Source organism: Aulonocara sp. 'chitande type north' Nkhata Bay, linkage group LG7 (assembly GCF_057382095.1).
Source record: "Aulonocara sp. 'chitande type north' Nkhata Bay isolate Kocher_YH1m ecotype deep benthic linkage group LG7, A_spYH_male_GT1.1, whole genome shotgun sequence".
Lineage (NCBI taxonomy): Eukaryota > Metazoa > Chordata > Actinopteri > Cichliformes > Cichlidae > Aulonocara > Aulonocara sp. 'chitande type north' Nkhata Bay.
In genome coordinates, this window is record NC_141350.1 from 25,158,360 (window position 1) to 25,299,936 (window position 141,577).

Consider the following 141,577-nt stretch of genomic DNA (forward strand, 5'->3'; position numbering starts at 1 on the left):
TGTTTTCCCCCCAATGGCCTTGCACATAACTGCTTCTTGCCAGTGAAATCATCCTATCAAATCTTTTTTTCACGACATCACAGGCGTCCAATCTGCACACTTTCATCCGTACAATCTCTCTGTCCCACTGAGACCAAGAACATAACAGCGAGAAAACGTCTGACAAACTGTCCAACTGTCGGGAGCTTCTCAGAGCACACCGAGTGTTTGGTTTACATAGTGCATAGTGCTCTAAATGTTCTTGACAGATTTTTTTTGACAACACTGATCACAACAAAGAAGGGAAATACCTCCAACAGGCACAAACATTTGACCACACAGCATGCAATTAATTTGCAGAATGCATCGTCCTTGATATGCTGCTTAAAAGCGAATGAAAGCTCAGTGATGAAACAAGAGATACTGATAATAGAATCAGAATCTGTAAATTGTGTAAAATAATGCTCATTTTAATACTATAAGTCTATCTGTGCTAATAAAACCATATAATAGTAGTATTGCATGGTGACACTCACACTCATGTAGTGGTTATCTACCTCTACACTTTGCTTTTTCACAGCTAAAGATGACTCTCAGAAGCATCACATGGATACCTTTGGCATACTTTCTGACTAATGTACCACAGTTTCAGTAGATGCTCACTGTTATGCTAATAACAAAGTCAAACAACAACAAAAAAAGTATTTCCTCTGAATTTAGGAATCACTTGTCATTGTTCGTTTGATTACAGAAGAAACAAAGTATTGTGCCTTTCTACATGAGTTTCTTTCTTCGTGTCGTGCTAGTTTTCTTCAGCTAAACTCCAAAAGAACCCAAAGATTTTTGATTTCATAAGAAGAAAACACACAATCAATGGTGAATGTACTGCAGGTGTCAAATAATATGAGAATGTATGGACACTGACTGATGAAAAATTAAATTAAACACAAGTGTCATTTACAAGAAAAGATTAAAACGATTATTCATGCAGCTAATAAGAATGAACTATAGATTTATGTCCAATAAAACTGCAGGTGGGCAACAACACAATATGATGTGAGCCCTGTGAGTTGTGAATGGTGGGGGAAGGAGAGGCAATCCTCAGTGATCTATCACAACCTCTTTATGATGATAATGTGTTATCAGCATTCACTTCTCGTTAGCAGAAATCTTTTATCCTTCGTAGTAAACACATCCAAACAATATGAGGAGTGTGTTACTTGTGCTTGAACTCGTTGTGTTTTGATTGCTGATAATGATGTTGCAATGGAGGATTTTGTAGTTAAATGTAAAGCATGATTATAACCAAAATGCCTTTTTCCTTTGTGGTTGTATTTATCTGACAGTTCACACTGATGCAAAGAGAACATCTGAAAGCATAACAAACAAAACTAAGTGACTATTTTAGTATCTAGTGTGAAAGCGTTTTTTTTTTTTCTTCTTCTCCTTTCTCTCATTCAAAACATTCATTTCTAGCCAGTGTAGAAGTAGAGACAGGCTGTGAAATGTCAAGAACATTAAAGAGATCTAACGACCTTGAGATTTCCTACATCTATTCTCTCGTCAATGCTAAAGAGGCTTTAAAAACGGTGTCTTTGTAAAACTATTTCTTTGTGTTAGTGGGAAAGTACCACTGGCTACAAGCCAAAGACTTCATCTTGGTTCTGGCTGGAAAATTTACCCACAGTGACTCAAGTAGCTTCTCAGTAAAAATGGTGAAAGCAGCCACATCATTCTGGAAATGGACCTTATGTCCATGGTCTGTGATCACTAACAAAAACAGTTTGTTTCCTGCACTGAGAACGGTGTAAAGATGCAGTTTCCACATGCCCCCTGAAAGGCTCCTGGCACAGAAGAATAGGTGACTTGTGTAGCCGTCGGCTGTGGTAATCATGTGATATCTCTGTCGTTTGGCTAATCTCTTTACAGCCTCCTTTCTTTTTCTCCGGGATGAAGCCAGATATGGCAGCTCAGCCAGCTTTAGCCACACGCTAATTAATCTGCGCCACCAAAGCCTCTTAATGACACCCAAACACCACAAATGATCACTGTACTCATGCCAAGCCAAGGAAGTTTGATCCAAACTTTTGGTGTGGAATCAGAGAAGTACAGTAGGGAATTTGCAACACATTGAACCTGTGCAAAAAACATTAGGAGCTGAGGGTTCAGCTCTCTGTGTAGCTCTGTAACTGAGCCAGTCTAAGGAGCTTTAGGGATGTTGACCATTAAGGCCGGTTAGCTTGATTGGTGGAGGGTTGGGGGAGAAAAATAATGCACAGTCCAGTGTCACTGGCAGCCTTGCAGCTGGTGGCTCAGCTCATGCTTTTCTTTTGGTTATTTCAGTGGGAGTGGGTATAATCCACTCTGTCACACTGTCCTGCTTTGTCGGAGATAATATGAGGCCTCCATTCGTCTTTCTGCATCCCCCCCACCCTCCATTGTCTTTGCTTCAAGTTGAACTCACAATGAAGGGCGTCTCACTCTAGAGTTACTTCTATTAACTCTTTAACTCTGTCTCTTATCATTTCTCACTCTCTTCGTCAGTGTCCATTCCTTCCCCTTTACCGTAATCTCTCTCTCTTGGATGGGGCTCATCTGTGACAGAGCAAATAGGCTCACTGTATCTGTGAGAGTTGTGAGGGTGGAAGAGAGGAGGCTTATTTCATTGAAACCTCCATAGAATATCCATCCACAGGGGAGATAGGGCCTGCAGGGACTCTTTATGCCAGCAGAAAACATGGGTGAAGTGGCAGCAAGGGAGCAAGACAAAAAACAAACAAATGCCCGCAGAGAGACACAGAACAGGTGGCAGACTTTTCTAAATTTAAAGAAAGGGCAATGGCCAAAAAGACAGACGACCCAGAGAAAGTCTGAGTTAAACATATTAGTAAACTGCAGAAGTAGAGATGCTGAGCTGTTTAGAAGCTGTTCAGCATCAACCCGGTTGATAACTGAAGAGCTGCGAGAGAGAAACTCAAACTGTGGAAAAGATTAGCAGCTTGCTAACAGCACATACACACAATAGCAACAGAAAAGCTTACAGAAGCCTTTCGCACAACCCAGAGGTCACCAGTTCAGCCAAGCAGCACGTGTAGATTCTTCTCCTCCCCTGCAGCTCAACCTTGTTTTGAGTGTCTTCTTAAAAAAAACCAAAAAAAAAAAAACCCTTAAAGTAGTATGTGGACAAACAGTGATGACCCAAATACTGAACTGCAGAGAGAGAGAGAGGAATAATAACTCCTGCCCCAGCAGACAACGAGCAACCTCCAGCATGAGGGTGACACAGGTTCATCATTTAGTAACCACAGATCAATATGTTGTCCCATTAACACTCATCCCAACCTTCATCGGCTTGCCATTATACATAAACATATAGGCACAAATACAATCACCAGTGAACGCATTAGAGCATAACTGAAAACCTCACAGTTTGATGGCAATTTGAACAGAGTTGTGGCTCAGGAGGTAGAGTTGGACGTCTACCAGTCACCAGGTTGGGGGATCGATTTCCCAGTGCTCCTGATGCATCCATCAGGAGTGTGTGAATGTTAGAAACTGCTTACGTATAAAAAAAAATAGCACCTAAATGAATGTGAGTGGGTAAATAATTGTTTTTTTTATCTACAAGCCTTAAGTAGAAAAGCAGTGCACTTGGTGTAATAGCAAACAGTCCACAAAGACAAACCTTGAAGATGAAGTGCCACAAACAGGGGCATTACTCATCCGGTTAGCATTGCTAGCCTAGCTGGTTCCCAGGTGCAGACAAAGAATGTGATAACCCCGAAGGGTCATGATCATTCGTAATAACTGATACTAATGCAGTTCTGGATCACAATTACAGCTAATAATGTCACTTTGAAGCCTCTAACAAAGGCAATCTGCTGCAGTAACTTCAATTTAACCGAACAGTCGCATAGACAGTAAGAGTGTTATGTATGTGTTGTTTGGACTCACTCTCAAGGCCTCTATGACCAGGTCTCGGGCTTCCAGCTCTCCCTCCATGATACTCAGCAGGGTGAGCAGCTCCGGTTTGCTCAGGTTATCCATGTTGAACTCACATTTCTGCAAAAAACACCATAGATAACACATGACAGTCAGAGACAATAGGATCAATTAAGGCTGCTTAATTGGTGCAAAGATCTGACTTATTTTGGTCAGTACTGAGATCATGATTACTAATCATTTTCAGATTTAAATAGGTTGAAAGTTTCATTTTCAAACCCTTCCCTTCATTGTAGGGTCTTTTCCTAACAATATGAAGCACCTTCAGGTAACTGTTGTGCTGTGATGCCACTATATAAATGAAATTTAATTCTAGCTTTTCTTTTCCTAACAATCACCCTTTACACTAGAGCTTTCTTCCCTTTTACCGTGGCCTTTCTGAATAGGGCTCTGTGATATGATCAAATATATTGGATGACAATATGGGGCGACCGTGGCTCAGGGGGTTGGGAAGCGCATCTGTAACCGGAGGGTCGCCGGCAAGACACTTTACCCTAATGCCTACTGGTGTTGGCCAGAGGGGCCGATGGCGCGATATGGCAGCCTTGCTTCTGTCAGTCTGCCCCAGGGCAGCTGTGGCTACAGTGAATGAATAGTAGAATTGTAAAGCACTTTGGGTGCCTTGAAAAGCGCTATATAAATGCAATCCATTATTATAATATCTTGACACACTGTTCACTGCAATATTTTTTCATTGCTTTAGATGACAGTTTGCAATAGTCACCACGGCACCACAGAAGGTCCAGCCAAAACTAAAGGGGGAGCTCATTCCTAAATGAGAGGCTACTTCTGAAGCAAGGACATGGTTCGGTTATGAAAAGTCTGATAGGCAGCAAAAAACAGAACTGTGCAAATTATCCAGCAAACAGGTCCCATAGACACTGACACAACAAACATCTTCTACCAACTATGCAAGACTCATGAAAGAGTATGGACAGAGTTTAAGAAGGAGAACCAAAAAAAAAGAGAAAAAAAAGTCAGGTGCTCAAAATAAACCTCCGACTCAAACGTTAGAACAGGTTTTTTCCCTGCAGCATGCCATATAATAAAGACTCACGAAGACAACAGCAGCAACTACATCTTATATCTCTAAATATTTGATTCTGTGCATTGGTCAAAACACTTGACTCAAGGTACACAACGCCAAGCTGAAAACACTTCACACAAGCCGAGTTGTCTTGTTTATAGTATGAGTGTTGTTTTTTACTCTACTGAGAAATCCACACGCAGCCTTGTGCTAACCGTTTGTTACCAGGACCCAAGTGGACTCTAGCGCAGTTGCGAAAGCGGAAAGTATAATCCCCACGTAATGGTGACCTTCGTTTGCTCTATCTCCAATGGCAAACGCATAGACCCAAATATTTTTTCGCCATAGCATTTTCTACATGTTTGTCCTCCAACTGTGCAATTGAGTTCTTTGCAGACAGATATGTTAATATCTGTAACACACTTTATTGGATTTCTCCTTTTCGTCCCCACTAGGTGCAGGTTTCTTACTACTGCATCTTTGTTTTGGTTATTAACATTAATACCAAATTCACTGTCTCTGGTAGTGTGACATAATCTCATTACAAATTGTTGCACTGTTTCCTTTGGTTCCTTCAAAGTCTGTAGAAAACTTGGTGTACAATGGCAATTTTAGTTTGTGGCACAAAGTAAACATTCAATGTAGTAACGGGCTCATCATAAAGTGCAGATGCTCCAGTGTTGGACAAGGTTGAGAATAGATCCTGCTCATCTCTATCAGCGTAATGAAGGGGTGGATCTTTGCGCCTCTATTTACAGTGGCTTGCAAAAGTATTCGGCCCCCTTGAACTTTTCCACATTTTGTCACATTACAGCCACAAACATGAATCAATTGTATTGGAATTCCACGTGAAAGACCAATACAAAGTGGTGCACACGTGAGAAGTGGAACGAAAATCATACATGATTCCAAACATTTTTTACAAATAAATAGCTGAAAAGTGGGGTGTGCGTAATTATTCAGCCCCCTGAGTCAATACTTTGTAGAACCACCTTTTGCTGCAATTACGGCTGCCAGTCTCTTAGGGTATGTCTCTACCAGCTTTGCACATCTAGCGACTGAAATTCTTGCCCCTTCTTTGGAAAACAGCTCAAGCTCAGTCAGATTAGATGGACAGCGTTTGTGAACAGCAGTTTTCAGATCTTGCCACAGATTCTGTCAAAATCTTTCTGCACGCCACTTTGGATGCCACCGTATGCAATTCCAGCTATAAAATTAACGTGTTTACAACCTGGGACAAGAAAAGTTTAGACCTTGATGGATATTTTACCTTTAGCAGCCAATGGCAGCGCCTTCTTTAGCCTATGTAACTAATGTTCTACTTGCTCCCAGTCTCCAACTGGTCTCATTAACCCTCTCGAGGCAGGTGTTGCCAATTTGCAACAGTTAAAAACTAACAACCTGATTACCCCACATACATATTTTATGAGGTTTTTTTACTCAGACGTGCCACTGCAGGACTTGGTTGTGCATTAGCAACAAAAAGTTAATTTGAGCCTGAGAGGGTTAAGTGCAGTTCTAAAGTCAGGCTAGCCATCCTATCTCCAAGCCATTAAGGTCTGATTACATTTGGGTAGGTCATTAAGCACCTATTTGGTCAGTAGTAACTGCAGGGCCAATGGGTGGAGATGGATGTAATTGTGAGCAAGCAGAGCACTTCATGCTTCCCTCAAGCCTTTTCCGGTCAACTTCTAAAATTGCTATGTACTGCCTCTGCCCTCTTTTTGAATTAGTCCCCTTGTTCTCTGATCTTCTTGCTTTGCCTGATGTTGAATCATGTTATTTATGCTACAAAGATAAAAGAAATATTTAAGAAAATCAGAACTTTATTTTTGGAGTTTACAAAATACAGTTATGTTCCAGCCTTTTATTTAGAGATTGATAATGCTGCTGAAGAGATCATTGTGCCAACAAAGTCCTTTTTAATCCTGATACATTTTGCTAATAGTAATTTCTTCCTCTGGGATTAACAAAGTACACTGATTGTGATTTTACTTGTGCTTCGTCATGTGTGATGAACATCTGAAGTGAACTCCACAGAATATTGGGAGAATTAAGTCAGCACAGTGACCAAGATTGCCCTTCGTCACATGTAGCGCACAGCAGGAAATACTGATTAAGATGTGTTCTCAGTACAGTAAAAGAAAAACATTCATTTGGTTTTTGTGGGTTGCTTTGCTTGCACATGACTATAATCAGACTTCATATTAGGGAGCAACTGTGAGCTCTCACATGCAGCTCTGTTGACAGCAATGTTTGAGGCTTCAGTGCACAGGAAAACATTTTTAACATTGCATTGTTGCTTTTACTTTTACTTTACTCTCTGCTCACGTCCCCGAATAACCCAACAGATCTGACAGCATTTCAAAGCAAAGTGTCAAAATGTCTTGTTAAGAAACCTTTAAAGTCACTGTCTTCTTTTAAAGTCAAACCAATGTGAGAAAAATGAGCGGCATTTTTAGCCAGACAGCTAAATAAATACGATGATGTAACTTCCCAGGAAGAGGACAGACAGAAGAAATTCTAATTACCTTGTTGGCCTCTTTTAACCAACTGCTAAAAAGCACCACAACCAGTTGCAAAATATAGAAGCTTTTCACTAGACCATTTGTTCAGTGCAACTAACGAATGAGAATAGCAAGAGTGTTTCAGCTACATCAGACTGATTGCTGCCTGCTCTTTCTTGAGGTGTCAGTTGTCAGACGGCCATTTAAACCTGATTTAGTATCCTCCTTCAAAACCTCCGCCAACATTTCTTCATTTCATCAAAGTCTTGCACATGTCTACAGAGCACTCTCACAAGGAATATGACTGAACATCAGAATCAGAGATTTCTGTAACATACTACCTCTGTGTGTCTTCTAATGGCATTGTTATTAATAGAGAAAGTTCAAGCTCAAACAACTAACAAATGAGCTAATGTTGCCTTATAAAGGAACACTCTTGTCCTTGAAAGCTTTTAGATAGGCCCGTATTGGTGAGAAGAGGCTTTCTCTTCTCAGAACAAGAAGCTGAAAAGTAGTGTGTCAATCACATCACAGTTTAGTCAAAGCATGTTTTTATTCTGAAGACTGGAAATAAAAGCAGAAGAGATTCTATGGGATTGATTCGCATCCAGGCTTCCAATCGATCCTCAAGTTCCCCTTTCCCAGCAGTGTTTTCACCGCTCAAACAAATTGGATGAGTCAGGGGGCCTTGATGGATGTCCACCCTTAGCTGGTGTCCTCCTGTCACAAGACCTTGGGTTGTGGGTGGTGTGAGGTGAAAGCAGTAGAGTTAATGGGGGGGTTAGTCTGGCATCTGTGCACAGTGATCAGGTGAGGGAAGAAGCAAACTCTAATTTGTTCCATGAGCCGTGAGCCATGCACCAAGGGCATGAGCAGCCTTGCCAGCATTCATAGGCTTGTTCACTGTTAGCCCCAGTCCACTTAATAAGGCCTGTGTCATTTCACTTGGAGCCACAAGGGAAGGGAACTGCTCGTTCTGAACGCTCCTCAACTGTGCTCTGCTGGCAAAATCCTGCTTAGTCCTGCAAGTTTCTCACATACTCATGTCCTGCAAGCACAAAACTATATGATGTGACATGCAACATGGAAATGCCGCCAAACTGGGAGAATCACAATTACTAGTACACTTATTTACCTCTGGAGCATAACGAGACTTTTCTTATTATTTTTGACTGTGTAAGGCTCCAACCTGTGTAAGTCTACTTGACTGAAGTTTTTTTTATGACTGAATACCTCCAAAGGAAAACATGAGAAGAGGTATTTTTGTACTGTAATTTGAGTGAAATGCCCCGCTTAATAGGTTGTACAAATATAACGTTTAATCTTTTCTGATGACTTCTCCAACTTGTTTACATGGTCATTTGAACTCCCCCATATCAGAGCACAGCAAATTTGTTGTCAGGAAGAAGCTTCAGCAGCGACATTACAGCCACTCATGTTAATGGCACTCGTCCAACATGGCAGCATATCCCCCATAAACACCCCTGGCCACTCTTAGGCTGCTGCTACGTAACAATTCTGCCAGACAACAATGGTAAGATTTAAAGATGAGGGACAATCTTGTCACAGTTAAAGGAATATTTTGCATATTTCTTTAATTAACAGCATTATCAGATTGTAACAAAACAAGTAATCAGACACTGATGCTGAAACCATACACTGTATGCAAAAGATGGTTATAACCATTGTGACATCACCTACTGGTTTCAGACTCCACATTTTGAAGCCTCAGCTTTGGCAACATGTTAGTTCTTTGGTACCGGAAGTTACCATATCATTAGCTAATGCTAGAAGGTGGCTTAGCAAGTTGTATCTATAAACTGCACCACAGCAAGGCACTGACAAACACATCTTAAATGGTCAGTGACACACAGCAAGCCATATTGATTTTCAGATAATTCCATTAAAATGTTTCAAAAGGCATAAATATAGTGAAGAGGTCCAGTTTAGTGACTCCAATTAGTAGTGGTGATTCTAAACACGCACCAACTGGCTATACCTGTGCTATAAACACGTTTTTACTTTTGTAAATTTGGACCTTTTCATATGCAAGTCTATGGGGATTGATTCGCTTTTGGAGTCAACCTCAAGTGACCTTTTGAGGAACTGAACATTCACGCTAGCTTCATTTTTCTGAAAGGATAACACATTATAAACTACCAGAATCTACAGTATTCTGAACATGGCAGCTGCAAAGATCTCCAATTAACAACCACACCTGCAGTACAGCATCTCCTCAACAGTGTTTGCTGATTACGAGGTGAAAGATACAGTTCCAAAACAGCAGTTAGCATTAAAGTCAACAAAAGCTGTCAGTCAGAAGGAAGCTAACAGGATTGGTGTTTGTTATTTGGTAAAGGAAATGCTACCAACATCAAGTCATTACATCATTTAAAGAAAGGTCTAAGTTAGAGCATCTGGACAACATCCACAAGGAATTGCAAAGGTGTATATCTGGTAACACAAAACTATTCTACAATGACACTTGACCGTCCTCTGTAGGCAATGTCGTACTTTTCAGTGACAATCCTGTAGAGTTACAAGTTTCTTTTAAAAGCAAAATTTCCTAGCACAATTAAGTAGTTCACTCTGGGTTAATCCTGTTTGTTTATGTGCTCATGTTTTTTTATGAAACATTTAAAGAATTCAGTTTCTAGACATACTGTCTGATTCACTAACATCTATTAAATGGGTGGGAGGTGACAGGCAGAGTGCCTTTCACTGACCTCTAAAGCCTCTCTGAACCACCCTCACTTCAGAATCCTCACAAACGAGAAACTTCCCCCCGCTCAGGCCAACAACAGAGTCTGACAGGGGTAAGCAAAGAGCAAAGTGCTTTATTTAACCACTGCAGGCATGGTGTTGGTGTTGGTGGTGAGAAGGGGGGAGTGGGAGGCCATCAAGGCGGAAGCCCCCTGGAACCTGGAAAAGGGAGAGTGCACTGGTACTGAAGAGGTGAGGTGGCTGCCTGACTCCCATGTCTCCGCCGCACCTGTTCGCCTCAACGCTAAATGTAAAGCAGCTTCCAGGCAGTACTGAGCACGCTCAAGAGGGGGTGGGGGCTGGCTGACACAGTACTCCCAGCTATGCCAGCTGAGTCACTGAAATTAAGACCAATTTAGAAAGGTGTATGGTGAACGGGGCCAGCACCCCCTCCTCTTCCTTTTCACTGGCTCTGCCCTCCACTCACCCCCACAGCTCTTCTCCCACCATCTCCTCAACACCCACACTACCACCCACCCACCTCAGGGACTGTGGCTGCTGTTCTATTATTGCAACACCACACATTTCCACTAGCCTACCTCTTCAAACTCTCATCCAAAGAGGTATTTTTTTTTTCTTCTAAACTTGCTGTATGTGTAACAAAGTTGAAACAAGGACAAACTAAAAAGAGTGTCACTGCTCATCCTGCCTCAGGGTTCCAGTCAATAACAGCAGTCAGACAGGTTATATCATGGAACAAGCAAAAGGACGGGAAGGTTTCATGGCCTACTGCCGGATGGGGCAACAGACCGATCCATTTGCACATAGGGGGTGCTGAGCTGCTGTGACCTGAGAAAGGGCACAGAGAAATCACAACTAGGTGCTTGTACACATGTGAAACCCAAAACCAGCTGGTGATAACAAAGGACTGCTTGAAGAAAAAAAAGAAAAAGAAAAAAAGCTTAAGCCTTGAGTCCTCAGGTCTGACAGTCTGAATCTATGGAAGCCTGTGAGGTCTCTAAGGACTGCCAATTTAAATAAACCACTTTCACACCACACTTAGCTCCACATGCCAAGTGTTCATCGTTTGCGGAAAAATTTAGACAAAATCAAGATGGAATGAAAAAGATTTCACCTCTAGCGGCGGAGCTTTGGGGGAGCAAACGACAGCTTTAATAAATCTATACTCAGTTTTAAGTCTCCTGCAGCCAGGCGAACAGCTCGCTCCAAGTCTCTACGCATTAACTCATTTACTGCAATGTAATACTGTATATCAACCTGTACAGCCACCGACGCTTTCTCTTCCATCAAGCACACGATTACATTACAACTGAGGGATGCCTGCCTTTAAAGCAGCCGCTAGAGGAGAACAAAAGAATTCACTGCTGGGGGGAAAACCAACACTGTTCTGGCTTTTACGGAGGCTACTGAGAGTAATTATGGGTTATTCATCAGCCCAAGCAGAGACGAAGCCCTTGTTTTTCCCCAGACATTGTCGCGAGGCTCGCGCTGGCCACCGCTGTTGCTTCACGAGCCCGTGCGAAAATAGATGCGCGCGACATTTCGCCCTCTTTCCTGGGTGCCTGATAAAGGAACACGCCGACAAAAACACACGTGTGGCTTTCGCTTTTTCCCAAAGCTTCCTACCGTGTCAACGCTGCCCAGCACGGTGGTTGCCAGTGTTTGTACCGGGGGAGGCTGCTCTCCGCTGGCTCCCTCCGACGCCATCTTCGTACTGTAGCGGTCTGCTGGAGTGAGGGCGCATCCGGCACTCATTAACTATTGCACTGCTGAACGCAAATCTCAGCACGCGCGGCCATGGAAGAGGAAAGACAAACGAGATTTGACAATCTGAAGTGAGGGGGAAAGATGACAAGTGTCCGTCGTTAAAAGCCTACAACTGAATGCGTGCGGGGTGCTGCAGCTGGGAGGGGGTGGGCAATGTGGGCGTGGACCGAGCTACGCGTAAAATCCAGATGAGAAGACCCGGTGCGCTCCCAACTGGAAAGGAGGTGCTTTCTGACAGGCTGATTGACAACAGCATTTGTTGACCACTGTAGCTATAAAATCAACAAATGAGTGCTTTTCAAACTTTGATCAGAAGCCTTTTGTAACTATAATAAACATTAAGATGTTAAAAATGTCTTTATTTAAAAATTGCCTTATTTCCAAGACATGCATTACAATGATATCACCTGACAGTCATAAAGAGCTGGGTGTTCATGTAACACCACAAACTAATGCAGTGAGTCAACAATCATTAAAGTACAGTAGTTTTTTTTTATTAGATTCTTTAATACAAAAATAGAATGTTGTATTAATAAATATAGTTTCATTAGTATGTAAATACATCTTTCATCAGCTAATGCATTCTCATTAACTTATAATTAATCCATTAAAAATACATAGAAGCGGTGCTAGTTTGTGGAAGCCCCCATGTTACCCTACGATCTTGAATATAGCGCTTGAGATGGACACTGGCTAAATACTGGCCAGATACGAGGCACACAGAGGCCACCATAGATGGAATTATGTACTTGAATTGGGAGGGGTAAGAAAACATATTCCAGCTGACTGAAAAATGTAATCTACTGAATCTATCTAGCAGTAAGGTTTTACACTCGGTACATTTAACTTAGAGTGCAAGTCCAAGTTAAAGGTTTTTCCATATTTTTGCAAATAAATAAAGTTTGACTGAAATATATCCAAAATTTAAAGGTTTAAAGTCAAGGTCACTGAAATCACAAAACGTACATTAAAAATTCTTATAGTTAGTCTACTTATGGTGTGCAGTCTTTATAAATAATCAACTTCACTTTGACATCATAATTTTCACTTAATGAAAAGCCTTCTCAATCTCATAACGTCCAAACAGAATTTCAGGTTATTATATGCTGAAAGGCTACTGCTTAAGAGATTCACAGATCAGTGAAAGTCTCATTCTAATTTGTAATAACTCTACAGTGTTACACTATAGAAAAGCTTCATAAAGAAAAAACATGAATAAAACATAAACAGCTTTCAGTGAAATTATCATTATTAACAATTTGTATATGTATTTCAATAATGTAATTCATTCATTTCTTTACTTAAACCTAGCAATGATGTTGCCTTGATGCTTGCTCAATCATCCAGGTAAGGAAATCCCCAAAAAGTTGATTCTCTTCATCTGGTTGTAGCGTAACAGCAGTTTGAAACACAAAAATACAAATGTGGAAGCAGAGCAACTGAGGATCAAAGGTTTATCCTTTCTCAGCAATGTAAAGCCCCTATCATCCAACATCAGCATGGAGGAGAGGAAGACTCTCACATCACTTTGTAATGACAATAACATTAACATTAATGTCCTTCTGGCAGACAAGGGTGGGTGCACAGTTTAGCAAAACCAGAAAGACTATCATGAGAAAAATATTTCACTGCTCAGTGACAAAAATACTTATAAACCCCTGAAATGAGACCCATGTCCATCAGTTATTGGGACATTTAAAAGCTGATGTGTACCGTAAACCAGCGCATACAACTCAGTATCTAAGGTTTGACTCATCATCTACTAGAGCACAAACTGGATGTCATCAGGACACTACAACACAGAGCGAACACCATCCCCACAGTCTGAGCGGCCAAGAAGGCAGAAGAACGCCATATCAAGAAGGCCCTGAGTAAATCTGGTCATTCCAGGTGGACATTTGTCAAAGCTGGGAAGACACCTAAAGAAAGCTCCAGGCAATCATAGAGAGAAGAAGGACAACTGCTGCCTAAGTGAAAACCCTCAGCGATCAATTATGTGTCAGGAGTATCGAAACAGTTAGGACACATTTTTTCTAAACACTGAGTCTCTGTGGCTTTGAAACCCCAAAACCCACTCTGCCAAAAAAATGGTCCTCCCCAAGGATCAGGTCCCCTGACACAAAACAAAGTAATATAGTGTACGCTGTTAAGTGCCAGGAGGATTCCCTTGATTTATACATCGGGGAAACCAAACAACCTCTGTGACGTGGATGGCACAACACAGAGGAGTTAACCCTCTGTGTTGGCCAGTGGACACTCTTTCAATGATGAGGATGTATACATCCTGGACAGGGAGGAACGCTGGTTTGAGCGCGGCGTCAAGGAGGCCATTTATGTGAAAAAGGAAAGACCATCTCTGAATCAAGGAGGGGGCCTAAGGCCACAATGCTGTTATTGCAGCCATTCCCCAACTCTCTGTGAATGGTACTCATGGCAGTGACCATAGATTAATGGTTTTTGATCAGTGGTTGTTGATCAGTGGTCATGGCAATTTGCATATTAATGATCAAGAAACTGACCTCACAGTCCATTGTTCATCAGTGGTGCTAGTTTCAGTCAATGTGCAAAGGTAGTGTTTATAAGAGTGGGGAAACCTACAGTCAGCTGAGACTGAAGAAGTCACTTGGATGAGTGACGAAACATTTGTCCTGCTAAAAACGCTACGTTATACCAGTTGACAACTTTTACTGTCAGTGTAAATGGAGAACTAATGGAAAGAACTCTAGTACAACTACTTAAAAATTGTACTTTAGCACAGTGCACTCCTTCATTAAATTAGTACAGTGACTCTTCATCCGTCCTCTTCTGCCCTTTACAAACCATCAAAACCTCACATGCTCATTCGTTCCTGCGAATACTTGCATGACAAGTGGTTTGCAGCACTGAACAAGCTTTTAGTTGTTTTTTCTTAAGTAAACTGCACTTTTAATGACTTCTTGCTCAAGACTTAAAAAGCACCCATATTTAGCACACTACACACAAATAAGTGCCAATGTACATTTGACAAATGTTTCAATAGCTGAATGTAGCTGCAAACTTGAGCAAAAAAAACCTACAAAAATGAGCCTTAAACAGACAATCAGGCTTGTATTCAATAGCCACGAGAATACACACCAACAACAGCCAAAAAGCAAAGAATTTCAAATTATAAGCCCCACTGTTAATCTTACACAAGTTGATGCTCGGAGTTCAAATCTCTCAGTTCTGATTCTGTTTATCCCAGAAAAACAGAGGATAGAGGATGGGGCTCTCCCAGCTCCCAGATGTGGCGTTTAGGATTAACTGATGCTGATCCAGCCTGGACTTCTGGAATGATGTTATTAAATCTCCATTTAGGTCACATGTTGCATGATTGACGTTTCCTGGTTTCATTGAGGGCTTGACTGTGTGTTGATTAATGAGGTATATTTTGGTTTCACCAGAAGTGTGATAATGTGCTTAATTTGCAAGTAGTTTTAAGGAAAATCTGGGAATTGTTAAATGTTGAAAAATAATTCAATTCAGTTGCAAAACTATGGAAAGAGAGCCAAATTTCAATAACTACAGATGATTAAATAAAGCAGTGACATATAAACACACAGAGTGGAAGGAGATGAGAGAAGAAGAAATACTTACATCGAACCCTGTGGTAAGCTGTGACTAACTTTTGTGTGTGAAGGAGACTCCCCATTTACACAATGGATGGGATCATTTCTATCAGATAGATATGATTCAAACAACTGCAGTGCAGTTTCTTTATTACCAATGTTTTTTTCTAATCTCTGCCGCAAAATATTGTGGTGAGTGACATTGAGTGCTGCACATAACATGTCGGTCTAGCAGGATCTGTCCACTGTAGGGGACATAAGATCATTTGGAACTTTTACTGGTGCTGTTTCTGGGCTGTTGCACTCTAAACTGTTTCCTCTATTCCTTCGCAAAGGAATAGAGGAAACAATAAAGGAATTAAAGAAACAATAAAGGAATTAAAGAAACAATAAAGGAATTCGAGAATTCCTGAAATAAAATGAAAGTTAAGAATTGGTTTATAAGACAAATCGATCAATTATTGACTTTTTTTAAGTAGTGATTTGATTACTGCTACCTTAAAAGCCTTTGTGTAGGCTGTTAATAAACATAGATTCCTGATATTTAAAGTCGAAGCATAAAACTTCTTTAAGCAATCTTTTAGAAATGGGAGAAATGTCAACAGTTCACCTCAGAACTTTAAAAATCAGATTCATTCAACTATGATTTAATTTTTTTCTTTGATCTGACACGCCTACAATTTACACCACACGTTTCCCACTTTTCTGTTATCCTCAGGGAAATTTACACATAAAATTCTTCCTTTCCTGCTGAGATTTTTTTCCTCTTTTTCTTACTCTATCTTGATATGTCAAATGCCAAACTCGTGTTTCACTCTGATGTAGAGCAGCACACATGGAGCTCTCATGACTACTCTGGAGATGTTATTGAAAGTTAATTGTGACCATTTAAAGAAATGGTTACATTTAAACCATGGTTCCATGTGCTGTGGATTCAAAGTATGCTCTTCTCCATACCTTGGATTTAATATGTGGTTATTTGAATTACTGATGCTTTCCCATCAACTCAAAGCAGTCTGACAATTCTCCTTAGGCTATGATCACTGGCATTAGATATCAGGGGAGAATGGCTGAGTCCCAGTGAGTGTAGACAACTGACATAACTTGAAAAACATTAAAGGAATGTGAAGATTTTGCTTGTTTCCATAGATTACATATCTGTTGCAACATCACCTGTTACTTTGTGGACTCCGGATTGTGAAGCCTTGATTTTAGATTTATGGCTGGTGCCATGTTGGCTTTTTTGGAGCCAGAAGCAAGTGCATTTGGAAATGTGTAGGGTCCAATTTGCTAATCATATAAAAGAGAAGAGAAACAAAACCTAGTTGACCAGTGTATTATGCTGAAAAAACCAATGTATAACTACTTTTTTGGTCATTTTTAACATCGAGCAACAGTACCTTAATGTGAAGTACTGCATGTTATCTGTTAAGTTACATGTTAATAAAATAAAGATAATACATTTAACATTTAGTAACATTTAGTATTTCTGGCACTGACTATCTAAGCCAGCAAAATTTAAATGTCTGGTTTACTAGTTGCCAGCATAACAGTCTATAGATCCATTTTGAACACTGATTTCCATGATAGCATTATGGTTGCATTAATGTAGTGTAAGCTCAGAGCCAAAAGATCATGGGCATCCAGTACTGATTTTTAGCCTTGTCCCCGAAGACATTTTTCCACATTCTCAGAAACTTATAATGACATTATGTACTGCAGATGATGAGATATTCAAGGCCAAATTTATCCTTGAATTGTTCCACAAATATGCAGAAACTTTGTCTCCATAAGATTTTTCTTTTGTATTGAATAATGTTTCTGACCTGCTGCCAATTAACCAAATTAGTTACAAAATATCCCTCCAGCTGTAAGTACCATTTATTTATCGAAATTTTATCCTAACTTTTTTGAGACGTGTTGCCATCAAATTCAGCATGATATATTTTTCGTGAAAATATTAAAATGGCTTTGTTAATCATTTTATGTTTTCTATGTTCTATTGCGAATAAAATATATGTTTATACGATTTGGAAAACATTGCATTCTGTTTTTTATTTATATTTTACACAACGTCCTGACCTTTTTGGAATTGGGGTTGTAGAATTCGAAGAAATAGAAGACGTAGAAATAGCAGTGGAGGAATCTTATTATATTTTGGAGTATCAAGCAATTGGCAGCTCACTCAAAGAAAACCTGCAAAGAACATGGAGAAAAAAGCTCAGCAGAAGAGTTCAACCCCAAAACTTTTTGTTGTGAGGGAATAGCATTAACCATTGTACTACTTTGCCTCCACTGAAACAGAATGAAACTTTAATTACAGACTGTAAAACCTTGAAATGGGAGCATAAAATAATACTTATTTTATAACATCAGTTCCCGGTATCATAGTATGAATGTATACCTTTTTGTATCTCAGAAAGGTAACACAGTTATCTTTAGGTCCAGTAACTGGCTCTAGGCACCACAGTTGTGTGGACTGTACCTATAGGGACAGAAATTGACCCATATTCCTAAAAATAAGTAATATGTGTGTGTTTTTCTCCTGGTAATAATTAATTCCTACCTTTTTTATTTATCTATTTAGTTTAAATTTCACTCACATAGTTCCAAGTACTTTAAGTGCTGCTATTCAGGACCCTGCATGTGCAAGGTCATGTGCAGACTTTATCATCTACAAGCAGCTGAAGGCAGCTCAGTTAGTTTGCTCACTATATCTAACAGAACACTGACTCAGTGCCAGCTTGGTCTAATTATATTTTCTGTAATTGGCCTGACTGGAGCGTAGAAGGGAGGCCTGCACCATCACGGGGGAAGTCACTGATATGAGGTATGAAGTATATGGATAACATTGCCTCCAGTTCAGCCTCTGTAATGATGTTAGGACCTGAATAACATCAGTAGCATATGAAAACATGTGAATACTAATGCATGAAAGTCTCTTCAATGTGAGGAGCATGCAAGTCAACAAAGTACAAATTTTTACATGTGAGTAGAAAGAGGGTGGAGTAACATTTAGTTCTATTTTAGGGGCTATTTTTATTTCAAATAGTTGCCTTGGCTGCCTGATTATAATTCACATTTAATGTGAGTACAGTGTCATATTATAGGTTAACTGAGTACATTTTTTAGCCTCAGCCGTACATGATCATTTGTAAACGTATTGTGTATTTACTGGAAAACTACCTAGTAATGGGGAAGAGGCTGTGTTTCAATGCTTCTTCTGTGCTGGATGTGGCAGCAGCCTCATTACTTACGTGTCAATTTGACCCATAAACAAGGTCCAAGGGTTCTATTACAGGAAGGGAGATCATGGATGAGAAGACAGTGCAGCAGCCTTGAGCGTAAATGATGATCATCAGAATCCCTGCGGGAATACATGGCTCATATTAACTTGCTTATTGTTGGGGCACACAGTAAGTACAATGACTCCCTTTTTGTTGATGATAGAGTAATGGACTTACAGGCCAGGCCATCACCGGAGCCTGTGTGCTCTGAGGCATTGGTCGGCCAGCAGGGAGACAGGAAAGAAAACAAGAAGACGGGATACAACGAGCCCTGGATCCCATATCCTGGCCATCGCTTCAAACAGGAGGACATGGAAGGTTTAGATAGTGACTCTACAGTCTGCGAGAGGAAATGGAAGGAGGAGGAGGTGGGCATGAAGCTCTGGGATCTAGGCCACATCTCTGTCTGATTGTCCCTGAGGGGCTGCCAGTAGCTGAACCAGACCTCTGTTCAGTCACCATTCTGGCTGAACTGCTTTTCTTCTCTCTCTGAGCTCCAGTCTCTCCATTCACCTTGCATCTTCCCTTCATTTTCTCCCTCACACTGTCTCCCTCTGTTTAATCTCTAGCCCATGGCTCATGAGTGGATGGAGCAGGTGCTTGTACTAAATAGTGAAAGGCTCTATTCTCTGTGGGTTTTTTCCCCCAATTTTATTTTAAAGACTCACTCAGCAAAACTAGCCAGAGAGGAAAGGTATAAATGAATTTAAATCTGAAGGAGAAGAGTGTCCTTGTAAGGGTAATATCCTTAAAGGCCTCTTTCACTAAAAATGGATGAACTTGTGCTCTGATGTTTGTTCGTCATTGTCTACAATGAGCTATTTCGTACAATAAAACTGACGAGGACTGTAACTAAAAGGGTAAAATGATGATAAAACATGAGAGCGGGTGCAGGAGCATCAGTAGCTACAGAAGTTTAAAACAGTTGCAACACTGGTTATGAGGTACCTGAAGCTCTATGGCCAATAATGACAGATAAAGATGATAAGATGAAATTTAAACGTCTTTTTGGGCATTAGCTTTACCCATATAGAATATATATATACAAATCTTATAACGTTTGTATCTGTCTTGTGTGAAACTTGTACGAAAAGCATACAAGAGTGAAAACAGATATAAGATTGCTTGAAGAATCATATAAATGAAACTTGTATGTTCATGAGAAAATCATATAAGCCTTATATGATTCACTATATGAAGGAGGGCACATCAGATGCAAGTTTTTTCTATTTCTTTTCCATATGGGTAGAATGACCACAGTACGTGCACAGGGGTAAGAAGGCTGATAGGAGTGTGGATTTAGCATTGGTTCAATGATTTGTACCCTCCCCAAATACTATAGATAAACAGGAGAAGACTTTTCACGCTGTAACAGTTACACTAGAAATAGATGGATTTTCATTCAGCAAAGCAACTTTGGATGATTTTAATAAAATCATTCCAGCAAAGACAAACTGCAAAGAAGGTCTGTGATGAATGGCCGAGAATATCTTCACATATATGTAACAGATTGGTTTGAGTACTCTCCTTAATATGATGACCGCTGAAACCGAATCCAACTTAAAAAACACTACAATGATTATAAGACGATTTAAAATTTTGAAAAATGTAACATTATATTTGTATCACATCTGTGTACTCTGTGTTCAATGGAGACTTATGTCAGATTTATCTGATAAATAAGTTACCATGTCTTCATTAAAAGGTTTGAGTTTAACACTAGAAACATATGAATGTGTTTTGTGATAGCTTCTTTGGTGCTATCATGTAAATGTGTAAAACCACAAATATACTGGATCACATTTTGTCTTTAATAATTAACACCACAAGATCAGATTATGATAAATAAAACTTAAAAAAAGTAAAACCTCAAAATCTAAGAGTAAAAACAATAATTTGTGTAATTCGTTTTTTCTATTTGGTGAAATTCAGGCCGTTTCCTGCACCTAATGCACATTGGAAACATTGGAATTAATATTGCATATATTACGCTATATGAGGTTTTCAATCCTTATAAAGGTGCAGTTACTCTGAGGACCAAAAAATAGACCTAAGGAGTACCTTTGTGGAGATCTAGATGTACTGACACACTTTCCCTGAATCCCTCTGAGAATGCGCTGCAGCTACATACATATGTGAAAGACTCACATAACGATATTTGCATGCATAGCTTATAATATTCAAACACAGACATTTCGTCTTACTCACTTTATATCTTTTCAGTGTTCAATATTTGGGCTGAAATCTATGACTGATCTATATTTTTATTTTATCGTTACAGTTGTCGGCAGTAAAGAATTTAAATCCAAGTTTTCCAACTTGAGTGTGATAAAGAGTTATAGCTAATGTTAAGATGTCCTGTTATTAGACATCGTAAGTACTATGGTTAAATGTAAAAAAAATAAATAAAAGGGCAACACTGGTAAATGCGCAATTTTTGCAGTAGAGACATGTAAATAAATATCATGCAGAACTGCCAACAGGACCATCTTACTTAATATATTTTTCTTTGTATTTTTTGCATTGAGATCATGGCAGAAACATTTTTTGCCTTCGCAGCAAGTATATTTATTGTTTACATTGTTTACATATTCAGATGCAAAAAAGAGATTAAACTGAGACTCTAACAAATTCCTCAATGTGAGAATGTGTCGCCCTCTGCTGGAGTATAAATAGGTTTCAGTGTATTTTCAGCCATACATATCACACAAGCGCCTCTAAACTCTAATAAATTATGATATCATAATTAGAAAGTGTCGCCCCCTTTCTGATTCCACTCAAAGTATCAAGAAATTGTTTTTTCTTCTTCCTTTTAATTTTTAAAATTCTTTGTGCAACAGCTTACAATCATTCAGCCACACACCCTGCTCAGTGGCCTTTCCCACTGTTTGGGGAACAGGGTCATAAAAGAAAGCAGCATAGCTGCCTCAGAGAAGGAAGTTGACAGATTTTTATTTATTTATTTATTTTAGCTTTTAAGTCTTTGAGCTTTCTGTGAGGTGTTTTGAACTCCAGTTTCTCCCATAGTCCGAAGACATATACCTCAATTGGAAATACAAAACAGGTACCTTAGAAAAGCATAAAATGATCTTTAGAGTTGTTTCACTGAATTTGTGATTTCTAATTAAATGTGATAATCAATACACCCATCCATCCACCCATTAGCTTCCGCTTATCCTTTTCAGGGTCGTGGGGGGGCACTGGACCCTATCCCAGCTGGCATAGGGCGAGAGGCGGGGTACACCCTGGACAGGTCGCCAGTCTGTCGCAGGGCTAACACACAGAGACAGACAACCATTCGCACTCACATTCACTCCCGCATTCACACCTATGGGCAATTTGGATTAATCAATTAACCTATACCCACAAACTGCGTGTCAATACCTTACTGGAAAATTGACACAAATTTGGGTTCTAAGATGATGAAGATTTTAAGGGGAGTGACAAAAAAAGGAAATGCAATGTACAGGAGACAGACTATCAAAATAAGACAGGTAGAAACCTAACTCAGAAATACCTACGACAGTCACAAAGATTTGATAGCAAACATGCTAAGAAGGCCAGACTAATTAAAACCAGAACACGAGTGAACTCCAAACAGAATAATGAATCTAACAGAACTCAGAATGTGAGAGTCATTATTGAAACAATAACCAAAGTCGACTATAGTCATTGAGACTTGGACCTAGGTAGTGTATGCTTTGAGGACACACACACTGGGTTGAAGTTGAGGGTAACCCTGAACATGTTATGGGACATTATTCAGACCCTTGTTCTAAAGTAATTGGGGTTATTTTTGTGTCCACTAATATCCCAAAGATGCTTTTTGTCATTATTTTGGGTTTAAGGAGTCACCTTTTAGATAGATTTGATTTTAATTTCTTACTTGCTATACAATTAGGGTGCAATGTCATGATGCCAGCTTTGATTGACAGCTGCTGCTACTGAGAAACTTGTGCATCTCTGTTCATGAACTGCAGATAGAGTCATGCATAATTTTTCCACTGAAGGATTTTTCAGCACTGGCTTATTATACATATTTTTTAATTTATTTTTTATTGAGCGTTTGTTACAAATATTCAGATTAAAAAGCTATTTGAATTATTCTTAGTGACATATTGTTCACAAAGAAACATCAACAACTTCAAGGTAAAATATTATAATGGACAATCGGTTAGGATGTAAAGCTTTGTGTTTTTCTAAAAAACAAAAAAACAACAACAAATGAACAAACAAAACGCCACACTCGTCTTAAATCAGTATTTTCCAGGTTTTGAAATGTCTTTGAAATGCAGTTTTAGTGCTGTCCTTTGTCCCACACCGCTGTGCCACCTCGCTGTAAATCCTAAGCTGCCTTGTTAAGGCATAGAAAAAGCCAGTTTTATTTCAAAATTGTCCCAAATGTCTCCGTCACTGAAAATTATGGGTTTAACTTTAAAACTGAACATCAAATGTCATTTTAAACCAACGAAAGTCTTTAGAGAAGAACTAGAGTTAATCTCAGGCAAAAAACAAACGCTATCAGCTCACACTTACACCACATGTGCTGAATAAGTTAGGTCAGTGATTCTCTGCAGCTCCGTAAACAGTTCCTGTGAATGATATGAGGTATAAACACACCTGCAACAAGCGATAAGATTGCTTTACCTTGAACCAACGTGCTTGTTCCCAAAGGAAGCAGCAGATGGGTTTAGCTTTCTCTGAGGTTAGTGCCACCATTTAAAAAGTAAAATTGTCCATAAACCAGTTTACCTATGAATGGTCAAATTAACCAGTGGCTGCTTTTTGCATTTACCTGTTATCCCTGTAATATTCATTTATGTCCTGTTTGTCATTCAGATGAATTATTTGCTAACAGACCAGGCAGCTTAAATGCTGCTTAATGTTTCTTTAAGTCAAAGGGGGAAAAGGTGTTATTGTCAGATATAGATTTTACTATATTTGTCTGTGTCGGAAAACATTTCATTTCATTTTTCTGGGTTTTTTTTTTTGTACCTTTCATAGTTTTATTTTGATAGTTTTTAGTGCCATTATGTTATACTGATCAGGAAACATGTGAAGTTTCACAGGAGAGAAAACCTATATGCAGAAAATGGTCTAAAGAAAAAAAGCTGAACCTTTAATGGTTTATAAAAATAACAGAGATACAAATGGTCTAAAGTACTAGAAAAAAAAAAGAACCGGAATCCAGGCAAGATACAAAAGTCATGACAGAGCCAACAGTGACATGAAGTGCAACAAGTACAAGTACCTCGGGCTGTGGGTGGACAATAAACTGGACTGGTCATGCAACACAGAGCACCTGTATAAAAAAGCCCAAAGCCGACTGTACTTCCTCAGGAGGCTGAGGTCTTTTAACATCTGCAGGAAGCTCCTGAGGATGTTTTACCAGTCGGTGGTTGCTGGAGTACTTTTCTATGCTGTGGTGTGCTGGGGGAGCAGCACAGCAAAGAAGGACTCATCCAGGCTGGAGAAACTGATCAGGAGGGCTAGCTCTGTGGTCGGCATGAAGCTGGACACTCTGGTGACAGTGGCAGAGAAAAGGACACTAAAGAAACTGATGGACATTATGAACAATGCCAGGCATCCTCTGCACACGGCCATAAACAATCAGAAGAGTCTGTTCAGTGACAGGTTGCTTCTCCCCAAGACAAGAACTAACAGACTTAAAAACTCCTTTGTCCCACACGCCATCAGACTGTTTAACTCCTCTCTGGAGGGGAGAGGGAGGGGAAACAGGAGGACAAAGGAGGGGGCAACAACTAAGCTGTAGTGCCTCTTCACCTCACTGTGCAATACCTTGTGTGCAATACTTTTGTAAATAGTCAACAGTGCAATAGACTCAATACTTGAAATGTGCAAAATTCACTTGTATTTTTATTTTTTATTCCTATTTATTCTATTTATCCCCTTCATATATTTTATTTATATTTGTCTCTGTATTTATATGTGTGTGTGTGTGTGTGTGTGTGTGTGTGTGTGTGTGTGTGTGTGTGTGTGTATATATATATACTATTCTGTAACTCTGTAACTTCTGTCGGTGCTGTGCTTTTTTGGAAATCGAATTTCCCAGAGGAACCCACCCGAGGGATTAATAAAGTTCTATCTTATCTAATCTAATCTAATCTAAGTGACAGCTGAAAAGGGGAGAAGTGAGGCCATATCCACACAGACTGATCAGACCAGTAAAAACCAATGAAACAAGTGAAACAAATATGAACGGGCTAGACGGTCACAAAGGAAGGAAAGTAACTAGAGTCACAAAGAACGCAATGACAAAATAAAATGTCATGATTTAAACAATCACTCTTAAAGATAAAACACACACACAGAGGTGCTTTATTGGAGGTTTATTGAATTATTTTAAAATGTTTATTTTGTTGATCAAGTGACTGTTCAATGATGATGATGATATTTTTCAAAGAAGAGTTGGATTGTTTGCATCATGCTGCTCATCTGTCTGATAGAAAAACATTAAGATTTATTATGAGAAATTCACTCCATTTTCAACAATGCAGTGTGGGGAATAGTATACGATGAACTTAGGATAATAACCTGAGATTGTTCAGCATCCATACAGCCTGTTGAGCCTGAGGATGTCCATCTGACTCATCTCAGTGGCATATCCAAACTCCACATTGGAATTAGGGATAGCCACCAAAGTGGGCTGGTTGTTCTTGGAGAAGGCGTACCTGAAAACACAGGGTGTGTTTTTTTCCCAAGGGAAGTTACTGAAAGCTATTACGCCTACTGTACAATAAGTATTTGCCAAATTGACTATGAAATTTTACCAAGCCAGAATAAACCACAAAATATCAAATAGAGAGTACAAAAATATTTAAGAAATACACAATTTCGAAGAAAAAAACAAGAGAGAACAATACGAAAAATTCTGATTCACATTCACTCAGTTTTCATTGCACTTTAACACCTGTTTGAACATCTTTCATAATTTCCAACATGATGACGGCAGCCACAGCTGTAACACGGAGCTGCTGGTATTGATACCTACTTGTGGTAATGCATAACAGAGCCATAGTCATAGGGGGTTCCCTGGTTCAAAGTGTTGATTTTGTCAAAGTTGTGCTCCATTCCTAGAGACAGAAATACCATGAGCTCCATTATTCATTCTTTTTCTTGTTTCTGTGGCTTTAGTCCACTCTACATTTCTATGAGTGTTCAGATAGTTCGGCATTTTATGATGTATTGCATTTTGCTTTCTTATAACGCACTATGAAGGTTTGTGTGCTCGTCGATTCCAATACTGGTTTTTGCTCACGTGAAATAAGTGGGATTATAATGGGTTATAATGATGATCGACAGACATATTGGTATTATGAATTTGCTTCTTGTCCGTCGACATTGTTTGTGCAAAGCTAAGCAAAGCCTGAAGTACAGAATAGCTGTGACAGCTGTAGCTGTCTTTGGATTCAACCTTTGGTTAAACAAAAAGCCAATCTGCACATTTTTCAAAATGCCCAAGTAATCCTATATTTTGTGCCAGTAATTGTTTTCTTTCTGTATTCTATTTATATTGCTGTCATGGATAGTGAAAAGTGAAAACAGACAAACCCGGAGTGATGTTCTCCCACAAAACGCGGATGTGTTCGTCGCGGTCAGAACGTGTCTGCTCGTGATTGAAACCCAGAGCGTGGAGCACCTCGTGCTGGACAGTGTCGTAGTAAACACAGCCTGATTGCTGCAGGGACAGTTCCTGCGCATAGTAAAGACGGCCGATGTAGGAGTAGCACCTACAAAGGTACAAAATAAATCTTGTTACAAAAGCTGCAAAAATGTCTTCTTTTTTTTCAAATCTGTAACTGCACAAACTTTTTTGAAATATGTTTCATGTTAACACAACAGGGAATAGTTAACCAATCCTGCAAGTATTAAATATGTTGCTAAAACCTGTTCTATGTGAGATTTCTTTGCTTTGTTTTTTCTCCATCCAGTGCAACTACCATTTCTGGAGTTCTACCAACTCCAGAAATGTGGTGCTTCATTAATTCATACACAGAAAAGTGTGGTTGCACAGCCATTTTTAAACAATAGGAAACATTTTGTATGGATGGAAATGGAATTTTGGGGGACTGCAGTAAACTTTGCCATTATGAATATTTTCTTTTTTACTCGTTCTGATTGGTTGAGAAAGTGAAAAACTTTGGCCTGGATTAATCGAACAAAAGTCTCCGCTGCATGATTTAGTAGTTACATTTAGTGTTTATACACCTACAGTCTGAAATCCTTAACTAATCCTTAAACGAACAAAAAATAGTGACGTTAGTGAACATATTAAAATTAAATACAGGTTTTCTTGGACAGATTGGGCAAAGAAAGAACGTGCTTTGCTCATGTTTACCCATTAAGACTCTGGATATTCAAGTAGTCTCTCTCGTTTGTGCGTCTGATTAAACGGATACAAGAAAAAGAACCGAAGGACTGCAGAGCACGCTCGATGACTGCCACCTCACGAGAGGCTGGAAAAATGGAAAACACATTTTAATCCACCACTAGACCAACAGGATCCTGTGATATTTTGCAGGAAAAATGTCTGCAGTGCAACACACCATGTTCCTGGTGATAAGTGCAGAGAATAGCATTCATAGATGAGTTTTCTCCTTACTGTACACGCTGGAAAGGGTGTAGGGCACGTAGACATGTCCATCAGCGGACTTGGGCCACATGCAGCCAGAAGCGGTGCAGGGGTCAGCGTTTCTCTCCGCCTCCGAGCCGTATGCAATATCATCCACTATGTAGGGTTCATCAGGAGAACGGACTGCAGCAAACACATTGATCAGTTCAATTGTCTGATTCACTCTTACATCATTCTCCCTTTTTACTGAGATCTAAAATATTTGTGATAGTCCAAAGGATCCGAGTACCACAAAAGACACTGAGATTCTGAGAAAAGGCCAGGGAGGAGAAAAGAGGGTTAAACTTTTTTATGGCTTTAAAAATTCTCACCAATATCTCTGTTGGCTCTCTCAATTCGCTCTGAAGTTGACAGAACCTTAGCATCCTGCACAAAAAGGAATGAAGAAGTGCTGTTGGCATACTGATGATCTACCAGCAAGGATCATAGAAGTAAATAATTATTTGATAAACGTTTTTATACTTTATTTTTAAAAAGAATATTTTACAATTAAAGGATGGATTCACTGTCAGTAAATTTGTCAGATGCAAGCAATTATTCCTCCTTTTCATACTGGCCAAACGATGTGATCTTAATGAGCTCTTAATGGAAGTGACTGAAAACCACAGTTGTCAGTTGTGATACATTGTATTGTGATACATGTGACTCTAATATATTGCATCACCAGTCTTAAAAATATAGCAAACATGTTCCAAAATTAGCTTTTTGTGCAAAACAAAGTCAGGAAAGCACTTCAGAGGAGAAGCACATCAAGTGGGAATCTGCAATATTGTCTGAAAGTAGAAAACTAAAGAACAATGGTAAACTTACAGATTCCAGAATTTTCCAGGAGTTATTGACAGACAAAAGGGAGAGAGAAAGAGAGAAAAATGACATTTGTTCCACATTTATTCCACCAAATCAGTCAAGATGTGCTAGAAAAGGAGAATTCCTTACCTCACTTTCAGCCCAGACAGAGATTGCCAAAAGGGCCACAAGGCCTAGAACACACCTAACCCCAACCATGTCAACAAAATATCTGCAATAATGATACAAAACATATTTACCCAGTTATTCCAGTTCTTCAAAATTCAGCTTAGACGAGGATTCTTAAAGCAGAACAAAGGAGAATTTATTGGTGATACTTACAGCGATCCCTGAAGTGACAGAAACGCATCATAATGCAATGTGGTTGAACATCACTTTATAAAGCCAACTGCACCGGAACAAAAAAGTCCTTTTATGGACATTTTGGAGGAGAAGAGGGGAGTGAAAAGCCCAAGATAAATACATGTCACCTTGATGCCATGTTGCATATCCCCACGATCCCTTGATAAGAGCAGTTCATCGTAAACTTGTACAAAGGTTGTTTCTTAACCAGTCTTGTGTCGCCTTTCTTCTTTTCAGTCAACACAGCTGAAATGAAATCATTGTAGATATGTGGGATTTATTGGGAATAGCCACAAAATTTTGAACATGAGCAGAAATCTTGCACATCGGAACTATGAAAGTCCAGGGATGCACACTTAGGTAGCCAACGTCCCCAAACACAAGTTGGAAAATTATTCTGATATCAGACAAATTCATCATCATCATCATCATCATCATCACTTTACATTCTGACTCTCACATCTGTATCCATGCAAACTCAAAAGAGGAAAGAAGAGTAATGTCATGATTTGCTGGCGAGAGAACCCAAATGCACGAGACAAACCACAGCAGCTTTATTGGGGTGATAGAAAACCTAAAGCAGCATGATACAGAATCTCTGAGAATTTCTTTGCATTGTACTCCAGACACTTTCTCAAAGAGAGTGTGAACAAATTGTTTCTGAAAATCTTCAGGAGGATGCCCAAATCTGCGACTTTACATGCCCCTCACAGTGCTCAAATAAAATAAAATAAACAAAATACCTGGAAATGCAACAGATCATTTCACCAAAACTTGCATAGTCTGTATTATAAAATCAAGGTTACTGCAAGACTGCAATAGCAACATAAGTAATAGATTGTGATGCACCATTTTCATTTAAACTGGATGGTTTTTAGAGAAAAACACCTTTTTTTCTTTTTTTTTTCTTTCTTTTTTTATAAATTTCTTCTGGAACCTGCGAGTACACACAACAACTTAAAAAATAATTCTGAATTTTTAAAATGTACAAGACATTTATATGACCCGAGATGTCAGTTTCATCTTTAATTTATTTTTCCTGGAGTGGAAAAGGTGTCTAAAATTTAACAAATGAAGCAGATTTGTAATGGAAAAAAATTGTAATTGTTATAAAAACTTTTCACCCATTTTTTAAAAGCATTTTTCTTTATACATTTTTGGAGCGGTATTTGTGTATAGACTGGAACACATTTGTGAGTAGTCAAAATTTGTGAAGTCTTTAATATACATTTTTCAACCTCTTGAGACAAACTTCTCTCCATAGTGAACCATCTGGAATGGCGTTTCCAGATGTTACAGACATTTCCACAAATTACATGCTTTAAGCGGCAGATAATTTTAACATGTGTCTAACAGCTCAACAAATATCTGCAAGCAAACAGTTTTTGTTCAGTGTGTCACAAAATGTGTGTGCTACCTAGAGTTTCAGCTGCTTGATTTCCCAGGGAGGGTACAAAAACACTCATCGGTGACAGAACTCATCAGTGATATTTTAAGGGGAAATGTAAAAATGAAATATATAGTTAGGTCCATGTATATATTTGAATACTGACACAAGTTGTTTTTTTAACCCATTTACTTAAACATATTCCAATTATAGTTACATAGTGGGCATGGGCATAATGTGTAGACTATCAGCTTTCATTTGAGGGTGGCACATTCAAATTGGATGAATGTGCCACCCGCTTTTTAAAGAAACCTAAAGTAATTGGACTATTAACTCAAAGGCTATTTCATGGGCAGGTGTTGGTAATTCCTTCATTGTGTGATTATCAGTTAAGTAGATAAAAGGCTTGGAGTTGGCCTGAGGTGTGGTGCTTGCATCTGAGTGATTGTGCTGTGAAGACAACATGCAGTTAATTGATCTCTAAATGCAAGTGAAACAAGCCATCCTTAAGCTGTGAAAACAGAAAAAAAAACATCAGAGAAATTGCTACAATATCAGGAGTGGCAAAATGTACAGTTTGGTACATCATGAGAAAGAAAGAAAGCATTGGAGAACCCAGCAACACACAAACGAAACCCTGGACCTACACAGAAGATGGCAGTGGTGGATGATTGCAAAAGAAGAGTATTGTGTAAGTGGAGATTGGACTAGATTGGACTTTGGTGAAAATCAAAGAATGGAAAAACATTCTTTGTAGAGATGAAAGCAAGATCAACCTCTACCAGAATGACAGCAAGAGTATGGAGAAGGTGCAGAACAGCTCATGATCCAAAGCAAACCACATCATCTGTAAAACACGGCACTGTGATGGCTTGAGCGTCCACAGCTGCCAGTGGCACTGGGATGCTTGTTATTATTGATGATGTGACACAAGACAGAAGCAGCTGAAGGAATTCTGAGGTATTCAGAGACCTATTATCTGCTCAAACTGAGCTGAATGAAGTTAAATAATTGTGCCGTGTTTCATAACAGAGATGGACAATGACCCAAAACATACAGGCAAAACAACCCAGGAGTTTATTAAAGCAAAGACAGTGTCACTGTTGCCTCACAGCAAGAAGGTTCTGGGTTCATATCTCACCTGTGGCTGCTCTGTGTTGAGTTTGCATGTTTGCCGTGCAAGTAGCCCTTAAATCAATTCAATAAGCAGATTTGGGGTTTAAAAAGTCAAACTTGCTTCTACAAGATTAATTTTTCCTTTTTTTTTAAAGTTTCTTCAGATGATTGTATATTTTGTGCTTGTTGGGTCAAAAAAAGTTAACTGCTTCTGGGAGAGGATGATGATTTATGTAAATTTGCTCAAAAGCTCTCTTCCATTTCACCCAGCTCATGTTTGAAAATTCACTGCAGGACGCTCTTTACACTGTAAGTTGTCATTTAATGTCATTTATACAACTTCTGCCATTTAACAACTTTATTTTTTATCAGCAGATTTCAGAAAGAAATTCTTAGTTCATGAACCGCTGGCATAGTACATAAAAAGTAAAGATTCTGTGAACGGGTCAATGAAGATTTATTTTTAATTCAATGTGTTAAATTGTACGAAAGAGTGACAAAACAGTCTTGGAAACAACTGCTCTGATGTCTGAACGGCACCACATTTCCAGGACTGCTATTAGCACCTGTGAAAACAAAAGAAAGAAAGTGTGAAACTAAGGTTTAATATGTGTTGCCCAACACACAAGTTATATTTAGCAGCATTAGCTGCTAAAAAACACCTTTTTATGACACCTTTGTGATGCTTTATAATGTGAATGTGTGTGAATAAATTGCAAGTTATTTAAATGTCACCATCTTGCATCAGTGATAAAAAGCTTACGATGGTTTCCTTCCTTCATATTCAAAGCACACTGCCTTCTGGTGCTAGTCAGGTAGCATAGTTAAAGAGTTAAAAAGTCGGTAGTTGAAATATAAATGGCTGTTGCAACTTTTTCCCCCCATTATTTTTATTCATCACCTAAATGCAGTTTATATTACTGTAACCATAGTGATGAAGCTCCTCTACCTCAAAGTACAGATTTATACAGAAACCCAGATCTTTCATCAAGATTTGTGCATAAATGTAACCAAATCATTGCCTTAGCATTGTATTACAATGAAAATCTCAGTTATTCATTTACTTAAATTAAATTATAACATGTTGCACATTCAAAACTCATGTTGCATTTCTTACTGTTTAACACTTGTACAGCCTGTTCAGTCTGGTGATGTCATTCTGGCTCATCTGAGTTCCTGTGCCAAATTCAACATTGGGATTGGGAATGGGCTCCATGGTGGGCTTGTTGTTGCCAGAGAAGGCATACCTGGAATAATGTACAGCGGGTTTGTTTGTATTCAAGAAAAAATGAGAAACTATTGCTTTATAATTGAAATGGTCTCTGTGGCTCTCATTGGAAAAACAAAAAGAAAAGAGCAAGTAAAAGTTTGTCAGTTGGCTCTCATTAAGAGGATGATGTCTTCATATTTTCTATATTCAGAATCACTACGTGCTGGTAAGAGGTGCTTACATTTTTTTCAGCGTGCAGAAAAACCCTTGATTAATTTTGCATAAACAGCAAAAAAGAAAGTTATCAAAAAACAATAATAATAATAAAAAAAAAACCTGAACTAAAACTTAAAACTGAATGAACAGATGTCTGATGAAAGTGATCCAGACCTGTGGTACTGCATGACTGAGTTGTAGTCATAGGGGGTGTTCTGGTTCAATGTGTTGATCTTGTCAAAGGCATACGCCCAACCTGAGAGAGAGAAAGTGTCATATGCATCAGAAAAGGCTGATGAGAGTTAATGTTTGCATTTAGAGCCTCAAACTCTGTTTGCTCTATAGTTAAAAGGTTAGTTTTATAATTTTACACATTTGAGTTTATAATATATTTAATGACTTTATTGTCACTTACCTCACTTTATAATTTAAAGTATGACATTTAAGTTATTTCTTATCGAATTTTGTAAAATCACTTCGATCCCTAGTTGAGTGCATCCTGTCCTGCTGTGTTGCTGTTCATTATGGAAGATCATTTTAAAGCTAAACTGTAACCCGAAACACACCAACAGCCCAAAGAGACCAGAGAGTGCCACCAAAAACAGAAATCAGACCGGATGCGATGTTCTCCCACAGGATTCGGATGTGCTGGTCCCTGTCAGAGCGACACTGCTCATGGTTGAAACCGAGGGCGTGGAGCAGCTCGTGCTGGACGGTGTTATGGTAGAGACAACCCTGACGGTCCAGAGACACTGCCTGGCCATAACCAAGGCGACCGACATAGGAGTAACACCTGCATTCACACAATAAGAAAAAAGAAAGGAAAAAAAGAAAAATGTATTGTTATCATCCCTTACAAAGCAAAGCAAATTATCTAAACGAAACTATAATAAGGTTCTACAAACAAAATGTTTTCTTTTAACTAATAAAAGACTATCACAGTCATTTAAAATGATAAAATATAATGGCTATGTCTGTCAAGTAAATTATTATTTATTAATTAATGTAACTATGACTCTAATTGTGATTAAAAGTCATACCAAAGAAGATTTTAAATTCTTGCTGAAATTGGAAACTGAAATTAACTCTGATATTTAACTCTGTAGAATAAAACAAATGACTAGGAAGCACAGAGTGTGGGCCATCACAGTATGATTTTAAAAATGCATAAACAGTTTAAGAACCTCCAAGGACTGCACAGTTTCCACACACACACACACACACACACACACACACACACACACACACACACACAGAGAGAACAGCAAGAACACAGATTATCACCCATTGATGGACTGGATGTTCAGGTAGTCTCTCTGGTTGGTTCTTGGGACGAAGCGAATGCAGGAGACGTCTTGGAATGACAGCAAACCTCGCTCAATGATGGAGCGCTCACGAGAAGCTGAGAAGCAGAGGGAAGAATACATTTCCACCTACTGTCATCTGCTCAGTATCTGTAATTACAGAAATACTTTGAAATCTACACTGATTACAGTTTTTTACAGACGCTAGGACACATTTCTCAATACTTAGGTCACGTTTGCAAAACTCCTCACACAGTGAGCACAACAGAAGTCTATGTGGGCTAAACTGAGGATCAGTTATCATTGTTTTGGCACAAAATGCATTCAATGACTACATCTCTCAAATTTCATGAATTATCTTCTCACTCAGACACAACAACTGCCAAAAACCTTTGTACGGACAGGACATTTTGCATGTGCTTACATACTGTTTTCAAAACTGTTAAACTCATGGTCAAAACAATAACACAATGCAAACTGAATAAGACAGCAAAATCCAACAGCAATATTTTATTGAAACATATTTCCAATCTAAAAATGCAGTTTAACCAGCCACAGCTGATTCTCATTGTAGATGAACATCTACACAGATGTTACTCCTTCAATTTCATTACAAAAGGAGACAACTGCTGAATAGGTTTTTTTGTGATGTAAACATGGACCCAGCCAGAAATGGAGTAGAATAGCATTACTATTGTATGTGTATCAGTGGATGGTGTGTATACAAATTCTTGTATTTTGGGATTACTTAGTGCAAAAAAATAAAAATACATAAACAAATATTAACGAATTCTGCATGATGTCTGATTCATTCCAGTAACATATATTGAAATTATAAACAGAGATGTGTCCTTGTTTTACACAAGAAAACACTGTGTAATGCTACATGTTGTTAGTGTTTTTTAGGTCATTGTTTTGTGGGTGACAAAGTGTGTTTGTCGGCTGTCAACCTTTGCTAGTGTTCTGGAAGAATGAGTTTATTTGAGACCTGAATGAAGTGTTTTGGTAGTTGTAGTGCATTTTGAATGTGGAATGAACTGCTTTGCCAAGCTGATGGTCAGTTAGGAGGATTGTGTGAAGTGTTTTGCAAAAGTGACCTAAGTATTGGGAAATGTGTCCTAGCGTCTGTAAAAAAAACTGTAACATGGAAAATGCAATAAGGATTCATCAAAATCAAATTTTTTTTAGCATTTTTGTCGTTTAAACTTTGAGCTTCATTGTCAGTTTGTAGTTATTGCAAAATAAAGTCTTTAGTTTTTATGTAGAATTTAAAGTAGTTGTTGCTGTTTTTTTTTAAGTGTTAAGCCAAAAATTGTGGCAAAGCATTAAATAAAGATGTACAAATCGCAGGTTTATTCCTTTTTCATTCTCCAACGGAGTATAACTACAACACAAAGTTTAACTTGTGAAACAAGACCGGACACAGAAAAATCACAGTTGATTTATTAAGCTATTCACTTCATTTCATTCAGATTTGTTTTCTGTGCTGTTTTGGGATTTTTTTTGTTTTATGAGCTTGTTTCACTTTGATTTTACAGTCCATTAGTTCATTTGATCAGCTGCTTTATTCCAATTTTAAAACTGCCTTAATAATTCTTGAGTTACTTACAGTAATGAGAGGCGATGACGTAGGGGACATAGACGTTTCCATCGCTGGATTTTCCCCACATGCAGCCAGAGGAGGTGCAAGGATCAGCATTCCTTTGATTCTCATTTTCATAAGCAATGTCATCAATGATAAAGGGCTCCTCTGCTGTGTGCACTGTGAAATGAGAGCACTGAGTGATTTGATGATATATCAGTGTATGGTAAAGTATATCAAAGTACTGTTGTGCAAATGAGCAAAATACCTTCTTGCTCTGAGGCGACAGTACTAACCACTGCACCGCCATATGGAAAATAATCAATGTATCTAATGATAATTTTGCTTCATTTTAATCTCAGTGAATGGACTACAACAGGATCTTATTTCTTTTACAAAATGTATGCTCCAAATTTACGTAACATTGAAGGTCAGCAGTTTTGTCATCTTAAGCTCAGTGGTTTCATAAAATATTATTATTGATATATCATTAATCTCAAAAAATCTGGAAGAACCTTGAGTCTGGATTTTAACAACAAATCTGTAATATTTTCCTGAGATATTTCACAATAGAAATACAGGATTCACACAAGCAATGTTCAATCTCAGAACGAAGAGTGGAGCAAAAATAAATCTGGAACCATAAAGGCCGGAAGTAATATGTATATGTATAAGTAATATGTAAATGAAGTATAAATATCTTACCTACATCCTTGTTGGCCCTCCACAGGAGCTCAGCGACAGACAGATCCTAGCTCAATCAGATGGCATCATTCATTAGTGAGGATTTACATGGAAAATCTTCGGTTTTCAATTGAAATTTGTTTCCAGAAAGATGAAATAAAGTCTTTACATGTTTTACAAACTCATGTGTGAATGTGGTTATCTGAGGAATGATTCTTGGCAGATGTCAGTTCAGCAAATTCATTGCATTCATTGCTTGTCAGTATTTTTCTTGGATCATTCACTCAGTCACGGCCAGAGATGGGCAGTAACTGTAATCCGATTACTTGTATCAAGTAACGAGTAAAGTAAGGGATTACTATTGCAAAAACGGTAATTAGATTACCGTTACTTTCCCGTAGGAACGCTGCGTTACTGCGTTACTAAAACCGTGATTTTTCTTGCAGAATGTCTCATGACGGTGACGTAAACGAGTGCGACGTTTGTGGCAACCGCTGTGTGCAGATCAACAATGGATAATATATCGAGTGCGGGAAAGAGTATGAGCCTGCAGCGTTTAAAGCGTGGAAGTACTGACCTTACTTTGAGTTTGATTCCATAAAAAGTGACAAAAACATTAGCGTCCGTTGTGCGTGGGAAGAAAACTTCTTTTTACAGCGAAAAAAACCCCTAAACTTCCAAACAAGCACCGAGTGCGCTAAGAGGTAATGGGAAACTCACAGAAAAACTCGCGGATTCTTCCACTGACCGCGGCACACCTGCACCAGGGTAAACCTCCGCCTACCCTACTCCTGCTTTACAGATGAAAATAGAGCAACAGGACCGCTGAGTCTTTGACTTAATTTATTTTCTGCTGTTTTACTTGCATCTATTTGAAAGACTGAGTGTAAACACAAAAAATATTTTAGTTTATGTGCTGGAATGTGCAGAAAATAGGTTTAAATATTAAACAAATTTCTTCCAGTCAGAGAATGTTGCATATAATTAAAATTTTGCTTGATGCATAAAGTTAAAAGATTAAAACTAATAAAACAAGTTTTAAAAAGGGACCTTTCCATTTGATTACATTTTGTATGATGGATTATGCAGAAAAAGTAGAATTGGGCTGAAAGATCTATCGCTTTATCACCTATTCAGGTTGTAAATCGTGTTTTTAAAAAGTAACTAAGTAACTAAGTAATTAATTAATTTTGCAAATAAGTAATCAGTAAGGTAACGGGATTACTTTTTTGGGGAAGTAATCAGTAATTAGTTACTGATTACTTTTTTCAAGTAACTTGACCAACACTGGTCACGGCTACCCAACATGAGGTTTTCCTGCTTTGGTGAGTGACTTTTGAGTATTTTGTAGGTCTGTTATTTAGTATCAATTAGCAGGTATTTGTGTCTGTATAGTCTATGACTGCAGCTTGAAAACCAGCAATCTAGAAGGCCTGACAATCCACCATCTCTTCTGGCTCCGAGACTTAAGAAGGTCTTAAGAGCTTGGAAACAAAAGTGACTGGACTTTTTTAAGTTTCTTGAAGATGTTTCATCTCTCATCTGAGAAGCTTCTTCAGTTCTACAACCAATCGATGGAGATTCCCGGATAATTAAACCCTAGTTGGGGTTATTCTCATTGACCCACTATTAATCACGTGACTCATCACATGAGTCAAAGCGCAAAAAAATGAATGGTTCGTTATCACCAGAGGTTTCAAGTGATATCACATTCGCCTCTTAAGGTACCATTGGATCAATTCTTTTCTTCTCTTGTATGCACAGTGTAATGTTGCATAATTTAACCTAACACAATCATGTCTTGGAAAAATTTGAATCTGGAATTTAAACAAAGCTGTCAGATAAATGTAGTGAATTAAGAGAGCAATATTCTCTTAATGAAATGGAGTAAATGTAGCATTAAGTGGGATTTGTAAGTTCGATATTTAGGATATCCTCACCTTCTCATCAGCCCAGCAGAGGACAGAGGCTCCGAGGAGAATCAATAAACTGAGTGTGCATTTCATGAAAGCCATGTCACACAGTGTTAACACCTGGATCCTGCTGCAGCTCCTGTTTATACCCTTCAGTATATCTGCTGACTCGCAAAAAAACTCATTGACATTGCTTTACTTGGAGATAAGGAGGAAGTTGCCTTGAAAACATCCTGTCCTTTCCCACCAGCATCAAAACTATACCCATAATGCTGTGTGAGAATGCTGCCCCAGAACACCTGATCAATGTTTTTGGGGAGTTTGAATATTTTATCAGCTGTAAGTGGTTTGGTTTGTCTGTTTGTTTATGAGAGCAGGCATGATTGTTTATGTATGTCATACATACATAAAGAAATTATGGGCAGATTTGGATGAAAACTTTACTACAGTTGGAGCTTGGCCTGCCTGACAGATTATGTCTTGGAGACAATTCAAAGCCAAATCGGGCAAATTTGCACCTTTTTCAACAAATTGTTTTGAATACATAACAGACAAAATGAATACAGGAGAGTGACATCCTCTGTGTTAATTCAGCATGTGGCTTAAATGTAAATGTATCTTAAGTTCTACCTCTGGGTGATTTTATGATAGATGGACATTACAGCATCAAGTATTTTGCACAGATTACAAATGGACATTTTGTCAAGGTTTTACATTTCGTGTGACCTTACATGCTCTTCTTGACCTCTTTCAACAGATGCCATGAGGACAAATTGCCTGCAGTGTCCTGTGGTGTTTCACTCTTTTAATCTTAAAACAGTAAATCTGTCCTCTCTAGGGAAACTGGTTGGGATATTCAACAGCCATTGAAAGATAGGGCCTGGATTACAATTATACATTTTTATATATATACACATGTGTGTGTGTGTGTGTGTGTGTGTGTGTGTGTGTGTGTGTGTGTGTGTGTGTGTGTGTGTGTGTGTAACTAAGCAGTATATATATATATATGTGTGTGCAGTAAGCAGTTTTTAAAGTTTTTACATATTTTTGAGCTTGACTTGAAAGGCAGACTCTGTTTCACTATCTGGCTTTCTGACTTTCTCTTTTGATAAGTAGTGCTGAATGTTATGACTGACTGCATCTGGTAGTTTCTCAGGATAAAATTGATTTGTTTGACAGCACTCAGTGGACTGACCAATACTTGGAACAGAGGGAAAATCCAAGGAACTGAGTGAAGATCTAAAAAGGAGCATTACAGAATCACACAGGTTGACCAGGTCCCTTAGAGCAAATTGTAAACAACTGCAGATTTCAAGATTAGTTCAAACAGTTGTATGAAATTATGAGTTATTCAGCTGTATCACCACTTTGCTATGACATTAATAAAAAGAAAAAAGAAAAAAAAAAAGAAAAAAAAATGATGGTTAGGATTTTCAGTTAATGCCCAAGACCCACCAAGGTTAGAGCCTGCCATGAACTGGAAAATGCCAGAACACTAGTGTCAATGTCCACAAAGACACAAGTTTTACATCACCATGGATTGAGAGAGTGCTGACAAAGTAAGAAAACCCCTGCTCCAGATTCCACACCATCATGCTCAACTGAAACTTGAAATTACTGACATGAACAAGCCAAATTTCTTCAGGAGACACAATGACAAATGAAAAGAGGCATGTTCGGAGAAGTAAAGGTGACGTTTTAAGCAAGGTGGTGGGACTGTCATACTCTGGCTTGTTTTGCTGCTAGTGGTACCAGTATATTGCACAAAGTGGGTGGAATAATGAAGAAAGGACTACCTCCAAATTCTTCAACTCTGTATCAAAGAAAGTGGCAAGTGAAACTTGAGCACAGTTGGGCTTTCCAACTCGACAAAGATCCAAAAATAACACATTAAAACTGGTTTTTGGAATGGATAAAAATGCTAACATTAGCCTCCTGGAATAGTTTTCCCAAAGCCCTGACCTCAAACCTACGGAGCTCCGCAGGGGACATGGGAGAAAAAAAAATTAAGACGGACTAACTCGGGATCTCGCAAAAGTTTCATCTCCGAAAACGTCGCAGCACTTTTGCAAATATGTGATGTCTTGTAAACTGAGCAGATATCTGACGTTTACACAACTACATTCACGCCTCAAAATATCTTAAAAGTGTATTTTGTGACCCAGAAAGAGTAATATTACAACTAAGTAGCTGCCGACGTTGTTGGAATTCAACTTTTGCACAACTTTTGCGAGATCCCGAGTTTTTTTCCCCCATGTCCCTTCGTACAAACCTATCCCTATTGCCCTATTGAATATTGTGGGCCATGCTGGAAAGCTGGGTCCCCTCCAGGAACTTATCCGATGTAAATGAACCTAACAGCAATAGAATATCTAACCAGAATCATTTCAAAAGCTTGTTGATGTCAAAGGTCACCTCAATGCCCTTTTTCTTGTAAGGTTTTTGTTGTATTGTAAACAGGGGGGTCCAGCTCCAGGCCTCGAGTGCCGGTGTCCTGAGGGTTTTTGATCTCACCCTGGTTCAACACACCTGAATCAAATGATGAGTTCATTACCAGGCTTCTGGAGAACTTCAAGACATGTTGAGGAGGTCATTTAGCAATTTGAATCAGCTGTGTCGGATCAAGAACACATCTAAAACCTGCAGGACACCGACACTCAAAGCCTGGAGCTGCCTACCCCTGCCCTATAAGCAGGCACCTGGCGAAGAAAGAAAAATTCCCCTTTAACGGGAAGAAACCTCTAAAGAAAATCTATTAAGTGGAAACCTTTTCAGCAGAGGAAAAGAAATAACCCATCACCCTTCAATATGCATTCTGAAAGGTCTGAATGCTTTTTTCAACTATAGTCTAAAAAGTAATGAAAATATAGCAGGTTTAGTCATAACTGAATGCAACATTGAACACTGAAAAATGAACAAGAAAAATAGTTTTCAGTTCAAGCAATTCACAGACGCAGATGTTTGAAGCGGTTTGTTTAATCTTTTCATACACATGCAAACAGCAGTGATATCATTTTCCCACATTCATCTTCACATTTAATCTGACATCAACAGGTTGTGCTTCTAGTTGATGTGCTTCAGGTCAAGTTTGCAGGTTTTTGGGGGACCTTTCTTGCTCTTTTAGACCTCCTTCAACAGAAGACCATAAGGGCGGATGGCCTGTTCTACTATCGCCTGCTCTTCTTGAGCTGAGAACACAGACGGGATGGGAACCAGCCAGTACTTATCGTTGTTGTGTTTCTGCCTGTACTCTGGGTTGATCCGATTTTGCAGAATCACTTTGTATTGCTTGCCATTCTTTTGACAAGTGAAGGTTTTGGCATAAGAGACAGCTTCATTGACGTAAGGGGTAGAGTAAATCCCTCTGCCATAGGTCTGACCTGGACCTGGCTGTTAAATAAAAGTAAGATATATATATGTTATATTATTAAATACTGATACATTAAATACAGGCCTAATATGGAAATAGGACAAAAAGAGCACTGAAGTGGCTTAAAGGGTGAGCAGCTCTTGTGTGGCATAAATACGTTTATGTGCCATAACAATGGACATGCTATGGAAAAATATTCTGACAGAGATAAATAACAATAAATAAATAAATATACAAAAACCTGCAGCTTACAGGTTTTTGACATTATTCATAGGAAAAAGCCTTCTCAACACTTTTGCTCAACAATGCTCAACAAGTATAAGTACAGCTACAGTTTGCTCCTGAGGTCCTAGACATGCAGGCGTCCTCTCACAGTCACATAACTGCTATTTACTGCATTTCCTTTTCTTTGTGTTGTGCTGAGATTTTCATAGCTTGTGACTTGACATGTGACAAAACCATTCAACTCTCTTTTTGACTCTTTTCTCAACCCTGGGATAAAATCCAGACTTTAGAAAACTGAAGTGCTGCATGGGACACAGTCTCAGCATCTCAGCATGTGGAATAAGAGACCAGGAATATACATAAAGTGGGACAGTTGGTGGCATTCCATGCAATTTCAAAATATTAAATATCACAATTATACATCATATAAAATGTTACTGTAAAGCAATTGTACTGGGTAAAATAATGGGTTGTGATGATAACATAATCAAACCTTGTAGAATCCTTCGATGATGCCCCCAGCTCCTTCCTTAGATGTCCCATGGTAGGACACAGGCCACTCCCCTGGCACTGACGCAGTGCTTCGGTACCGAGTTCCCAGCCATGTATTTCCATCATACTTATTCAGGACCTGTGACAAAATATGAGGTGATGCAGGTGTATCTGGACCTGTATTTGTTTCAGACAGTCCATAGTTCATGTCTGCAAACTGTATCTTCAATTAAAGTCTGAGCTTCTGCATGTTGTACATATAGCATTTCAAAGTGCTTTACCTTTGGGACAAACTATTCTATTGATCTTACTTTGAATGGGGAGAGTCAGATATTTGGCTGTCTTTTATTTTCTACAACTTAAGAGCATCATGATGTACCAGTTATGCTTATAACACACATATGATATGTAATATGCTAAATAACTGTTTAACTATTCTTTTTCAAACCCAGTTCTAGTTCCATTGACACTGTTCACCTCTCTACATTTTTATTTTGAGGTCAATTCATTTCCAGTGCACTACCTGGAAAGCACTCTGGAAGTAACAGACTGCATACAGTTAATTCAATCAGGTCAAATTAGTTTTTTAAGGTGTGAGTTGAGACCAAATCTTTGCAGAAAATTCTTTACAGATGATTTGTTATATTGTTTTCTTATAATTCTATTTCTGTAGTTTAAAAAAAAAAAGGCCTAGTATTTGACATAAAAGAGAGGACTAAATGCAGTTATTGATTTCCAAGAAACTGATGAAGAAGAATATTGTTGAGAACACTAATAAACTTCTAGTTTAGTTTCGAAAATGAGCTGGAAGGAAATTCAGGGAACCAGAAGTTTCAACTTTCTAATGATTGCAAATATCTGAAGCCCAAAAAGTATTTTACTGGGATGTCATTGAATTTGTGCTCTACAGCCCGGCTTAAAGATCAATTAAAGCAGCTTAGACTCTAAGTAATGAGCATGAATAAAATGGTTGATGCTGATCTCAATTCAAAGACAAATTTACCTTGAGGGCAAAACGGTACCAACCACTTGGTCGTTCATACACCTCTCCGCCTCTGTAATAGGTCTCTGTGTCTTGGAGACCAGAGAAATCGTAGTCAAATGTTGGATCAAAGAATTCGCTCTCATCGATGATGAAACACCTTTCTTGTAGTGCAGTTTGAAAACAGGTGTCAGAGCCTGAACATTGCCCTCCATCTTGCAGAACACGTTGAATTCTGGCAAAGTTGTTTCTTGACACTGGGCTGCAAGTTGAGAAAGACAGCTGAGATTAGGGTCTGAATAAACCTGACCATCAACAAAAGAAAAGAAATGCTGCTCTTTCACTGGATGTTTTCTCACTCTCTGCAAACCAAACTGCAACATTGTTGTCAAAATTCTTTGAGCTTTAGAAACTACATCCTGACTGTGAATCTCAATATAATATCCCATCCATCCTCTTATCCTTTTCAGTGTTTTGTGGAGGGGGGTGCTGGAGCCTATCCCAGCTGCCTTAGGGCAATTTAGAGTTTCCAGTTAACCTATGCCCACTAACTGCAGGTCTTTGGATAGTGGGAGGAAGCCAAAGTAGAACATGGGGAGAACATGCACACAGAAGGACCCCAAATGGTGGAATTGACCTTCTTGCTGTGAGGCAACAGTGCTAACCACTGTGCCACCATGTTGCACCATTACTCCAATATAATATACTGCTACAAAAAAAATTTGAGAACTCTTCCCGTTCCCTTTTTGAGGAATGACATCAGCGCAAGTCTTAAGAATAGTTTATAATATTACAATATTTACCAGGTTTGATCTCCATCTGCGATTGCACAAATGAGACTGTTTATAGTCAGCGTTGGTGCTGCTGAGCCAGGAAAGCTTGCTCTTTGGAAAACTCCAGCGTGACCTCCTGCTCTTTGGTTTTGAACAGAAATGATCTGGGCATTGCAAACTGCACCCAAAGCTTCAAGTGCAATTTCTCTGTCCATCTTGATGTTGTCTTGATGTTGTAGTCCTTTGCTCTGCTCACTTCTACCTGCAAGTGTTGTGGCTCGTGCAGAATTGGGCTTATATGTTACACTGTTTATGACGTAAACCCAGTTTGCATAATTTCTTAGATAAATCAACTTTTGACTTTTTGACCTTCCAATAGGTGTGTTTTCATTGGAACTTTCTGTTCTTCTCTTTTTTCCAGTTGCAAAATTATTCATCATCTCTTAGACTTTCACAACTGCATCCACACCCTGAATCTTAGTACAGTCACAGTTTACCATTTTAAAAACAAAATACCATTATTACAATTATTCAGTAACCTCGGTTTCATTTGCAGAAGTTGGATTCAGCAAGCCTGCAAGAATTAGCTCTTGTTTATTTATTTTTTTAAAAAGGAGGAAACTTGTTTTTTTGGAGTGGATGATAAATGATAAGAGGGCAGGGGGATAAAATAAAGGTCCAAGCGTCCCTTGGCTTTTGCCTACTTCTCGTGCTCTGACTTTTCTTGACTTTTTGACCTTCACAAAAAGAAAAGGACAGTTGAACTTCTTCTGGAATTTTTTGCTCTGTACAAACTGAATTAAAGTGAAAAAGGATGTACATATTTTTCTCACCCTGTGGCCAAACTTCCCCCTTCCTGTGGTCTGTTGACACTACTTCTTGCAATTGCAGATTGCAACAAAAATTCAGTGGCATCAATTACAGCCTGCAACTTCTGGAGTACTTTCCATGGTATTTTACTTAAATTACAGTGCTTTGAGTTCCCCAAATATAGTTACCAATGGAAACAGTAGAAGAAAGATGTCACATTTGTAAGTGTGCGGCCAGAACAGGTAGAATCCTTTGTTCATGTGTGTCTCACTTCCCTATGTCAACATCTGTGGCCCCACATCACTAGATGAATTACATGGTAGGGTGTCCTCTCATGTACACACTCTCATTTAATGTTTTTTCTTTATTTTTACTACTTTCTACATTGTAGATACAAACTGAAGACATTAAATGTACAAAACTAGATATATGGAATTATGGAGCAAAGAAAAAAAAAAGGATAAATAACTCTAAATATGTTTTATGTTTTTTTGTCTCAGATTCCTGAAAGTAGTCACCCTTAGCTTTGTTGACAGCGCTGCAAACCCTTGGCCATCTCTCAATAAGCTTCATGATGTATGACAACTGTTAGAATTCATATAATGGCAAGAACCAATCAGCTAAGTAAAGACAAACAACAGTGCATCAATATTTTAAGAACTGAAGGTCATCTGTCCCCAAGTTCAGCTGCAAAAACCATCATGCGCTATGATGAAACTGGCTCACATGAGGACCACCCCAGGAAAGGACGACCTCTGTGCTGAGGATAAATTCATGTGAGTCACCAGCCTCAGAAATCACAAGTTAGCAGCACCTCAGATTAGAGCCCAGATAAATGTCACAGAGTTCCAGTAGCAGACTCATCTCTACATCAACTGTTCAGAGAAGACTGTGTGAATCAGGCATTTATGGACAAATAGATCCTGCAGCGACATGCCATTTTTTAAACTGTATTTTAAATATAAGATCTTGGATGGCAGAAAACTTTTTACAGCTTAACCAGGACAAAACTGAAGTTTTAATCGTCGGTCCCGAGGCTCAGAGAGAGAAACTCTTGTCTAAATTAGAGGCATTTTCACTATGTCCTTTGCTACAAGTGAAAAACCTGGGTGTTATTTTTGACTCTGAGCTTGGTTTTATCCCACATGTTAAACATGTAACCAAAATTGGATTTTATCATCTAAAAAATATAGCCAGAGTCCGCCCTATTCTCTCTCGGGCCAACACAGAGATGCTGATGCATGCTTTTATTACCAGTCGCATTGATTACTGTAATGCCCTGCTCTCTGGTCTTCCTAAGAAGAATATTTCAACTTTACAACTTTTGCAAAACTCAGCAGCTCGTGTGCTGACGAAGACCAGAGGGCGGGCCCACATTACACCGGTTTTAGAATCGCTGCATTGGCTCCCCGTGTGTTTCAGGATCGATTTTAAGATTCTTTTATTGGTTTTTAAACGTCTTAATGGTCTTGGGCCTTCTTATCTCTCAGATCTGCTTTTACCATACGAACCCTCGCGGACCCTGAGGTCCTCTGGTACTGGCCTTTTGATTGTCCCTAAAGTCAGGACACATACTCACGGAGAGGCAGCTTTTCAGTGGTATGGTCCTCGTCTGTGGAACAGCCTGCCGGAGGAGCTCAGGGCCGCAGAGAACGTACATGTTTTTAAGAACAGGCTCAAGACCCACCTTTTTAATTTAGCTTTTACTTAGCGTTTATTTATTTTATACTTATTTATTCTATCTTGTTATTTTATTATTAATTTAGGCTTTACCTAATATTTATTGATTTTATTCTTATCCATTTTTAATCTTCTTACTCTATTTATATTTATATTGTATCCTGTTCTTATTTATTTTATCATTTTACCCTGTATATAGCCTGTTGTGTCATATCTCCAGTGTTTCCTCGGAGGGGGCTCTCTGCACCGGGGCTGTGATCGACCGTGGCTGCTGGGTCTCTGGGGGTCCTCTCAGCCTGGCTGGGGGGCTCCTTTGCCTCCCTCCTGCTGTGTGCCCAGCCTGGAGGCTGCGGTCTGTGACCGGCTCCCGGTGCAGACGGCTCCCTGTTATAGTGTTTCCTCACTTGGCTCATGTGAACCCAGCCCAATTTTTACTCTTTAAGTGTGTGTGTGTGTGTGTGTGTGGGTGGGGTGAGGGGTGAGATATGTGTGTATTCACATCATTTATGTTAATGAGAGTGTGGGGAGTGAGTTGGAGGGTGGGGTGGGCTGCTTTTAACAATGTAAAGCACTTTGTGCTACATTTTTTGTATGAAAAGTGCTTTATAAATAAAGAAAGATTGATTTGATCCCATCTGGTTTGGTTTAGATGGACCATCATTTATTTTTCAACAGGACAATGACCACAAACACACCTCCAGGCTGTGTGAGGGATGGAGTGCTGTGCTAGATGGCCTGGCCTCCACAGTCACCTCACCTGAACCCAATGGATATGGTTTGAGCTGAGATGGACCACAGAGTGAAGGCAAAATGGCCAGCAAGTGCTCAACATCTCTGGGAACTCATTCAAGTCTGTTGGAAAACCTTTCCAGGTGACTACCTCATGAAGTACCTCGTGAATTTCGATAGTGTATGAATATTGAAGGGATTTATTCCAACAATAAGCAGCAAAATCAAGAGAAATAAAAGTACAATTAGTTGTAGAGACCCTTGAGCAATTTCAGAATATTTTATGTAAAACATTTATGTTTGTGTACTCCAGTGTATGAATATTGAAGCGACTTATTCCCTGCATTGCAGATATGTTATGTTTATATACCTCCCTTTCATAGGTCTCCAGGTCTCAGTCGAGTGACACCTTTGTCACTTCAAGGAATTCCTCCTCATTGATAATGAAACTGTCCTGTTTTTATATCTAAAACCATGTTCTGCCAGTCAGCTGACAAGTCCTTTTTCTGCAGTGCAACTCTGACTTTGAACACATAGTAAAGTTGATCTATATTATTATCTATGCATATTATATAAATATTTCTTCTTCAAGTGAACTTCAGGAAGCCAGGATCACTGGAGTGTTTACAACATCATTAACAAGATTTATTCCAACAATAAGCAGCAAAATCAAGAGAAATAAAAGTACAATTAGTTGTAGAGACACCTGAGCAATTTCAGAATATTTTATGTAAAACATTTATGTTTGTGTACTCCACTGTAGGAAAGACTCCACTGATTAAAAACTCAGAATCAGTTGGATTATTAGAGTTTCTGAAGACGGAGAGGTGGTGGTTCAGTAATGTGCACAGATCCAGTACTTAAGGAGGATGACGATCAGAAGGACAGGTTGATGAGGGGAGCATTGTTCTCAGTCTTGTCCTCAGGACTCCACTTGATAAGCGGAGAGCTCAAATCAATCAGCTGAAAACAACAAATGCACAGTTACAGAGCTGCTTTGGGTACAAGGTTACTGAAATCTGAAGCACCAAACGAACAAACTGCATCACAGTGAAACAAATCTGTTAAAATACTACATATTCAAAAAACCCTCATCTAAAATATTTTTGAGGGTCTTGAAAGGAAGATGTAGCCGTTACGTTTCTGTTTGACTTCATCTTGCACAACATGTTGAATTCTGGCAAAGTTGTTTCTTGACATCGGGCTGCAAGTTGAGAAAGACAGCTGAGATTAGGGTCAGAATAAACCTTCTGACCATCAACAAAAGAAAAGAAATGCTGCTCTTTCACTGGATGTTTTCTCGCTCTCTGCAAACCAAACTGCAACATTGTTGTCAAAATTGTTTGAGCTTTAGAAACTACATCCTGACTGTGAGTCTGTAGTCTTATACTCAAATATACTGCTACAAAAAAACTGAAAAACTCACGTTACCTTTTTGGAGGAATGACATCAGCACAAGTCTTAAGAATAGTTTATATTACAATATTTACCAGGTTTGATTTCCATCTGCAACTGTATGAATGAGAGTTTTGACAGACAGCGTTGGTGCAGCGGAGCAGGAAAAGCTTGCTCTTTGGAAAGCTCCATCGTGAGCATCTGCTCTTTGTTTTTGAACAGAAGTGATTTGGGCATTGCAAATTGCACCCAAAGCTTCAAGTGCAATTTCTCTGTCCATCTTGACGTTGTAGTCCTTTGCTCTGCTCACTTCTACCTGCAAGTGTTGTGATTCATGTAGAATTCGGCTTATAGGTTAAACTGCATCGTGACACCTCCTGAGACACGCTGCAGTTTACATCATTTCTTAGATAAATCAACTTTTGACTTTCCAATAGATGTTTTCATTGGAACTTCCTGTTCTTTTTTCTTGTGAAATTATTCATCACATCTTAGATTTTCACAACTACCCTGAATCTTGATACAGTCGCAGTTCTCCATAAACTACAATTACTGCCTTGCAATTGTTGCAAAAACTCTTCAGAAGCCTGCATTTCATCACTGCAAAGATGAGTGAGATTCATTCGTTTCTCATACACAAACACATTTTAGCCTAAATCAAACATTGTCTGATTTTTACATAAAACACCAGGTAACTCCAGTGACTTTTGATAGTGTATGAATATTGAAGCGACTTATTCCCTGCATTGCAGATATGTTATGTTTATATACCTCCCTTTCATAGGTCTCCAGGTCTCAGTCGAGTGACACCTTTGTCACTTCAAGGAATTCCTCCTCATTGATAATGAAACTGTCCTGTTTTTATATCTAAAACCATGTTCTGCCAGTCAGCTGACAAGTCCTTTTTCTGCAGTGCAACTCTGACTTTGAACACATAGTAAAGTTGATCTATATTATTATCTATGCATATTATATAAATATTTCTTCTTCAAGTGAACTTCAGGAAGCCAGGATCACTGGAGTGTTTACAACATCATTAACAAGATTTATTCCAACAATAAGCAGCAAAATCAAGAGAAATAAAAGTACAATTAGTTGTAGAGACACCTGAGCAATTTCAGAATATTTTATGTAAAACATTTATGTTTGTGTACTCCACTGTAGGAAAGACTCCACTGATTAAAAACTCAGAATCAGTTGGATTATTAGAGTTTCTGAAGACGGAGAGGTGGTGGTTCAGTAATGTGCACAGATCCAGTACTTAAGGAGGATGACGATCAGAAGGACAGGTTGATGAGGGGAGCATTGTTCTCAGTCTTGTCCTCAGGACTCCACTTGATAAGCGGAGAGCTCAAATCAATCAGCTGAAAACAACAAATGCACAGTTACAGAGCTGCTTTGGGTACAAGGTTACTGAAATCTGAAGCACCAAACGAACAAACTGCATCACAGTGAAACAAATCTGTTGAAATACTACATATTCAAAAACTAAAAATCTAGTGGAGTTTGTCTTTCCTGGATATTGGACTGAAGGCATGGCTGCTTTGATCGATAAATAGTCTTAAAAGGCAGCTGTAGCCATTACATTTCTTCACCTTCGCCAGCTGTAGTCACTCAACTGGGCCTCTCTTAATTTATCTTTGTGTTTTGGAGCATTATTGCTGAGACATCCAGTGGTGTAGTTAACCGTGGTTAACAGTGTCACTTGACAGGTGAAGTTAAGGGCAGGTGAAAGTAGCCATTACAGGAATTCTCTCAAAAATTATTGAGTCTACTATGTGGTACAGGTCATAAATGTGTTCTTCAGTTAAGGTGAGAAAATTTGGTGACAAACAAATGATTCTGTATTTCACTTTACAGGTATGTGGCATATCACTGATCACAGGTTAAAAAATTAATAATAGTCGGTGGGAAAAGTGAGCATTCAAACAATAACTGAAAGCACCATTAACTACTCTCTTAAAATTCCAATTAAAATATCCCAATAATTCTTAATGGGTATATGAACAAATTTAAATAGACTGATAGATTCTAAAAAGGACTTGGGTGTTATCCCCAGATGAGGTGAAAGTTACCTGAGCTGCACTGCAAGTCTGATTATTGGTCCGGATGAAGTCAGGGGTGTTGGTCAAGTCAATGAGCAGCTTCTCTTGAGGAGGCAGGGTGGGTGGTGGAAGATCCAAAAGGAGAACCTGAGCAAAAAAACTGAGTGTGAGATGATCATCTCTGAAGTTGCTCTGCAGCTCCAGCAGATCAGACTGAACAAGTGAAGATGCAAGAGATGCAATGAACTTTGAGTGTGTGGCAACAATTCATTATAATTTTTGTTGTTTTCTAAACCATTATGAAGCAACTTATACAGCTACAGAGCATCTGAATCATCTGGTCATCTGTCAGGCTCCAAATCATTTTAACCTCAAAGGAGTCGATAATAGAAGATAACCTGGTATTAAAGCAAAAAAGGAGACTTGTGTAGTTTAACCCTTTGATCTCATATGGTGATATAACCAGAGTACCAGTGCTTGTTCCTGTTATGCGCTGGAACCTGAACATGTGGAGGAAACTTTGGCTAAAGAAGAAGCGTGTTAAGGTCTTGGAGTGGCCTAGTCAGTCCCCAGGTCTTACTCCCACAGAAAATCTATGGAGGGAGCTGAAGGTTCCAGTTGCCAAACATCAGCCACGAAACATTAATGACTTTGAGAGGATCTGCAGAGAGGAGTGAGACAAAATCCCCCCTGAGATGTGTGCAAAACTTGTGGCCAACTACAAAACAGGTCTGACCCATGTGCTTTACAACAAAGGTTCTGCCATCAAGTACTAAAGTGTGTTTTGCAAAAATCAAATACTTATGTCCTTCATGAAAATGCTAATTATTTTTTTGGAAATGCACTTTTCTGGATTTTTGTTGTTATTGTTCTTTCTCTCACTGTTCAAATAAACCTACCATTGAAATTATAGAAGGATCATTTCTTTGCTAGTGGGGAAAATCACAAAAACAGCTGGGGTTCAAATAATTTTTTTCCCTGATTATAACTGTTGTATTATGATGGTGTATACTGTGTGACCTCTGACCTCCTGTGTCTTGCTGTTGCTGTCCTCTTTAAGCTCCAGTTCAATCAGGTTTTCATTGGGCACTGATTCATCCAGAATCAGTGCTCCAGGATCCATGGGCTCTGATTGGTCAGTCTGTTGGTTGTTTGAGGGTGTGGTGGTAGGGGGATCATCCTCTAGACAGAAGGGCTGAATTTCAGGTGCATCAATAAGCTCCTCCTCCTCCTGTGCATTGGTGAGGGTGGGGCTGTGCACACACAAATATAGACACAAATAAAGAATGACACACCTGCATGTGAAGACAAAGGAGCAACCAGGTGATCTGCAAAGGACCAGTTAGAAGGCAGCCTCTAGCATCTTACCTACAGCTGTGCTGCTTGGTATATGAGGTGGGGACAGAGTCAGAGAGGGCTGGAGGTTTGGGCGTTGGAGAGGGAATGAGTGAAGCCTTGCGTCTAACTGGAGTGGGGAGGGCAGAGGGGCGTCGTGGCTTCATCTGCAGTGACTTGCATGTGATAGCAGAAGGTGTTAGCGGACCAGCAGATGGCTTTTGAGGAAGACTAAAAGAGAAGGAGTTTACAGTATCACTGATCTGTCAGGTAACATTCAGCTCCAACATCTCGATCAAACACTGAAGGAACATAGAACCCAGCAGAGATTTAACAGTGTCAGGAATTATATGTGTACTGCCATCTACCTGTCCATGCCGTTAAGTGACATCAGCCTCTTTGGCTTCAACACCTTTGAGACATCTAAAGACAAAACAAAGACAGTGAGACAGACATGTCAGAGTGTGAAAAACTGAAGCTGAAAATCTTGCTTTGAACTCAAATCAAATTAACAGTTTTCTCAATGCATGTTATTACTGCAAGGCAAACACCTGACAAAATTAAAGAGAAAACCCCATCAATCAGTAAATCCCCTACAAGTAGCACTTAGAAAGGAAGAAGCCCTTTCAAAGCCTGGTTTATAGTCACTACACTGGTTGTTGCAAAAAAACTAACATCACCAAAGCCATGTAACTATTTATACTGCCACTGAGAGCACGCTGATCCATCAGTGTCACCAGTGAAGAAAAAAAGCCCACATTAACAATGGTAACTCAGCAAAAGCCATCAAAAAGGGAAGGAAAAAAAAAACTAAACAAAACAAAAACTGGATTTTTTTTTAACCCCGAGACAGAAGGTCAGTTTCACTCAATTTATGAGTTAGATGTTAGTCCATTATTTGTCATGTCCAAATATCTCAGAGTTAATCATCACTTTCTCACCATTTGCATGGTGAACACCTTTGCCTCCTGTGCTTGGTGTAGGTAGGACCACCGCCTCAGGTTTAGATTTGGCCTTCGGTCCGCTCTGCAGCCGACTTGTGGAGGTGGTGAGGTTGGAGGCAGGTCTTTTGGGGGGCGTGGCTTCAGCGCTCTTGTGAGGAGTGGATTTGGCATCATTGCCACTCTCCGCCTCAGACAGCTTCTTGGCCTGTGTCGATATTGAGCGGCGGCCAGCGGCAGTGGAGGACACCGACTCTGCAGCACTGTAGATGGTGGACCTGCGTGGCCTGCTGAGGCTGTTCACTTTGCGGGGTGCTGGGCCAGTGGAGCTGCTCAGATTCCCGTTAAGAGTAGACTTCACCTTGCCTGAGAGCAGCAACAGATGGTGAAACAGGGTAGATATTTAACCATTTAGCTGTACAGTAAATCTTTAAACGATCATCCAAATAAAACCTTCGCACGTACTCATCCAGGACAGAGATCAAATCATTTTCAAGCTACCAACCAGAACCAATCTAAGCTAGTTGGAGAGAACACCTTATTGTGTTTACATTCCAATTTACTCTGACCTAGAGGACCTCCCTCCACAAGCCTATTTATAGCACTCATCCTACTTCAAATGCTGCATTCAGATGTACCCACCACATGTAAACTCAGAGTGCAAGTTGTCTGAAATCAAATGTTAACCTTTTGCAGTCTCTCTGTTTTAGTGTTGTTGCACTGTGTTCTAGTGACTACAATATCAATTCAGGGGATTTTAGAGTAATTCATGCTTCCATCTGATAAAAAGCTTTACGGAGATATTCTTTCCAGCAGGACCTACATACAGTGCCAAAACCACCAACAGATGGAGCCTGAACTTCCTTGCGACAATACCTCAGACTGTCTATGAGATATTTAAGAGGATGAGAAACAGTCAGCCCAAAAATTCAGACAAGCTTAAAGCTGCTACAATAAAAAAAACCTGGGCTTCACCAAAGCCTCCACATCACAGACTGATTCAAAATCTTTTTTCCCCAATTATTATTATTATTATTATTATTATTATTAATACTAATAATACTAATAATAATAATAATAATAATAAACGTCTAATAATTTTTGACGATTTCAGATTTTCATGAGCTAATGATAATTAAAACATAAATTTTAAAGCTTAGCCTTTTGAATTAAACTAGAGGAAAAATGAGATCTCACAGTATTCCCTTTTTATTTAAAAAAAACAAAACATACTAGCATGTAGCTCCTGTTACCATTGTGCAGTGAGCATACCTTTAGCCGGGGAAAGAGAGATGCTGGAGTTGAAGCTGGATACAGAGGAGGATGATGAGGACGTGTTCTTTCTCCTGGTCTGAAGACGCTGTGCTTTCCCACCTGACAGGTTCCTCACTCCACTCTGCTGGAAGGAAACACAATCATGACCAAAACAAATGAGTGATTTTACATATTTATCTATGTTTATCTTTTATATGTAGTCTATGGGTCAGACGTAACCTTTGTTTACCTTCTACAGACATTGCAGTGAGTTTGTATTTTAAAGGTCTTTCCTTTGAATTGTTAAAAATGACCTACGATAATTCTCAAACATAAAAACGTCCTGTTAATAATAGAGATGGCACAATATCACTTTATGTCCGATACCGATATCTTAACTTTGCATATCTGCCGATAACGATATGAAGCCGATATAGTGTATTTTTTTTAATCAATAAAACTGTTTTTTATAAATATGTTGTTGCATTTTGTACAAGTTCATATTGAAGTTTTAAAAAACAACAACACTAAAGCTATTCTGTTATACTTGTATGCAAGAAACACACTGCACCCAAAATATTTTATAGTTCAGCAAAACTGATCAATCTAATAAACTTAAAGCTGCACCATCCTCCCTATTCTGGTATATTAAAGAGTACTTAGCAGAAATATTAAACAACCTAATTAATAGGGTTGCCAACTCCCAGCAAAAATATTAGAGAACCACCCCCCCACCCTCCACCTCACAATGCTTAATCAACTTTAATTTAATGCACATGTAAAACAAATGCACAGAAATCAATTATTTTTCTACAATATTTATATAGATTCAACATCTTTCTTCAACAGAAGAAAGATGTACTATAGCTTAGTAGGATGTATATTAGATTTAATAGTTACTATATACAATAATGGATTTCTATACATTTAATCATATGACCACTTTGGTCAGATAATTATTTATTAAAAGTTAGTCATTTTAAATGAAATAACAAAGAAAAGTATTTCTTTGTACCCCCCTTTCCTTGTTAATGCCCCACCTGGCCCCCCTGGCAAAACTTTGCTAGACCCACCCCTGCACAGTTACCAGCTGTCAGCTACGTAAAAAAGGATCCTGGTGTTATTTGTCTCTCAGAAACAGTTCATAACTTCCCTTCAACTCATTCATGTCACCTAAAAGGTAAACCTGTTTCTCCATCACCTGTTCAGCTCTGATGATTCAGTAAGGACATCTCCTGGTTTCATCTTCATGTTTCCCTCTCACCACATATCCAAACCGATATCATGACCAGCAGCTTTTACAGCTGTGGCTCCAGCAAACATCATCTGATACTAGAAAGTAATATTAAATCAAGTTTAACAACAGCTGATCAAGCTTAAATGTGCAGCTGTTGTTTATCCACTGGTTTCCTCTTTCTGGTGCAATAAATAAACAAGTAAGACGGGACTTGCGACAGAAAAGCCGATCAGCTGATCATTGATCAGTTTCATGATTGAAGTAGCAACAGGAGAGAGAGGGGAGAGAATGAAAGAAGAAGAGGCAGCTGTGCAGCAAAGACAGAATAACTCCTGCCTTTTTTTGTGCCTTCCCCCCCCCCATTCTAGCTGAAGTACGGGACAAATTGCTTCCTTTTCGCCTCAATATGGAACTTCGATGGCCAGTCCAGCTGTGGCTCCATATATCAGTTGTTAAGCTTAATGTGGAAATACTATGCAAACATTCAGAGATGCACTTACACACTTTACTTCTCTGGGATAGTTTTCTCTGAGATGAAATGCTGCGGTTTGGAAGCATGTAGCGAGGCGCCAAATGCTCCACCAGACCACCGACAGGTCTCGCAGACAACAGCCGCTCTATCACGTGACACATACTGCTCCAATGCGCTGAGCTGGGTTACGCCAAGCAGCGTGTTTTGTGAGGTGATTTTGTGATACTTTGCATCGGATTACTTTTTTTTTTTTTTTTAAATCTCTCTCCGATATCCAATCCAGTAATTTAGGTCAGTATCAGACCGATACGATACGTAATATCGGATCAGTCCATCTCTAGTTAATAATACAGCAATGTTATTTTAATTCATCCATCCATTCGCTTCCGCTTCTCCTTTTCAGGGTCGCGGGGGGCGCTGGAGCCTATCCCGGCTGTCATAGGGCTAGAGGCGGGGTACACCCTGGACAGGTCGCCAGTCTGTCGCAGGGCCATCACACAGGGACAGACAACCATTCACATTCACTCGCACATTCACACCTAGTGGCAATTTGGATTATCCAATTAACCTATCCCCACAAGCTGCATGTCTTTGGACGGTGGGAGGAAGCCGGAGTACCTGGAGGGAACCCACGCAAACTCCACACAGAAAGACCCCGGCCTGATGTTGGAATTGAACTCAGGATCTTCTTGCTGTGCGGCAACAGTGCTAACCACCGTGCCGCCCATTATTTTAATTAAGTTTTCAAAAAAATTGATGTTTTCATAGTAAAATGCATTAAAAATATAGAGGAGTGGGCACTGGTTTGTGGAAGCTGCTATGTTGATCATGACTACAGTGGGCGAGGTGGACATCTGTTCCTCCTAATCGTGTTTTATGTATGTGGCTATAGACTGGCCACACCCCTTATAAGTTACTTTTAATTTAAAAATCCTGAATGGCTCTTTCACGATATCTGACAATTTAACATTTGTACATGTGGATAATCACTTTCTCCTCCTCCTCCCCTGCTCTCTTCTCCTCCCTCATCTCCACCTCATCCCCTTTTCCTAAACTGAAGTCAAAGCTTAAAAATATCCTCAAAAACTCACCTCAGTATTGCTGAGGTGTTGCAGTATTGCTGTACTATTTATGGCCTCCTCCAGGGTAAACAGACATGGAAACATTGACAGCAGAGGTAAGCTGATAGCCTACTCACTACATCTGAATGGCAATGACAGTTGCTTGTCATACAGAGGCCACCATAGCTAGGATTATGCATTTGAATTGGTAGGGGTAAGAAAACAAAATTCATTTGAATGCAATCTACTGACATCTAGTGATGAGATTTCACACATTCTTTTAATGATTCATAGTTAAAAAGGCTATGCTATAAAAAAAAAAATGGGGGAAATATAAAAAGCTTGACTCAGATGCTTCTACATGACTCCTATCAAAGCGCTTCAGCTCCATAATTATTGTTTTTTGTTAACCTCATTTACAAAGTGAGAAATAAAGTCAGCAGGTAAATATCACTCAAAGTAAACGTAAATGTTTTTCCCAATCCGAAAACACTGCACTGAACTATTTGAACATGCAGACAGTTACCTTTACCTTGGTTGGCCGAGGAAGTGCACGTTTTCCCAACAGACTGGAGTTGAGGGAGCTATCACTGATGTCAGAGGCCACGCTCGCTGAATCTGAGAGCAAATCCTCAGACGACTCCGCCCTTTTAGGGGGACAAGAAGACGGGCTTTGCCTCCAACTGCCCACTGCCTGAAACAGGTAATAGGTAACAGATCATCTGTAATCTGTTGATAGGGCGCTTTTAAGCCAACAACTTCTTACTAAACTATCTACACACAAAATAAAAAATTTAATAAAAGGAGAAAAGCTCATATAAAGTCAGTTCTGGTTGGGTTTCTGTTTATTTTATTACATTTGCTTCCTGGTTAGGAATCTGTTTCATCTATTTATTTTTGCTACTTTAATAAGTCTTAAGAAGATTGTAAGTTTTTCTAGGAAGGATCACGTTATGAACTGGTTTAATACAAATTTATTACTGTATTTTCACAACCATAAGGCGCACTTAAAAGTCTTAGATTTTCTTCAAAAAGTACGGCGCGCCCTATAGCGCAGTGCGCCCTGTGTGTTGTAAGGAGGACGTAGTAGAGAACACCATGAGAACGCTAAAGGGTGAAGTGTGTGCGTTGACTTTATTGCACATACCTGTATAAAAGAACAGGTATGTGCGTTATGCAGGACATCGTTGTTTTAACAACCCTGAAAATGGCAAAGAGACACGCTTACGAAGCACAGTTTAAACTGAAGGCCATCAGCTACGCGGAGGAACATGGAAATCGAGCAGCGGCGAGAGAATTTAAGGTTAATGAATCGATGGTTCGCAAGTAGAGGAAGCTGGAAAACAAGCTCCGACAGGTCAAGAAGACGCAGCTGAGTTTCCGCGGACATAAGGCGATCATCGAGCAAAGAACGAGCGGGAGAAGCGTTTCGACGGTCACCATTCGGCTAAAAGCAGTTTCACTTTCACTTTTTATGAAACGGTGCCATTTTTCCATCCGGACCAGGACTACGGTAGCGCAGCAACTTCCAGCGGATTATAAGGAAAAGCTGGCCATCTTCTGCTCCTACTGCAGCAAACACATCGGCGACAAACGCATCCAGCGATGGATGACCGATGGAGACCACAGTTTCACCAAGAGTGGAAGGCAGCGCCGGGCGAGTTACGCCACAATTTGCCAATGGATTGTAGCTGCTTGGGCTAACATGGCTGCTGGCACTGTTGTTCGAGCTTTCGCAAAAGCCGGCATCATTTCCGAGGAGCCGCACGGCACGGAAAGTGACTCTGACAGTGAAGACAGTGAACCTGGCATGTTTGATGGAGATTTAGCGCAGCTGTTCAATTCAGACACAGAGGATGAGGACTTCGATGGGTTTGATTGATGATAAAAATGTGAGTACCAAACTTTGTTTTGCTCCTGCTTTATTTTTAAATACGCACACTTGTATGCTTGTGTGTTGTTGATGATGACGATTACTGGTAATAAAAATGTGAGTGAGGTACCGAACTCAGGTTTGCTCCCGCTTTATTTTTAAATACGCATACGGTACTTGTATGCGCCCTATGGTCCAGTGCGCCTTATGTGTGTGTTAAATACAGTAATGGCACACATAACTGAGACTGCGCCTTTTAGCACAGTGCGTCTTATGGTCGTGAAAATACGGTAATCTGTTATGTAACTGTAACATCACACTTGCATCTATTGAATGGTTTCTTTAAAACAAAAGGTAATGTATAAATATAGCAACAAGCTTTTTAAAACAGGAACAGGAGTGTTCAGTTCGTATCTTTAAGTATTAAAGGTGTCAAGTACTTATTCGAAAATGCACCTTATCCATTTTAAAGAAATTCATTGGAAATGTTTACAATCTTTTGTTTTTTTTAAATGTTGCTTTTTAAAAGCATGTTCAACAAAGAAATCAATCATAAACATTTTCCATGCAAGGAATAAAGCAGAAAATAAATACTGCTTGTATTCTTCGGGCATTAAAAATACCCCAAATACCCACGATTCTGTCATGGAAACTGCACGGGCTCAGGAACACTTCCAGAAATTATGGAACCATTTGCTGTCCCAAATCCAAAGTTACATTATGCAAGGAGGAATACATATGAAGACATGATCCAGAAACGGCGCTCTCTTCTCAGAGCCAAAGGTATACAGAGAAGCCTTTAATGTGACACGCTTCCACACCGCCATGAAAATGTAGTGGAAGTGTGGGAGGAGAGGCGGGTTCGGAGAAGACTGATTCAGAGAAAGCCTATTAGGTATCTGTCAAAGGCTGCTTCCAGAAAACAGCGATACTGGGTGAATTAAAAACTCAAATCTTACTCTGTTGGGTGGTTGCAGTTTGGTCTTTTCCACTCTGCTCTTGTTGGTTGAACAGGAAGTCACTGGAATGGTTGGTTTGCTCGGCAGCACAACAGCAACACCTAGTGCAGATTTCCCTCGAAGTGCAGTTCTGGGCTGAGCTTTGGCTTGGATCACAGGGCTGCAGACGCTGAGTCTGCTTTTTGAAGTAGGGCGGGTAGACGAAGCTGGGGTGATAGTGGGGCGGATAGATGAAGTGATGCTGGAGCCGCTGCCTCTCTGCAGTTGGCGCTGGATGACGGGCGGCAGCTGCTTCAGTGGACTGTCCTGCACACAGAAGGTCTGTCGTTTGTTTGGGCTGACTCCACTGGTGGTCTGAGCAAGGAGACCAAGTCTGGTCTCAGCATCCTCGACAAACTCCTCTTGCTCAGTCATGGTGTCCATGGTCACACTGGTGGCGTCTCTGTTCTCATCGTGTGACACAGTGCTCTGCAGCTGACTTGCTAGTCTGTGGGCTTCCTGACACACAGCCTCCAGCTGTTCTCCCGTCAGCGGGCTCCAGGTTATGCTATGGTTCTCGAGGGGAGACGCCACATTAACGGAAACACACTTCTCTTTATGACTGACTGGACCAACAAACACCTCATCTTCAGCTTCATCACCCCTAGAGCTGTAGAGCACAAGGACATTAGTGCATAAGTCACAGCAAGAGTAACAAACAGTTCACAGCAATTAAACTTTAAACATCAAGGAGCTGACTACACACAGTTTTAAAAAAATAAAGCATTTCTTAAAATAAAGCAAGAGTGATGTGGAGCAATCGTGTCATGCCGACATAACAAAAGAAGAGAAAAAGAGTTCAAGTTATTACTAAAATTAAATTTGGAGCTATAAAGGCAAAACCAAAGTAAACTTATTTTGCTTTAAATTATTAAGATATATTATGCACTTAAGTAGTTTGAATTAGAAATCACACGCCCAAACAAACTTTAGAGGGATTTTTTTTTAAACCAATAACTCAAGGTCTAATATGATACATTACAGAGCTTACATCTAAAATGGGTGATGGTATTGAGGGTATCCTTAGAGAAACTTGCATGTCCACGTCAACTGCCATCCTGCCCGGCCAGCAGGGTGATGACAATACCCATCCGCATTTTACAGTTGAGGGTTAAAATGCGGAGTTCCTTGATGGTTTTTACTCAGTTAAAACTGACTTTTAAGATACCTCAGGATGTTCAGAGTTTTGCAAAAGTTGTTGACATTCACTTAAACTTATTTACAGTTGAAGACAACAGAACTATTGGGACACATGTTGTTTTACTAATTTTATACTGTTCATTAGTTTTAATGGTTGTTTTATATTCTTGTTAGTAGTTTATTACTTTCTCAATTTGACTTTTTGTGTGGGTTTGCTCATTTCAGTTTAGTTTTCATTAGCTTACATATTGTCCGTTATTATACTGTGCTGCAGATCAAATCCTGCATGTAAACCTTATTAGTGCAAGATCACATGTCAAACACGTCTTCTGGATGTTGGCAGCCGGACAATCAGAGGACGTTGTGGGAATTTAAATGCGGAAATAAAAGAAAAGTGCGTGACTGAACTCCTGGCAGTACCTCGACAGAAACTCTCTTTGATTTTTACCTGGCAGGCGACAGAGAAACATCAAAGTCAAACTTCTCATCAGGCAGAAAGAACACATCTACTGAGACACAATCAAAGTGATTAGTGATGAAACGCTTAAAAACACACGGTACGATATCTGACGGTCACTGAATGCTTACTCACCGCTGTTAGCTCGACAGTCCATCCGTAAGCTTGTTCGTCTCTGAAAACAGATCAGACGTGAAGATTTACTATCACAATAGCCTAAAAACATTCAACTTTACACCAACACTGACAAACAGTGAAACCAGCGAATTTAGAAACGACCATTTTGACTATCATGCTAACTTTAACGTTAGCTCTTTAGCAATCCACCTATGTCAAACAATAACGGACAAGAGCGTAAAACTCACAATTTAAAGATTCATTTTCGATAATTTTATGGTCCAACAATTTCCATGGAGAAAATGTTTTATTCAAGTTAAAATACAAACCTCTATTTCCTCCGAAACCTCAAAAATCTTTTTTGCTTCGCATTCAAACAGCGACGTGGAAGCAGAGAATTTCACAAATAATTCAAATCTGCTGCGCTGCGTGTCACGTGACTCACAGATGCGCCACTATTGGTTTAAAGACTATGACGGAGTCTCCGGTGGCGTCCTGGGGATTGTAGTCAAAAGCTAGCTAAAACTTGTGCCTGAACAATTTCCATTTACCATTTATGATTTTGCTTGATTTAAATTCGATTTTAAAAATTAGTATCCCAACAAAACAGCTCATATGAAAGTAATACAAATGTAATAAAAGTTTAAAAAAATGACTCTTAGCAGTTAAATTCGTTCATCTTTGTATATTTTTAAATTAAAGATGTGCATGCATTGAATAAAATGTAGATTAAAAATGCAATTCTTTTACAGTTCTTTCATTACAAGTTCTACGGTATTCATTGGACTGCTACATAACATGTAATGGTACTCTACTGCTTTTTAAATAGAATAATAGATTACAATAATAAAATCTGTGGATGAAGACTCTCTCTTCTAAATTTGGTCTGCCTGCTAGAACCACTCATATATAGACCACAGTGATTCAAATAACCACTGCTTACAACCAAGGTGTCCAAAAGAACATCTCTGAACACAACACACACAGAAACTTGGAGCAGATGGGCTACAGCATCAAAGCACCATAGGGACCGCTCCTTTCACTTAGAACAGGAAAGTGAGGCTCATACACATGGGCTTGCCAAAAGATAAGATAAGATAAGATAAGATAAGATAAGACTTTATTGATCCCACAATGGGGAAATTTTTGCGTCACCTCAGCTCAGGTACAGATATATGAAGGAAATACAAAAATACAATTAAGTACAATCAATGAAAAAAAGTAAGATAATATACTATATACAATGGTAGCATACACAGTATGTGATTATGGATATAGTTGGAAATATGGAAGACATAAACTATATAGCTTGGAAGGTCATGGAAGGTCCATTATGCATGTCTGGTGAGTGTCAATTTCTGTGGTGACAGAAGGTGCTAGTGTAAGAACCACAACATGAAAGCATAGATCCATCCTGGCTTGTATAAATGATTCTTGTTGGTCATGTAATGGTGTGAGGGAAATTTTCCTGGCACACTTTGGGCTCCTTAATGAGCCTCGTTTAAAAACCACAGCCAGCATCCAGCCTCAAGCAGGACTGACCGGATCTGCAAAGAGTGGTGCGCTCAGCTGAACGCATCATTCTATCAGAGCTTCCTGACCTGCTGTCCATCTACACCAAGTGGTGAAAGACTAAAGCCAGGAAGATTATGATGGACCTCTCGCATCCCAACAATGGACTCTTCTCAGTGTTGAGGTCTGGGAAGTGCTTTTGCTCCCTTAAGGCCAAAACAGAGAGAATGAGGAGGAGCTTCTTTCCCCAGGTTATTCGGGTCCTGAACCAGGTGTAGGACTGGACTCTCTCACACACATCACATCATCAAACGCACTGTTTGTTTGTTTGTTTTTTTGCACACTTCTTAAAATTTATAATTTATTTTTATTCATAATTTCTTTGGTAAACTGTTATTTGCATATTTTTACTGTAAATTACTAAGAATTTACTGTAAGTTAAAATCTGTAAATTTTGTAGTAATCTGTAAATCTTACTGTCAGTTCTTACTGTCATTTACTGGTTGGGCATTGGACAGCAATAAGCATTTCTCCACATGTCATACTGTGTATGGTTGTGTGTGTGACCAATAAAATTTGAATTTGAACAGCCTACCTGAGTTTTGTTGCTGACATACTGAAGCCCACATTTTCCTGACAAATGTAGCACCATGTAAGGGGAAATAAACAGGCTCTCCTGTATAAGAATAACAAGAATAAACAAGAAGCAACAAAGAAATAATTTTACTGTTTGTGGTAAGTTTATATTGAACAGCTGCAATAAGCTGAAGTTTTTAGACGTAAGAGCATATCGGAAAACACATTTCAGTCACTGTTTAAAGAGCAAGAGTTGTGCTGTAGCTAAATGTATTACCATTAGTGTCCACGATGACTTTGAAAACAGAATGCACTGGAAATGTACGTACATGAAAATTATACAGAGTATAAAACCATACAGAATTATTATCTCTGTAAAATTGTTTTATTTTTAGGCCATCTTTTCTTTTACAGTGAAAGTCTAGAGTTATGCATCTGATCAATATACTTTAAAGTTAAATTAAATGAAAAGTGACTGGTATCGGACTATTATGTACACTTGTGGCCTTTTAAAAAAAACATCTGTGGTAAGCCAATATATTAGAGCAAAACATTTCTGGCACAACTTCACCTACTTCCAAGGTGGAGGGAGATAAAAGTTGTATCAGTTGTTCATCTTCCCTTAAGTGTTGCTGGAGTTCCTACATTGTGAAGCCGATATATTAGGCACAAATGTGATGCCACCTAAAGCATGATGCAGGTACTGCACTAAAAAGCCACACACTGTTAAGGTACCATATTTGATTTTACTTAAACACATGTACATCACATTTCAACAATAGAAATTACACAATTTAAAAAACATTACACCTATCCATACAAGAAACCATTTTATAAAAACCTCAAATCCAAAAGACACAAAAGGAGGAGAGAAAAATGTTCACAGTGACGTCAACAAGGCAAAAATCAAACCCGAGCAAAAACAGGACACACTGAAAGAAAGTCAGGAAACTATTTTTAAAGAGTACTTGGCTGAGGCATGATGGTATTAGCAAGTGGCATCCAAAAAAAAAAAAAAAAAAAAACCCCACAAAAGAAAAAACATTTGGAAATTAAAGTGAGATCAAACTAAAGTAAGTGAAGCTGTCTACTTCATGTGCAATTTTATTTTTTAAAATTTGTCATAATTTATATTTAAAAGAACATCTTATTTTGGAGAGTTTATTTTTTGCCAATGAATTATTTCAGATTAAAGTTTTTTTTAATAAGACATAAAAAAAACGAAACAAAAACACCACAATCAAAAGCCATAAATCTGAATATTAAATAAAATGGAGATCAATTTGGGATTCAAACTTTTAATTGAACATGTAAAATACAAAACAAAAAAATAAAAAACAAAACATTCAACCCAGAATTAAACAAAAATACAAAATGTTAGTCTGAAGTTTTAAGTCACTTACAAAAAACAGACATTCTCAACCCCCCCAAAATAAAGTTATCAGATAATAGAAATGAAAGAAAAAAGTGCTTTTTTTAGTGCTTGAGTTGATTCTTCTTTAAGCTTGATGGAAATCGAATGACAAACAAATACAAAAATGTAGCATTTGTAGTTCCCTGTGGGATTTTGTTTCGTGGCTCATTAATTGTAAAACAGAAAGCATAAACTGCTAAACTGGCATTAGCTTTAGCCATTTAGCTTCTGGCTAAGTCAAACAAAGCTTAAGAAAAAGACTAACTCTGTGGTTTACACTAAATTCCATGTGTCAAAGACTGCTCACATAACTGCTGAACATTGATACAGAATACAAACACTTTACACCAACATATTAACTGTAAGGCTTAGTTGCAATAGTACAATACAGAGTCATATGATGATACTGTTTACAAATCCCTGAAGACACCAATGTATAATAATGAGGTTTAAACACATTTGTTTGCCAGTGGTTTAATACACAGTCATGAAACCCTCCACCTAAGTTTGCATCGCAAGCTATAAAGACACTATTTAACAATAGTATCAGTTTCTCTTAACATTTGAAGATTTGAACTGTCAGCAAGAGACTTGATGGACCTTTTGCTGTTCTTTTATACAATTAGACAATATTGAGTCAGAATCAGAACAAGATTAAAAACTACTTTTTTAATTTTCTGTTTCCTCCCTTCATAATTTGCCTGCAGACAGACTAACATCAGTCAGTGTTTATAAGTCAGATTAATATGTTTGGTTGTGAGTAAAGGCCAAATTAAGTCTACCACTAAGATTAACTGTATAGTCATTAGAAAACAGTAAAATACATCCAGTCCAGTTTCTCAAGAGTGCACAGTGTCATTTTTTTTAAACATTGTGTTTTGTCTGATTAACAGTTCAAAGCCTGAAAATGTTCAGATTACATCGATAAAGACACAGAAAAGCAAGAAATTAATATATTGGGAAAGCTGCAGGCAGAGAATAACTGTTCTTATTAATTGACTAGCGAATTAAATTATTATTCAATTTTCTTTAGCACAAAAACAAAATGTAGTTAAGTTTCCAGTTTAATTTGCTGCTACTAAAGTAAACTAAAGCCTGCAATCGGTCATGTGACAAACCTGAACCAATAAACTGCAGGTAAAAGTAGCTGTGGGAGTAAAAGTAAGCTTTATAAAACTTCTTCTTCTACGGGCTTTTACTATGTGAACCAAAAACGTCCAGTAGATTTTTCACAATAAAAGCCTAAAAACTATGGGAGGGATTGAACCCTTTGAGCTATCAAGAGGCTTTTAATTTAATATCAAGTCTGCGCACGTGAAATGCTGAGATGTTTATCAGAGATGAAAAAACAGAGACGCAATTCTTGTAAATGTTTTTTTCAGTAAACTAACCCTTAGAGAGGATGTAAAGTGCTCTCATTTGTGGATGGTATTGTTAATTTGTTATCAGAAACAGTGATTAATAACAGACTGTCTGATTCTGACAAAAAAAAAATCAGTGATTAGTTGGAATCAGCTGATTTAAAATCAATCACTAAAATACTATCACTGAATTACTTTCATGGGTGACTGATGGGGGAAGACCAGCAGCTCAAACTGAAGTCAGCAGCCATCTAAGAACCTTCAGGTGCTTGTGTTTAAGGCAGCCATCGCAAAGGTCTTACTATGTCTCAGGGTTGATAGCTGTAGCCTTAGTAATGATCTTCGTGTACTGAGTGTAGATGGCTTCAAATGCCTCATCTCTGTGCATCATTGCGCCGAAGACCATAGGCTGCAAGAGAACAGAGGAACATTAGAACCAGGCTCAACACAAAAAGAAAACAGAGCCACACTTGTTACACATCAGTGTAACAAATGCATACTGTATAGAAATCTGTTAAAGTATTTAGAGTACATCACTTCTCATACTTATTAGTGGTACTTTTACTTGTCAGAGTGTATTCTTACATCTGTGAAATGCTTCTTCTAAATGAGTAAAAACAATTTTAGTTTCTTTGCTATTCTGAACTGAGCTCTTACTTTTTGGGTGGATGGTGTCGCAATGGAGATCCCCATCCCAGACCCAGGCAGCACTGACAAAACTTTGTACTGTGAGAAACAACAGAGCAGATCAGAGCAAATTCAGACCAATGCAAGGGAAACACATGTGCAAGAAGAGCAGACACGTTAGAAAGGTTTTAAATATCTGATGTTAGAAAGTAAAAGACTGTTTCCTGAATAAATGAAAACAAAAGCAGCTTCAGTACCTGCAGCACTTTTTGTTTCAGGTTTTTACTCCATTAAGACTTTTCTAAGAACTAACACTGCAGTGTAGTGAAATGACATGTCTGCTTTCTTTTTTTTTTAAATTAATTAATTAACAATTTAATCTAATCAAAGACACTCAAATGTTTACACAGGCTAGTTACAGTGGCTTCAAAAACACAAGCTAATCAGGAAATGACATCACAAAGTAATCTAACTGAATATTATAAACCTGGGAAGCATCAACAATATTTCTAAAGTGAACACTTACCTTCTGGATGTCAGTAATGTCGAGCAGTTTGATGACTTTGTTCCTCTTTGAGGACCCGGACCTGGAGCTGGAGCTCTCGAAACACAGGTAACTGTAAAGACAGCAGAGACTCTGTTACCTCCCGCTCCTACAACGCTCTGCAATGGTGATTATAAGAGATTATAAGCACTCAGAACATTTATGGCACCCATCCACCGAGGATCAGCAACACACCCTAATGGAAACTTGCATACCCGATAAGCCAAACATAAGAATAGCCCAGCTCTTTCATCAGACACCCTGGCAGTTTATTTTCTTCTCAGAAGTCTGAAGTAACTACTGTTCATTATTTATGGTCTTTATTATCCTGCATCTCTCACACCAAACCGTAGTTGTTCGGGGAGAGACCCTTCAGTGTTGGTACTCCTACACTCTGAAGCCCTTTCCCCTGAGATCATTTTCAAACAGAAGTTTACTTGTCACCTATTTACCGAAGCCTTTGGCTAATAATCTTTTTAACCTTTAACTTTTCAGGTAAAGCAACCTTAGGCTTTCAAACTTTATGTATAAATGTAAAAGTGTCATATGAAATACTTTAGTAAACGCAAGTTTACTGTTTGAATGTTCATACAAAGACAGAACCAAAAATGCTGCAGAGGCTGCGCGATGTCAGAAAACAAATGCGGGACAAATAAATGACGTACTCAACATGTTATCGCTCGCTCTGCTTATTACTACAGGTGCCAAACTTATAGGAGGAAACATTCTGTGTGATGAACAGATGTGACACAGTGTCTCTCTGCTCATTCTGTCAGATGACTTACTTCTCGGTGACATAAAGCACTCCGTTGCGGATGTAGTCTGTTGGTGTCTTCCTGTCTCTGTTGATGAGGCAGCAGCGCCAGCCAGTCTCACACACTGAAACAATCATTACAATTAAAATATTACTGGTAAGAAAACAGTCGACATCTAAAGTCCTTTCTATTAAACTGCATTAGCAAATAGATAATTCAGTTTTAGATTCTTTTATGCATCTGTAAAACAATTTTTTTGTCCTTTTCAAGTAGAGTGTACATAAACGTCAAATTTATCTGTTTAAATTTACAATAAAATAATAATATGTGCAAAAAATGAAGGGTGTGAATCCTTTCTGAATCTACTGCATATTATAAGACCCACAAAGAATGATGGGCCAACACTTCAGACTGAGTTGGAAGGATTCATCTATTAATTCATTTTCTCCTGTAGTTCCTTTCTCACCTGTCAGAGGGCGCTCACTCTCTGGCAGGTTAAACACCTCATGAAAAGCTCCTCTCTTGGTGCTGTAGTATCGCCCTCCATCCTCATCCCGACTGACACCCACAGGAGCTGCTGCGGTGAGGCTGCCTCGGCCCCCAGCAGCTATCACCTGAGCAGGTAGACAGAAGCAGGTACACAATTTGCTAATCACTACAAGTAGCAGTGTCTGAAGCATCCCCGCAGTCAGATGTATAATCCAGTGCAAAATCATTCCTTACTTTACATTTTTCTTCTAGTAAGACAGACTTTCTTGTAGCTTTTAAATTGGTCTTGAGCAACAGTTCTTTTCAGATTTTTCTTTGGACACTGCCTGCTTTTTACTCAGTCTCAGAGCAGTCCTGGTACACGATCTTTTTCACTGGAATGTGTTTCAGCTCACCTGATGCGGTCCTCCAATACTGCTACAAATTTTTTATAAAGATACTTCAGTTCAGCCTGGAGGTAAAACGAGCACGTTTCCACTCAAAAACAGAAAATTGAAGGCTCTGAATTGAATCTGAATGAAAATTCTGCCAAATCGAAGAACTTAACCATAAATTGTCCAGTTAGATATTAGCTTCTCGCAGAGGTATCAGTATCTTTGACATGCAAGCATAAATATCTAATCTGCTGTTCTTTACAGCAGGAAACCTTCCACTGACCTTTACTGTAATCATCACACAGGACCAGAGCTTTTAAATGTTTTAAGCTGCTGCATCACCCATACTCCCCCCAAAAATGTACTCAGGTATGCTGGAAGGTAGGCTGAAACTCAGTGTACGTGCAGCTCAAGACATTAGTTGGGAACAAACATTAACTGTGTCTGTTAACACTGGGTAGGATACATCCGTCAGCAACATTAAAAACCCCTGTCTAACATTTTTAGGATCTAGTTAAAAAACCCCAGCTGTGATAAGTTGGAGCATGAGATGCTGCCAGAGGATTTGGTCGTGTCAGAAGCGTAAGCAGAGCGCCCATGGGAAGGTCACAACTCAGCTGAACAGCACATTTTAACCTCTTAACATCTACCAGGTCATCCACAGCCTGTCTGGGGTTAAATTTTGGGGGGTGGAATATTTACCTAATTTGTTTTGCCAAGTAGAAATGCTCTAACAGAGGATCTATAACAGTTTAAATACTCTGGATTTGAAATGTAACATCTTCAACTTTCTTTAGCACGTGGCTTAAATACTCCAAAATGCTAGCCCTCCCCCAGTGAGCTTTGCTGGTGACTTGGTGTTTGTTAAGCAGTTAACAAGATGATCAATCATTATTTCACCTGCCACTGCTTTTAATATTGAGGCTGGTTGACATACATTGTTTTCTGATTTAGGTTTAAATCTAATCTCTCATTTTATGGGATGTAGTAACTATTTTACACTTAGAAAAAGAAGACAACAAAACTTTATTCATTCTTACCTGAACTTTGGCATTAGATCTTACTTGGAGGTAAATCACAACATTTGTGCCAGATCTACATTTGTTAAAAGGGTGAAGCTAAAGGAAAGGTCACAGGGTCATCTGAATATAAAGTGGGAAAATCTGACTAGTACGCCAGGTGTAGTGTTACGATTCGGGACGTCCCACCCTAAGAGGATTTTAACCAGATAGACCAACACTTCAGCAGCTGATTGGTTACAGCCAGTGATGTCAGTCAAAATATCTGATCACAACTCTCACCACAGCACACACTATGGGCCTCTACACTGTGATTGTAAATATAACACACACACACACACACACACACACACACACACACTCAGCGCACAATCCTACCTGTTCAGATTCAGACAGCTGGGAGAGAAAAATACAACCAGACCAGTAAGAACCAGTAACAAGCTGATCCAGTCTGTGCTGGTTTTTCCAGCCTATGATCTCACTACTGCAGGGTTTGTTCCTTTACGTCATGTAACTGACACAGACTAACATCAGCCCGGTGCTGAGATCTCTGAGCTCCGTGTGTAGATGTATGCAGGAGTTTGGACTCACTCGTCGGCCCAGCATAGTGTTGCTGCGCTCTTTCAGCTGCAGGTCGGTGGGTAAATTTGTCCAGATGATGTAGGGGGTGTCATAGCGCTGCCTCAGCTTGGGACAACTCTTAAAGATGAAGTCAATGATGAAGAACTTGATACCTGCGTATACACCTGAGGATTAAAGAGTAAAAATCTTTTATAGTGCATATACTGGACAAAAAAAAGTTGAATATGAAGCTGCTAAGCAAGATGCAAAGAGGAAGAAGAAGAAGATTCATGGATGTATTGAAGGAGGAAATGCAGAATGGTGCTGTGGCTAAAAAGGATGCTAGAGACAGGAGAGGACAGAGGCACACAATCTGCTGTGATGACCCCTAAAGGGACTCACCACAGCCATCCCACCCATCCCCAGCAGAAACGTTCATTTCCATCAAAACTATAAGGTTCCTTCAAAATGAGCATTCATCTACATTGTTGGACTTAATAGACACTTGCTTGAAATCTTTATCACAGGTCTGCATGCCTTTTTAACAGGCAGTAATCAAGAAGATTCACAGGAACATCTGGCCTGTTATATATAGCTGTTTTCACAAGTGTACTGGATTCCTCACCTTTTATAATGCACATGTGAACACAGATATCTGATGCACCCTTACACCCTTTGTGTGATGTTGGATTGTGCTGATGTGTGAATAGCACAGCTAATATTTCAGTGTATTCTCTGCTAGTGAGTGGGCACCATATGTGTTGCCTACTGCACACCATCTCCTAACCACACTCAGTGTTTCCAATTGTGTCATGATCTTTGAAGGGGACTATTTGCTGTTGTAATTATATATCGTTAGATTATGAAAGTTCTGAACTTTCAAATAATGTCACCTTGTCCCCAAGGAGCTCATCAAAAAGCAATCAAAAAAGCTTAATATTAGCTGCAGCCCTATATTCAGTGAATTTATGAAGGTATGACTGGAGCCAAACTTTGGACATAACATTAATGTTCAGCGCTCACATAGCTGTCGTGTTTTTAGACATGTGCATAGACAGAATATCTTTTCTCATCCATTCCTTTAGTGGATGATATATATTCTTTCATTCTGATATTTACTGAGAACAAGTGATTTAAATTTCAATAAGGGGGGAAATCGAGTGAGAGAAGGTGATCAACTTTTTACTTATTTATTTTACCTATGATGAATCCCAGCAGTTTGTACGGGAGCAGGCATGAGGAGATGAAGGCCAACCACAGACCAACGTACAGCTTTTGAGTCAGCTCCGGCTGAACCCACATGAACAGACTGCACACACACACACACACACACACACACACACACACACACACACACACACACACACACACACACACACACACACATTATAAAGAAGCATTGTAAATGGAACACCGGTTCTTTCTGAGCTGAAACATGAAACTGTGTGTAGAAAAGCTTACTTCTTTATTTTCTCCAGGATGTTGGCCATCCTTCCAAACAGATTCTGTAAGGACATAACAATAATAATTAAATATGTCAAAAAGAACCACTTGTGACCTTAGACCTCTCACTGTCCATCACATTTCACCTGAGCTTTCTGAGCGACATCCAGGACCAGCTGGAACTTCTCAGACACAGTCAGGTCTTCCTTAGGAGGCTCCTGAAAAAACAAAATGAGAATCCCGAATATCTGTTTTAAAGAACTTAACAGTTTCCATTTGGGACATCAGGACAGTTTTATGCGAGTCATTTCATAATAAAATATTTAGTAATGAATATGAGGAGGCCAGAATAAAGAGAGATTTCTCACCACTGGCTCTGAAACTTCAGGTACAATGCTCCACTGGATCCTCCAGCCTCTAAGAGCAGGAATCATGAGAAAATATGAGCTATATAATAAATATAATGAACTTCATTGCCTTGTATGCCCTTAAATGTGTCTTGTTGTATCAAGACACATTTAAGGGTCCCTCATCGGACCACTGTAATCAGATATTCAACAAAATTCTGCAGTAAACTTTTGCTCATATTGAACAGCTCTGATCCAGTCATCTGATCATCAAGCGACTGGCACTTTAACGATTTCAGATTCTTACAATGGTCAGTCTGTTGACTTTAAGAGCCAACTGTTCACTTAACACATAATTCATGACCCTGACATATGAATACACTGATAAGATAAGAAAAAAAAAGTATGTAAAAAGATGCTAACTACTGAATTTGCACTAGATTTGCCACGGCACGAATACATGCGTCTTAAATTGGAGAATCTACTGAAGCCATTTTTTTAGTAACTCTAAAAGTAAATAACATATTTGTCCAACAAGTTAAAAAAAACAAAAACACCACAGACAAGGGAACAAGTATTCCTGATAAACCTTACCTACACTGACTTGGTACTGAACCTTGACCTGGTTTAAAACTGTTGCCTTTTCTCTGGTTCTGATAAAAGCGGTGTGACTAACTTAGAGAGAGCAAAGGTTACACTAACTTGGCAATGAGGTAATTCAAGGACAGGCGGAGAATGGCGAGGAACAGGAACATGGGGATGACCCATCCATTCCACGCCACATACATGTAGACCTGTGGAGATCACATAGGTGTAAACACATTTAGTTTTGAATCAGTCTGTCTACTTGTGTTATATCTGTTGTGACTGGTGGATCCAATCCATGTTTAAAAGAATTGACTGTTGACCACCTGAACTCTGTGTGTGTGTGTGTGTGTGTGTGTGTGTGTGTGTGTGTGTGTGTGTGTGAACTCACAATGAAGGCAATGGCTGATGTATAGATGGAGTACCAGCTGGATAAGGCAGAAAGGTTCCTCATGAAATTGGTAACGGGTCTAAATCCTCGTTCTGGAAAGTAGACAAACTGACATCAGCTGACTTAATCATGACAAAGAAAACATCAGCTCTATAAATGCATAAACTTATTTGAATGTTTATGCATTTGGCTTGGGTTTAGTATATCTGATGTCCAGGAGATGTGAATGGGATGCGTGGCTAACAAGGAGATGCAGTCTGTCTCAAACCCAAACTCATTAATGACTATCACATACTAAATGTCCCCTTCTGTTTCCTTATTTGCTCTGTGGAGCACATTTTGAGAATTCCCTTGAATTTAAACGTTTTAACTTCTTACATAGTTATGAAATAACAACAGGGTATATCTATGCAAATGTTCCATTATCCTCGAGCTACTGAAAACGAAATGACTCTATCAATGACTACACTGCTGCCTAATCAGTTAATGCAATAGTTTTAACCCCTTGAATCTAATCTCTTCAGTTAAATTTTTATATTTAACGTAATGATGTTCTGTGGGACGTACAATATTGTCTACTTATTGCATATGATCTAATGAACTATTTTACCATATCCCACAACGATCTATTCTTGGCCCTTCACTGTTTCACTTGCTCATGCTTCTGTTTATAGCAAATACATGAGCTGTTACTGTAGTACTATTGCACACTATACCCAGCAGTGCAGCTCACTGTCTTCAAACAATGTTGCATATTACATTTGGTAAAAAAAAAACAAGCAAACTTACTGAGCCGTCTCATGTTTTCAGTCAACCTGTGATTATAAAAAAGATAACACGATAAAGAACACAGTGAAAACCCATGTGGCTATAATAACTCCACAGCAGACCTGATCCGATTTTCATACTTTTCAGTAGCTTTATTGTTACGGTTGCAGTTTTACAATTACAAATATAAAATGCTTCAGATGTGTTTGCATGGCTGGAAAAACTGTGTGGATTAGGTGATAAGTTCTTGAAAAGCTCAGCACTGCAGTGTGTGTGTGTGTGTGTGTCTGTGTGAGTGTTTAAAGATGTAATTTTTTAAGTTAATATATAATAAAAATGTCAGTTCAAACAATGTCAGTTTTCAGTTTTCTACCGTTACAGTTCTGCTAACACACAGAAGTCTGTCACAGACAGTTTCAGAATGTTTTCTGACCTTTTGGCACTCAGTGGTTCCTCCGTCTCCACTGTCGTCTCCTCTGGTTGGAAGCGGAAGTCTTCGATATAAACACCAAATCGATCATAAAGCCATTTCAATAAGGTGTCAACCAGAGTCTCCTTCTGTTTGTCTGAGGGGGGAAACAAGGCAATTGTGATAATAATTAAAGGACCATTCAATTAATTCTGTTTCTTTTCACGTCAAACAAAGGTGAAAAGATGGAACATCTGCAAAAAGTGAAAGAGCATAGATCAGCCATACCACTGCCAGCAGCTGAAGGAGCAGACGGAGCTTTAGGTGTCTGAGATGGTGAGTCTTCAAGTCTGCAAGAGGTAGAAACTGTGTCGTGTCAGTCCAGCATAAAGCATAGGAGCAAGCCGCTTTGAGTCCAGCTCAGCAAATTGAATTAGTCTCAAATTTTACATACTTTATAAATAGAAATATGTTTCAAATAATGATTTTTGGTACATGAGCCGAAAGCTCAGGGTTCAGACCGTTTTCTTCTTCTACATGTGGGTTTGTATTGTACCAAAAAGACCAGACCTATCTGACATGTTCATCACAGCTCTGGCTGTGAGGACAGCAGCCCCACCCAAGTGATGTTTAAACACTGACATCCAATCAGGGGAAAATGTCTTAAAAGTTGGTTTTAAATGGGAAATATTACAATGGCTTGTTTTAGACAGAAGAAGACGTGAGGGACGCAGTGCAAGATAAAAACTGATTATGAAACACTAAAATCACCTTTAGTGGACTCAAAGTGCATATACGGGCTCCCTTTATATATGAAAATCTGAAAATATATATATACAACTAGCCTGGATCTCAGGGCATCGTTGATTTTCTGTTCCAGCTCGATGCGTCTGCAGCGCTCCTTTTCTAACTCCTGTTTCAGCGAATCCACATTGGACTCCTCTTTAAGTTTTCTCAGCTCCTCCTCTGAAACAGACAAACACTGGAAGTTAAAAGTGCTAAACTTATAATAGTGAAACTGGAGCATGACAACGTAGGTGACAAACTTTATTTTATTCCTATTAATACGATTAGTATTTTTTGAGGATGCGGGCACAAATGGCTTATTCACCAAAATCTCTCTGCATGCGTGTCAAATGCGGTCAGCAGGGTTATTAATAGCTCTGTGTGTGTGTTACATAAAAGGCCAAATATTGACTGATTACAGAGCGCTATCGGGACTGTACTGGGGGATGTTTGACGCTTACAATGAACTGACAACTGAAGCTGTGATGTCGACTCATCAGTTTCTACAAAGCTTATGGATGAAAGACTTGAATGACACTTGTTTGAATGCGATTCTGACAAAATAATTTTAACTGATTTGAGTGAGAAGAAAGAGACCTGACAAAAAACCTGGCACCTGGTCTGCTTCGTCTACGTAAATCTGACCTTGCTGAGCTAAAGTTCATTGGTTATCTTTCAAAATAAAACTTGACATATGAAGATAAAATTCACGGAATACTCACGCAAATAGTGCTTCTCCAACAAGGCAATTTCTAAGTGACCTTTAACCTCATTTAAATCTGTCCTGTCATCCAGAGCTGCAGAAAAAGATCCTGGACCAGCCTTAGAAAGAGCAGAAGAAAACATAATAAGCAACATAACATTAAAAAAAGTAAAAATACTGATTTTCTCTGTGTGCTTCTGCACCTGAGCATCACCCTGCGGCTCCACCTCTGCCTCCCTCACCTCCTCTGTCTCTCTGACAGAGGCGCGAGGTTTAATCACAATCTCCTCGCTGCATTCTGTGTCGGATGTGTTGGGCGACTCAGCCAGATCCAGGAACTCATCCCGCCGTCCCCTGAACCGGATCCTGTCCAAACGCTTCAACATGGTGGGCACCACAGAGTCGAGTGTTTACCTGAACATGACTAGCCCCCCAGCTGCAAAGACTAGAACAAAAAAGAACCAATTTGCAAATGCTGCACCACTTATCTGTGGATTTTTTACTGGTCCACAGTGGCAAAAGAGAGAACTGAGTATGAAAGTGAAGCTACCAGTCAATCTACATCCCCACCCTCACCTATGGTCACAATTGGAAAATAAGCTTCCTTCCCAGGATGTCTGGGCTCCCCGTTAGATATAAGGTGAGGAGTTTGATCATTCAGGGCTCAGAGTAGAGCCACTACTTTTCCACGTCAAAAGGAACAGGTTGATATGGTGTGGATATCTGAATAGGATTCCTATTCAGATAGCCGATGTCTGTGGGTTTGTGAGGTGCTTCACAAATCCAGGAGACATGGGCCTCTTGATAATAATAGCAACTTCATTTACATAGTACTTTTCAAACAGTTACAAAGTGCTTCACATGTTACAACATACAGACATATAAGCGCATAATCAGCCATACCAACCAGACAGCGGTCAGAGTTATATCTTTCACACAGGCCTCTGGACAGCAAAAGCTACAGCCACCACACACTGCCACGCGATAAACCATTGAGATGCCAACAACGGGCACCGTAGGTAGACGCGGCCTTGAAAAGGTGGAAGATGATGGGCAGCTCTGAGGCATGACTGCATGTGAGCGCCAAAATGCAGCTTTGGGGGCAGTAGTAGCAGCAGCAGCAGCAGTAGCAGTAACTGGCAGAGTTAAACGCAGATGCCCGGCTTCTGGACGAGGGAGATGACTTAGGGTCTGTGCTCAAGCCAGGCAGCCAGGAGGAGTGGTGGCGAGGAAGCCCAGGTGGGGACACACCTGTGACAGCCAGTCAGTGAAAGAGCAGCATCCCCATTGGGCAGCAATCCCATCTGCTGAGTCCAAACAGTCCCCAGTGTCGCCGGTCTGAGGGACATCTCCGGTAGCTGGGAGGCAGAAGCATTATCCCACTCTGGACCAGATGGCCACTCAGGCCGTCCCGCACTTGAAAGCATGGTGCATCCACATTTTCCAGTGTGTAAAATTTGTTCACCAGTTGAATAGCCTCTGGGTATAGATGGAATGGGTGTCACCAGATACCCTTGTTACCCTTTACTAAAACCCATGGCTCTGAGTTGCAGGACATAGAGCAAACTTGGGATTTTGGCATCGTCCTGAGGATAAGCCACATCTCATCAGCCAGAGCCAGGAGATCTGCTGAGATGGCTGGCTCTTCTCCAGAGTTGGCCGAACTGGACCAGGGGTGTGTGTCAACACAATGAGCTGCTGGGACCGAGCACTGCAGAGTAGCTGCCAATTTCCCACTGCAGAAGACGTGTAGGGAAACCAGGTGCTTTCCTTGAAAACTCCATGATAAGCTCCTCCCTCTACCTAAGAGCCTATTTCAGTCGCTGGATAGCCTCTTGTAACCGTGAGCATGCCGGTAGGCAATGACAGACAGCCATGGCTTGAGGGCAGCAAACAGCTGACAGACAGGCTGAAAACAAGGCTACCCATACTAGGCTTGGTAGCAGACGAACCAAGTCAGGAGGCTTCAGGGTGTGTTGGTTAGCAGCGGTTGTACCATTAGAGTTGAAAAGGGTGTCAAGCAGGAATTACAAATTTCAAAAACCACTTAAGATTTAGTAAATCGAGAAAAACCTTAGAAGTCGCCAAGATACACCGAGAGTGGTTTGAAAGACGGTGGTCCGGAAGTGACATCAATTGATGGATGGATGGAGACAGCTGTTTATCACCATTTGTCACCATAATCAGTGATTTAGCAAAGCAGAGCCTTCCCTCCATGACAGCAGTACTGCAGTGCACGAGCATTTAAAATGCCATTTAAAACCAGCTGTGATGTCGACTCTGAATGGGTCATGTTTGTACAGTAATGTTTATGTTAGCCTTCCTGTGATTAATAACAGGTTTTTATAATTCTGTTTTGTTCTTTTTTACTAGCATTAAGCAAAGGTGTTTGTCCCGAAAAGAGGCTTGTGCACCTCTCAAACTGCTGAAGTCATGACAACGAGCGAAGTACTGCAGCTTAGAACAGGAGGTTTATAATGGATTGGATTTATATAGCGCTTTTCAAGGCACCCAAAGTGCTTTACAATGCCACTATTCATTCACTCTCACATTCACACACTGGTGGAGGCAAGCTACGGTTGTAGCCACAGCTGCCCTGGGGCAGACTGACAGAAGCGAGGCCAACACCAGTAGGCAAGTAGGGTAAAGTGTGCTGCCCAGGGACACAACGACCAGGACAGAGAGCCCAGGGATTGAACCAGCGACCTTCCGGTTACAGATGCGATTCCCAACCCCCTGAGCCACGGTCGCCCACAGGAAGCAGAGATAAGGGCTAGTCGTTGACTAATAGACTAATCGAAGAAAATTAGCAGATTAGACGACTACTAAAGTAATCATTAGTTGCAGCCTATTTATAATTAGGAACAGCAGTTTTTGGTATCCAGGAGGTTTACAATATTCAACATATCTGTTTCAGCATGCTCACACTTGTTGAATCAAACAACATCAAAGTGGATTGTTTAATTTAAAAATAATAAATAATAGAAACAATCACATTTGTATTTATTTTTTAAATCTAAACAGCAAAGAACTCTTTAGTCATGTCTGGCATGGAAAACCCAAGTAACTCTAAACTCACAGCAGGGCTGCAAATTAAATTAAACCAAGTACAACGAAACATAGAGACACACATTTGACACAAACTGAACATGTTCGCTTCCGCTCTACTATTAACTCTGATAACTGACCTGTGTGTGAAGCTCCTACAGCACTTAAGTCATCACAGTCTACTGCATGTTTATAAAGGGAGAGTCCACTTCATGCTACTGACATGAAGTCACAATGTTTGTTTTGGGAGGAGGAGGAACTGTTTCATCATCTGCTCTTTAAAAACAGAACTGGCTGCAGATTTTGTGCCATCTCTTGTAAAACTTGGACTCTTGGTTTATGCTCACCACCAGCTCAGTCAGATTAAAAACTGGGATTTAATTCCATGTGACTCATATTAATTATACAAATGTACACCAACATTATGACCAACCGACTCAGTATTCTAACGTTGTGTCTGGACAGTGTAAGAACCGTACTGATCCAGAACTCAGCTTTTAATCAGCCCATCATTTTCTTGATTAATCATTTAACTTCTATACCTATTACACGTCATAAAACACATCATTTAAACATGAAGACTTCAAGTTTACTACCGGTACCTACTAATTGATAAACCGACTAATCATTTTGCCTGGCTCAACACTGACTGTCTTATCTAAGCCATAGACATGTTTCTGTAAATGTTTAAGCCGCTAATTATGATCTGGGTCCATTTGTTACTTTTGAAGCCAAAGAAGATTGTCGATATGCTTTTAAAGAGAAATCTAATTTGATATTTACCTGTAGTGAAAATATGTGTCCATCAAAATATGTCTGCTATGCAGGAAGAAAACACAATTAACTGGGACTTTGTTGTTTCTATAAGAAGGAAGCCCAAGAACATCCATCCATCCAACCTCTTCCACTTTTTAATTAATATAAAAAGGGAAGACTGGAGCTTATTCCAGCTGTTCCAGGGCAACCGCACAGAGACAGACATCTGCACACTGACATTCACAATCTAGACTCCCGATTTCACTTCACATGCATGTCTTTGGAGAGTGGGAGGAAGGCAGAGAGAAGCCACCCTACCACAGAAAAACATGCAAGCTCCAAACAGAAAGTTGAGAGAGTAATCCTTCAGAGTTTTTCTACTCTGAGCACTAACTGCACTCTCTTCACACACATATTCATATAAGCACTTTTATCGATATCTAAGCACTCTGACTAACATTAACACACAAGGATGCACTGGGGGTAACTCGGGGTTCAGTATCTTGCCAAGGATTGAACATGCAGACTGGAAGAGCCAGGAAGTGAACCACCAACTTTCCAGTTGGTAGACAATGCACTATATTTTTCATGTTTGTTATTTATTCCTGCTGTCTTACTATTCATATATTATTCCTGGCCAGTTGGTGTGGAGCACCCACAATTTCACTGCACATATAGAACGACAATAAAGGGCTAATCTTTGCTATTTTCCACTGAGTGATGTGATTGGTAAAAGCTATTAAATGAACCAAAGACATAAGAAAATGTGGTCCTAAGTCTGACTGGTTGTAAATCACTGCTTGAAAATCTCAATGTAGCCAAAATCAAACTAAAATTTACTCCGTTTTTGAAGTGGTAAGGTACAAACACACATCAGCCTCTTTTCCATTTCAGGGTCCCAGAGCAGCTGGAGTATATCATTGCTGTCAGAGGATCAGAGGCACCCTGGACAAGTCACTAATGGGCCAACAAAGTATCAGCCATCCACATTCAGAATGTTCCAATCAGAATCTCCAGTTTTCCTAACATGCCTTTCTTTGGACTGTGTGAGGAACTCAAGCAGACATCAAGGAAGTATCAGCAACAGAAGAATAATCTAGGCTTTACTGTGAGGCAACAGTGGTAACCACCACACCACTCTGCCACCAAGGAGTAACACAGTTAAATCCCACACAGCTTTACTTCAGCTGATTTTTTCTCTTTTAAAATGCAAACATCTAATAAAAAGTTTTAAACTTAATAACAACAATTTTAAAGCATATTATTCTACATGTAATATTAATATAATAATATTCTAAATCACCTGCAATAATGCCAAAGCTCAGCCCATGATGTGAAGCGCTACCCCCCAGAAATCTAAACTGAAACCAGAACCTCCTGTGTGTGATCACAACACACGAACGTCCTCAGCAGAAGTTACAGCCCTGCTCTAAACTACAGCAATGGCTGAAGGTGTGTTCAGCCTGAAGATCACCGAGCAGTCCGACTGGTCTGCCTGCTTCTGTTGGTTACTGTCTGAACAGGCAGTACTGACTGCATAATAACTGACAGACAAAGGCACTGACTGCTGTCTGGGAGCCTCTAATTATTACCGCACAGATTAGCACCTAACAGAAAGCAGGAGCAGAAACAGACTTTTTCTGACCTTTTGTAGGTAACACAGAGATACATTTAACACCTTTAATGCTATCCAAAAGATGAGATTATAAAGGAAATCTGTTTGGAGTGATAAAGCCTAGATTTATTTATTATGACATCACATTTTTCAGTACTTCTAATCAACGTGACCTGACCTGGATAAGCAGTAGAAAAATTAATGGATCAACCCATAATTCCTATTCACTTCAACCTAGTGTTTCCCATGGATGTGGTTATTTTGTCTCTGGGGGACACTTTGCTAACTATGTACTCTGCACCTTCTTTATAGATTTTCACAGGAAAAAGTAAAGGTGTGACCAGAAGATTTCATGTGCTCATAATAGGCATGAAAGTCATGTAATTCGTGGCTTTTGATGATTTCTTTGAAATGTCCTTTTTGCGTAATGGAATGATAATGCAGCATTCATCTTTAATTACTTTAAACAAAATTAGGTGCACAAATTTACATTTATTTTGGAGCTTCTGTAATCTACACAGGATCAAAAGTATGCATGAAGGCTCAAGTAGACAGCTACTCTTTTGGAAGTCAACAGAAAATACAATGAGCCCTCTTTATGTGTTATTTTTATTATCTTATTGCCCCGTGACCCGGGAAAGGATAAGCAGAAGCAAATGGATGGATGGATGATATTTCATTATCTTATATATTAGATTATTTTGTTGAAATGTAACAGTAATGTAAAATGAATTCATTATTATTTTTGAATTCTGCCAACAGAGATATAATCAAATCCTGAGAAAATGATTTCCTTCCTAATCTTCCTGTTAAATTCATCTCATGCAGCACTTACAGTGTAAGTATTGTTTGTTAATAACCACCATCCAACTCTGTAAAAGAAATCTACTTCCAGCTTCCCCTAATGTGAATTGATTTCTTTAATGTGCTTATCGGCACCAAGTCTTATGTTCAGCGATAACAATGCAAACTTTTTTTAAGCTCCTGATGGAAAAGGATTTCCCCATTACCATGCAAATAGATTACATATTATCTTGTTAATAATATTTTACACATATATCGAAATGTATAGAAATGTTTTGATGATGAAAACAAATCGGGAATTTATTTTTCCATTATCCTACATTATATCCACTCACTTGTGGCCTGAGATTAAAGTTAAAGGGTATGAATCATGAAATCTAAATGGAGGCGTCGTGACACGGTGTAATCTAGTCCTCAGTTCATTCTGTGCTTCATAGGCAACTGAGTTGGCCATCATGTGCTAATCAACTGGACAGCGCACGATATTGTCTGGTTGTCGCAGATTGCTTGGATGGGTGGCGTTTTGTTTTGTCAAGCTTTTGAATTGTATGGCCCTCTATTAAACCCACTTCACTGTGGACAGTGACACTGGTGTTCCAGCAGTTTCCAGTACATGCCAGGCATGAGACCTGGTATTTCCGGGCTGATCCCTGAACATCCAAACCAATTTCCTGCATTCTGAGAGTAACAGACAGAACAGGCTGCCCTCCCAGAACTTTGCAAATAATCGATAGATTTTCAAAACCATGAGGAAGATTTTGACTCGTAGTAATGGTGATGAAGTCATATCTCGAAAAGTTAACTTGATCATTTTCAACTAATTTTCCTAATCAAAAATTTGATTTAAGAAAATAAGTATTTAACATCAAGTTTAGAGATTTCATTCATTTTTCAAATTATTTAGAGCATTTGATTAATTTCACTTTACTGATCATGAAGGTAAATATATTTTAGAGCCCATTAAAAAACAAAGGGTACAACAAACTACACAATACCTAACATGTAAATCGTTTTATTTTTGTAGAAGAATAAAATGTGCTCCTCCTCAGTCTGCAGCAGTTTGATCTGGCAAGTACTGTAAGTGCCCATTAACAGAGTCTTCTCCTCTTCTAAAATTGTGTGGTCCTTTCAGCCTGACTGAAGTCAACCTTAACAACATTCCCATCCCAACGCTCAAAGAGATCTTTGAACTGATGAAAGGAAACTCTCACGTGGAGTTTCCCAGTTTGGGGTCAAGAGCCAGACACACTCTCCACTTTTAAAATTAGTCTTAAAACTTGTTTTTTTTTTTTTGATAAAGCTTATAGTTAGAACTGGATCAGGTCACCCTCAACCATTCTTTAGTTCTCCTTCTAAAGGCCAAGCTTGCTGATAGAGCTCCATTTCTTTTCCACAAACTTTTTTTCACTCCCCTGGTGTTTATATACTACTGCTCTGTGTCATTAAATTGCATCTTCTGTCTACCATAGTGTGTTTCATCTCTCTTCTCCTTCTATTCATGCCACAGCTAGTCACAGCAGTTGGCTACTCCTCCCTGAGCCTGGTTCTGATAGAAATTTCTTCCTGTTAAAAGGGAGTTTCTTTACTACTATCGCCAAGAATAAGTTCAAGGGTTAAAAAGCTACAAATTACTTCTATCTAATAAAGTATTTTTTATATCATCATCAAGTTTCATTCCAGTCTTAAAATGACATTCTTATACCCTTTAAGACAAGTTTCAAGGAAAATTAAATAACTCCTTTACTACATTGAAGGGTCTAAGTAACAATCATGTAATTATTAATTGGACTGTTGATTATTTTCTCTGTTAATGATTTTTTATATCATATACAGGGATAAAAAAAACAAACAAACAGCCCCAAAGAGGTGCAGTCCAAAACCAAAACCAAATATTCATGTTACTATCTGTATAACAAAGGAATATGACAGATTTGCACATTAGAAAGTTTAAAACAAGTGCTTTGTGCAAATGACTACAACAATAATTTAATAAGAAAAAATAGCTGCCTGGTAGTTTAGTACCCATGTAGTATATTAAATTACTAACTCGCTGTCTAATTAAGTTTTTTAAGACTTCCCATTACCCTCCCACCTTAATGTGTGACAGCCAATTAGCTGCAGTCTACAGAAAGCGCACCGGTCGGTCCGCGGAGCACAGGTTGGGCACACCTGGACACTCCAGAGAAGATGTAAAGAGAATCCTAACAGTGAAGTGCGAAGAAAAGAAGCAAAGGGCGAAGAAGCGTCTCACCATGAGAGCAAAGATGAAGCAAACTTTCCCTTCTTTCTGTTTTTCCCGGCGATCCAAGCCCACTGGAAACCGGGTCAAACCCGCTCCTGAGCCGATGTAAATCGGACCAGAATCCACTGAGACACGCTCCACGCCTGTCTCTCTCCTCCGTCCTCACAATTAATCCAGATGTGGGGGCCTGTGAGGGTGTTTAACCGGACCGCGTTGCTCCATCGGACACAATAATCACTTCTGTGGGCGGGGTGAGCAAGCGGCACCCTAAGAAGGAAGTGACGCCATCACGCTGTCCTCGTTAAACCTACGTCGAGGCGGAACCAAAACTCTGTTCTTCGTTTCTGGGGGAATTTAAACTATATTCATTTGAGTTTTTGCTGTAGTGACGGCGAGCAGGTTGGGGCATTCAAGTTAAAAAACACAAAACAATCGAGATGGTCTCCACAGACCAGAAGACCGACGTGAAAGAGGTAAGACTCACTCGAGGAAGTATATTTAACATTTGCATGTCCAGACAGGTAATGCCACAAATTCACCTCCCACCCAACTGCAGCACTAGAAATATCTCATTGTACTGTATTATATCTGTTTCTTCTAAAAGTGTTTTCCACCGGTCAAATGAACACGTATTTTAGTGCAATCTCTGACCTTTAAAGCGTTGAGGTAAATGTATATGTCGTTTGATATACAAAGGTGTTCTAGGATTTCCTGGCTTCTGAGTGGCTGGTGAAGTGTCAGTAGGGCTGTACACGGGAAGTGTTGGTGAAATTGCGAAGAGTAAAGGTGTTGCTAAGAAAGTTGTCCGCCTGCATCTTGCTGTTTCTAATAGTTCAGAGATCCAGAACCACATTACGAACCCTTACGTTACATATAAATGCACCACATAAATGTACTTCGTTAAAATCGAGTTTGAAACTTGGGATTCAAGTCATGTTTTTCATTGTTATTAATTTTTTGTAATTTGTGAGTGAATGAATAAACGAATGCCGGACCACCTTATAAAAATGGAACATATGCACTCTGTCATTATTGTTGTTGTTATTATTTATTTTACTTATTGTTCAAAATTTCTACGTCTTGTAATAAAGGCTTAAATCACAGATCAAATTAATAACCATATAAAAACAAAAACAAAAATTAAACTAATTCTGCAGTGACAGTGAGGAAACGTTAGCATGGTGCTTCCCTACATACATTTTTATATATATATATATATATATATATATATATATATATATATATAAAATTATTTTTTTAAATTTTTTTTAATGGAAAAAGTCATAATCATATTGTCTCACATTCTTGTGTCAGTCTTCTGGTAACTTCATATTGCTTTTTTGTCAGTTAGTTCTATGTTTATTAAAGTGTTGAAAAGCAATATAGTGAAACAGTTTCGAGGTACTTTTGTTTCCATGGTATTTACACTATCTGTTACCTCATAATTCACGGGTTTTACTTCCAGTGTGAAAAACACAAGCCACCCTAGCTTATTTAAATGTGAATTAAAAAAGATAAAGGTAAACATTCTGTCTCTCCTCTGCAGAAAGAGGCTGACTGCCCAGTGGTTGTTGCAGTGACGTCCCATGCAGTGTTTGAATCAGGAGGAGCTGAGGACCCCGATGGCTTGTACGTTGGGGGCATAGCTTTTCCTCTGCTGCAGGTCGGAATCCAGCAACCCACATTCATTTATGTTTTTTTTTTCTAATTAGTTATTATAGGAATTATAAATTATTATAGGAATAGGTGCAAAAGTATACTTAGAGGTTCAGCTATACACATACATGCAGCTAATATTTGGTTAAATATCCCTCAGCTAGTTGCACCTCGACCAGATAGTTTTGGTATCAACAAGCTTCTGCTTTCTGTCTAGATATTTAACCAGTTTTCTCAGCAGACTTGGTAGAGTTCATTGGTAAAGTAGAGTCTAAACTAGGAAACCAACCAAACTGTCTGCATCCTCTCAGTCCAGGGTGTTATAAAACTCTACTGTGGACAGTGACGGTGGTGTTTCAATAATGCAGTCCATGGCAGGCTTGAGCCTTATTGGTTTGTGGGTTGTTCCTAAACATCCTAACCAATTTTCTATATTCTAAGAGTCACAGTTTGGGCCTTCGCACAGACCCTGGCAAAGTGATGACATAGAAAAGTGACTTGCACATGCATACAGTTATTTAAACTGGCCTTATCACATACTTTTGATCCTTTGTGGATTACAGAAAATCCGTTACGTAAAGGTAAACGTAAAGTTCCGACCACAACTTTACTTATGAGGACTTTTATGTACTTTGTCTTCAGTAAAAATTCATGTGATTGGAGCTGAGACTCACCATTCAAAAGTGTTAAAAGATGTAATTTATATAGAATATGAATAAAGTGGCACTTTAAAGTCGACTCTCAGATCAGTTTATGCTTATGTTGGCGCTACAGGCACTACAGAAAGTGAATGAACGTCTGCTGAAGGAAAATCCTGCCGAGTCGCTCTTGTTTGATGTCATTCTGATCACCACTGAGAGCCAGCAGCAGCAGCAGAGCTCCCGCATCACAGAGAGCATCAGACATCATGGTAAACGCACTTCAACCTTCAGGAGAGAGATCTCAGTCTGATCTGTAGTGGAGTTTTGCTCATACTTTCTCTTGGCATTATCCTGCAGGTCTCAAGGTCAGCAGGTTCTGTTTTTCCAACGAGGAGGATTTTATGGAGAATCTGCTGAACAATAACGTGCACCTCTTTCTGACAACGAACAGAAACGAGGCATTGCAGGGTTCACAGAAAGGTCAGTACATTTTTTTTCACTTACCCCTTTTCAGCTAAATAGGTTTGGAGTCAGTGCTTTAAGCTCCACGGTTGCACAAGTAATGTGCTACTTGGAACTTTCCAGAAATGCAGTAATGCATGTAAATATTTGAGTCTCTTTGAACTGTTATTTTGCTGTTTTATGCATATCTATTCAGCCTGCCAGAAGCAATGAAGAAATATTTCAATTTCATCTTGAAATTTTTCCAGCCTTTACCTTCTTTTTTCTTGCAATTTTGCCAACTTTATGTTTTTAGGACACCGTTGTTCTGTTCCAAGCTCATATTTGTCTGATTTATCGGACAGTAGATAAAGAGTATGTGTGTGCTGTGATTGGTCCAGGTGTTCTCTCTGTGCTGCTGGATGAGCACACAGCTTCCTGTCCAACAGAGCAGCTCAGAGTTTTATTCTGCGGGGACGCCGTGGTCCAGTCGGAAGCTGGACCAGCACTGGCAAGCAAACAAGCTGCTCAGGTACAAACAGTGGCAACCACTCATGTGTCCCCTGCACCTTTTGTTGTGTATTGGTGAGATTTTAAAAGGATAATTCATATTCTTGCCCTGCAGAGCTTCTCGGCTCAGATCGGCAAGATGCGGGGGAGGTTTGGTCTATTTGACAGCCCCATCAGCATTGCCCTGGTGACATCGCGGGGAGGCAGGGAAAGCTGTGGAGATGCTCTGCGGACGCTACGCTCCCTCGGTGTGAATGCAGATGAAGCATACTGCCTGGCTGGGGTCCCACGTGGTCCCATTAAGCGCCTCCTCCGACCTCACTTCCTGCTCAGCGAGTGTTTTAGCAGTAACTGAGAAGACCAGACTGATGATGACTTGGGATTTCAGAAAAAACAAAACAAACTTCACTGTGTTTTGAAATAAGCTGCTAAGCTTTCAGACTGATCTCAGAGTTAGCAGCTTGAACATGTCAGTCTCATTCAGCCTTAAAAAGCCAGCGAGGGAGCGAATGTGAAGCCCTGCTTATCACCAGAAGTCTTATAGTTCTGGGGAAAAAGTAGCAAACAGTTTGTTTAAACTCAGCTAAAAGAGCTCTGAATAACTTACGGTGTTACTCAGGGCTTACAGGTCTTTTATTTAAATATATATATATATATATATATATATATATATATATATATATATATATATATATATATGCTGCCAGAGTAACACTTTGACATACCTAAGAAATAAGAAGAAAATGAACCTTTAAGTCTGTTACCCAATTTTTTTGACATGACTGACAGTCATACTGTTATAGCGTTTTCAGAATCCATCATGTCCCTGATTACTGTTACTGTTTTTGGGTTGTGTTTCTAAGGTGCAGGGAGGTCTGCTCTTTGTTCTGTGACTGATTGGGATGCTGGGCATGCTACGTCTCTTATTTGTGTTCATGCAGGGACAACAAAAATTTCTTTAGTTTGTTCTGTTTGCTCTTTTTTTTTTTTTTTAAATAAAAGAGTGAAATCAATGTTTTCTGATGTTATGAAAATATTTTTAATTCAAATCAGCCTCAGATGTTCCACTAGACTTCTGATATTTGTGGAAATCATTTGGAAAATGATTTGAATCACGGTGTGGTACACAGTACTCGAGTAGTTATTTAAACAATGCTTCGTTGGTACTAAAGAGCCCAAATTATGCGACGAAAATATCCCCCACACCACACCAACACAAGACAGGATGGCTTCATGATTTCATGTTGTTTACACCAAATTCTGACCTGCCATCCAGAAATCAAGGCTCATTAGACCAACCAAATTTTTTCTACTCTTCTTGTGTCTAGTTTTGGTGAGCCTGTGTGAGTTTCCTGTTCTTAGCTGACAGAAGAGGCACATGGTGTGGTTCTCAGCTCCTACAAGGTTTGACGTGATGTGTATTCAGAGGTGTTCTGCATCTATGAATACACTATTTTCTCTTTTTTGGACCCATCTCTATAAACCCTACTGTGGGGGGAAAATCCCAGCAGAACAGCAGTTTCTGAAATGCTCAGTTGTCTGGCAACAAAAACCATTAAATGTCAAAAAAGTGCGTTAAATCCCCTTTCTTCTTCATCCTGATGCTTGAACTTACTCAGTGCAAACCAGATGACCTGCTTAACTGCCGTGTAATTCACTGATTGGATATTTGGGTTCATTAGTTGAACACATGTATCTAATAAAGTGGCCAGTGAGTCAAATTCTTAACATGTAAAAATCTCTGCAATAGACACAGACCTAATGTGTGCTGTGTTCCAGGCATTTTTTGATGTCTTATTGCTGCTGAAATGTAATATAACAATTTGACTTCCTACAAATATTTTTTTTAGAACCTCAAAACTGTAAAAACAGAGTCTGTTGTAAAGGTTGTTATTTGTCACACCCCTGAAAGTATTAGTCAACACTAATAAGTATATTTATACAATTAAAATAATTACAGTTGGACTTTAACTGGAAAATACAACTTAAGCAAAGTGGATTATTCTTCAACCTGTCAACTCAATACAGGAAGTCATGTTAAATAAAGCTCAGATAATGTTATCCAGCTTTTCTTAGCTACTAATAAATCATCACTTCCACCAGTAATGTTTCTAAAAATCATAAAAATTGAGCAAGATCCTGAAGACAACTGAATTATTATTATTATTTTAATTGTTTATTGCATAATTTCCCCCTGTGGGTGGAAGTTGATGCTATAATACAATTGCTAAATAGTGGAGGAAGATGTCTTTGTGTGTATGTGGCTTTCTGTAAAAGTCGCCACACGCCACTGCATGGCTTATAGTGAGTCTGAAGACTAAGGAAGGACCAAAGGGCTTGTACCTATTAGCTAGGCAGAGAGATCAAGCTGGAGTGCAGCAGGTTATTCTGATTAAGGTGGATGGTGATGGACAGGCCGACAGATGAGGTCAGGCAGGAGTCTCCATGGAGTATGATGTTTGCAGATGGCATTGTGATCTGTACTCGGAGTAGGGAGCAGGCGGAAGTGAGCCTGGAGAGAAGAAGAACGAAAGTCAGTAGAAGCAAGACAGAATGCATGTGTGTGTGAATGAGAGGACGACAGGTGTAAGAGTGAAGCTGTTAAAGTGAAGGTCGACGAGTTTAAATGTCTGGAATTACCACTCAAAGCAACACAAGAACATTTTCTGTCCGACTGTCAGAGCTGATTTATGAGAGAAGGATAGCAGCAAAACTGAAAGAGAAGATTTACAAGCTGTTAATGAGACCTGTTATAATATATGGGTTGGAGACTGGCACAGACAAAAAGAACGCTGAGCTGAAGAGACGAAGCTTTTGATTAGATGTAACCAGGATGGACGAGATTAGAAATGAAAGCTCAGGTTTAGAGATAAAGTTAGTTGTGATAAGGTTTAATTGGACAAAAGATTTTGAACACGAAACTGCCAGACAGGAGGAAACAAGGTGTAGGAGAGTCGTGACTGTAATGCAGGAAGACAGAGGGTTGTGTGACAGAGGAGAATGCTAGGGATAGGGTGAGATGGTTCCACCTTTGCAACCCCTAAAGCAGGCGTGTCCTGCAGGCTTTAGATGTGTCCTTGAGTCAACACAGCTGATTTAAATGGCTAAATTACCTCCTCAACATGTCCTGAAGTTGTCCAGAGGCCTGGTGGCACTTCATTTGATTCAGGTGTGTTGATCTATGACCTGCTGGACACTGGCCCTCGTGGCCTGGAGTTGCCCACCCCTGCCCCAAAGGGAGAAGCTGAAAGAAGAGGAACCTGTAATGTTTAATTTTGATCAACAGGTGGCAGCAGACAGATTAAGAAGAGCTGATGTTGAGGCTGATTGCAGGGAAAGAAACTGACATGATACCCACATTCAGGGAAGCACCAGGAAGGTGGTCTTTGAATTGAGGAATCAGCTTATTTACAACAAACAAACAAACAAAAAGTTCTTGGAAACTTAATAGCACTATATCTTTTTTGAATGTCTCTATACCAAAATAAAAGTGTAATTTCAGTGTGTGGTCAAGCAGACTTATTATGAGCCTGCTGTTAGCTGACTTTCTCCTTGGTGTAGTCCTGGTCACTGGGCGTTGCTGCAGTCTGACTCTCAAAGCGGAGCCAATGAGAACCCAAATGAGAATCGATAACTTATCCTGATCATGGAATTGGAAACCTTAAATTCTTAAGATTCGTATCAATCTCCATCTGTGCTCATATGTGCCCTTTTCCATGATGGTCATGGAAGAAGTGATAAAAGTAAGGTGCTTAGTGATTTCCTCTTTCACTGGTTTTGAAGCTCCTAATTTTGATTTTTGCTCTTTTTTTAGACTTAGTATTTGAACACAACATATGTAGATAAGTGAATGGAGCCGATCAGCGATTGGTAAGGCTAGCTAGTAATAATAACTATGATGCTAGTTTAGATGAACGAATAGGGTTAAGGCAAGACATATTAAACATCTGACTCCCTAAAGTGTCTTTAAGTACAATTGAACACTAGTCAATTAAGAGATGGATCCGACTGAGAAAGCACATTTACTGAATGTATCGATTGAGAATTAAAACCAGTAATTTAGACCATTTACGCACCAGGAAAGTGTTTACTGAGGTCACAAATGAAGTGATAAGTGTTTCAGTGTGCTTCAATAAAAGCAGATGTGTTTTTGAACCAGCAGATTTCCCCTCTGATGGCCATTAGAGAGAATGCAGTTTATTGAACTTCCATGTTGGCTTCCTTTTCAGATTTGGACACGTCACCCATCTTTTATGTACAATTCATTTTCCTGGTCATGTCACGTCTGTTGCTTGTCTGGAAAGTGAAAAATGTCATTCAGTTTTTACCAATTACATGAAACAATAACTGCTTTTTTGTCTATTATAAATGCTGATTAGGGAAAAATCACTCACAAATTTTGAATATAATTGTAAGAATTATATGATTTTCTTCTAAAATAGCCCAAATATATTTTTGGCATGTCACCTAGAATTTTTTTTTCTGGTATTTTGTATGATTTTACATGTGGTTTGAAAGTTGCATTGTCTTACTCCATTTCTGCTTGTTGTAACAGGAAGCAGAGGGAGTCCTGGTGGTCTCAGCCTTACCAGCCACACATCTGTATACAGACCTGTGAGCATGCTCAGGTTTTCTGGCAATGACTAAAAGAAAAGATTAATAATTAAAGACACTGCTGTGTAGCTTCACAGATGAGTTTTCTTTGTGGTCTGCCCCACGATGATTGAAGTGAGCACTGTAGAGTAAGATAAGAAGAGACAACATTAAGCAGAAGTTTATAGCAGATCTGGCTTTAATAAACTGTTTTTCACCCACAGAGGAAGACTTGGTAGCTATTGATGACAAATGTGTGGAAGCAGATTCCTGTAGTTCCATTGATTTTTATTCATCGTTTACATGCATCTGTCCTTGTGTCTCTTTGTAGTTCCTGCTTCCTATTTTATCCGAGTCCTTCAGGTTTTCCTTCACAGCGATTGATTCTTATATGGCGCTTTTCTACTCTGAGCACTTGAAGCATTTTACACAATTTGCACGCAAGTGCTTTCTATCACACACAAACACATTCAGTGGATGCATTGGTGGTTGGTATCTTGCCCAAGGATATGTGGCACATAGACTTGAGCAGACAGGGATCGAACCACTAACCTTCCGATTAGTAGGTGCCCCGCTCTTGAGCCACAGCCACTCACTGGTCCATTATCCTGGCTAGGGCCTACCAGGGGCAAATTGCCCTGGACAACATAGCTCCTGGAATGCAGGAACCTCTCCACTGTGATAATGCTGGGATTCACAGAGGGGTAAAGAAACCTAAGTACAGTTTTAGTCAAAAGACTGGTGGTTTTATGTTGTGTTATTTTTTATCTGACTTTTGTTCATTTGTCTGTGTACTGGGCGTGTGCTTGCTTGATTATGAATGTTTGATTTTCTCAGGTCTCTGGAAAAGGGACCCGAGTAAGACTGGCTGAATAAATAATTTGGTGGTCCCAATGAGACTCAGTAATAATGAGTTCAAGGTTCAAGGTTCTTTATTTGTCACATGCATAGTTATACAAGTATAACACACAGTGAAATGTAGCCTGACACGCTCCTCGACATGTGCAAAAAAATTGGGGGGGGGGGTGTAGAGGAAGAACATTATATATATATATATATATATATATATATATATATATTAGTATATACATTGGGTGAATGTGCAGTAGTAGCAGCAAGCAGGTGAATTCTGTACATTAATATGAATAGACATCTGACTATTTTACAGGATAGACAATATAAACATATTTAAAATTAAAGGAATTGAAATGTACATTGTGCCTTGGTTTAGAGTGTCTGGAAGAGTCCTGTCTCAGTCAATTATAGATGATGTGAGAGGGCGGGTGTGTGTGTTTAGGGCACGGATGGCTTGGGGATAGAAGCTCCTCTTGAGTCTCTCTGTCCTTGCCCGGAAGATGCGGAACCTTCTACCAGATTGCAGAAGTTGGAACAGTTTGTTGCCTGGATGGGACGGGTCCTTCAGTATCTGCGCTGCTCTAGTCCGGCATCTCCTGGTGTAGGTGTCCTGAAGCGGGGGGAGAGCAATCCTGCAGCAGCGTTCTGCTGTACGGATCACTCTCTGGAGAGCTTTTTGGTCCTTCACACAGCTGTTCCCAAACCACGATGTCATGTTCTGTGTGAGGATGCTCTCCACAGCGCCTGTATAGAAAATCCTGAGGATCTTTGGAGAGACCCTGAACTTCCTCAGTTGTCGTAGGTGATACAGGCGCTGCCTAGCCTTTTTGGTCTGGACCTGAATGTGGGCAGACATGTCAGGTCTGAGGAGATGTGGAGACCGAGATACTTGAAGGACTGCACCCTCTCCACTGGAGCTCCATTGATGATAATGGGCTTGTAGTCTCTGTGCTGACCCCTTCTGAAGTCCACCACCAGCTCCTTGGTCTTGCTGACGTTCAGCTGGAGGTGGTTGTCCTGGCACCACGATGCCAGATTCTTCACTTCATCCATGTAGGCCGCCTCATCGTTGTTGGAGATGGCGCCCAACACCACTGTGTCGTCAGCAAACTTCACAATGGTGTTGGAGCCATGGGTGGCCACACAGTCTGAAGTGTAGAGGGAGTAGAGCAGTGGCGAGAGGACACATCCCTGAGGTGCTCCTGTGTTGATGGTGATGCTGTTGGAGAAGCACCTGCCCACCCTCACCACCTGAGTTCTGCCAGTGAGGAAGTCCAACACCCATGCACACAGACGGCTGTTAAGTCCCAGATCCCTCAGCTTTGTGAACAGTCTGCAGGGCACTATTGTGTTAAACGCTGAACTGTAATCAACAAACAGCATTCGCACATAGTTACCCTGTTTCTTGTCCACGTGGCTGAGAGTGGTGTGTAGGACGTGGGCGATGGCATCCTCTGTGGATCTGTTGGATCTGTTCCACAGCCTCATGTGATTGCCTTAAGTGATCAGAGGACGAAAAACAAATGGTGGCTGGACTGATCATCTGTGCTGCATATTAAAACATATTCAGAGAAATAAAGCTGCTTCGTACTTTCCTGGATGAGAACAGAAAACATTTTGTCTTCATTATTCTGAGGACGGCTTCTGATGAGCACTGATTTCATCATCTCCACCTCCTGAACACAAACACATCTTTAATTAAAAAACAACAACAACAACAACAAAAAAAAACGCTGAATGTTCAGGAACCTGGTTTTATGTTCTTAGTAGAGCTTTCCATCTAATGAACACTCATCAAACCAAAGTCTTGATATTCTATTTAAAAGACAAAAACGAGAGCTGGATACATTTTGTGACAATTTTTAATTCTTCCTTGCACTTGAGTATATTCAGGTTTTCTGCTCTACCGACCTTAGGGCCATGAGAAGACATCATTGGTTCTCGAGCAGGTCCCAGAAGTCCTGGATGTTCTGCCTCATATAATATGGTTCTTTGAAACAGCAGGTGGCTGTCTTTATTCTTAGCCAGACCTTTGTGCCTAAGATCACTATATTAAGAATATCTATTTTTACTGACATCACACCCCCAAGGATTAACTCTACAGACACCGACTTCATTATTTGAAACCTGAAATTTATATTTAATGTGAGCATCAGTCAGTGGTGCATACACTCCCCAGCTACGTCACTGGGAACAACTTTGTGTGGCTGTGTATGTGTCTGTGCCATAATCCTAGTCTTGTGTTTCAGGGCCAGAGTCTGTTACTGGGCTTCCATCCTCTGTTTCATATCGCTTGTCATCTGCTGCCTGATTGTTGAACTGATCTGTTAGTGAAAGTCTGCCTCCGAATGCACTGCATTTTACCTCTTCTGTTTGCTCTTTGTCTTTTGTACTTACGCATCTCTCTTCTGTGCAGAAACTCTAGTGAGAAAGTTGGAGAGATTGTTTGAGGGAGTGAAAATGTGAATCTGCCTGATTGCCTGGGTTTGGTCCTCACTGCATGAAAGCCTTGTTTCCTTGGATTCATTTATTGTAAACCTGTGAACTTTGATCTCAGAATCCTGCATTTAAGTCTATCCAAGTCCACTGGTTTTGACAGATTCAGCTAAAGAAATGGGGAAAAATGTGTTTTTGTGACAGGCTACCAACAACAAAGTGTCTAAAGGTACAATTTAAAATTGGTTCTTTGCTGAGATGTCTTTTATGAGTAGACACAAAACTTGTATATCCATTGAGTTAATTGCCCTTTTTATAATAGAATGATTTATAGGTCCGTGTTACGTAGCTTACCAAGGAAGACATTCCTCAGAAAATGGTCAGGTACAAGGACTGGTCTGAAAAAGAGAGAAGAAAATATTTGAAGGTTATTGCTCAAGACCTCAAGAAATTGCAAGAAACTCAAGTTCCTTGTATGCAAAATAAAAAGAAATGATGGGTGGGTCAAGACTTTTGCATGGTACTGTATGGGAAAGATGCCTTTTTGCAAGCTGGAGTTAAAAATCAGCAACAAACTGGGTCACAGCTGCTGGTCAGCTGATCTAAACTACATTAAAAATTGACATTTCTGAAGTCTTTCCAGAGACAGACAGGAGGTGTGTTCACTGCTCCCCCATCATCTTCCCCCGAGTGTTGGATGGCGTCAGTGCTCAGCTGATCCATCATCACTGTAGACAGCAAGACCTCTAATTAAAATTCACCTTATCACCTCCAGACCCAAGTGACATGAGAAGAGATTCTAGGCAGTCATTAGTGTTGGTAGAGAACAAAACGGTTCTCAGAAAAGCATCACAGACTATAAACAGTGCAGGAAAAACTAAAGGGAGCAAATTAAATTAAGAAAAATAATAGATTACAACGCTGTAATGGTGCAAATTGAAAACCATGAAGCTTTCTTAACCATTTACCTGCATTAGGACATCTGTTTTTCAGTACTTAATTTTTGTCAAATTGCACAAAGGAATTTTTGAACCACTAGTGATAACTCTGTCATCTGTTCTTGCACCTGTTCCAGGCACAGTGACACAGTAACAACTTTTAAAATGCATGGTTGCAGGTGATCAACTTCAGCTATTGCGAAGCATTCCCACTTTTTAATGCCAACACACTAATACACCAGTGATCACATAGTAACACCTCAGCAGTCTGTTAGCAAAAACAAGCAAGCCACAGCAACCAGTGGCTGAGTGTTTGTGGGGGTTTCATATCTCCACTAAATGAAAGCTGCAACCAACCCATAAATGTATGGGGCCCTTGTACCCACAACACAATACTGAGCGTGTATCAGCGCCATTTTACTCAATATGAACCCCCCTGTGTAGCAACACCAAAACAGTAAAGTTTAAGTACTGAATTGAACCTGAATAAAATTGTTAATAATAAAATGCCTTCACTGATCAATTATTTTGATTGAACTGAATCCAGATGCTGAACAGCAGCAGATGATTCCTGTAGTTTTCTGTCACCCTCTGGGCCCCTGTTGCACAGCTGAACCTTGTTCATTCACTTAACACTGCAAGAAATGTTCCCCCAACGTTCAAAACACTTCAAGGCTTTAATGTGAAAGTGGCCTCTTGTGGTATAAAACTGCAAACTGTATATAAAAAGATGGAGGAGAGGTGACTCTTACCCTAGGCATTATCACTGTTGTCCCAATGTGATTCTCTCTCTCTCTCTCTCTCTCTCTCTCTCTCTCTCTCTCTCTCTCTCCCCCTCTGTGTGTCTTTTAGATACAGACTGATCAGATTAGTTATCAGATAAGGCCAGCAATCCTAAATATCAAGGAGTATCCAAAAGGTGTATGAGCTAATTAATGCTGAGTGATAAACTAATGCTACAACTGTACTGATCAGAAACAAAAGAATATTTTTTTTCCACTTAATTTAATCAAAACTTGCTCCAAAATGCACCAACAGCACAAATAGAGGTAGAGAGGTCAAATTCAGTGGATATTTTTATTTAATTAATTAATTAATATATATTTTTTTGCAGTGGCCACTCCTGTCTCCCCCCGTCTCCGTGATACGCATGCACGCAGATGAACAGACAGATGGACAAACTTCTGCTGGAGCTCAAGGGCTGAAGGACACCGTAAAGCGCAGGTGATAAGCGGCTTTAATCGGTTAATTTGGCCTCGGTGGCCTTTGTGCTAGCGGGCTGCAGGCAAACACTCGGGAGCTGGAGACATCCACGGCACGACACTTTCGCTGCTGTCTGACCCCAGAGTCCTTCGGCTATCTTCCCAGCGTTAAAGAAAGAAGCAGTTTTCTATTGATATGAAGATTTTAATGAAAGATTTTAAAGAACTGCATCTGTATTCTTCTGGATTTTTTTTCATCACTAAATATTCTTTGTGACAAAAATCTGACTTCATCACCATATTTTTAATATTTAAATAAAAGTTTAACTTTGTAAATACCAACTTGTGTTTTTGTCCATCTGCTTTTACGCAGAGGATTTTTGCGTAAAAGGCGCAACGGTGCGCACTGGAGCTCGTCACTGCAGTCTGCTACAGTCTAAGTGGAGTCTGTGTGACAGCATGATAAGGCTACAGTGTGGCAGTCGGACTCCAACCCGGCCTTCATGAGCCCGTTGGCCGCGCTGCTGTGGCTCGGACGGGATCAGACCGACGCGGCGCAGATGGTGGCAAACCTGAGCGCAGCGCAGGAGGCGGGGACAGCGACCGCGGCACTGCACAACCTGCCTGCCCTGGTTTTCGGGGTGCTGCTGATCGTCGTCATCATCTGCGGCAACTTGATGGTGTGTCTGAGTGTGTTCGTCGAAAAGGCACTGAAAACCACCACCAACTACTTCATCGTGAGTCTGGCAGTGGCGGATCTGATGTTGGCGGTGCTCGTGCTGCCGCTCTTCGTCTATTCGGAGGTGAGATGCGACGGAACATACCGTCTTTGGAGATGTTAATTAACTGAGAAGGACCCATAACTGAGAGACACAGCTTCCAGTTCTGTCTTAGGCTGCTAATCTCACAGGAGTATTTAGATTCAGGGACCCTAAAAACTGTTGGATCTCTTTCTGAGTCTTTGGGCACCAGATGGCAGGTCATTGCAGTAGCAGTTCTGGATGGCGTTCAACCAACAAATTATTTGAAAAGGCATTAAAAAGTTCATTAAATGTGCAGAATAAACCCTAATAATAGCAGAATCCATTACCTCTTTAAAACCCATGTCAAACAGAAATTCACAGGAGCTGGTTGACTTGAGATATTTAATTCCAAAGTAAACCAAAAACATTTTGCTGCTACATAAAAGGTCAATTTTCACAATAGAAATTCCGTGTTTACATTTTCTGATCTTTGAGTTTTATTTCTGTAAAAGATTATATAGATTTTGCATAAAATATTAAACAGCAACAAACCAAAAAAACTAACAAACTAGGCAGTCGATGTTATTAAAATTGGTGAAAAACAGTAAGACCCATGCAGAAACCAGGAGACAGTTTGTGTAATCCACAAATTGATCTTCAGCTATGAAAATCACGATCACCCCAAATCTGCTTTTGTCAGCAAAGATATTCTCTAATGACTACATATCACCACCTTTCATTGTTCCTTATTGATCTTCAGAGTTCAGAGTGATGTTTTTCAATGCTCTGCAGGTTTGAAGCAAAGGTCAGTGGTGGTTTGACAGGGTCATGACCTGGTAAAGAAGCTGGACAGGACAGTTCAGTCCAGGTCAAACTTTCTGTTTACTCAGTAAACTCAGCACGTTACTCTGCACGAACATACAGTGACTTGAAGGTAATAAAACAAAATAAAGAAAAAAGCATTTTTTGAAATATCAAAGGCTGCCAGCAACCTTTAGCTGGTGGAGTGCAGTTCCTTTATAAAAAAATCTCAAATCACCAAAGTTTCAGACCTTTTTATGCTCAACCATCTCTGATTTGCATACAAATTTTATGGTCCAAAGTTTGGACAGGCAGAATAATTGCTGTGAAATTTTAGCTTCATATGTCAAATACTTATTAGAGAACAATTACAGCTCCGGATTCATTTTTATGATAAGAAGGGGAAGTGAAATGTTCAGGTTTTTATCTTTAATAGTTTTCAACTTCCTGTTCAACAATTGACTCTGATTTCAATGTGTGGAAAAAATGGTCTGAAAATACAGCCTGAAAAGTATTTGATATATGAAGCTAAAATATCATAGGAATCATTGCATACATTCAAACTTTGTATCATAAAGAAACTGTAGAGTAGAAGGCCCGTTTTGATTTCAGATTGTGTGTCAAGGTAATTTTTGGTACGAGTAAACATTAAACGACAAGCATTTGTCTGCCTCTCAGTTCCAGGATGGTGTATGGACCCTCAACACTACCATCTGTGATGGTCTCATGACGATGGATGTTATGTTGTGTACTGCCTCCATCTTCAATCTCTGTGCTATCAGCATTGACAGGTCAGTACTCACCTGTACAGGTACACACAGCAGGATCTTGTGTTGTTCCCTTACATTGAAGCCGTACGGCAAGAGAACAGCAGACAATCAGCAGTTCGCTTGATGGACGGTATTTAACAAAAATCTCATCCTGGTGGTGATGATACAGGGAGTGCCAGTAGGTCAGTGATCTTGACAATAGGAATATTAGCTGAATTTCTTGGAACAAAATTTTAAGAACAATTACAAATTGTTCTTGAACAGTTGGGTCTCATTGAAAGTTATATTGCTTTCAAGAAGACCATACATCTGCAGCCTCTTCCCTTGAAGTTCACATATTGCTGTTTTGAACAGCAGTTAACACCAGCCTGTTTAAATGCTCTGGACCAGTAGCTGTGTAAAAGATTTTTTTTTTTGCTATGTTTATGGCTTTCAGCATATACTGAACATAAAGAGGTGTCACTTCAGTCATTGGTTAGCACGGGAATTTGAAACCTGCCACAGCTTTCCACTTGGAGCCAGGTCCTTCCAAAAGAGGAAGGTTAGGCTTTTTACACTCTAAAAACTCTTCACTCTTGTTACACTCCCATGACAACACAAAAAAGAATTCAGAAACCACAGGGGTCCTAAAGCCTTTTAAAGTATTACTGATGTCAAAATAATGCAAAAAGTACCTAAGAATACCTGCAGCATTTACTACAATGTAGTAATGTATACTTTTTAGTGGAGTGAATACTGTAATATGTTTTACAGCAGTAGGTTCTGTGAAAGATGCAAGAATGCCGCTCAGATTAGGATTGAACTTTCCACAGAGCACTGTGGCTGTTCTGTGTCTGTTGTCCTATTACAGCTGATGTTCCACACCTTACAAACCATCGACGTCTGACACTTTAAACCCTTTGTATTTCGTTCATTTAGTAACAGTATGGATCTGAATTATTCCCCCTCTTTAAGCTGTTAAAATGCCTAACAGCTTTTCTTCAACACTCTAACTAAAAAGTAGACCTTAGAATAAATGGAGACAGCTGGAACCAGAGATCTTTTTAGTCTGATCTGCATGATTGAACTTTAAGATGGGTTTCAGGGAGCTGCCATGTTGCTCATAACGATGGTGCTGTCAGGCTATTAGAAGATGCTCTCCATATTAGCTTACAGACATTTCGTCTGTTAAAGAAGTGCTAAGTTCAGTTCATTAACTTCGCAGTTATTCAGTTATTAAACGTGACATTAGTAAATGTACAAACCACCAAGGTAAGTGGAAGGTCATCCTGTGGGAAACAAGATGTTAGTTTTTGTAAAGCTTTTCATTTAAATCCACACATTCTAACCTTGTGGTGAAATTAAAAGTTAAAAGATCATCAGATATATTTTAGTACTCTCCATTCTCTCGGAACTCAGGAATGTATCTATACAAACATACATCTTGAGATACATCACAGGAAACACTTTGAAATGCTACTGGCCAGTTTAAATGACTTTCATGTCAAGTTGATCCATCCTCTGTACAAAAAAATTAAAAGATCATGACTGAGAAAATGAGTGAGTATGACTCATCATCTGGGTGTTATGAATGTCCCGACTAGATTTTGTGCAAAACTATAAAGTAGATGTTGAGATAAATATCAAGAAAACAACTAGAAAATTCAAACAGACGTCACAAGACTCCGTATCCCATCAAAATATTTTTGTGTAGATAGTACATCGATAGATACTAATGAATGATACGTGATCTTATATTTATCTTATATATTCTACTCTACTGAAGGGCTCAAAGCATTTTATACAACATTCCTCATTCACACAAACACTATTCTATGTTTAAGTGCTTAAGCGTTAACTGAGAGTCACACACATTAATATAATGAACGCATCAGAGACCAACTTGGGGTTCAGTATCTTGCTGAAGTATGCTTTGGCATGCAGACTGGAATAGCCATCAAACCACCAACCTTCCGATTAGTAGATGATCTGCTTTGTCTCCTGAACTACAGCCACTCCGTTGTAGCTTGGACCACAATACTGGAAAAACAGATACAGGCTTAAACTCCACGTGTTCATTCCCGGAGTGGACTCCTAGAGAAAATATGAGGAAAAACTGTACAGTTGATGAAAAGAATGAGGTAAAGATTCACAACTAATGTAGAGACTCAAGACTCAAGAGTTTTAACTGGCCTCTCATGATTCAGGAACATTCAGGGACACCATCAGATCCAAAGCTTGTCAGGGTCTGATGGTTCTGATATGTCGGCGACCTTTTGTCTGACTCCTGTAAAAGCGCCAAAAGAAAACCCCCTAGAAAAGGCAAAAGAATTTAAATCCCCAAATGAGGGATGAGCCAACTGCTGATGAACTGCCAGGTTCGCTCGGCGCTTGTTAGTATGTCTCATGAGATTATCCGAACTCTCAGCCGATGTTGAGGGAGACAAAAATTCAGGATGCTCTTCAAATCTGATGTCCTGACTCCAGAAAATATGATTACATCAAAGACTGATGGGGAGCAGTGAAGTTAACGTGGACTGATGATGATGATCTGAAGCTTTTTGAAGTAGCCAGCAGCGTTTAGAGGTTTAACTGGATGACAGTCTGAATAATTCAAGAGGCAGGTCAGGAGGCAGAATCTGAAGGTCTGCACAGAGTCCACCTGCTGTTAATGTTCAGGTCTGAAGAAGGAACTCTTCTAGTTTTTAAAAAGCTGCCTGATAAGCAGCCGGTTTGACAGAGTCACTTTAGAGGGCTAGGGGCTTCTTTCAGAGTTTTATTTATTTACACAGTAAAAACAAAACAGAAAAAAAGATTAAGATGAAACTGGAAACATCCTACAGCTACAGCATCTTTCAGTCCCAACTGTAACTAATCACATAGTTACTGGCTGCAGTGTTTGAAGAGTACTTAAATTCTGCACTAGTGTGAAGATTCAGGTTAGTTTGATTTTATTTCCATAAAAAGATAAAATTGCCTTCAGTCTTAAAGAATTGTTAAGATGGCAGTGGAATTGGTACATGCCAATTTTAGGTGTTCTCAGCAGCAGACAGCCTTCCTGTGGTGAGCACTCTGAGTGTGGAGAACTACAATGTACAGTGCATTCTGATACCAGAGGATAAATCCTTCAAGCCCACCTTGAGACATTTTAAAAATAGTTTTAGTTCTTCTGCTATAGGGTTTGCAAAACAAATAAATCCTCTGGATGGGTTTTGTTCTTTTGTGGCTGTAAGACCACTGCATGCTTTTGGACATACTGGGACAAGAAATAAGGATAATAACACAAAACACCATCAGTACCAACTTAGAACCATATATCATAAACAAAACCTAAACCTAGTGTAGCAGCTCTAAGCTGGCTGTGATGCCATATTTCTGGCCCCTCTTGCAGGTTCATCGCTGTGTCAATCCCGCTCAACTACAACAGGAAGCATGTGGACCTGCGGCAAGTTGTTTTGCTGTCGGCCACCTGGATCCTGGCCTTGGCTGTAGCCTCGCCAATCATCTTTGGCATCAACAATGTCCCAGGCCGCGATCCGAGGGAATGTAAACTAGAGAATGATGACTATGTTCTGTATTCTTCCGTCTGCTCCTTCTTCATCCCCTGCCCCATCATGCTGCTGCTGTACTGTGGCATGTTCCGCGGCCTGCGACGATGGGAGGAGGCACGTAAAGCCAAGCTGAAGGACAGCATCCAGGCGTGCCGCAAGCTGCAGGAGGCCACAGCCACGTTGCCTCCTCTGGCTTCGCTGCCACCTCTGCTGCCTCCCATTATAGAGCGAGACCCAGCAGATACTCTCGATGAAGCATCCACCTTGCAGTCCCCAGACCTGCCCCCGAACTCAACAGAGAACAAAGACGGCCCTGTGCCAGCGGTCAGTTTTGCAGAGATTAAGTTCAACCACGACCCGCGCAGAAGAAAAAGGGCCAAGATCAACAGCCGCGAGAGGAAGGCTATGAAGGTGCTTCCTGTCGTTGTGGGTGAGTTCACTTCCTTCAGTAGCATTGAGGAGACATTTTAACTGAAAACGTTATAATCTAAAACCAAGCTGCCTTTGTAGTGGAAATTGGTTCGCTGTTGTTATTGGCCCTGTCGCTGCTGTGGCATTGGTTGGACTCTGAATGCTGAGGAGGCAGGCCAACGGAAAACAAGGAATTGAACACTTTAACTTTTCCTTGATGTTCTGCAGATATATATATATATTTTTAGAGCAATATTTGATAGAAGTCCTGTTATAGAAATCCACATCATTGGGCTTGTTTTCAGTAACATCCTAACCACATAAGGCTGAATTAGGAACGTGCCCTGGGCTTACAAAAGCCCAAAGTGCAGCAAATCTTGTTGTACTAAGAACAACACTGATGTAACACAAACAAATGGCACAATTTAAGTGTCACACATTAAAGGTGGGCCCTGCGGCTGGTGTAGAGTCTGGATTTCAGGGATAATTTTACCCACTTTGAAGATATAAATGGTGTTGAAAGGTCAAAACACCATAACATAAAATAAATACAATAAAAGAAAACATGAAATCAAACAAATACAATATCATGTGACAAAAACAAACTAAAACACAGGCACCACAACATAAAAAACACGATGGGACTCAAACTGAGCTTGAATTAACAGCAATGGTATAAAAGTGAATTTTAAGACGGGATGTAAAAGACTGGAGGGACCCTGCAGTATGAATATCAAGTGGCAGGATATTCCAGAGTCTAGGAGCCTGATCCTGACATGAAAGCCTGATCCCCTCTAAATGAGGTCATTGAAGAAGGTATGCATACTTACTGATATTCAAAATATATATTGTCATTTGAAAAACAATCAACCATCATTATTTTTCTTCTTGTCCTTCTTGCTAAAACTGTTGCTGTTGATTTGATTGTCGGCGAACCTTTAAAGTGAATGTTGTTATGTCAGACATCTCTGCTCTGCGGCTACCTGAACTCTTCACTGCCACCTCTGATGCCTATCCCGAGGCACTAACAGATCAATTAGAAAGGGGTCAGTCTATTAATAGCAGCCAGCTTTGCTCCCTAATGCGAACAAGTGCTTTCCTTTAGCACACAGCAGCCAATCCTTACAGCTCCTTAAGCTCAAATCCAATTATTGGTTAAGGCCATGTCAGGTGCATGTTTAAGTGTGCAGGTAAGGCTCATGTTTAAGTGACAGTCTGAGCAATATAATCCAAATATATTAGGTGGTTTATACAGTACTAGTCAAGGAAAAAATACTTTTAGAAAGCTCGTTGCGAGCACTGTTTTATCAATAGGTATAAATTGTGTTTGGGTCAGGTGCTCTCCGTTATCAATGGGATCAATGAGAGAAAATATGAGAGAAAGAAACTCTAAGTTACAATGTCCTAAGTGGATTTTTACCAAATTAAAAAAATGAATTTTTGGTACAGGTAGCCTGAGAAAGATGTATACTGAGTTAGTTAATCAGAGAGGCTCAGTGGACAAAAGCGAGTGTTGGTATAGTCTTTTTGTGACCAGAGGTTATAGTGATGCACAGTAATTAGTTTTTTCTACTTTGATGCAATGGTTCCATAATGTGGTGGTTTAAACATTTATTTAACAAGACAAAGATCCAAAACATGCAGAACAACACAAATACTGGGAATAAATCCAAAAATCATAACATGAGACTTAGTGTTCAATCCCAGTTGGTAGATATGAAGGGCACTTAGTGGGTTAAAGTAACCAGGTGTCCCACTTTAAACCAGACTGTACAGCATTTTCAGTCTTCAGTATCTCCATCTTCATCTGCTGCTGTGGTGACTCGTCATCAACATTTAGATTCCAGGAGATTCTGTCCTAAATCCTGTCACGACTGAGATCTGTTCTGCTTTGATGGTTAATTGCCATATAGCGGGGGAGATACTCCTCTACTTGAACAAGCTTGATTATCTACATTTTTGTTCAGAAATTGACATACAGACATCATGGGCATGCATGCCATGGTCATTTTGGTCCATCATTTGAGCTATTCTTTTTCCAGGGTGGGATGATTGTACAGCATATATCTTTCATGACTTAAAAACAGATTTGGGTGCACAAATTTGAATGTATTCAGGATTTTCTTTAATTGACACATGGTCAAAATAATATATACAGGCTCAAATATATACACAGATTCTCTTAAATATAATACAAGTGGTCATGAAGGTTCTATAATTTGCTAACTTGACAAAATCATGGCCTAATTTCTTGTTAGTGATTGTGATTGAATAAAACCAGTAGTTTCTCTTTGCCAGCATAAAAAGGATTTATTTGAAAGCACTCATTGGACTAACTAATACTCAGAACAGTGTGAAAGTCCATAAAACTTAGTGTAGATCAAACAAAGAGAACTGTAGATTTACATAATTTGGGAAGGTCTCTTGAATGAATCAATTTCCAAACAACTGCAAATTCCAAAATCATCAGTTTAAAAAATTGTATGCAAGTACAAGTTATTCAGATGTGTCACCACTTTGCCAAAGTCTCGAAGGAGACCCAATCTTTCACCCTCAAAAGATAGGGAAAGGATGTTCAGGAACAATCCAGGAATCACCAACACCCAATCCTGTCATGAATTGGAAACTGCTGGAACACTACCATCAGTGTCCACAAGGAAGTGAGTTTTGCTTTGCGATGAATTGAGACCGTGCTGACCAAGAAAGAAGCTGTGCTCCAAAATTGGGACTTTCAAGCTTGACTGAAATTTGCAACTGCCCACATAGACAAGCCAAATGCCTCCTGGAGAAATGTTTTATGGTTAGACAAGACAAATATTGAGCTATTAGCCAGTGAAAGAGGGAGTAATGGTGAGACTTTAAAACCTAACAACACTATAACGATTGTCAAGAGTGGTAGTGGTAACATCATGCCCCAAGGCTGTTTTGCTGCTAGTGGCACTGGTACATACACAAAGTGGATAGAGTAATGAAGAAGAACTGCCTCCAAATTCTTCAACTTCACCTCAAGTTGGAAACTTGTAGATGGTTAAAACTTGGACACAACTGAGTATTCCAACAGGACAGTGGTCCACATTAAGTCCAAACATTAAGTTTCACTCATCTTCTTGCTTTCTTGAGTGTGCAAAGAATCTATTCTTATCATTACTTCGACTTTCCCATACCACCAAACTCAATGCTGACACCAATGCTGTAATCCAGTCGTCGCCTTTGAATCCTATCACCAGTGAGATCTGTTCTGCTATCATGGGTCAGTGTGGTCAAATAACTGAAGTGAATTCTGTATCTCAAAAAATCCTGTTTAATTCTTCCAAACAATCTCTCTTATTGAAATATCAGTGGGGACGAATGCATATATTTTTATCCCTGGATGTATACTCTTGACTCTGTGTGGATTCAAATTTCTGGACCCTGAATTCTTGTTTTTCCACCCTGGAAGAAGACCAGTCCAATCAAATCACTAGTCCAATTTTACCATGACATTCATGTGCATGACAAATGTATGTAAACCTCTGTCCACAACTAAATATATTAATACTATGTTAATATGCATAATATGTGAATGATATCTGTTTTGCTTAACTTTAAAATGAAATGTATTTTCTCTGTAAACGCTGACTTTTTGCTCTTTAGGATCAGAAGTATTGATTTCACAGAGACGAAGCATTCATCTCCTGATTCCTGTTTCTCTCCCAAAGGTGCCTTCCTATTCTGCTGGACTCCTTTCTTTGTCCTCCACACAATGCGAGCACGCTGTCAAGAGTGCCACATCCCGCCAGCCCTAATGAGCGTGGTGACATGGCTGGGCTATGTCAACAGCGCCCTGAACCCCGTCATATACACTGTCTTCAACACTGAGTTCAGGAACTTCTTCAAAAAAGTCCTCCAGCGCTGTTGCTCATAGAACTACCGGAGTGGACGCTGCTCCGTGGACCATTCTTAAACGCACAACAGCTGCAAGAGATGCTGCTGACTGTTTATATACTGTCTTTAGTCTGTTTATGTTGCCATGGTTTCCTTCCTCTGTGAGGTTTTTATTTTTCTACATTTGATGACAGCAAAGTGTGTTTGAGCTTCATGTTTCATGTGAAGAAGCTATTCTCTTAGTCTATAAGGTGGATCAATAGCATTTTTGCCATACACAACTTATTTTATATGTTGAAACTCATCTTTTCAGAATAAATGTTTTTGCTGAAAATACACATTAATAAGAATAGTCTCTTTCAGAGTTTGAGGCCCGCTTGAGAAAATGTTGACGAGTGCACAGATGAATCCAAGATGTAGGTGGAAGTAGACGGGTGTTGTGGAAGTTTTCCATTTAAATAAAGCCTGCAGACGAGCGGTGAGCGGTAGCTAACGTTCTTTAATCCAAACTTTGCTTCCCCCCAACTTCCTTACTACACCCCCACCATTTGTCTTACTGTATGAGTGTCAGACATGTTAAAATCCAGCGGCACCAAGGCATTATACAATAAAATAATGTGATTAATACATAAGTAAAAGAAATTCCTATACACGGGCAATCGTTACGTCATCATAAAATCATTTGTAAGCCCTTTTGCCAGGAAAGTAGTTGAAAATGTAGTCATCAAATGCCACTGAAAGGTTTTAATCTGCCATGGTGGAGTGTGATGTAGGACCCAAATGCAGATAGAGTGAGCTGGAGTACGAACAAAAAGCCAGCTGTTTATTTAGGCTGGTAACCCAATAGCAAAACCAAACAGAAATCAGCATGATCAAAACTGGAGCACTAGGGATTCTAGGGAATACATGGGATTTAGGGATTTTTACACACAAAAATAATCTCATTAATAACTGAAAACACCATAAATACAAGAATCTAAAAATAAATCCAACACTTGAGCAGAAACCCAGGGTCCATGGCAATAATCCTCTTAACCTCCCAAGGCTAAGTTGTTTTTGTTTTTGTGTTGTTCTTGAGTGTTAAACTGTTCACACCACACATTACACATCTATTCCATTAAAGTCATAACAACAGACTTTATGATTCAAGTCATCAGGTAGCAGGTAATTCCCACTAGGCTGAATGAGCTAATCCAGTCAATGCCTTTACATTCAAATGAGTTCCCTCTGCTCGAGACTTGTTCTATTACTGACTAACTTTTTTAAGACTGAAAGCTGGGGGCGTGGCCACTTCGATCAATATGTGGACACTGTGTGTTGCACTTCACTTCTTGTTGGATTCACTTAATTGGACTTCTGCTGTGTTTGTGTTGCTGATGCCTTTTGGAGTTTTTTGTTTGTTTCTTTGTTTTTTTTATGGAATTATCTGATATATAACATGATGATATATAACATTATTCTTCAGATTTTAAGAATGAAATTCATGTTGCAAACACATGTGGTGTTTGTAGATGAAGATCAGATCCCCAGCAGCTAGAACACTAACCCCACGGCTTTAAAATGAGTGCACAATCCAAATGGTGATGCCAGGGTGGCTATGTCTATCTCATATATACAGTCTATGGTTATTGTGAGTGGAAATGGCCACATGTAGGTTAATATTACTGTCATGACCCAAGAAAACAATTTCTAAGCAACCATATTCAGACATGGTAAAAAGTAACAAGTACACTTTCAATTCTTAAGTTTTACACAGTAGGACATGAAAAACAAACAAACAATCATAACCTGAACATGACATATTACTCCACAATGTCATTATGTATTTAAGAATTAATTGAGGTTTGTGGTTTTATGTACAACTCTCACTTTGGGCCAAGCTTTCGCTGTCAGAGAGATGGTCACACATTTGACTCTGTAATACTTTAGGAGTTTATGACTGGATCAAATCATTGCCCTTCCACAACCCTGCTTGACAGTTGGTGTGAGATGTATGTGGTACTGGGCATTATGAGAAAAAATCATTACTTTTGGTCTCATCGCCCAAAAGGACGTTGTTCCAGAAGTCTTGTAGTCTGTTTAGATGCAGCTTTGCAAAAATAAACTGTGCTGCCATGTTCTTTTCTTTTTTTCCTGGCAAACCTTCCAACCTTCCACAAGCCATACTTGTTCAGTCTTTTTCAAACTGTACTGCCATGAACTTGTCTGCTTTTATAGAGGTGGACACACATGTTGGTGATTCGTTAGTCAAGTGCATTTGATTAGCAGCACCTGGCTGCTATATAACCTCTTAATTCCTATGGAAGCAGTATGGCTGTACTTAGGTTTTCTCATTGTTTTTGCATTTTTCTTAAATAAATAATGATACTGAGTGTTTCTTTTCCAGTCACCTTTTTCACTCACTATGTGTTTATACACCAAACTGCATTTAATTATTAGTTATTATTAACCTCTGGCTCTCTTCTACAGCACGTCTTTGTCCTGTCCTCCTCCCCCCTGCCCCCAACCGGTCGCAGCAGATGGGCGCCCCTCATTGAGCATGGTTTTGCTGGAGGTTTCTTCCTGTTAAGTGCTTGCTCATAGGGGGTCATATGATTGTCTTGATTTTCTCTGTTTTCTCTGAATTATTGTAGGGTCTTTACCTTACAATATAAAGCGCCTTGAGGCAACTGTTGTTGTGATTTGGTGCTATATAAATTAAACTGAATTGATATGAAATACAGTCTCATGTGTTGTTCATCTGAGATTGCATTTCCTAATGTTAATATCTGATAAGGACCAGATTATCTTTATTATGTGTTATACACTCCTTAGGGTTGAAATAGGGCATTCTTACTTTTTGCTATCGCTCTATCTTGATTTCGCAATTTAGGTGTTTTCAAATCATATTTTTTCATTATGGATAATTAGATCATCCATAATGATTACCAAAAAGAATTTCACTGCGGCACCACCATGTAATTTATAACACTGCTACATCACTGCAGCAAAGGGAGATTGTAAGCCATAATGTCAGCAGAAGTAAGCATTATAACTAGTGTTTAAGTTGCTCCTAACATCAGTCCTGACTGAATGGGGTCCCTACAGAACCTTGAACACACAAAAGAACATTATCATTATTTGATAGTGAAAAGTCAAGAAGGCCAACAGATTACATCAATCAAAACAGGCCAGGCCAACAGGGAAGGCGATTTTTTAAATCCCTCAACTCTACATTTACAGATGTGAATTTTGGCATTAAGTCAATAAAATTGCCTCGCTGTGGTTAGGCTAAGCAGTAAGTGCCAGAAATGGCTCGTTCCGTCACTATCAGTGATCAGCAGCAGACACCTGAGTGCTGCTGGGCCTGAGACCCAGCAGAATCAAATGTCATGTCCAAAATGATTAATAAGGAGTCACTCTAATATAGCAGGTAGGCTACCAACTTGTTATTAAAAAGCAAAACTCTATTTAGCTGCACATCAGGGAAATTAAAAAAGCTAAATGTGCAAAAAGAAGAGAAATGGCCTTAATGTATAAAATAACAACCAAAAAAAACCAAACAAATAACACTAGTAGTTTGCTGAACTCTTTTTATTAATCAGTGAAACACAAAGAAAAACGATCTTTACCTTTATATTTACAATTGCTTATAATACCTGTACATTCTTTCTGGACTTCAAGGGCTCTGTAGCAACAGAATAACACACATATACAAATGTAAGAAAATAATAATTTACATACATAGTTTTTGCCAGAAAAAAATAAAAACATTCAGGACAGCAGTTTTGTTTGTTTCATGTTCAAGTCACTTCATCATCCTGAATTAAAGATAGATCCTCAACTTTAAATTCTCTAAATCCTCATCAGTGATAACCAACTTTGATTCTTTAATATCAAAATATGTCATTTCTGTCTGCTGAAAAATGTTCTGCAAAGTTTTGGCATGAGGGGACTGAAACTGAAAAATTTTCCCCAAAACACATTGTTATTTAACTCTAAAAATAATTGTCTTGCGTTTCATCATCAAAATGTAGACGTCAAAAGATTGACCAACTTTCTTCTGATTGGCTCTCCCTTTCAAACAGAAGGATTCAATAGCAGGTTGCAGCAGCCAAAGCTGATTTCCTGAGATGACCATATTAGCACTTTGAAGTCTGAACTTTTGACTCACAGGGATTACTTGTACATACACTGAACCCAAAATCTGGCCACTGTGCTCATGCATACATAACAAAAAAGAAGATGTCCTCTTTAATCAGGACTGTTTTTAGAGAATAATGAGGTAAACGAGGTAAAATGGCAACAGCGGAGAGGTAACAGTGGCTGATGGAAGATATAGACCATATGACAACTGATGACGCAATGTAATAAAGTCGCTAAAATATGATAGAATTAGGGACAAGATAAATTTATGATGAAAATATTAGTTAGAACCACCACTTCATTGGATACTGCTGCAATAAGACTCCTTAATACTTTTCATAAATGCTAAGTCAGTCTAGTCTAACTTCAGCTCTCACTCCATCAGTGACCTTTTTTTACATGTCAGCCTGAGAAAAAACCTTCACACTAAACTCTCTAAATACTGCTATTTTCAAGCAGGTGTGTTCTCCCAGTTTAGGTCATTCAGTCTGCAGCAGCTGTTAACCTCACTGAAACGATGCACACGCTTTTTCCTAAACTGCTACACCTTCACTTCACTTTGTCCATGTCAATGGCTGTGATTGGCTCTTCCTGCTGGACAGCCATGCCCCCTGCTGACTGAGTGCAGGTGTGTTGATGGTCCTTCCAGTCCTGTGGACAAAAGAGACGGACGTGTGAAGTGACTGATTTTGAAAATCAAGTAGCAACCTTTTGGCATGAAAAATGAAAAGAAAAATGTCAAAAACTGCCTGCAAGGCCTCAAACATGTGTTTACATTGTTAGTGCCTTTATGAACATTTTAACTGAATGATCTGACAAATAGTATGGCTTCCTGTGTGGTACAGATCATCTAGAAGTCTGTGCTTCAGTTTTAGTGGGTAAAGTTCTAGTATTGCAGCATAGTCTGACTCCATCCAATCATTTAAATCATGATTAAAAACGCACTTATTTAATCATTCTTTCCCGGTTAGTTAACGCCTGTATTTTATACTTAATTCCAATTTTATCTTTCTTTATATCTTTTTCTACTTAAAACCTGTGTGTTTTTAGCAACTTTGATTTGATATTCATTTTTATTCTTGTGTAATTAGTGCCATTGACCTGTAAGCATATTCAGTACTTTGTTAATGGTCTTATATTATTCATGTTTTAACCTGCTGTTTTATTGTGAAGAACTTTGGTATACCGTTGGTTTTTCAATGTGCTATATAAATAAAGTTGTATTGTATTGTATTGTAGTGTAGTCTATAGTCTGTTACTTTATAAAAATTATAGTGTACCTATGAGGGGATTAGTTTATGAATGCAGCTTGCTGACAATATTTGTTAACTTTAGCTGATAATTTAGGATTACCTCCAAATATGGTCACCTCTGGAAAAAAAACATGGCTGCAGCCAACACACGTATATTAAGGCTTTAAAAACCAAACCAGTAAGTTATAGCTATTTGCAAATATATCAGTAAGAAGAAACAGCAGAAACACTTTACAGGCATGTTATGAGTTTGATTTTGCACAACTCTTCAACACCCCTGTTGGAAACACGTTTGAAACCCAACAAATCCAACTACCAGCTGATTTGAATGTAACAGAGTAATCAACGACTGCTGTAACAATAAATTATTTTTTAAACTGCACTGTCATGAAAAAACATTAGTAAAGACTCATAACAAATGTCAGGGAAATCTGTCTATTTTTTGTGTGTCTGACAGAAAAAAGACAGTTGAGTCTTACCTTCCTCTGGCAAAATGTGGAGCAGTAGTTGACTTTGTGACAGCCTGTGCACTCACTCATCGCCACCCGGCCACAGTTTACGCACATCTGCTGCAGAAACAAAGCAGGAGCCTGTGAACATGATAGCTACAGCATTCAGCTCTGCAGATGATTCATCAAGAACTTTGTCACTGAGAACTCTTGTCTTGATAACTCGTTATATCTATATGCTTCTTTACAGTATATGGTATAATCCAAAAGCTTGATTAAAAAAAGAAAAGAAGACTAAAATTCTCTGCTTCCATGTGTTTTTTTTTTTATATTTACACTGGAGTTTTAGATACACGAGGTGTTCAATGCAGTATTTGTGCCTCAAACTTTTGGGGTAATTTGCAAATCAGAATTTTTTAACAATAAGATGTAAATAATCTTAAAAAATGTATTCATTCCATGACCCAGGAGCTAGTTGCTATAATTACTACATTGCACCTGACCCTTTTGGCACCTCCTGCAGATGATGGGCCCACAGAATGACTGGGCCATGTGACTCATTCGGGCTCAGCCCCATGGGTTAAAGACTTTGATTACTAGGACCCTCAAAACCCTCCAACATGACAAGGTGGCAGCTGCAGGCATGAGAAGTCCATTCCATGTCAGAATAGAAGCAACAAATTAAAGTATCTCAGGGTCTTATTCATGAATGAGGGGAAAGTCGCGTGGGAGACTATTAAAAAAAAAAAACAAACACCTAATTGTGAAATGTAGTGTGCTTGGAACTAAAAGTGTGGATGTCTCAGGTCACAATACTTCTTTAAGACTTGTGCTAAATAAGAAATGTAAGGAATTTCAATAATATTTTGGAGCAAGTGAGTGTGTATGTAAGCATGTCATACATTGATGATGATCTCAGTGATTTCAGTGCCCCTCTTAGCTTCAGAGTCATCTGGCTGCTGAAATGAGATCTGGTTCTGAAACGGCTGGGTAAGACCACACTAAACACGCACACACACACACACACACACACACACACACACACACACAAAACAAAGATTAAAGTCAAATCCATTTGTTGTTACTGCTGATCTAAATCTCACACCTTTTGTGTATGTGTGTGTGTGTGCTCACCTCCTTCCTGCCGCCATTACTTCTGACCCCTACAGGGTCCCCTGCAGAGTTTTTGGCCTGTTCGATCAGAGCCTTGAGCTGCTGGACATTGTTCAGCAGTGTGTTGGCCATCTCCTCCAGGTATATCCAAGTGTTCTTCTGCCCCTCGCTCACTATTGGCTCTGCTCCCCCAATAGGCCCCACATCAAGCCCAGCCACAAGCCCTGCCGATGGAGACGCCGCTGCAGCTGCCACTGCGACTTTGGCCTGAACTGGCTGATGAGCAACAGCTAACGCTGGCAATGCCGTTAGCACTGAGCGAGAGAAGAAAAGACAGCTGTGGATCTTTTTCTGCTACACTGTCTGAAATTTGCTGTTACAGTTTCATGAAAATCTGGTGTATCCTATTATTAGAATATTTCCTAAGATCAACTAAAAAAATGGATTTACAATAAAGAAATGTCCAACGTCTGAAAAGTATCTTTATGTACAAACTCAGTATTTGGCTGAATGTCTTTGCCACTAACTGCTGATTCAGCATGGTGTGGCATTGAGGTGATCAGCTTTTGGGCCTGCTGAAGTGTTTTTGAAGCCTAGGTTGCTTTGGTATCTCTCATTTGCATTTCTGGGTTGGCTGTTTCTCATCTTCCTCTTGATAATACCCAACAGGTGAGGTTCAGGTGAGTGGGATTGGCTGGCCAATCAAGCACGGCAATAAAATGATCAGAAACCAATTTGATAGCAGTTTCAAAATAAATGCGCTTTGAAATCATTTATCTAAGGCGTTTTTTATGTCTCACTTTGTGAATGTAAAAACCCAACAAGGTACATGAGTTGGAAATTACCCGTAGCGATAAATGTGCTAAAGCAGGCAAGACTCCAGCACCTTGAACTGCAGTTTACAACAGTAGTCTTCTGCTCTGCAGCCTCAGAGAGCTCAGCTTAGGTTGAACCAGCTCTCAAACAGGTTCTGGTTAGAGTGATTGACCAGCTCGCAGACAATAATCAGAGCAGAAAAAGGACCATTGTCACCAGCTGTAGTCCCAGACAATGGATTATGGATTGTCTACAGAACTGGGCAATGAGTCTCCACAAGTAGTCACACATGTGAGCTGTCTGAACTGCCTCTGTGTCCTTCACCACAAGGTTAACGAAGCAACCCAGGCCTCAGTGCTTCTGCTTGTAAGCTTTGTCATCATTTTAAGTCCACAGAATCAAATTTAATTAGATTTTTTGTACCTTTTTCTGTCAGGGTAGTAAGAAAGTAAGAGTCTACTAAAGTGTTATAGTGTAAAACACACCACCATTTACCTGTGAGAGCACTCACACACCTTTTTTGTTTCTCAAGGATGTGTTAAAACACAGTGTGTGATAGATGTCTGGTTATTTTTAGACTTGGACCTGTCTGTATCTCAGCTGGTGATGGTTTAAAACGGCCACACATTGGAAGTGTTCGAGTGATTCACTGTACTCCTTGCTTTAAGTGCAAACAGACCAAATTGTATTTTGGATGTTGATTAAAATAACTACATTCTTCTTTAATAGCAGCTTTGCACACTTCATAGGCCTGACACCTGGAGGTTTTTCATTAGTCTTGAGGTTCCACATATTCTGAGCATGTTTTGGCTGCTTTTCCTACATTTTGCAGTCAGACTCCTCCCACAGTATCTGAGCTTTTTTGATTATAAGCTTTTAAAATGTCAATGTTTTTGAGTTTTGCTGAGGTCCTTTTTTATTAAGTTAACACACAGACTACTTCAGTAAAAGAGCCACAACGGTGACATTTACTGCCATCAAGACAGTCTCCAGAAAAACAGTCAAAGCAGGCTGAATTCTGAAGGCTATCAAAAGGAAACTTCTTGTTTTTTGGGGTTTTTTTGAAATCCAAAATCAGACTGACTTGATATTGAATAAGTAAAACTGTGAAGGTGTATATTGTCGATCTAGAGTGAAATGACTTTCCATATAATAGGGTTCAAACACAAAAACAAAAATATATACATATCCTGCATGGATGTTGATTAAAACAACTAAATTCAAAACCAAACGGTTTGGTTTTCCATGCAGGATATGTATATATTTTTGTGTTTGTGGAGGTGAATAATTTCAAGGACCAATGGGCTGATTCCCACACTGAGAATTGTGATTGTTTAAGTGCCTACTCAAACAAATGCACTACAATGTACGACTGAATGAATTCTCAGTCACTCAGGGGATGGTACCTGCGGTGCTGGCAAACACCTCGCTCTGTGCCGAGCCCTCTGAGATGATGGCAGCAGCAGCATCGCCTGTTGGCGTGCGGTCAAAGGTCAAGGTCCCAGAAGTAGTGAACTGCCCAGATGGGGACACTGTGACTGTAAGAAACAAACAGAAGTGTGATTCATGTTTGGACAACAAATAGTTTAAAGGTTGGGCTTACATTTTTTACTTTACAGATCTGATTTTGAGAACTTGAGAATAAACTTTTAATTAATAAAATTTTTCAGGAACACAAATTTAAGTACAGGAAATGATTTGAGAAGGAAGATGAATTCTAGGTCAAAACAACTATCCCTGGCTGTAAGTGCACAAAGTTACCAAATCATGAGCTGTGAGCACATGTGACCTACATGTGGTTCCCGGAGTCAACGTAATGTTCTTGGTAGCAGGAAGTTCCTTCTTGGCAGGAATGATCACAGGCTCAGTGTCCTTCTTTCGTCTCTTGTACGGGACAAAGAGGCGTACGGGGCCGGTCTGAGTCAAGCAGAAAGGGAACAGAGATAAAATCAACGCAACATCTAAGAAATCAAATGAAAGCAGAGACAACAAAATGACTGCTGATACCGATAAACCATTACTGTTTTAAAATCATGTCTGTTTTAAGATAGTCATCACTAAGTACTTACAGTTATATTTAGTTACATTTCTATTAATTTAAGTAACAATGTAAAAAAACAAATAAAAAAATATATATATATTGTGCAGTAACTAAAACTATTAACTAATAATAATTGCATAAGAAGGTTTTGGTGCAAATGTTGTTGTTACTGGGATGTCTAGTGAAACTAACCTGAACAGAAAACAAAAATTCAAAATGAAGTTATTATTATTATTATCATACATTACTGTAAAGGGCTAAATGTTAGCGCTCTAATGTGCAGCTGTCATTTCACAAGTAACAGCAGCACAGAGTGCACTTGTGCTCCTGCGATGACCAAATCACCAGATTCTGGTGCAGCCTTATTTGATGTCATAGAGCTGTATCAGCTGTTCCTTTGAGTAGCTGGTGCTCAACTGATCCATTTGATTTTGTGGTACAAGATTAGAGCAATGTGTCACATGCTGCCATCTATGTGAGCATGGAGGGAACCCGAGTTAACAAAGAAAACCAATAACCATCGCGCGACACATGTTATATATGTTTAGGTTTTGAGTTTTGTTGAGCCAGTAAGGAAAGCCCAGACTGCTTTAATTTGCTTTGTTGTATATTTTTGATTCGTAGAGACTTAATCAAGAAGCCTCAAAGCTTAAATGATGCCTCAAGAAAAATTACATGTGAAGCCCTTGTGTCGCAGAAGAAGTAGCTCCCTTCTGTGTTTAAACTGGGGACTAGAAGAAGGCCTAAAAAAGAAGCCATCTTGTTTATTAATAGGCACACTGCTCTAATATTCACCCTGAGATGTGATCACAGCACAGACTGAGAGAATCATTATTATTTTGTTTAATGATAATGTATCTCCATATAGATCGCAAGATAAAGCATCTGGAAATGAAGTTATAGTGATGGACATTTACAAAAAACAAAAAAACAAAAAGAAAAAATCATTTACCATGCTGATATTTTCTTCTCCCAGAGAGTCTCCCTCCTTTGGACACTAATGATGCAAAAAATAAGATGAACACAAACAGATATTATTCAGATATTATGTGTAACATCTCAGATTATGATAATTTAAATAATTTCTAATTAACAGGCTGATTTAAAAGCTCATCAGGACTTGTCCACTTCACTCACCGCTATCAGGTCATCACAGCAGGCTGCACAGGTACAGGAGGCAGCATGGGGGTTCAAGATACGCTCCTGCAAACACAGGTTTACTGCATGAGGTTTTGCATGGACTTGGCCCACCTCCTTTTATAAACAAAGGACTAACTAGAAAAAAAGTTTTAGAACAGTAATTGTTTTCTGTGTGACTTTATCAGTCTCTCACATTGTTGTTGAGAAATTCTGGCTCACTCTTCTTTACAACGTTGCTTCAGTTCATTGAGGTTTACAGGGGTTCATTTATGCACATCTCTCTTAATGTCAAAGGCCATTGCAACATCTTGATACTTTTCTTTTTCAGCTATTCTGTTTCATATTTGTTGGTGTTCTTAGGATCATTGTCCAGCTGCATGAGCCAATCAGTCGATTTTTAGCTATCAGACAGATGGTCTCACATTTGACTCTAGAATACTTTGCTAGTTTCGTGGCTCAAGATTAGCTTAGGAAAATCCAAATTCACAAATTGGAAATGCAAATTTCTTTGCATCACACAATACAGTGCAGCACTGCAGTAGTACGATAGTGAGATAGTAGTGAAGCAGTATATTTAATTACCTGTATGAGGCAGAGCAGAGGTCTGCCAGCATATCTGATGCTCCTCTTCCAGTCTTTGCTGCTTGCTCGCCCTGCGAGACCTTCAAACTCAGTGGGAGTGTACCACTGCTGGTTGTGTTTGATGCAGCGACCTTTGCCCCCTGACAAAACACAACACTGTGAGTGTGGGCAGCAATAAAACAAGTAACTCAAAATATACACAGTATAAAAGAGTCTTGACTATAATATTTCACTCTGGATAGAAGTACCTTTGATTTTATCCCAACTACTTCTCAACACATTTTAGTGTTGGGGGCTACACCCTCTTAATGGCACAAAAATTTATTGCTCGTCCCGTCTAGCTCAACTTCATGTTCCAACCTCCCATCAAAACTCTAGCATAAAAAAAAAAATTGTCCTTTTTTTTTTTTGGCCACCTGTCCTGTTTGGTTCTTTTGCCATCAGAATTATTGTCTGAAGGCAAAGAGAGAAGCCCAACGGAATTACTTTACCAAGTGGACCATCCCTGCCTTGCCGTATTGGTCCATTTGATTGACTTTTGTTATTATTATTTATTTATTTTATTTTATTTTCAGTTGTTGCAGATGGGACAGACATGACCGGGGGGAGGGAGGTCAAGATTTACAGCGCACAGTGTTCTTTGAGGTAGGAGCCAAAAAGGGTGTAGTTTGTGTCTGTGAGCACCCGTGTGTACACCTGTGAGCATGAGCGCGCTTGTATTTAAAAGGTTCCTTCATGTAATGATCTGCTACGGCATGAAGCAGGTATAGAGGAGATCCAGGCTCCAGACATCCAGAGGCCCCTAGAGCACAAGAGACCAAGGAAGACCAACGGAGGGGCAACCGCGCCACTGTCCCAGAAAGTGCTGAGGAGAGCCCCAGATGAGGGGTCACTCAGCAGCCGCGGAGCAGAAGCCAGGGGGGGTTGCAATGACGTGCCCGTGAGCTCTGCCGGCACCCAGCTGTGCTAGAGTGACCGAGCCCCAGGCCGAGAGGCCTAGGGCACCCCACCCCGAAAGTGGCCCGAGCGAGCCCCAGGCTCCAGGCCCCGATAAGCAGCCACCAAGGAGTGAGCCGGTGCGTACCTGGACGCCCATCCCCGGACACAAAGACCCACCAATGCACCGATGTCTGAGGGCGTCTGCAACTGGCAGGGGGAGTGCTGGGGGGAGATAGGCCTCCATACCTTGGAGGGCCTGAGATGTCCCCAGAGAGGTGGCGTCTGATACCCGACCTGACATATAGACACAAACAAACAGGCACACACAGATACAAACATCCATTCCCACCCTCATGCTCTCATATGCAAATACTCAGCACTCACCCAACGTGGAGACAGACATACAGAGACACTGTACACACAATCACACTCCCCAAACGTAGTCTATACCCCAGGTCTAGGTACCCTTGCCCCTGGAGGGGAAAACTGCATCCAGACCCAGGTAGTGAATAAAAAATTGTTCTGCACCAGAACTTTAACCCGTCTTGCTACTATAACAACAATATGGTAATAAAGGCAAGCTTCTACATCATTTTGTCTATTGTGCCTCTGTATTAGCAGTGAGACAACAGTGCCATCATGAGGTCAAACAGGCAAAAGGAACACTGTCACTTGTATATAGCAAATTATAAAAAGCAAATATAGCTGAAGGAATATAGAGTGTTGTGAAAATTATTGGTAATTTCTTATTTTTCTTATTTTTAATAACATGTGTCACACATGTTTCAGGTCATCGAAACTAATTTTAATATTAGAAAAGATAAAAACAGTAAATATAAAATGCTGTTTGCAATAATGATCTAATTTATTAAGGGGAGGATATCCAAACCAACCAACATGGCCCTATGTGGAAAAAGTAATTGCCCTTTCTTGTTAAATAATGAATTAACTTTTGTTAACCACTTTTTTGGAGAGCTGAGTAAACTTTCACCAGTCACACCCAAGTATTACCAGGCCAGTTGAATTTAAAAAAAAGTCACTTAAGTAGCACCTGTCTGACAAAAATAGGCTACAAGAAAGAAGAAGTCAGAACATTTATGAATTGCCTCACATGTCTCAATCATGGTCAGTGATGATAATTCAAGAAAAAGAAAGAAACTGGAAAACAATGGTGGAAGAATATTCTGTGAACTGACCTTTAAAAATTGGAATTTTTTTGAATTTCTTTTGGTTTGTGTTCTGCTGTAGAACTAACACAGCATTTCATAAAAATACGTCATAGCAACAGTCAAGCAACGTGGTGGTGGTGCGATCATAGGTTTGCTGCTTAAGGATGGGAACAATTTGGCATAACTGATGGACTCATGAATTCTCCTCTCTACTTGAAAATCCTGAAGGAGAATGTCCAGCCATTAGCTTATGCCCTGAAGCTCAAGTGCACTTGGGTTATGCAGTAGGATAATGATCTGAAACACACCAGCAGGTAGAGCTGGGCCATATCATACCGTTCACGGTAATACCAGTATAATGTTGGGCAATGATAAGAAAATGAAATATCGCGATAGAATATGGGTAAAACCCGCATGCGCAGTGCCTTTGTTTTTTATACGCACATGGTGAAAAAAGCATGGCGGTGACGGAGAATGAGAAGGGCGAAAGTGGATCATTGAATGAAACGGATGAACCAGAACTGGTTTGTAAAAATGCTGCAACTTCAGTGGTGTGGAACTGGTTTAGCTTTCGTCCATCAGATACACAACATAGCACTATTTTTGGTAGAGCATGCTAGCGGGCCGTCATTATTACCGCGTTTTTTTAAAAATACGGCACACTTAAAATCAATCCTTTGATTTTTCTGACAATCGACAGTGCCCCTTATAATCCCGTGCGCCTTATTTTTGAATTCTGGTTGTGTTTACTGACCTCGAAACGATTTTATGTGGTACACGGTAGTGATGTGCGGATCGATACTGAAATATCGATTCTTCCGATACCAGCAATTTATGTTCTAGAATCGATTCTCATATTATAATATCGATATTTTAGTACTGTGGGGTAAATTTGTAGTTTTCCATTAAAATGAACGCAGTAGAAAGAAACTATATCATTCGGATTGTCTAATTTGGAAGGAACTACTTCCTCTTACGCCTTTCATAGTCATGTGCGAAATACGGCTGTATAAATGTGTCGCAGCCCCTAGGGTGCACACTCACAACAATGGCTGAGCGCAAACAGAGTCATGTGTGGATGTATTTTACCTCCACAAACAGCCAAGACGCGGTTTGTGATATATGTGGCAAGACAGTGAGGTGTTGTGGCAACACCACTGACCTTGTCAAACACCTCAGAGTAAATCATATCACAGAATATGATGAGCTTATGTTGAGGCGAACTGAAGAGGAGAGGGGCAGGTGCTGCTAGGGGGAGACAGACGTCTCTCGCGGAGTTCATAGTGCTGCAGGCAGGCAACATGCTCAAATAGCTCACAACTTCAGGGTTGTTTTTTTTTTATTTCTATATGATTATTCTGCATTATTAAGCAATAAAAACAAGTTGTCCTCTAATCATTATGAAGCAATATGGTTATGTTATTATTACAATTACATAATACAATTATATATTGCATTATGCAATACAATGAAACATTAAGTTTTTGTACAGAGTATCGGTATCGGATCAGTATCACCGATACCACCCTGAATTTTACTTGGTATCGGATCGGAAAGGAAATCAGTGATATCGCACATCACTAGTACACGGCGCTCGAACATCTGTTGAATGTTTTAGTACGACTTTGCTAAGCTACGAAGCCGCACCGCTTGATGGATTGTCGGAGCATTAGGGCTATCGTAGGCAGGAGCCTGGCGGAGTGATACGTACTGTGCTTCAACATAATATTACCGTATTGTGTGTGTATAACCTCTTTTTAAGTTTTGTGGATATTATACATGGTTATGCTGAGGATATGTCAGCCAGTTTCCGCTGGAAATGCCTTTTGGTTAAACTGTCAGCAAGGAATTTGCATTTGCACTGTTAAATTTTTATATAACTTTAATGCACATAAAAAAAACAGCTGCTTGTTTAAGTGAAAATATGTTGATTTTTTTTTGCACTAATAAAGTTGTGGAGTTGTAAAGTATTTTGTCTAGTGTCGATTATATCGTCAGTTATATCGTTATCACAAATTTTCAAATGTATATTGTGATAAATATTTTTGGTCATATCGCCCTGCTCTACCAGCAAGTCCACCTCTGAACTGCTCATGAGACAAAAGCAGAGTGGCCTACTCAAAGTCTGGTCTTAAATTTGACTGAGATTGTTTGGCATGTCCTTAAATTGGCCCTTCACACTCAACAACGCTATAATGTGGCTGAATTAAAATAATTATACTAAAATAAGATGGGTAAAATTCCACCACAGGGATGTGAAAGACTCGTTGCCAGTTTTTGCAAATGTTTGATCACAGTTCTAACCTACTACAACCAGTTAATCAGGAGTTTTACATCTCCACAGTAACCTGAATAACAAGATCAGCTTGACCATGTGATATAGCATGCATAGGTGTGATAATCACCTGATCCCAGTCTGTTTTTGTACAGAAGTCCGCTGGTATTCCTGCAGCGTACTGGCAGCTCATTGTTGTAAACTGAGGGATCCCAGTTATACTTGGAGCAGGAGTCTTTGTCCTGGGGTGGAGTCAGAGGAGTGGGTGGAGTCTGTGGACCTGGGAGAAGCACAGGAGAACATAAAAAAATGCACAGATCAGACATTTCAGATTACCAGACACCTGTAGACACACACACACACACACACACACACACACACACACACACACACACACACACACACACACACACACACACACACACACAGGGGTGTACCTGATGTGATGGTGGCAGCGGACTTGAGGCCAGCTGCTTCCACGATGCTGCCGTCAGTGTGAACCACAATCAGAGTAGCCTTCTGGGTACTGAGACCTTCACCCAGCTGGAGAGTGGTCCTGCCGCTCTGTGACAGATGTGGAAGGAGTACATACACTCATAATCATGGAGCAGCATAAGAGGTATGAGAATATGTTGATGTTGTAAAAAACTACTCGAGTAGTCAGCAGGGAAGCCCATGTGATTTTGTGAATTAGGTTCTAATAATTAACGCTACAGTGCTAACGTGCACAAATGAATCAGTTCTGTGCTGAGGACATTTAACATTAATTGGTTTTTATTCAACGTCACCTCAATTTTCTGTAAATAATGTCATAAGATACTGTTTATCATCATCAAAATGTGATAAATGGCAAAAATAGAAGGGGAATGGATCTAGTCAAGTGTGTGTTAATCTACCAGCACGTGTTCAGGGAGACTCCCAGATGTGGCGACTGTTGTGGTGAAAACATTGTCCTCTGTCGCATGAACGCCACCCACTGTAACTGCCGTCACATCTGATCAACAACAAGAAATTTCATCGACACATAAACCTCCAGATTAGCAGGAATACAGTATGAATAAAAACTACAAAGGAGGATTACAATAATAATGACCTAAAGCAGGTAACATAGAAAACAATAAACACTGGTATTACCAGAATCAGAAGACTCTTCTATTATGTGCTTATGAGAATGAATGATTTTCATCTATATCAGTCATGGTACTGGATGTCTTGTTTTGTTTTTTAGTCTTTGTTGCTCCGTTTGCTTCTTGTTTTTCTTTTGCTGCTTGAACTTTTTCTTCACAGTAATTTAGCATTTTGTTGTGTTAGTTTTGCTATCTAGTTTCTGTTCATTACTACAGTTTGCTAGTACTCTATTTCTCTTTTTTCATTCACCCCCCTCCCCATGTTCCCTGTGGTCTGGTTTAGCTTCCGTCTCTGTGCCCAGTGTTCCCATGTTCAACTTTTTCTGTTTTATTTTGATAGTCTCTTGCGCATTGTGTTCGGCTCTACTTCCTCCTCTGACCCATTGTGTGATTGTCTACACCTGTGTTAGCTTAGCTGTCTCTAATCCCCCCATTACCTTGTGTATATACATAGTTTTAGTCTGACTGTATTCACGTTGTACTGTTTTCCTGCCTGCCTCAATCCCTATATTTTCTTGCCATTTGGATTCCATTCTGAGAACTCTGTTTTGATTTACTCATTCTAGCCCAGTAAATAGCTTGTTTTGTTTTTGAATCCTGCCTCCAGGTCCTCACTTTTCACACTCCACACCATAACATTACTCTCAGGCTTTAAATAATAAAGTTTAAGCAGAAGGAAATGAACAGATGGATGAGGGGAAATATTATACTTGGGACAAATACATGATGAGTCATGTCTGTGGTATATGTTACTGATATGTTACAATTTTCGGATGGAATGTGGCATCGCACACAACGGTGTGTCCGTAATCGGAAAATTGCCGGTTCGAGCCCCGGCTCGGACAGTCTCAGTCGTTGTGTCCTTGGACAAGACACTTCACCCGCTGCCTACTGGTGGTGGTCATAGGGCCCGGTGGCGCCAGTGTCCGGCAGCCTCGCCTCTGTCAGTGCGCCCCAGGACAGCTGTGGCTACAATGTAGCTTGCCATCACCAGTGTGTGAATGTGTGTGTGAATGGGTGGATGACTGGATGTGTAAAGCGCTTTGGGGTCCTTAGGGACTAGTAAAGCGCTATACAAATACAGGCCATTTACCATTTACCATAATGAGCTGCCTGACCCATACACCCTCACCAATTCCACTGGACTAGAGTACTGTTAATCTCCCAAATCTCTCATCATGACAGGGAACAAAAGACTGCATCTAAAGAAGAGATTTTGAGTGTCCTTGAATAACTATTCCTGAAGACTATTTAAAGAAGTTAAAAGAAAGCTTCCTTAAAGATATTCATACCAAATATTGACTTTTAAAATCATCAGAATTATAAAGACTTTAGTTTTGCCTTATGTACACAGTATTTCCATGTTTGTTTGTACGTTTCAATAAACTACTGCACCCATTTCCCAAACAAAATATAAAGAAGGGTTGGCTCAAGATTTTGCACAATCCTGTAGCTAACTGGAACTATTAAAGAAGTAGAAGGTAAAAGGACAACTCTTTACTTTTAATCATTGATAACATGGTGAAAAGATCATGTTACATGTTTGCTCATGTACACTTGGCTGAAAATCAAGTATTTTATTGTAGTATCCATCTGAAGCTTTCACATTTTTACTTTTTAACGTTCCGTGGGTTTCACCAGATCAGGGTAACACAGTATTTTCATACTAAACACTAAATATGCTTTTACAGTATCTACTGCTGAATTTAAATGGAATTTAAAATGTGAAATGTGATTGAGATACTACGTTTTATTTGTTTGTTTTTTTGTCTTTAGCATTTGTATAAATATATGTGTATAAATTTTGTATTTTGAGTTTGCATTGCTGCTACATTGGCTGAGTCTCCCTTGTGCAGACTCAGTATATAATGTATATAATTCTAAATAAAGAAACTTTATTAGATCAAGCATGTTTTGATGCTACCACTTAGTTTAGCACTTTGCAATGCAATCTTTCCACAACACAAAGACGTTTAATCTCATTAGCAGGGTTAGTTTCAACAATAACAACATTTGTATGAGGGCAAAAGGATGTACGTGAGATTGAAAATCAGTATTTTCTATACCTGTCTTCCCCACTGCATTTATTATTGGTTTTGCATTGGCCCCTATCCCATGTTTGTGGTTTCCTCGGTGTTTGCCACCTGGGCCACCCGAGTTTTTTTTTTTTTTAAACACATCTTCAAGCGTCTCTCTTATGAATCATTAACTTTTCTGAATAATAAATAATGTATTCGGCAGATAACAATGTTCTCCCCGTTTAAAGCAGTGCCCGTACATAAACAGTGTTTGGTTAAGAGGCAGCTGGTGCTAACGTTATTATCTCAGTTTGTGTTTTAGCGCCACCTCGCACAGCAGCGGCCTGCTGCTAACTGTAGCCCGTGTTACCTGCAAAGGCAGCCTCGGCCTCGTCTGGGTTCGGTAGGGACTCGGCTCCTAAGCCGATGTTTCCCGGTTCCGCCATCACAGCCATCGTGGTAACTTCGGCCTCCGACTCGGTATCCGAGCCCACTCCCTCCACCGGCGGCTCGCCGATGGGCGGTTCATCCAGCCCGAGCGCTTTCGTTGCCGAGTCCGCTTCGTCCATTCCTCCCTCGAACGACAAGAGCCGAAAGTCACCGAGAAAGGACGTCGGGCAGAGTGGGTTCGACCTCACCCGAGCCCTGTACGGAGCAGACAGAAATCTCCGCAAACGGAACTGTTTACGGGTAATCTTTAAAATGTTCTCAAAAAATTCAGGTAACCACAAAGGTCTCGACTCAGCTAATACGGAGAGAGGAGGGCTTCCCGTTCTTTGTATTTTCATCAAGTCTGAAGAAGGAGATAACACCGGAAATTGCCGAAAGAACACGAACCAACCCGAAAGGACACAGCAACACAGCACTACAGGCACCCCATACAAATGTTTATATTAGATGTGTTCATTTTCTTGTTTTGCTCAGAAATTCTTTTAAAAATGTACATTTTTTGTTCTTGATGTAATTGTATTTGGTGTACTGTTGTTCGTAGTGTTTACCTGCTGTGTTTGTGTGCTGCTGACTATTTTATGGTAACAAAAAAACTACTTAAAATATTGTGAAGTTGTCTAATGAATGTTTTATTTCTTTTCATTTGATCATCAATTTTTTTTTTTTTTTACACACTATGGTTCTGAAAATATGCGTATTTAATTAAAATAGTATTATTAATCTGTAGCAGTGCCCATAACTACCAGAACTTAAATAAATTATCCTCAACATTTTCTACAATTTAAATAATTTATTAGATCTGTATTAATGATTTCTTTCACCCATGCTCAACTATAAGAAAATAATATAACTTTCAACTCTTCAAGAATTACAAATATCTGTTTCAGTGACTGAAAGTGGAAGAAAAAAGAAGCAAAGAAAATGATATGAATATTCTTGTAACCCATCAACAGGATAGGATAGGTCCCAACATTTCTTATAATTATAAAAACAGTCTGGAATGCAAACATACTGAAAGGATGGCTAATAACATATGAACATGTCAAAAGTCTTAAGAGCTATCTTTCAAAATGCAGTGACAAGACCAAGACCAGCCAAAAGCAGATGGTACCACTTTTTGTACTAGTGGGGTGGACTGATTAGTTTTAGTGCCCCAAAATAATGAATATATGCATGTTTGACCTTCATATGTTTGCCCTAGCAGTAACAAACACAATTAATTTTGGACAAATTAAAAATTGCTATATTTTCCACATATAAAACTTTTTGACCTCTGCCTCGTCAGTCATTTCCTTCCTTGCACTTCATTGTGAGACAGTAGGAAACACTAAACATAGATAGAGAGAAATGTCAACATTGCAGAGCATTACACTGACTAAAATCGCAGATTATTTCCCAGTTGTTGACTTTAGTACAGTCGGACTCTTGATTCAGTTTCCCTCTTGTTGTGACTCATTTATGCAGGTGAATGTGGTAATATAGCATAAATATAGACCACAAATCACAGGACACTGAACACAAGTCTTATGTTAATGTATTATGCATGTAATTTTAATGTGGTGGCTTACTGGTGTTTGGACTAAACACAGCACCACCATTTCTATATTTTCTGTATTTTCTCCCTCCTGCATGACAAATATGTGCCTAATACTTACAGTGTTGTATGTTTGTGATGCATTTTGGCTGTTAGATGTTTTTGTATGTGACAAGAACTGAAACAAGATGGACTCGGAGGAAGATAAACAAGCTCTAGGTGTGAAAACTCAAACTGGAAATTTTCTCCTGATTGACAGGTTCATCAATCAATTAAACTCGGATATGGTGAATGACATTCCCACCTCCCGAGCGTCCGGGCTCTGTTGTCTTCCAACCAAATCAGGACTTGCTGCTGCAGGATGGGACGTACTCATAGCCAACTCAAAGATCCCAAAGTTCAGGCGTCTCATTGATGTGACCACGTCCACTACAGTTTCCTCCGGTGGGCTGACTGACACCTCCAACTGGTCAATCCAATTTTGCCTACGTCGTGCTTTCTTTCTTTGGTGCAAAATAAAAAAAGTCTTTATTTAAATCAGTTTTGACATTACAGTCTAAAGTCTCAGCTCCATATCAGAGCCTGGCTGATCTTGTTTTCCCAGTTATTGGTGGATCCTGGACACCAGGTAGTAAAGAACAAGGAAGACCAGGACCATCCCCATGGAGACGTAACACAGGATACGGCGGTTGTCTCGTCCTGATCGGACCATGGTGGAGAAACGTTTCACACTGCCAGTGAGCAGGCCTGTCGCACTCATGAAGTTTGAGTCCTAAAAGAAAGAGGAGATAATTCTTTAATAATTCACAATAAATTGACCTAAGAGAAAAAATAAAACAGCCTATATTTGAGATAGTATTGATTTGTACTTATATAATGTGCACTCTGTTTACCAAATGAATCAATCCACACAGATTCTGACAATCAACACAGTGCTAATTTTTTATACTGGGACTTTATAAAAATGTTTCCTGAATGTTAGGTCCCAGTGAAACCTGTAGATTGAACAATTCACTAAACAGTTCAGAGGAGCCATCGTGAAAATACAACAGGGTGAAACTCAGTGAATATTTAAAACAATATTCTCATTATAGACAAATGGGAGAAATTAAAATGTCAGTTCTTTTTTACTAAAAGCTTAACTATATTTGTGTTTAAGGCAGGAAACGCTCACCATGCCATCCAGGTACTCATTCTGATCGTCCACTTCTCTGTCGATGTCGTAAGCCAACTGCGAGATACAGAGACAAGAAGATGATCAAGTTATTTGTAGAAGTCTGACTGTGGCAGACCAGCAAACTGTCAAAACGTTTACTTTTATGGAGGCCACTTTCACTTTCACCCGGGTGCTACTTACTCTCTTAATTCCTATGACATATGTTCTTGCTCACCTGAGGTTGAATTTAAACCATTTTGAAACCTGTAAGGACTATTACTTTTTATTTTAGATTATTTTTATCATGTCCTAAAATGTGAAATCTCATGCAAAAATGTACTAATAAGCAATCACTTGTAACAAGTGAAGTTTTAAATCATCTCAGGGTTAGACTACAGGCAGAAGAAAGAACATGAGAGCAGATTCTGAAAAGCGAATGGCACAGCAGAGGAAAATGTAGAACAGGAAAGCAAACATCTTCTTGGTTACCCTTTATCCTTTTAGGCTGTTGCTCTGTCACTGAGTACCTAACCAGCTTAGCGCAGATTGGAAGATGTCCAACTAAACAGGACGTTGTAGGGATTTAAAACACAACTCTTTGCTAAAAACAGACACGACTCATTTGTCAAAGTCTGTGAACATGCATAAAATATTTTCTGGATCCCCAAAGAGGTTTGAATCGGGGACAATTTCTACAAGATTTAAACCAATTATGAGTCATTTATTTAAGCATAACAGAAATTTTGAATCAGTCTAAAAAATAACAGTAATCTTTATAGATGTCTTGTCAGTATAGTAGGCAGACTAATTGTCTTGACTCTATGTAAACAAGTTGTTTTCATTAGTGTACAGTAAATGCCCAGAGGATTGTTCTGAACCAGGAAGAGCCTGAAGCTTGGTGTGAGAAAATCTTAATATCATGTAACTATGTAGAAGTGCCTGATGGTGTCCCATCTTACACTGGAGGCACTGGTTGTACAATTTTCAAATTTTCACAATGCTGTACATTTATTAATAAAAGACAACCATTACACCAGTGATGCATTTGGTTACACATTTGCTGTGTAATGCATTTGCTGCAACAACTTCTACTGTTATAACGGCACATCACTTTTTCTCAGCTAATATATACACTAACTTACTGTAAGTTACATATCTACTTTTTAATGCACAGGTACAATACACAATCTGCACTTTTCTAATTATTCTAAATATTCTTAACTATTTAAACATCTTTCAGTATCCTGCTCTGTTTGCACACTATCTGTATGCTAATTTTAACAACTGTACTGTACTCTGCTCTGGTAACTATTGTCCATGATGTAAATATGTAAATATTGTGTTTTCTGTTCGGCGTCCTGTTCTTTTTGTATATGTATGTTTTTTGCTGCTGATACAACCAAATTTCCCCTTGTGGGACAATTAAAGGATTATTCTATTCTATTCTACACCTGAAATTCTTACAAGCAATAAGCCATGTATCAGTACATTAAATAACAAAACTGGCTGTGTTTGGCATAATTAATAATTCTGATTCTGGGAACTGACAGCTTTACTTATAATTAAAACTAAGTACATTTGACAGCAGTAACCTAGTAACTACAGACCAGCTGATTTATTAATCAGACTGGTCGCTGAAGGGGACGGTTGTTGGTTGTTACCCACAGATTTCAGTCTGGACACTTTGTTGGCCAGGTTCTCTGCCAGCCGTTTGTTTTCAGCATCGAGCACATCATCCACAGAGCCATGGCCTGGACAAGCACAAACACCGTGGATTAGATATGACACACAAGATCTGAATGTTCCTTGAATTGTTATGTTTCTGTTGAAAACCGCAGATAGACCTCATAAGATTTTGCCAAGCACATAGTTCTGAACACATAACTTCTTAAAGAATAGGTAATGTTTCTAATTTTCGGTTTAAATCAACAGGAAACAACACGTTTTCATCAATGATTTTGATATCAGCATGATCTGAGTGTGGAGCAGAGTCTCTGCTGAAGGGATGTTCTTTATAAATCCAACCCTTTAAGCTAAGCACGGAATAACGACGTGAAGTAAACTTACAACACTGCCGAGGAGTATTACTTATCCCATATTTGGGAAACTAATAAGATACTACTACTACTACTACTACTACTAATAATAATAATAATATCACTTTTTATCACCCTTCAGAGAGGCAGATGCTTCTTTAGAGGGCGATAGCAATTGATATGAAACTTACAAGGTAGCCTTGCTTTTTGCTAATATTTAAGTATGTCAGAGCTAGTTAGCTTAGCTCTTGAGATTTGGGTGTTATACGAGCAAATGATACTTAAAAATAACATTTTAAAATGTACCACCCAGCTGTAACATCATCTCTAAGCTGACACAAATAACACACAACTGAATATTTGGAAGTGAATACGTGTCAAAACATTTACCTCTGTTCCACTCCGCCATGTTGCTTGTTGCTGAATGACGTCACAATCAGCTGTTCACGTGGCGGACACGTGACTGCCTTTCTTCTTCGTCGACTACGTTAAGGTTTTTTGTTTTTTTTTCGACAACGTTAAGGTGTCGTTAGTATTACCGCTTCAATGACGACAGAAGACTCCAAAATAGTTCTCGCCTTCTTTGTGTTTATGCATTACACTAGCTGAGTACTGATGCCTTAACAAAGACTTTAAGCATATACCACACAAAAAGGGGAATAAATGAAGAGTGGAAAAACAAACAACAACAATAACATCAACAATAATACCTTATCACTTTTTAAAGAATACAGTCCTATCATACAGACTCATTAATAGCCATCCGGTCAGACGTCCATTCTAACATACATACTTAACTTACACACAAATAGATGCAAACTAAGGTCGAATAATGGTAAATGGCCTGTATTTGTATAGCGCTTTACTTAGTCCCTAAGGACCCCAAAGCGCTTTACACTACATTCAGTCATCCACCCATTCACACACTGGTGATGGCAAGCTACATTGTAGCCACAGCTGTCCTGGGGCGCACTGACAGAGGAGAGGCTGCCGGACACTGTTGCCACCGGGGCCACCGGGCCCTCTGACCACCACCAGTAGACAACGGGTGAAGTGTCTTGCCCAAGGACACAACGACTGAGACTGTCGGATGGGGAAATCATTATGAGAACACTAAAATATATATAAAAAATGTTTTCGGGAGTTGTTTAAAACAAATTACGGATTCAGCTGATCAGGTAAAATGTGACCATTATGCTGAAGGTTATTACAAAGTTTGGGCACTATTGCCTCAAAAACGTGATCGTCTCTGATTCTGATTTTAAAGTAAAAGCGTGGGACATTTAGCAGACTTTGATCAGGTGATCTGCAACGATAGGGTCTCAGTAGCTCCGATAATATAAGCAGGGCCCTCCTCATGTGGCTGTTTAAAATCTGCAGAAGTGTCTGTTTTATCCACAAGAGGTCGCTCTTTCTGTCCTGCTTAGGGTAGTTACTTTACTACTTGTGTCTCACAGTACCTGTTTTCAATTTAAAAACAAACAAACAAACAAACAAACAAAAAACCTGTTTTCAATTTACAAAACGTAGATGTTTGTAATATAAACATGATAAAAACTACATCTAAACAAAGAAAATTATTAATGTATTTTAACAGTTTTATGGTGCAATCCATGCAAAATACCCCAAATTACGTGATTGTAGTTTATCTAAATGTGAAAATTTATAAATATTTAATTTATTATTCACAATTATGAGCTGTATACTGTCAGTTTAACAAAATAAAAGCACTGATGGTGTCACTTTGGGAAACTGTAGAGATAGCCATTCTTCAACACAGCCACTCTCTTAGGCAAGCTTTCCTGTAATTTCTTTAAGTAGTCCTCAGGAATAGCTCTCCAGTTTGCTTGAAGGACAGGCAAAGCTTTAAAAATTGTATTGAAGTGTTAAATAGCTGTCAAGTCTTTACTGTACAGCCTGTACGCCCCGTTTCTGTTCAAACATGAATGCACACTAGTGCACAAAGCAAGGTCCACAAAGGCATGGATGACAGAATCTGATTTGGGAGCACTTGCCTGGCCTGAACAGAGTCCTGACCTCAAAGATAGAACATCTTTGGGATGTTGCTTCCAGGTCAATCATGCTAGGCTCATCAATTGTTTAGGGCAAGGTTTCCTCTTTCAGTAGCCTCTTATGACTCATGTTAAGACTACTGGATGCACTGTCATATTTATTTTCAGTAATCAATTTCGATACGAATAGAAAAAATGTGACCCTGCCCCAAAGTAAGGTTTTAAAAGGCTTTTCCCACTCAAAGTTATTGCTCTGATTCCACAGTGCCCCCTCTCCCCCCTCCCTTTTTCATACTGGTGAGTGTTTCAAGTCACCTTCCTGGTTGGATGGGCTGTGGGAATTTCTGAAATGTTATTTTTAGATCTGCTAAAATGAAATATAGGCATTCTTGAACGCCACCCAAAAAGCTCTAAACCACCCAGTGGTCTACATAAATCTTAGTTATAATTGTTTTAGCAATTAGCTTGACTAGCATAACTTTGAAAATATTATTAAAGGAGATTTAATAAAAAAAAAAGTATTCAAATGACATTTTGCTTTATGTTTGTAGCAACAAAAACACAAGTGACAAAACAATATTTGGGCTTTATCTAAATTAACTTTCGTTTCAACAGTCACCAGGGCATAAAAACTTTGTGATAGAATTTCAGTCAAATTTTATTAAACAGTGTCCCCAAATTGTCATGTTGATTGTTACAATGATTTTTTGCTTCTGGTTTTGATTTTTAGTGTTGTTTTAGTACCTTTAACTTTTTGTGGTATCATTGCATTTTTGTTTTTCACATTATTGTTCCAGTCTTTTTAGGGTTTCTACTGTCTCTGTATCATGTAGGATTCTTCTTGCCTCATGTTTTGTTCCTGTCTTATAACAGTTGGTTTTTTGGTGTTTATTCTCTGGGTTTTGCCTTCTTTCAGTCTGATTGTTGTTTATTTCAGATCTTTCAGATGTTTACATACCTCATCATGGGCATTAGAGTCACAGGCCTTTGTGATTTCTCTGACTGCCTCTTTTTCCAGGATGGATTGATTGTACAGCATACATCTTTAATGACATAGCATACATCACACATCAGAAACTGACGGTACAATTTCACATTTATTTGGGATTTTCTATAGTCCACACATGGTATACATACAGGCTCAAATGTATAAATATACTCAAATATTTCAAAAGACGGAGTTCTAGAGAATAGTTTTATGGTCAGACAAGACAATGGTGAGCTATCTGACTAAGGTACAAGAGGTCAGAGGAGTAAAGGAGTAAATTATGCTCTGACTTTTTTTTCCAAGCTTCCTGTGGTAGTGGTACATTTCACAGTGGATGAAATAATGAAGTGGGAAGACTACCTCCAAATTCTTTAGCTTCACCTCATACTTGTACATTCAGTTCTTCCCTTTTAAATCCCTCAAAGATATATGCTTCCTTCCCCCCAAAAAAACTCAAAAAAAGAAGAAAAAAAAGAAGTTCAAAGAAATAATTAAAACCCCCAAATTACCAAAATTTGGGGGTTTGCTCATGATGGGTAAACTTCTGGCCTGTACCTTCTGCACAGCCCTGGTTTTGCCTTTGTCAAAGTAGTCTTTGATTTCTTTTCTGTGTGTTGTGTTCTGTTTGTTTTTCCTTTCATGGCTCGTCATGGTTGTATGCAGAGAATATAGAAACATTTTGATCAACTGTGGTTTTTGTTAAGCAGTGAATCCAGAGCTTTGGTCTTAGTAGTCCATCACTGATCTGTCGAGCCAATCCTTAAACTACTGCTGTGTAGACCTCTTTAGAGTGTGGGGTCAAAGATCATGTTAGATCAAAACAAAAATACTAGAACGTAAATACGAAAGAGTGATATTATCCTGTGTGTGTGTGTGTGTGTGTGTGTGTGTGTGCACACTCAGTTAATCCTTCTATGTCATTGTGTACTGTAATCCGTGTGTGTGCGCGTGTGTCACATGACGTCATCATGCATCATTGCTGCTCAGGGTGATGAAGTGTGTGTAACAAAGTGAAAAGACCACAGTAGAGCAAACAGTTGGACTGTTTCATGGAATTCTCCATGAGAAGTCGTGCTGATGGTTATGTACTGAACTACTTTCCTTTGGGGCTGCAGTTGGTTGTCAGGCTGTAACGTCCGACCACTTGCATTCACCTTCACAGTTTGGTCTGTTTAGATCTAATTGGTTCATCTCAGCAGGAGGAGTCTCAGTGCTATATGTGGACTCAATGCGCACCCTTTCTGGAGTATGAAGCACAGCAGCAGCAGGTTTAGATGGGGTGTGTGTGTTGACCTGGTGAGTGTACGCCTACTGTGTGCCTTTCAGTCAGAGGATGCAGCAGGTGTAGACGTAGTTCGTGTGTGGACTTGGCATGTCGCTCTCAGCAGGAGGAGCTGCAGCAGCGGTCTCTCTGGCACTCAGTGAAGCCACAGATTGTCTAATTAGATTAAGCGAGGCTTTCCTCAGATAATCATTCAGCCAGCTCCTGTTTTTTCCTCTGATAAAGAGAGCTGTTTGAAACTGCGAGCTTGCTGAAGGTCACGCTGAAAAAGGACCAGTTTGGGTAGTAAACTGGGGTCTTGGTGCTGTTCTGCAGACTGCCCGCTGAGGAGCTGTCTCCGGGTTATGGGCTGTTTCTGGAGCTGTGAGTGTGTCGCTGCTCACAGTAATCGGACCACCACTAATACCTGCTGCTGCTAACAGGAGGTGATGGGGGAAGTTTCTGTAAGTAAAGCTTTTCTTCTTCTCAGTGCTACAGTAATGGATTGTTGTTGTTTTTTTAATTATTAGAAATGGCTTCAAGTTGTGTTTTTGTCATGAAACCTGGATGTGTTTCTGTTTTTTTGTATTTGTGTGGATGACTTCCCGTGGAATTTATTCATTACTTATGCAGTTTTACTTTGTTTTGCTGTTCTGATGGTTAGTTAATTAATAATAGATAATTTGAGATTTCCTCCAATATCCAATTCTAGATCATCCTTTTCAGCTTCTAATGTGAACATTTACAGCTGCACTTAGGTTTATATTTTACAGCATGAAACCATTTGTGGTTCTTAATTGTTGGTTAGAATTCGTAGTAAAGCCATACTAAGGTACAGTGAGCAGCAAAACTTCAATGACTATTTTGACTTCTGTCCATCCTGCTCTTCTCTCAGTAGCTCTTTTCTTCCTCTGCCTCAGCCTTAAACAGATAGGCTGTTTCTCCCTCTCTCAGATTAAGCCCAGGCTGACTGATTGACACAGATTACAGCTAAAGGCACAGAGGTCACAACCTGTGAGGCACAAATATAAAGGGTTTCAGTTCACATAGGAGCAGGGACAAATCTCTACTCCACACACTGTTACATATTCAGTCTGAGCTCCTGTTAACCATTGAGGGGAGAACATTGTGCTTGATTGAAATAAAATTAGCTCTACTGGGTCCTGCTTGGCTGATTTGTGTCTCATGGAGCTGGTTTCTAATGTAAAGGACTTAAGACAATCTCGTAAGCATGCGGTTGAGTAAATACTGGATTGTAATGAGATTTTAATTGTGAAGAAGCTTATAATACTGTTTTCATACTATTGTCCATCGTGTTGTTGCCCACTAGTTTTCATGTCCTTGCCTTTTTCTTTATAAATTACAAAACATTAGAAAGAGCCTTTCCATGAATGGCTGATCAGGTACAGCAGCTTTAGTGGTTGCAGATATTTATGTTAAATGAATGAAATTCTTTTCAGGTGATCCAAAAAGTTTCAGTGAGAGCACTAACAGGGACTACAAACACAGACTATATTGCCATATTGTCTCCTTCACAGCCCCCTAATAAATCCAGGGCTGAATTTCAAATCAATTTCAACTATCATTATATTTGGCATCATAGTATACCAACAGAACACTTTGCTTTCAGACTGCAGGCTTGTGGTTCTAAGAGTATCTAAAAGTAGCACAGAGAGAGTTTTCAGCTACCAGGACCCTCAGTTATGCTGTTGTAGGCTGCTGGAGGACTTCCCATTGTGCACTGAGCATTCCTTATGTACTTGCATGCTACTACTAGATGCCATTAACTTTTCTGCTCTTCTGTGTTTTGTATGTGTTTTTTCTCATAGTTTGTCTATGCCCTCCTTTCCCCTCACACAAATCAGTCATGATAAATGGCTTCCCCTACTTGAACCTTATCCACTGGAGCAGGGGTGCCCAATCCCAGTCCTCGAGAGCTACTATCCTGCAGCTTTTAGATGCATCCCTACTCCAACACAGCTGAATCAAATGAATGGCTTGTTATCAGGCCTTTGCCAAACACGATGGCATGCTGAAGAGGTAATCAAACCATTTGATTCAGCTGTGTTGGAGTAGGGATGCATCTAAAAGCTGCAGGACGGTAGCTCTCGAGGACCGGGATTGGGCACCCCTGCACTGGAGGCTGCTCATCTGATTGTTGGAAGTTCCACCCTGATTTTGTAGAGTTTCTATCTTTTAAAATACCTTGAGGTAGCTGAAATGAAGTGAAGTAAAACTTGTATTGCATGATGACAATGATGATATTTTGAAATGAACTGCTTGGGATTGCAAAAAGTACTTTTTTTGACATTATTTATTTATAAAAAAACAAATCTGAAGATGTAGAATCATAAGAAGTATACGAATTAAAATTCATCATATGCAATGTGTAGAATGTGCAAACCTTTACTTTCCAAGAAATCATACCAGAGATGTCACCGTCCTGTCCAATCCCATCTTTTTTGTGGTAATAAGTGTATTATTCTTTCTGCAGTACAGCGTATATCCTGATGTTATCAGGACTTATCTTTCTCTCAACAGTCACAGAGTCCCTGTCAGGCTACATCGGTACCTCAGGCCTACCACTGAGTCTATTTGAGAAGGCCTCTGCTGAGTCCCCAAGAAAGGAAAAATGACCAACAACTCTTTTAGTGGGTCCAAATATGTCCGACGTGGCGAGGCCAACCACGATGCAGAGTTCAGCTGCTCAGTCCAGGAGCTGCGCTCCCTCATGGAACTTAGAGGAGAGGAGGCAGTTGCTAGAATCCAGGAATCTTATAGTGAAGTTAATGGACTGTGCGCCCGGCTGAGGACGTCACCTGTCGATGGTAAATATGTTCAGAAATTGTATTTCCTTTGTGTCCCTACAAAACTGACTCCTAGTTGCAGCGTCACAGTATCACAGATGTGAATCTAAGATTAAACTTCAGATTAAATTAAGAGCTCAAACATTTGCACAGGCTACTCAGTTTGCTTCATTTTTAAAAAATCATTTAAGGAAAGTAACAGTGCATTAAATGTGAAGCAAGCACAGGGTGTGCAAACTTCTGCATACACCTCAAAGTTATGATTTTGAATAAATTTAGAACTCTTCACTACTGACTCACTGACCTCCCCTCCCGGCGTGGGCATCATTAAAACAGCAGAGGACATACTAGGTTCATTAGTCTTCAGGGACTGTTGACTGTGTGATGGTCAAAGTCATCTGTGACCTGCAGCTCCTGTTGCTCTGCTCTCTGTCAGTTTCTGGGCAGAGAAAAGCACATTGTGTTCAAAAATATTCAAGTAGAGGATTCGTTGCAGTGGGGATAAAAGTGTTTTTTTCTTCTATTTTTTCTGTAGCTGTAAAGATCAGAATCAGAATCACGTTTATTGGCCATGTATATGCACGGACACATACAAGGAATTTGGTCCTGGTAGATGGTGACTCTCAAGCACATGTGGATATATACAGCTACACATGCATACACAAACATACACAAGTTGTGTAAACCAACCATAAATGTATGTTGTTGGAGGTGAGGGCAACTCCAGTGTAGCTCGGACAAATGGGGAGAAATGTCTCTGGAAGGGCATCTGGCAATAAATCTCTGCCAAATCAAACATGTGGCTCATCAAGAAGAAGAAGAGGAAATAACAGTGTGTCTTAAACAGGGATTGGTTTACTTGCTCACAGTGAGGGTAGCTCAAATTATTTATTTGTGGATCGGATGTCAACAATCTATTTTACATGTGTGTTTTTTCTTCTTAATGTAATCGTGAAATTTCTTTCTTCTGTGAACAAGTATATTAGACTGTTCACTGGAAAAATCACACTCCTTGCCAGTCCACTTTTACCAGTTAGTTAGTGTTCAGGTGTGTTTAGTAGTTTTATCTTTCACTTTTATTTTCCTTTTCTTAAAGCACCCACAAGTCAAATCTGCTCATTTACTCAAAATATTTGCTGACTTTGTTCTGAAATGAGAAGCTTGTCTCCTCTGGAGCTTTCTCTCAAGTCAGCGTTTCTTGTTTATAATGCCTCTGCTTCTTTTGCTTTTTTGTGCCTAAGTTGGACTTTAACTTAAGGTTTCCTATTAAACTTTATCTGAATACTGACCCACACAGGGTGTCTTATAGTGACCTACAGACAACGCATTAGGTTTGTCTTTGCTGAGCTTGTCTCATACGTCTGCATTTCCCCCCCATTATTAATTCATTCAGTCTGTCCGTCTTCCACGCGCTCGGTAAACACTTTCAGTGCTTCGACTCCTGCTGAGAGTAAAATGTCAGCAGCAGGTTGAATTGACTGGAAAATCCATTCCGCTGCTTTATTTCTCTTTGTATTGACAGCTGGGGTCAATGTAATGTCAATGTAGTGTAATCCCACTTACCTAAACATTCGGAGAATGCACAGCACTCTGCTCACTGTGTTTCATTTTCAGACAACATGAAGAGAAATGTTGGGTTAAAAACCAGTTACAACTGACGGAGCCAGCTGCAGCCACGCAGCAGCTGCAGTGTCTCTTAGGGGATCGGAGTGTGTCCTGACATGTTGTTCTACTCCACAGAGGGGAAACCGCTCTGCTCTTTGCTCCCGCACAACACAATATTACTGAAGAGACACAAACACCAAGTGTGATAACCGATGTGTTACATTTAGAACAAGAGCCATCTGAGACTATAGCTTCTCCAAGGAAGAAAATTTCCTTCCACGACATACATTAGCTGAGGCTCTGGATCCAGAGGGAGATGCAAATCTGTATCAGTTTATGATACTTTCTTAAGACATCAAGGCAATACCATCACTGTATATTTCATCGGTTGTTTTTTTATTTTTATTTGATTTTTGAATGCATTCTCATCGAGCACATCATAGGCCACAGTGTTGCCTTATTACATCTTTGGCTACCTAGATCAAATTCATCTTGAGCGTGCATTTAAAAGATCAATCTGAAAATGTGATATTGATGACACATTTGAACAAGTAATACACTGTGAACTAACAGTTGTGTTTCACCCCTCGTAAAACAGACAGCAAACAGATCAATTAGTTCTAAATACATGTCAGGTTGAAGGTGTGATCCATGTTCAGCTGAACGAATATGGAGTCATTT

At 39.5% G+C, this 141,577-nt stretch overlaps 11 protein-coding genes across 22 annotated transcripts in view; 3 read left to right on the forward strand and 8 right to left on the reverse strand.

Moving 5' to 3' along the window:
* Positions 1-12,138, reverse strand: part of cttnbp2 (cortactin binding protein 2) — a 91,711-nt gene extending 79,573 nt beyond the window's left edge. The window contains exons 1-2 of the mRNA XM_086299594.1: positions 11,866-12,138; positions 3,934-4,041 (exon numbers count right to left, since the gene is read on the reverse strand). Coding sequence (XP_086155720.1) covers positions 3,934-4,041; positions 11,866-11,994 — 237 coding nt within the window. The 5' untranslated portion in view covers positions 11,995-12,138. The remainder of the gene's footprint in view (positions 1-3,933; positions 4,042-11,865) is intronic.
* A 13,077-nt stretch (positions 12,139-25,215) lies between these two features.
* LOC147325202 (high choriolytic enzyme 1-like) lies at positions 25,216-28,701 on the reverse strand. 2 transcript variants are annotated; one of them, XM_086299597.1, is made up of 9 exons: positions 28,662-28,701; positions 28,470-28,551; positions 27,845-27,890; positions 27,504-27,656; positions 27,240-27,357; positions 26,453-26,631; positions 25,893-25,974; positions 25,436-25,572; positions 25,216-25,336 (listed from the first exon to the last, which is right to left on the reverse strand). In XM_086299597.1, the coding sequence occupies exons 2-8, from the start codon at positions 28,536-28,538 to the stop codon at positions 25,446-25,448; spliced, it is 774 nt and encodes a 257-aa protein (XP_086155723.1). In that variant the 5' UTR covers positions 28,539-28,551; positions 28,662-28,701; the 3' UTR covers positions 25,216-25,336; positions 25,436-25,445. The 2 variants fall into 2 exon arrangements, with proteins under 2 accessions (XP_086155723.1, XP_086155722.1); XM_086299596.1 differs by having other exon boundaries at positions 25,216-25,340.
* A 2,785-nt stretch (positions 28,702-31,486) lies between these two features.
* On the reverse strand, positions 31,487-38,210 carry LOC147325203 (high choriolytic enzyme 1-like). Its single transcript, XM_086299595.1, has 8 exons — positions 38,122-38,210; positions 36,203-36,248; positions 35,525-35,677; positions 33,896-34,013; positions 33,226-33,404; positions 32,786-32,867; positions 32,303-32,432; positions 31,487-31,751 (listed from the first exon to the last, which is right to left on the reverse strand). The coding sequence occupies exons 1-7, from the start codon at positions 38,194-38,196 to the stop codon at positions 32,306-32,308; spliced, it is 780 nt and encodes a 259-aa protein (XP_086155721.1). The 5' UTR covers positions 38,197-38,210; the 3' UTR covers positions 31,487-31,751; positions 32,303-32,305.
* Positions 38,211-41,066: 2,856 nt separating this feature from the next.
* Positions 41,067-44,376, reverse strand: LOC147325204 (uncharacterized). Its single transcript, XM_086299607.1, has 4 exons — positions 43,967-44,376; positions 43,185-43,425; positions 42,183-42,320; positions 41,067-41,484 (listed from the first exon to the last, which is right to left on the reverse strand). The coding sequence occupies exons 1-4, from the start codon at positions 44,374-44,376 to the stop codon at positions 41,215-41,217; spliced, it is 1,059 nt and encodes a 352-aa protein (XP_086155733.1). The 3' UTR covers positions 41,067-41,214.
* Positions 44,377-49,537: 5,161 nt separating this feature from the next.
* gtse1 (G-2 and S-phase expressed 1) lies at positions 49,538-61,949 on the reverse strand. 8 transcript variants are annotated; one of them, XM_086299600.1, is made up of 12 exons: positions 61,810-61,927; positions 61,499-61,538; positions 61,327-61,412; positions 59,728-60,376; positions 57,422-57,589; positions 54,144-54,267; positions 52,872-53,237; positions 52,299-52,353; positions 51,964-52,161; positions 51,623-51,848; positions 50,626-50,742; positions 49,538-49,914 (listed from the first exon to the last, which is right to left on the reverse strand). In XM_086299600.1, exons 3-12 carry the CDS (start codon positions 61,410-61,412, stop codon positions 49,828-49,830), a joined length of 2,076 nt encoding a protein of 691 aa, XP_086155726.1. In that variant the 5' UTR covers positions 61,499-61,538; positions 61,810-61,927; the 3' UTR covers positions 49,538-49,827. The 8 variants fall into 8 exon arrangements, with proteins under 8 accessions (XP_086155726.1, XP_086155725.1, XP_086155731.1 ...); XM_086299599.1 differs by having other exon boundaries at positions 54,144-54,270; XM_086299605.1 differs by having other exon boundaries at positions 49,539-49,914; positions 54,144-54,270; positions 61,327-61,354; positions 61,810-61,949.
* A 2,707-nt stretch (positions 61,950-64,656) lies between these two features.
* LOC147325206 (GRAM domain-containing protein 4-like) lies at positions 64,657-84,872 on the reverse strand. Of its 2 annotated transcripts, XM_086299609.1 has the most exons (19): positions 84,619-84,872; positions 76,348-76,589; positions 76,164-76,263; positions 75,501-75,621; positions 74,944-75,005; positions 74,680-74,812; positions 74,268-74,293; positions 73,479-73,570; positions 73,205-73,296; positions 72,524-72,572; positions 72,302-72,373; positions 72,174-72,217; positions 71,912-72,021; positions 70,743-70,897; positions 68,736-68,883; positions 68,300-68,393; positions 67,497-67,587; positions 67,001-67,069; positions 64,657-66,752 (listed from the first exon to the last, which is right to left on the reverse strand). In XM_086299609.1, exons 2-19 carry the CDS (start codon positions 76,528-76,530, stop codon positions 66,645-66,647), a joined length of 1,749 nt encoding a protein of 582 aa, XP_086155735.1. In that variant the 5' UTR covers positions 76,531-76,589; positions 84,619-84,872; the 3' UTR covers positions 64,657-66,644. The 2 variants fall into 2 exon arrangements, with proteins under 2 accessions (XP_086155735.1, XP_086155736.1); XM_086299610.1 differs by lacking the exon at positions 76,348-76,589.
* On the forward strand, positions 84,872-88,516 carry LOC147325207 (cytosolic 5'-nucleotidase 1B). Its single transcript, XM_086299611.1, has 6 exons — positions 84,872-85,082; positions 86,156-86,272; positions 87,040-87,175; positions 87,264-87,386; positions 87,749-87,879; positions 87,973-88,516. Exons 1-6 carry the CDS (start codon positions 85,047-85,049, stop codon positions 88,210-88,212), a joined length of 783 nt encoding a protein of 260 aa, XP_086155737.1. The 5' UTR covers positions 84,872-85,046; the 3' UTR covers positions 88,213-88,516.
* A 9,032-nt stretch (positions 88,517-97,548) lies between these two features.
* On the forward strand, positions 97,549-110,372 carry LOC147325208 (D(4) dopamine receptor-like). Of its 2 annotated transcripts, XM_086299613.1 has the most exons (6): positions 97,549-97,728; positions 97,794-97,903; positions 98,255-98,684; positions 100,104-100,216; positions 103,566-104,155; positions 107,835-110,372. In XM_086299613.1, exons 3-6 carry the CDS (start codon positions 98,385-98,387, stop codon positions 108,038-108,040), a joined length of 1,209 nt encoding a protein of 402 aa, XP_086155739.1. In that variant the 5' UTR covers positions 97,549-97,728; positions 97,794-97,903; positions 98,255-98,384; the 3' UTR covers positions 108,041-110,372. The 2 variants fall into 2 exon arrangements, with proteins under 2 accessions (XP_086155739.1, XP_086155738.1); XM_086299612.1 differs by lacking the exons at positions 97,549-97,728; positions 97,794-97,903 and having other exon boundaries at positions 97,919-98,684.
* A 1,189-nt stretch (positions 110,373-111,561) lies between these two features.
* On the reverse strand, positions 111,562-129,124 carry deaf1 (DEAF1 transcription factor). Of its 2 annotated transcripts, none has more exons than XM_086299615.1 (13): positions 127,418-129,124; positions 124,799-124,896; positions 124,340-124,466; positions 124,033-124,182; positions 119,520-119,659; positions 118,935-119,000; positions 118,750-118,794; positions 117,550-117,673; positions 117,163-117,294; positions 114,962-115,254; positions 114,730-114,828; positions 113,858-113,944; positions 111,562-112,776 (listed from the first exon to the last, which is right to left on the reverse strand). In XM_086299615.1, exons 1-13 carry the CDS (start codon positions 127,833-127,835, stop codon positions 112,675-112,677), a joined length of 1,881 nt encoding a protein of 626 aa, XP_086155741.1. In that variant the 5' UTR covers positions 127,836-129,124; the 3' UTR covers positions 111,562-112,674. The 2 variants fall into 2 exon arrangements, with proteins under 2 accessions (XP_086155741.1, XP_086155740.1); XM_086299614.1 differs by having other exon boundaries at positions 113,858-113,947.
* A 403-nt stretch (positions 129,125-129,527) lies between these two features.
* bet1l (Bet1 golgi vesicular membrane trafficking protein-like) lies at positions 129,528-132,730 on the reverse strand. Its single transcript, XM_086299616.1, has 4 exons — positions 132,614-132,730; positions 131,853-131,938; positions 130,206-130,262; positions 129,528-129,803 (listed from the first exon to the last, which is right to left on the reverse strand). The coding sequence occupies exons 1-4, from the start codon at positions 132,630-132,632 to the stop codon at positions 129,636-129,638; spliced, it is 330 nt and encodes a 109-aa protein (XP_086155742.1). The 5' UTR covers positions 132,633-132,730; the 3' UTR covers positions 129,528-129,635.
* A 3,813-nt stretch (positions 132,731-136,543) lies between these two features.
* Positions 136,544-141,577, forward strand: part of LOC147325211 (plasma membrane calcium-transporting ATPase 1-like) — a 32,824-nt gene continuing 27,790 nt past the window's right edge. Inside the window, exons 1-2 of the mRNA XM_086299618.1 lie at positions 136,544-136,948; positions 139,026-139,312. Coding sequence (XP_086155744.1) covers positions 139,117-139,312 — 196 coding nt within the window. The 5' untranslated portion in view covers positions 136,544-136,948; positions 139,026-139,116. The remainder of the gene's footprint in view (positions 136,949-139,025; positions 139,313-141,577) is intronic.

Excerpts from the sequence above, each read along its gene's own strand:
- LOC147325208 (XM_086299613.1), top strand. The coding sequence starts at position 98,385 with ATGAGCCCGTTGGCCGCGCTGCTGTGGCTCGGACGGGATCAGACCGAC. Across the intron at positions 100,217-103,565 it reads TGTGCTATCAGCATTGACAG|GTTCATCGCTGTGTCAATCC; the intron begins GTCAGTACTCAC and ends CCCCTCTTGCAG. Across the intron at positions 104,156-107,834 it reads GGTGCTTCCTGTCGTTGTGG|GTGCCTTCCTATTCTGCTGG; the intron begins GTGAGTTCACTT and ends TCTCTCCCAAAG.
- LOC147325206 (XM_086299609.1), bottom strand. The coding sequence starts at position 76,530 with ATGTTGAAGCGTTTGGACAGGATCCGGTTCAGGGGACGGCGGGATGAG. Across the intron at positions 74,813-74,943 it reads TCCTTCAGCTGCTGGCAGTG|ACAAACAGAAGGAGACTCTG; the intron begins GTATGGCTGATC and ends TTCCCCCCTCAG. Across the intron at positions 67,588-68,299 it reads GTGCTTTATGTCACCGAGAA|TTACCTGTGTTTCGAGAGCT; the intron begins GTAAGTCATCTG and ends CTGTCTTTACAG.
- gtse1 (XM_086299599.1), bottom strand. The coding sequence starts at position 61,412 with ATGTGTTCTTTCTGCCTGATGAGAAGTTTGACTTTGATGTTTCTCTGT. Across the intron at positions 54,271-57,421 it reads CTCGGCCAACCAAGGTAAAG|CAGAGTGGAGTGAGGAACCT; the intron begins GTAACTGTCTGC and ends GTTTCCTTCCAG. Across the intron at positions 53,238-54,143 it reads CTCTCTTTCCCCGGCTAAAG|GCAAGGTGAAGTCTACTCTT; the intron begins GTATGCTCACTG and ends TGCTGCTCTCAG.
- deaf1 (XM_086299614.1), bottom strand. The coding sequence starts at position 127,835 with ATGAAAATACAAAGAACGGGAAGCCCTCCTCTCTCCGTATTAGCTGAG. Across the intron at positions 124,467-124,798 it reads GTCTCCCTGAACACGTGCTG|AGCGGCAGGACCACTCTCCA; the intron begins GTAGATTAACAC and ends CATCTGTCACAG. Across the intron at positions 113,948-114,729 it reads TCACTGAGATCATCATCAAT|CAGATGTGCGTAAACTGTGG; the intron begins GTATGACATGCT and ends TTGTTTCTGCAG.
- LOC147325202 (XM_086299597.1), bottom strand. The coding sequence starts at position 28,538 with ATGGTTGGGGTTAGGTGTGTTCTAGGCCTTGTGGCCCTTTTGGCAATC. Across the intron at positions 27,358-27,503 it reads CACCCTTTCCAGCGTGTACA|CCTCTCGTGAGGTGGCAGTC; the intron begins GTAAGGAGAAAA and ends CCATTTTTCCAG. Across the intron at positions 25,573-25,892 it reads TCTGTTATGCATTACCACAA|GTACGCCTTCTCCAAGAACA; the intron begins GTAGGTATCAAT and ends CTGTGTTTTCAG.
- LOC147325203 (XM_086299595.1), bottom strand. The coding sequence starts at position 38,196 with ATGGCTTTCATGAAATGCACACTCAGTTTATTGATTCTCCTCGGAGCC. Across the intron at positions 36,249-38,121 it reads TCTGCTGGGCTGATGAGAAG|GATCTGTCTGTCGCTGAGCT; the intron begins GTGAGGATATCC and ends TGATTGAGCTAG. Across the intron at positions 33,405-33,895 it reads AACATCCAGTCCATCAATGG|GTGTTACTCCTATGTCGGTC; the intron begins GTGATAATCTGT and ends GTGTGAATGCAG.
- LOC147325207 (XM_086299611.1), top strand. The coding sequence starts at position 85,047 with ATGGTCTCCACAGACCAGAAGACCGACGTGAAAGAG. Across the intron at positions 87,176-87,263 it reads AGAGAGCATCAGACATCATG|GTCTCAAGGTCAGCAGGTTC; the intron begins GTAAACGCACTT and ends ATTATCCTGCAG. Across the intron at positions 87,880-87,972 it reads CAAGCAAACAAGCTGCTCAG|AGCTTCTCGGCTCAGATCGG; the intron begins GTACAAACAGTG and ends CTTGCCCTGCAG.
- bet1l (XM_086299616.1), bottom strand. Across the intron at positions 130,263-131,852 it reads AAGTGTCCAGACTGAAATCT|TTGGCTTACGACATCGACAG; the intron begins GTGGGTAACAAC and ends TGTATCTCGCAG. Across the intron at positions 129,804-130,205 it reads ATGAGTACCTGGATGGCATG|GACTCAAACTTCATGAGTGC; the intron begins GTGAGCGTTTCC and ends TCTTTCTTTTAG.
- LOC147325204 (XM_086299607.1), bottom strand. The coding sequence starts at position 44,376 with ATGATGAATAATTTTGCAACTGGAAAAAAGAGAAGAACAGAAAGTTCC. Across the intron at positions 43,426-43,966 it reads GCAGATGGAGATCAAACCTG|CCCAGTGTCAAGAAACAACT; the intron begins GTAAATATTGTA and ends CTCAACTTGCAG. Across the intron at positions 41,485-42,182 it reads TCATCGAAGGATTCTACAAG|CCAGGTCCAGGTCAGACCTA; the intron begins GTTTGATTATGT and ends TTTATTTAACAG.